This window comes from Phoxinus phoxinus (assembly GCF_949152265.1).
Source record: "Phoxinus phoxinus genome assembly, chromosome: 1".
NCBI classification, from domain to species: domain Eukaryota; kingdom Metazoa; phylum Chordata; class Actinopteri; order Cypriniformes; family Leuciscidae; genus Phoxinus; species Phoxinus phoxinus.
In genome coordinates, this window is record NC_136876.1 from 37,312,966 (window position 1) to 37,439,862 (window position 126,897).

General features: G+C 38.5%; 6 protein-coding genes across 13 annotated transcripts; 2 read left to right on the forward strand and 4 right to left on the reverse strand.

The window, feature by feature from the left end:
• Positions 1 to 31,942: 31,942 nt before the first annotated feature.
• On the forward strand, positions 31,943 to 77,547 carry mrtfbb (myocardin related transcription factor Bb). 5 transcript variants are annotated; one of them, XM_079635756.1, is made up of 17 exons: positions 31,943 to 32,096; positions 43,173 to 43,241; positions 47,034 to 47,271; positions 60,002 to 60,067; positions 61,957 to 62,012; positions 62,435 to 62,510; positions 62,667 to 62,807; positions 65,098 to 65,258; positions 65,544 to 65,669; positions 67,287 to 67,534; positions 68,203 to 68,371; positions 68,449 to 69,186; positions 69,272 to 69,391; positions 72,770 to 72,916; positions 74,434 to 74,568; positions 75,052 to 75,112; positions 75,210 to 77,547. In XM_079635756.1, exons 3-17 carry the CDS (start codon positions 47,118 to 47,120, stop codon positions 75,665 to 75,667), a joined length of 2,856 nt encoding a protein of 951 aa, XP_079491882.1. In that variant the 5' UTR covers positions 31,943 to 32,096; positions 43,173 to 43,241; positions 47,034 to 47,117; the 3' UTR covers positions 75,668 to 77,547. The 5 variants fall into 5 exon arrangements, with proteins under 5 accessions (XP_079491882.1, XP_079491885.1, XP_079491883.1 ...); XM_079635759.1 differs by lacking the exons at positions 31,943 to 32,096; positions 43,173 to 43,241; positions 47,034 to 47,271 and adding exons at positions 52,201 to 52,439; positions 54,258 to 54,394; XM_079635757.1 differs by lacking the exons at positions 31,943 to 32,096; positions 43,173 to 43,241; positions 47,034 to 47,271 and adding exons at positions 52,201 to 52,439; positions 54,258 to 54,354.
• Positions 77,548 to 78,187: 640 nt separating this feature from the next.
• LOC307010802 (uncharacterized protein) lies at positions 78,188 to 80,527 on the reverse strand. Of its 2 annotated transcripts, XM_079635797.1 has the most exons (7): positions 80,394 to 80,512; positions 80,243 to 80,273; positions 79,878 to 80,088; positions 79,590 to 79,700; positions 79,413 to 79,466; positions 78,949 to 79,096; positions 78,188 to 78,833 (listed from the first exon to the last, which is right to left on the reverse strand). In XM_079635797.1, exons 3-7 carry the CDS (start codon positions 80,020 to 80,022, stop codon positions 78,725 to 78,727), a joined length of 567 nt encoding a protein of 188 aa, XP_079491923.1. In that variant the 5' UTR covers positions 80,023 to 80,088; positions 80,243 to 80,273; positions 80,394 to 80,512; the 3' UTR covers positions 78,188 to 78,724. The 2 variants fall into 2 exon arrangements, with proteins under 2 accessions (XP_079491923.1, XP_079491922.1); XM_079635796.1 differs by having other exon boundaries at positions 80,243 to 80,527.
• Positions 80,528 to 80,532: 5 nt separating this feature from the next.
• snrnp25 (small nuclear ribonucleoprotein 25) lies at positions 80,533 to 82,549 on the reverse strand. Its single transcript, XM_079635815.1, has 5 exons — positions 81,946 to 82,549; positions 81,727 to 81,817; positions 81,550 to 81,655; positions 81,391 to 81,465; positions 80,533 to 81,302 (listed from the first exon to the last, which is right to left on the reverse strand). Exons 1-5 carry the CDS (start codon positions 82,162 to 82,164, stop codon positions 81,245 to 81,247), a joined length of 549 nt encoding a protein of 182 aa, XP_079491941.1. The 5' UTR covers positions 82,165 to 82,549; the 3' UTR covers positions 80,533 to 81,244.
• Positions 82,550 to 82,752: 203 nt separating this feature from the next.
• polr3k (polymerase (RNA) III (DNA directed) polypeptide K) lies at positions 82,753 to 84,211 on the forward strand. Its single transcript, XM_079610132.1, has 3 exons — positions 82,753 to 82,981; positions 83,780 to 83,867; positions 83,998 to 84,211. Exons 1-3 carry the CDS (start codon positions 82,871 to 82,873, stop codon positions 84,123 to 84,125), a joined length of 327 nt encoding a protein of 108 aa, XP_079466258.1. The 5' UTR covers positions 82,753 to 82,870; the 3' UTR covers positions 84,126 to 84,211.
• A 543-nt stretch (positions 84,212 to 84,754) lies between these two features.
• On the reverse strand, positions 84,755 to 96,695 carry cdip1 (cell death-inducing p53 target 1). 3 transcript variants are annotated; one of them, XM_079610104.1, is made up of 5 exons: positions 96,344 to 96,695; positions 91,629 to 91,749; positions 90,658 to 90,828; positions 88,939 to 89,206; positions 84,755 to 87,695 (listed from the first exon to the last, which is right to left on the reverse strand). In XM_079610104.1, exons 2-5 carry the CDS (start codon positions 91,711 to 91,713, stop codon positions 87,584 to 87,586), a joined length of 636 nt encoding a protein of 211 aa, XP_079466230.1. In that variant the 5' UTR covers positions 91,714 to 91,749; positions 96,344 to 96,695; the 3' UTR covers positions 84,755 to 87,583. The 3 variants fall into 3 exon arrangements, with proteins under 3 accessions (XP_079466230.1, XP_079466228.1, XP_079466229.1); XM_079610102.1 differs by having other exon boundaries at positions 90,658 to 90,831; positions 96,344 to 96,625; XM_079610103.1 differs by having other exon boundaries at positions 90,658 to 90,831; positions 91,629 to 91,746; positions 96,344 to 96,504.
• A 3,528-nt stretch (positions 96,696 to 100,223) lies between these two features.
• LOC307010150 (uncharacterized protein) lies at positions 100,224 to 108,170 on the reverse strand (the record flags this gene model as incomplete). Its single annotated transcript, XM_079634581.1, has 8 exons — positions 100,224 to 100,363; positions 101,130 to 101,289; positions 102,602 to 102,795; positions 103,089 to 103,330; positions 103,823 to 103,931; positions 104,053 to 104,242; positions 106,547 to 106,731; positions 107,801 to 108,170. The coding sequence occupies 8 exons, from the start codon at positions 108,168 to 108,170 to the stop codon at positions 100,224 to 100,226; spliced, it is 1,590 nt and encodes a 529-aa protein (XP_079490707.1).
• Positions 108,171 to 126,897: the final 18,727 nt, after the last annotated feature.

Here is a 126,897-nt window from a genome sequence, read left to right on the forward strand (position 1 = left end):
GATCAGGCATGACGCGAAGATCAGGCATGACGCGAAGATCAGGCATGACGCGAAGATTCTCAGGCTGGTCAGGCATGACGCGAAGATTCTCAGGCTTGGAAGACATGACAGGCAGCTTAGGCTCGGTGTCAAAGTCAAGTAAGTCATCTTTTTCATTAAGATGGATTCACTCTGGACGAGGACAGGAAGCGTTGCAAAGAAGATGGCTGTGTTGGTGGTTGAGTGGCCTCACCTACGGTGAAGGCTGAACCACAGCACATGATCCAGGTACTGGGCAAGCGTACCTGTGATCGCTGCTGCTGGAGCTTGCTGGTAAAAGATATCACCCAACCCACACCAAAAGACGGTCTTTTGGACGTCCTCTGCCCAGCTTACCCTCAGCGACATATTCTTCGATGTGACAACCGTCCTGGAAACAGGTCAGAAGGCGATTGGTGGAGTTGGAAGGGGTGATGAGAATGCCCATCTTGTCCCGTTGTTTGAGGTCCGTTCTTCTGTCGCGGTGTGGTGTAGATAGAAGAAAGGCGAACAGGCAAAGAGCTCCAATACAAACATTTACTTAAATTAAACTGACACAGGTACAGGGATCACGGGTTGAAGGTACAGGGATCACGGGTTGAAGGTACAGGGATCACGGGTTGAAGGTACACTCACACTAGGTTCATTGTAACAGACGAGAACAGACAAAGACAGAGGGAGAACACAGGGTATAAATGCATGGGCAAACAAATGGAGATGACGAGTGAATAACAAGGATCAGGTGAATGAAATGACTAATCAACAGACTGGAGAAAACTAGGTCACAGGAACCAAAATGAAACACAGAGCATACATGTTACAGTGACATGGCGCAAAAACTTAATACTACTTATCTCAAGCTCCATTTGCAAAATTGGCATGCCAAGTTGGCACCTTTTCCTTAGCCATGACCGCGTCCATACTCTCCTCTTTTTTTTTCAGCGCACATAAAAACCACAATTGCCAAAGTATGATTCATCTCGCTCCATTTGTTTACCACTAGCGCATACTGATGATGTTTTAATCTTCTATACTAACTTGTGTTGTAGCGTACGATTCAATGGGTGTCATCATTGCACAGTCTAAATGTCGTACCCAAGTTTATTAGATCCATGTCGTACAGTGTGATGTATAATGATTTTATTGGATTGCTGAAATAGCACAGTCTGAGAAGCACTGGAGCTCTGTCAAGTGATTATTTTAATCTCCTTTTGATTAAGATGCCGCCATGGTGGTTTTAATTATTTTTTTTCAATCACACAAGTGTGTGTTCAGCTATTTGTTCTTCGGTACTTCTGCAGACAACCAATGTGATTTAGTAAATTAAAATGAGGGCTTACATCGTTTTTTATCATCTTTTTCAGAAAATAATTTAGTCTTTTTTTGTTTTTTTTTGTTTTTAACTTTTTTTTCCAATGCAGTAAACTCACTGATGCCTAAGCTTTCATTTTAATATGGTCTGACTTCCACATTGTAAATCCCTTGCTGTTGACATGCAGCCAATAATCTGTAATACCCACAATTCCTATGTTTCTACACCTTAACTTTGCATATTGAGTTTTTGGTGGCTGCATTGAGCAGGATCAGTGAGCCCACAGGGAATTGGATGGCGCTTGCAATGAAGTCAGTCAACACCTTTAGTTTCTGAGTTTTCAGCTCCAGAACTACATGCATTCCCACTGAAAGGCTTGAATGCTAATCCTGCCTTATCCCTAGAAAAACACATCCCAGTCCCAGGACGGATAGGCACATCAATCAAGGATTTGGCCTCTCGCCCTTTTTCCATCTCCTGTGCATACTCATGCTGCTTTCACATATCGGATGGTGGATATGTGAAACATTATTGGTGGACAATCACATTTCCAATATTATGTCGCATCCCTCTTCCACCACTACTGCAGTTGCCTCCTACTGCCTGGATTTAATTGAATTTACTGATCTTGTTTGCTGTGCATTCTGGCATTGTCATCACAACGCAAGACAGACACATTGCTCCAGTCTTCAGTGTCACATGATCCTTTAGAAATCTTTCTAATATGCTGATTTGATGCTCAGTTATCATCCTTATTGTTTCTCAGTTATTAATAATATTTATCAATGTTGAAAACAGCATTGGCTGCTTAATATTTTTTTAGAAAATTAATTAATAAATTGCCATCACATTGGAAAAGATTTTCAAATTTATAATTTAAAATTGTAATAATAGTCCACAATATTAAAGGGGTGGTTGAGTATGATTTCACTTTTCTAACTTTAGTTAGTGTGTAAGCATAAACAACATCTGCAAAGTTACAACGCTCAAAGTTCAAAGCAAAGGAAGATATTTGCTTTTAAAGAAAAGGACTACAACAAACGGTTGGTAGGGCCTACGCGACATTCCTCCGGGTTAGTGACATCACCAACCCTAAAATGTACATAAACCGGGAACACACAGTCCATGTTGAGAAGAGGAAAAGTTGTTATATAAGAGTACATTTGTGAGTCAGCTCAAACTTTAGCATCCATATTTTCACATGCAATAGAAAGTCACTCTGTATGCATCTCACAACAGTTCCTATACGAGCGATTTATAGATTACCATGACAGAATATCCTAGTTAACTCCACATCAACAACATAAATTCATCAACTAACCATTCAGAGACGTCCTGTTGCATTCTACATGTTGTCACTTCTTCTTGAGTCTCTCCATCATTGTCTGACTCCATTTAAACATTAAAGGCAGAACATTTTTAGTCATTTTAGTGTGTCTGCGTTAGGTAATAGCAGCTGCTAACACACACGAGCTCTTGAAACCCCGCCCTCTGCAGCAGCTCATTTGCATTTAAAGGGCCAGGCACAAAACTGTGCGTTTTTGCAAACCCTCAAAAACTGACAACTTTAAAGAGACAATATGTAACAATTTTGTAATAAAAGATCCAAAAATCACTTGGACAGTGTGATATATTTCCTGCAGTTATGTACTTACAATATCCCAAAAGTCTCCAAAGATTTTTTATTTCAGAGAAATTCTAATTTTAAATAATTGTCCGTCCCGGAAAAAAATGTCGCCTGTCAGTGACGCAATATCCGCACTATCCTTGGTTTCCGCAATATCACGTGGACAAATGCGTTAGTAAAAAAAAGTTCCTCTAGCTGGGACACGAACTCGGGTCTCCCACGTTATATGATAGCACACTTGCCCACAACACTATCGTGATGCAATAGCCTACATCAACATTATAAATTATACAAAATTGTCGGCCGTGTCCCCGCACCCACGCATGTAATAGCCTATTATGATTTCCGTCATTATTTTATATTCTGTACAAGGTGGGCCGGCCCACATTGGCCGGCCAGTCAATTAAATTTTACTGTAAGATTATGGCATTGCAATTAAATACAATCGGATATCTGTTGTTAAAAAATATTAAGCCATTACTTGCAAATGTCCGTTCAAATTAAATTTTACTACGATTGGTTTGAACACGTAAAACAACACTTCATTAACTATAAACATCCTAAAACTACGCAGCATTAACCTAACAAATCATTTGACAAATAGCTGTAACAGGATAATATAGCATAACATTTCGCGTTCCTTGTAGTTAATTCATTATCATGACATAACATTTCGCGTTCAGACGTACAGGTAATACAAAACTAATAAATGACCTCATCCGTGATCATGATTCATTAATTCCATACGTCTCTGGATGTTGAAAACGACATCTCCCATCGTTCCACTCTCCTTCATAGCGTCATCAAGATTCGCCTTTGTTATTGTTGGAAACAGCGCCCTCTTGTGGCTCAAAATCTTACATACTGTAGCTTTAACATGCTATATAAAAATATCTGTGGGGTATTTTGTGCTAAAACTTCACTCACACACACACACACACTCTGGGGACATCAGATATTTTATTTTACATCTTGTGAAAAGGGCATTTTACCACCCCTTTAATGTTTTTGCTGTAAAAAAGGCTTGCTGATAAGATACTTTTTTCTTTTTTTTCAAAAACAATAAAAACTCTTAATTATTCCAGTCTTTTGACCAGTTAAAGTACTGTAATTTAATATAGATTTAAAAAGGAAAATTGGACTTTAAAAAAAGAAAAGAAAAACAAACTCAGCTACTTTTTTTGGATGTTCATGTGCACTTTTAAGCCGTGTTTCAACCCGCAAGACCTAAGGAACTTTGGGGTATTCTGTGTGTTTCGAGCGCAGGAACCAGGGTCTAAAAAGTTCCAGTTAAAAATGTCCCCCTCAGCAAGTCCCTGTTTGTGAGGTAGGCTTAGTACTTTTTCAAAGTTCAGGAACTTTCGGGGGTGGGACTTGGGTGCTAAGCATGCTGATTGGACCATTTAACCATTTAAAAAATTCTGTTGCAGTGCATGCAGCCCATATCACCGGACTAATTTACATCCTGTTTTCGGTCGAAGTCCAAAGTAGTCGATTGTCGAGTTCACGCGCATAGGTTTAGTTACCTATGATCACACGCGTGAACTCGACAATCGACTACTTTGGACTTCGACCGAAAACAGAATGTAAATACTAGTGATGGGCAATCCGGCTCTTTTTCGTGAGCCGGCTCATTTGACTCAGCTCACTGAAATGAGCCGGCTCTTTTGACTCACAAACGGCTCTTTAAAAAATAAACGTTTTAACTCCCTGAAAGTCCACCGCACAACAGTGCAACGTGAATATTCAAATTTTTTATTGTCCATAACAACCCGAAAAATTGCCTGCTTGCCTTGCACATCCAATTAATGTGCAAAGTTTTCCGACAATTTTTCTTAGGCCTAGGCCTACCTTCTTTTTTTATGTGGATGTTTTTGAGCTTGTAGAAGTTAGTTACGTTCTTCTGAACATCTTGCTCTGCCATTGCCCGATGTCATTTCTGAGTCATATCCATAATCTGCCTCTCTTTTAAATGTTCCACAAGTGGTAGGCTATATGGTTGTTTTAAAATATAACTAATATCGAAACAAAATAACCCAGTCAGTCTCATCTACGAGACGTTTAGGCCTCCTCCTGACAGCTCGGCTCATAGCTTGCAAGTTTGCTTAGTGGCAAACTTTTTTTAATTTGATTGGTTTAACCGCCACCCGCCCAAATTGAATTAAAATATTATTTTTTGTCACGCCATCCGCCCGATCAGCGGTTTATCCGCATCTCTAGTGTGTGTGTGTGTGCGTGCGTGCGTGCTCGGCCCTCCCTCATGCAGTATAATTGGTTGACATCGCGTGTTTGATTGACAGGAACAGAGTGTGAGGCTGATCAGACAGTCGAAACGAATGTGTGTGCGCCTTTAGGACGATAGCCTAATTATTTTGTTGTGTTTCTTTGAATTAGTCAATTATTTTAAATAAAATTAAAATAATTCATTATTTCTTTATTACATAATGATTTAATTTCTATAGGCTATATATTTTTAAATAGAGTCGGCTCTTCAGATCTGCGAGCCAGCTCCCGTCGTTCACCTAAAAGAGCCGGCTCTTAGATCCGGCTCATTCGCGAACGACCCATCACTAGTAAATATGTGCGCTGGCTGAAATAACATCATTTTTATTAATATCTTTCACATCTACTGCAGTCAGATTCACTCGTGTTCACTCTGAAGTTATCATCTAACATGGCTGGGCACTTGTAATGAAACATTAAGGATGTTAAGAAGATAAAAGCAGGTTTAAAACAACTTGCCCCATTGAAGTCAACAGGGTGCAAATTTTAAAAAGAGGATAATACGGTGTAGGCAACACCGATTTTTGTTGTTGTTCTCTGTATTGACAGCACTCCAAATTTACAAAAAATTGAGCTCAATGTTAAAATTGACCGGAGTTCTCCTTTAACTTTTTTTACTGAATTAAATTAGTTTGTTTTAGTCTCCGTTGGCAGCTCACCAGGTTTTGGAACAAAGCTTTTGTATCATTTTGGCCCTGTTTACACCTATTAAGACGTGTTAGTGTCAATAGGATCACAAGTGGACGACACTAAATACAGGTGTAAAGGGGGTCTAAAACATTTTGAGCTTGTCTACCTTCGACCACGTCCAGAGGTAGTCAAAAACACATTCGACCGGATTGCTTTTTTAGTGTAAACGCTCATGTGGTCATATGTGTTTGAACAGCCACAAAAGATGGCTATTCTCCACCTAATGACCTAACACATAAACATTATGGGAAGCGCGCTAGACAAACGGGAGACCCATTAAAGCAGGGCTATGCAGGTTCGGTAATTTCCTCGCTGTATTCTCGCTTTTTGCTCGCAGGTTTCTCTATAGAGCTCCCCCTAGAGCTTCGGAATAGATATTTGACAACACTGTCAAAAAACTCGTTGGCGACTCTCAGATACCAGAGGCTAGTAGATCAATGACGTCAAAGCAGATGGGACTAAAGCCCGTCGGCCCAAATTTGCAAGGTTTTCCGATCACAGGCGATAGGTGTGTGCGAGAAAAAGTAATATAACCATACCAATGACTCCGAAGCTGTTCAGTTAAGGTAAAAAACCTGCATAGTTCACCTTTAAGTTTGATTTAAAGGGGGAAAACGTACCAAGCACAATCTTCCCTCAATATTCCTGATTTCTAACACACACTCACAGTATTCAGCGGCTGTCAGAGCAGAAACAAAAGCTGCTGCTCTCCGTCTTTTTTTCCGTCATCTCCGGTTGTGTTCATATGTAAATTCCATTTCATAGAAAGATCTGAAATACATTCTCACCATACATTTACCCGCCCATAGACCCTTCTTTCGAAGAAATCAGAACAAAGGTGGTCGAAAGTGGACAAAGGAGACGGATTAAAACGCAAGGGTAAACAGGAATGCGTCTTCCTCGTCTACTTGTGATCCGATCGACCAAAACGCATCTTAATAGCAGGTGTAAACCGGGCCTTTAGCAGAGCCACATACTGTCACCTTTCCTTTCTCTCAGGTTTGCCCTTAACTTGTCATCTTAATTTGTCTCTTCATATGGCAAATGGTTGCTACACTTGGAGAAATTACTTCATCTGCCATCGCGCTCATCCTCTACTACTCCCTCTTTCACATTAGCTGACCTTTCAGGCTTCTCAGACTTTGACAATGGACCCGTCTTGTTTGCCAATGTGCAAGACTCAAAGAAAAGGGACTGGCTGCTGACACCTCCTATTCAGCACAGTGCTCCCCATACCCATCACAGGGTTTTACTTTGTGACAGATTTTATTAACGGCAGGAGGCGAGACATTGATGGATTTGCTTTCTAAGGAATGGTCTCTGGCTTTGCACACTCGAACCACACACATAGGTTAGAAAACATGTTCCTTTCGGACATTTTCTCAAAATATTGCTGCTCTAGCATTACAGATTGCTGATGTCGAGTGGGGATATTGGGATGTGAAATTTGAATTGGCCTCACTAAGCGAATTTTCTCACTGTAATGAAAGCCTCGTTCTAATTTTTGCCCTGTGAGATCCGGTCCTCTGACTGAAGCGATATTTTTATTAGCCTGATAGAAGAGGTGCATCCTCTCCCTTCTTTGTTCCCTGAAGTCGGCCATTTTGGTCATTTGCTGGTGTCTTTTATCACATTGGGTATTGGAATTGCTCTCACTCAGTCACCTTTTCACATTCCAATTCTTTTTTTCTTTTATTATTATTTCATCGGCTTCACTGAATGCTCTTATGTTTGGCTCAGTTTCAAATGAGACACATTTGGCTCACATTTCAGTTTTTTTATGATATTTGCGCTTGTTTTTGAAGCGAGGCTCTGCCTTTTCATCACTTAAATGGCCCGATTTTGACACAGCATTCAAAGCCGTCTCCCTCACCCTATCATTTTATTCAAACTTTGCCTGAAAATCTTCAGGTGAGTTTTGTATTTATCGCTAAATCCAAGCAAAACTCGACAAAAACTATTTGTATTCACCCAGCACTTTACTTAATAAGCACAAAACATAAAAAAAAAACACTCAAAATAAATTAGACGGCTGTTTTATTCAGGATATTTATTGAAGGTTTGTTTCTTGATGCTGTAAATGAGATCATGTTTATGCATTTATATCCATCCTAATGTAGGAATAATAATATTACCAGCTAATATGGAGACAGAAAAAATGAAAAATCATTTATCATTTTCACAACCTTAATGGTTTGTTATGCCTCATTTGAATCCTAATATTTACTATATTTGTATTTGTTTTAATATTTATCTGTATCATATTTGATACGCAAAGTCCTCTAAATGATCAGCATGATTAAAACTTTACTGAAAAATCTGTTGTACACAATCTACTACATCATCTGATTAATAGTTTATACTTTCTTAGCAGGTAAAAGGCCGTCCACAGATATAAGTTTTGTTTAGTATAATTGTAAAAATGCCCACCTTCAGAACTTTTTCAGAACAGGTTTTTGAGGAACATTTATTTGTTTATCTCTCAATCATTGTATTTTGCCCTCCTCAATGAAAACCAAAGAGCTCTGATCATAAAACTAACTGTTTAAAACCCCCCACAAATGTTAGATTTTTTAAAAGGGAATTTTAGACAATGTTTTGTTTAAAGGTTCAACAAATTGTTCCATTAAAAAAAAAATGTTTTTGACAATGATTTCATATGACAGGCTTTACATTTTCAAAATGACCTTCATCACCATACTTATTATATTTGGAGGGACACAAAAGGACCTTTGTGTGACAGGAATTATTCACAAATAAATATTTTCTGGGATAAGGGCTTCAAAATATCTGTGTAAGAGTATAATTCTAAGGGTCAAATAAAACGATTTTTTTCTCTCTAAAGAGCTTTTTTGTTGTCGTTTTTCTTTTTTTTTCTTTTTTTTTGTCTTTGGGACCTTTTTTCATATAATTTCAGGGTTAGTGGGCAGAAACGTTTTTGTTCTCTGAGACCTAGTGGTTAGATTGATAGCCAAAGGGCTCTTGGCAAAAATGACAGCCAATGACATTTATGCACACAGAGTGGTTATTTTGAGCTCAAAATGCTGTTTAAAAAGACAAAAACGTCTGGAAGCAGACAAAAACATCAAGCAAATCCAATTAGTTCAGGGCTTAATGATATATTACAAGATTATTATATGTATTTTGGTTATTCAGATGGGCATGTTCAGATCAGTGATACGGCTTGATATAATTCCAGCATCTATGACAATGATAGTCTGATTGTGTGTCATTTACTGTACATTATTAGCATTAATATAGGCTAATAATGGTCATCTACATGGTCATCTGCTACTACATCACAGATGTACAGCTTTCATTGACACTTTTTTTACTGTGGAAAAATGTGGAATTTGCCATGGTTTTCTTTTCTTAGATTGATATGCAGGACTTTTCTTCAAGTTCTGCAAAAGCCCATATAATTACAGACTATTAAGCAATCTGGATCACATAGCAAATTAGCAGGTTTCAAAAACCCCTTCCGTAAATGCCGTTCTTTGAGCCTAGTGCACCCACTGTGAAATATACAGAATGTGTGTTGAATTTATAAAATGTATTCATTCTCCCCATAAGCCCTGTGATTCATGTGTGAATCTCCAGCATTGTGGAGTAGCTCCCTCCATATTATGACTACATAAGATCAGTTAAATGCACTGGAGGAAAGAATAGCTTTCCTTTAGAATTCATGCTAATTCAACCTTTCTAGAGCCTTTTGGGTGACTGGAGATGTCAAGTCTCCATTGTTCTCTTAACATGCACTCATTTTAAAGCAGCCTTCAGCATCTTTGACATAATGCCAGATGTAAAAGCTTCGTTAGATTTGCCACTGTCTCAATATAGAAGCCTGGACTGCTGCCCTTTCAATTCGTGAAATAATTTTTTAATCCATCGGTCTAGACCAGGGGTCTCCAAACTCGGTCCTTGAGGGCCACTGTCCTGCAGAGTTTAGCTGCAGAGTTTGGCTCCAACCCCAATTAAACACTCCTGAACCAGCTAATCAGTGTCGCACTTTGTAACAAATCTTTCCCTCACGGGTCAAAATGACCTGAAGCCTTAAAATGTTGTTGTTTTTTTGTCCAGAAATATTAATTTTGATAATATTAATGCATTTTTTGGGGGAGATTTTTTTGTTCGTTATTTTTTTGTTTTATTTACCTTTGAATTAATAGATTTGATCAATAAATAATTAATAATTAATAATTTAAGCACATTCCTCACATTCTTTCAACTAAATTTCTAAATAACTAATGCATATGCATATAGGTCTTTGCTGACCTCTTGTGGAAAAAAAAATATATAACCTGATATTGCATGACTCTTGCCACTAGATGGCCTAATAGCTTTATATGGAGCAAATGAGCTGTTCCGATGGGTCCTGAAGTCATTTATCTTCAGTATGCATTTAGATACAGACATTATGAAACATTTTTTTGGTAAAGTTTTAGCATTTTTAGTTTGAATTGAGCATTTTTAGGTTTGAAAGGATTTCTTCTCAATCCATTCATTCTTGAGGGGTCAATTGACCTGCGAGGGAAGGATTTGTTACTTTGTAAAAATTTCAACCACAAAACTCCTCGAATCCGTTACATTTTTTGTGTGTTTATTTGTTGTTCAAGTGCGTCAATCAACCCTCGGGTCAAGGACCCCTCTGATGAATACTCAATGTTTAGTTTCGGGTCCCAAGGGAAGGATGAGGTTAAAGGGGTAATTCACTGAATAGACTTTCAGTAAACCTTGGCTGTCTATCCAGTAGAAAAGGATGACACTTTTGTGGACAAGTGGACTTTTGCTGACAAACGGAAATGTAAGAGTAATGAGTGAAGTTAAGATGGAGAAAGAGTGGACATTGTTCATTTATACAACTGACATTGTAACAATACAAAACTGGTTGACGATCGACAAAGTTACCCTGCCATTGCTGTTCATTTTTATACTGTGATTGCTTGTACATGTACAAAGTGGTATATTTGAACGTATGACAGTGTTGTGTGGATAACTGGCAAATGTGTTGCTCTGATGGCTGTTGTTTTTGCTGATGGGGGATGCGAGTTCAGCACGCATGACACATTTTGGACAAGAGTGGGTGTTCAGCCCACATGGCAAAATGAGTGGAGAGCCTCTGCAACAGGCTTTTGTTATTCTGAGTACCAGGCTCTTTGAGAACAAAATCATGTTCACATTGTTTTCAAAGGCTTAGATTGTTGTTTGTTAATGTCATATATCTATAGTTGCAGGCTACAATACTTAAAACCATTGCTTAGTGTTGGCCCTTGTATTCATTAAAGCTAGGTGCTATCCTAGCTTTATTTTGTTTGTTTTTCAGACTTTTCTTATTTTATGTGTAATATTTGATCAATTATAGTTTACCCTAATAAAGCACTGCTGCTGTCGAATTGTGCCCCAAAAATCTGTTGAATTCTTAGACCTCCAAATAGAAGGGCCGAAAGCTGTTTCTGGCTTCCAATGCTTTTTCCATAAAATTGCCAAATTGGAGTAGTTTGCGATGAGTGGAATTGGATGTGGTGTGTCTGCAGATGGGCTGACAAGCCACTTTTTTTCTTTTGTATCCCTATTTGCCACATTCAGAATGGCTGTCATGACAACAGCTGAAAAACAGATGACGATTATTTTTAAGAGGTTATTTGGTAGTCTGTTGGCTACCAGGTTACTTTGACCTGACATCATGACACATTGTATCATCCTGATGATATTCTTAAAAAGCCATTTTTATGAGACAACTTATCACTTATCAAGTTCCGAATATTAAGGCCAGTACAATAACATGTTTGATATTGCTTTTATACAACAGTTCAATAAATAAGTTAATATTGAGTAACTTATTCTTTATGCACAGTATTGCTGGTGATTTGTAATGTTGCTCTGCCAATGGAAATAGTTCCAGGCGAAATCAAAGCAGAACCATTGTGAGTGTTCGAGTAAACAAACAGTAGTGATGTTTTGTTCATGACTGAATCAGTGTTTGAACAAATCACTCATAAATGTGTTTGTTTTGTTTCTGAATCAATCAGTGATTTTTGAGTAAATCACTTGAATCCATGGTCAATAAATGTGTTTATTGTCACGGCACCGCGTAGGGCAAATACAAAGGAGTTCACAAAGTCAAAGAGATCCAAACAATAGCAGTTTGTTCCAGACGAAGAGGGTTCACACGCACAGGTAACACAAACAATACCAGACACTAGACAGAATACAGGCAGGAACTTAAATAGATGATTAACAAACGCCTAGCAGCTGTGATGAAAGTGATTAGTGTCCATGGTGATAGATCAGTGGCGGGAAACACAGACAGGGAAATACATGTGAGGAATGTAACTGACATTTCTGTTTTGTTTTTCTTCTAAATTAATTAGTGTGTTTCTGAACAAATCAGTTGAATAAATGTTTTAACGTCTCACTCGTTAAAACATACTGATTCAGGCCACATTTACACATAGCCGGGTTTTAGAGAAACGAATATTTCCCCCCCTCCGTTTTCAATAATAACATCGTGCACACAACCCGCATAAATACGCCGTCGAGCGCCTTTATAACTATGCCAAACCTATGGGCGGCAGTGTAGGGAGAAGGATAAAGCCATGCAAGCCAATCAGAATCCTCAGAATCGACAAGAGAGAACCTAAAACCCCGTTTCTCCCAGTTGACACGACAACACATAACCGGCGTTTTCAGAAATCTCCACTTTGGCCGGAGTTTTTAGAAATAATCGTTTTCTGGGATAAAAACTGCGTTTTCGTGTAAATGGCAGGCCAAAACGCAGAGAAATATCTGCGTTTTCCCATCGTGTAAACGGGGCCTCATTCAACAAGTGTTCATGAGTGAGTCATGAACACTTGTTGAATGAATCAGTATGTTTTTAAAAAATCAGTGGAGTGAATGATTAAATGACTTATAAATGTTTTGTTTCTGAATCAATCAGTGATTTTTGAGTAAGTCAGTTGAATGAATGATCAATGACTCACTCATAAAGACTATCACTTGTTTCATTCCTAAATTAATATGTGCTTTTTAACAAATTGAGTAGAATAAACAAATCAATAACTCATATAATAAGACATTCCGTTACCTGATATAACAATCTTCAGAAAGTCATACAAACATTGTGATACAAAGTCCCAGTGCTGTTGGAAAATATATTACAGTTCTAATACCACTCTGCCAATCAAATTAGGGCTGAAACTAAATATGGTATAAATTAGCATGTTCATTTTGGTCATTATTATAAATTTACATACAAATCGGTGCACAAATTGCTTTCACAAACTCCTAAAGTGTTTGTTTAGAAAGTCCTGAAAGTGTGTGATCAACAGTATGTAGCCAGTTTGTCAAACTAAACAGAGGCAGAGATTTGTTCAGTCAAAAGTACCCACATTTCCCTTGAGTTGTTCTGCACAAAGACACTATTAGAAGACTAAACAATGTATTGCCTCGTAGCAGCAGAGCCAAAAGGCTTCTGATGTTTAGTTGTTGTGGAGCTAATCTAACACTGTTGATTCTGACAGTTTCAGCCTAATTGTGCTTTAGGGAATGGAGACAGAAATGTGATTTATTCCATCTCATTACAATAAACATGTAAACCATCCTGCTTTTTCATGCATTCTTACAGCACTTAGAATGAGGACTGAATTTGAATTGATTTCCAATCTGCAAGGTCGGTTGGGAATTTGGCTCCCGGTGGGGCTTTCTGACAGTCTCGGAGATGTTCTCTGGTTTAAAAGCTCACGGTGAAGTGTAACTCTGACTGATAACACTCTCGTGAATTGAAAAACAAGGCCACAAGTGTGACTCTGAGGGAAAATCCTTATTTGAGGAAGCTAAACTTGACGTCTCATTCAAATAGTTTTCAAATTGGCATTCCTTGTGTAATTATGGTGTATTTTTCTTATTTATTTACCTATTATTATTATCATTATTATTACATAGAATGCAATAATGAAAATTCTATTTAGAAAAGTCTGTTTTAAGAACAAGAAATGAGAAGTGAGATTCAAACATAAACTGTGCTTGGAAAAGCTGTTCCCATGGTGCTTTTACCACGACATCATCACTTCAGGGCTTCAGCGTATATTTGGACTCTTCATTTTCACACAGCAGAAGGTGAAATGAGAACAATCAAGACATTAGGGCAACCAGAATAACACCAGAATGTACGATTTAATCCATCCATTTAAAAATAAATCAAATTCAGAGTAGAGCATGAACACCAACGTTACTCAAAACATATTCTTAGAATGGTATTACACTTTAGTATACTTTTAAAAAGAAATAGCAAACGTTTATTACAGAAACAATATACTATAAAACTGTGCTTAAGTGTGAACTGAATGTTTTCGGACACATTGTTAATTGCAATTGAATGAAAATTGATATAGTTTAAATGTATGTTAAATGCAACTGACCTTTAGATCCACTTAAGTAGGACTTCAGTATTATTATATTTACCTCCGGTTTCACAAGCTTAATCTAGTCTCAGACTAAAATGCATATTGAGTTTTAACTGTAAGTAACTTGCACTGGCATATCTTAAAATAAGTCAGTACCATTGTTTTGCAAGATGCGCATCAGTAATGTTATTTTTTTTTCAAAGATATGCTTATAAAAGCAACTTAATTAAATGTTCTAAATGAACAAGGCCTAATCCTGGCTTAATCTAAACCCTGTCTGTGAAACCGGGCCTTAAATTCATAATTAATTTAATTGTCTTGATGATTGATGATTAAAGCGTGCTTTAGAATGTACTGACAAGTACAGTAGATAGTATGTAAAGCATATACTTTACAGGGCACCTATTATGACATTTAAAATGTTTCTAATGTTGTTTAGGGAGTCCCCAACAACAGTTTTACATGCATGCAATGACAAAAAACACTTTTGTTGTCGTATAATATGCATTTATTTTTACTTGATTTGCTCACCGACTCCCAAATGATTCGATCAACGACTCATTTTTCCAAACCCCTCCTATGCGCACGCTAATCTGCGTTGATTGGTCAGATTACCCAGCAGTGTTTACAGAGATAATACTTATTGTTTAACACGGAGTACAATGATGCTTTTATCAATTAAATTGTGTTATAATAATGATTATAGTCCACTGCTTTGTAGTTTGTAGTAAAAAACTGAAAATAAGATAAAGAATTTAATGTTATGTTAGCGAGCATAGCCCAGAGTTCATATTGTAAAAGCACAATCAGTCTTTGTTTGCGTTAGCCCGATGCATAAACATAACGTTTAAAAAAAAAAAAAAAAAAAAAAAAATGCAGTTACGTTACTATGAGGTATTACTCTATTCTTTAAGACAACTCCGAAAACAACGACAAACACTTCACATATTTCAATACAATTGTCATTGAAGACCTAGAAGCTAAACGGTGCTTACACAACAAACAAAATAATTATTAAGCATGCTACATAAAACATAAAAGCAACAATTATTAATAACACTTACATGTTGTGATACGGAGGAGGAAGCTGATGCAAATACACTTAGAAATTAACCTTCCTTCAATATCAGCCGGCTCGCGAATCCAAGTTTGATTGCATTTAAGTTGGTAAAGCAATCGTCTTCAAAATGGCACGAACAAAGCACAAGGCTCGGACTATACTTCTGTGGTATAGCTGTATATGTGAATTGTAGCCACTTAGTCTTCAAATGCTCCTCCTTGGGCAGATGAAACAAGTTGGCTTTTGAGTCGCACTTCAGAACACAGCGTCTCGTCGCCATGATATTTTCCCTGGCCTTGGAGCGCAATAAGTGGGCGTATCGTATTCAAATAACTTGACAAGTTGACGTCATCTAGTCAGAGAAAAAGCTTCGGTCTTCTAACGATTCATAAAAATGACTCCGAGTCGACACTTACTTTTGAAAGACAATAACTTTATATACGGTGCACTTTCATATTTCAAACTTTGCAGGATGTTTTTGTTCACTTAGATCTATGTTACACACTACATGAAAGGTAAATTTCAAAATTCCATAATAGGTACCCTTTAATGTAATTTCTATTGAAACTTTCATGTCATGTATTTAAATATAGGCTATTTGTAGACACATTTGTATTGATCAATTTGGATCTTAATTTAGTACTATAAAATATATCAACTTTAAACGTAATGTTGAATAATACACTACAGTTCAAATTATAATAAAGGGTAACACTATTTTGATAGTCCACTTTAGACATTCTATAAGTAACTTTTGCAACTACATGTCAGCTAAATCTCATTACAGTATTAGTAGACTTAGGTTAGGTTTTGGGTTCGAGTTAGTAGAATAAGTTGACATAGCCTACTTGAAAAGTTACTTATACTGTAGTTAGTAAATTGTCTATTGGCGGAACATCAAATTAAAGTACTAGCAGATATTAAGCAGACAGTCTACTAATACTCTAATGAGAGTTAGTTGACATGTAGATGCAAAGTTACTTGTAGTTAGTAGAATGTCTAAATCCTATCAAAATAAAGTGTTACCTATCAAGTGCTGTGTGTGATGTAATAGTCAACAAATAAAAAATAAGTGTAAATCTTTAAACCACAACAAAAGATTATTAATGACTTAAGTCTTTAATTTTATTCATTTTAGTGCATTAAAATGTACTTGATTATTACGTTAAGAAACAGTCATGAAAGTGTACTCTTTAAGTACAGTGGCCTTTTACTTCATTAATATTAGTATATTATCTGCATGGACTGTTTTTTGAAATATACTTTTAATATTTGAACTGAACACTAAAAGTGAAAATCACTACTGTGAAAGAAATAGTTGCATTTAGTGTAAATGTATTTAATTTGTGATTTTTAATAGATTCAATGTAGTTAGTAATATTTTGTTAGTAGTTTGTAGTGTATATTAATACTTTTTTTAAAGGGTGACTACTGTAGTTTAACTACTTTAAACGAGTAGCTTGGGAGTTTAAAAAAAAACACGGCCAAGCAGAGAGTTCTCCACTCTGTCTCACCCCAGGGACAGAGATGCAGTCGATTGATTGACACACACTGTCCTATTAGCAGCGCCAGGCTGGAATATAGACAGGATCTGCTGTTTAAGGATCTGCTCAAATGTAATAACTCAGAAACATGGTGCTTTCTGATGATTTCCCTCATTTCATCAGTAGCTTCATCTGTTTTTCTAAACTCGTTAAATTATCTAAATCGACAATATGTATGTCAGACCCGATACCGACTAAGCTACTGAAAGAGATGCTTCCAGATGTCATAGATCCTCTTCTTAATATCATTAATTCATCTTTGTCATTAGGATACAAAACATTCTAAGCGGGCTATGATTAAACCGCTTGTTAAAAAAAACGCAACTTGATCCTACAGAATTAGTCAATTACAGGCCGATCTTCAATCTACCTTTTCTGTCAAAGATACCAGAAAAGGCGGTATCTTCACAACTATGTTCCTTTTTAGCAAGAAATGATATCTGCGCGTATTTTCATTCCGGATTTAGACCATACCATAGTACTGAGACGGCTCTCACTAGAGTCACAAATTATTTGCTCTTATCATCCGATCATGGTTGTATCTCTCTATTAGTGTTACTCGATCTTAGTGCTGCATTTGACACTATCGACCACAACATTATTTTAAATACACTCTTGCACTAGCATGGTTTAAATCATACTTATCTGACCGTTATCAGTTTGTAGCAGTAAATGAAGAGATGTCTTATCGATCAAAAGTTCAGTATGGTGTACCACAAGGCTCAGTACTAGGACCGCTGCTGTTCTCTCTGTACATGCTACCCTTAGGGGATATCATTAGGAAGCATGGCATTAGTCTTCACTGTTATGCTGATGATACTCAGCTCTATATTTCTTCAAGGCCTGACGAAACTTACCAATTCACAAAATTAACGGAATGCATAGCTGATTTAAAAAAAATGGATGACTAGCAATTTCCTACTACTTAATTCCGAAAAAACAGAGATTCTAATTACTGGACAAAAACTTCCTCACGTAATAACCTAGAGTACTGTCTAACACTAGATGGCTGCTCTGTCAAGTCTTCGTCGTTGGATAGGAACCTGGGTGTGCTCTTTGATCTTCTGATAATCTTTCTTTTGAAAGTCATGTGTCTAGTATCTGTAAAACCGCATTTTTTCATCTTAAAAATATATCTAAATTACGTCATATGCTCTCAATGAAAAATGCAGAACAATTAGTTAATGCGTACATGACATCAAGGCTAGATTAGTGTAATGCTATTATGGGTGGCTGCAGCAGCTCGAGTTCTTACCAGAACTAGGAAGTATGACCATATTAGCCACGGTTCTGTCAACTCTGCATTGGCTCCCTATTAAAAATTGTATACATTTTAAAAATATTGCTGATTACTTACAAAGGGCTAAATGGTTTAGCTTCCCAGTACTTCAGCGAGCTCTTAACGCATTATAGTCCTTCACGTCTATTGCGATCTCAAAATTACGGCCAGTTGATAATACCTAGAATATCAAAATCGGGAGATCCTTTTCCTATTTAGCACCAAAACTTTGGAACAATCTTCCTAACATTGTCCGGGAAGCAGACACACTCTGTCAGTTCAAATCTAGACTAAAAACACATCTCTTTGACCTAGCATTCACATAATGCATTATAGACTTCTATAACTCAATGTTAGGCTGCATAGATTAGATCAGATGGAACCGGGAACACTTCCCATAAATCCTGATGTACTTGGTACATCATAAGTAGGATGGCGTCTACGCTAATATTAGTCTCTCTGTTTATCCCGTGGTTAACCGCAGTCCGCCGGATCCAGGCCGTATTCAGAAACTGATGAAGGACCTGCGCCTGGACACGACGACAACGCAGTCATGAAATGTCAACTACCGTAAAACTTCAAATAATAGCCGAGTCCCAAATAGGTCTCTGTCTCTTTTACACGCCTGGTGTGGCTACAGGTTTGGATAAATAAAGGCCGGTCTCAAATAGAGACCTTTTTTTATCGGTTATCGGACGCGCACTTTGTCAGTTTATGGCCAGCAATATTGTTATGTTTAAGGACATTATGGAATTAAGATCATGTCTATGTTATGATTGTACTGTACAATTAAATGCAATCGTTGCTTAGTCTGCAATGCAGTCTGAATTCACTTTATCTCTGAGCGTCCGTTAACTGAATTGAGAATATCATCTGAAAATCCGATAGCAGCAGCAATTTTCATTCAACCAGCTGATTTCTGTAAATGAATGTAAAGCTAAATGTATAGGCTATTGCAGCGCAGGGTGAAGTCTCAACACTAAATTAAAGGCCTGTCTCATATAGACGCCTGTCTCCAATACAAGCCGGTGCAGTTCGGCGATTTGGGAAAATAAAAGCCCGGGCTATTATTTGAAGTTTTACGGTAGTTTCCCCCCTGTGAAGGCCTCCCTCCCTTCCATTTACCTCTGTACTGATAAAATGTTGTCGGAATAATTTCGGTTCATGTGGCTATGCAAAAGCGATAAAAAAAATCTGTTTTATAAATTTTTCAAGGCTTGTACCTTGGAACTTATTTCATGGTTTGCGTTCTCGAGACACTGTTTTGTGCAAATGAGCGGCCGGATCGCATTAAGGGTTTTCTGTTAGAACGGTGTCGTGTTAGCAGCCCCTAAGTTTATAACTAATGATCGTTGCGACGGAAGTGAATCAATCAAATCTAACTTTAGCTGGACAATAACTTTACTCTAGAGCTGCTGTAAAGCCAAAACAATCTCAGTTACTTTAATTTCCTATTATCACTGTAAAGCTGCTTTGATACAATCTATATTGCTAAAAGTGCTATATAAATGAAGATGACTTGACTTGACTGTTTCAACAAGATACTTTCAGATGTCTTTGTGTGGTCGTTTTTTTTTCTCTTCTTTATTTTGAACCATTTTTTATGTTTTGCAGTGAATTTGTGTTATTTCTGTGGCACTATGTTCTGAGGCTGTAATATTAAAATGGTGTTTGCAATTTCTTGGAAAGAGTCATAATTTTGTGTGTATTCAGTAGATATGACATTTGAACTTGTAGTTGTAGCTTATTGTTATTTTTTTGTTGTCATTCACTTTATTTAGGGTCTTTTACACAACACCGTTTTCAAATAAAAATGGAAAACTTTTTATGCGTTTTGGCAGTTCATTTACACTACAACGGCGGTTTGGAGGCCTAAAAACGAAAGGTTTTGAAATCGGGTTTCAAAGTGCATATTACGTGTTTAGTCTATAGTTGCTTTTGCGGATTCTTTTGAATGGGGAACATTTTGACAACGTTGTCATCTGTACACGATTAACAGCAAAGGAAAACGTTTCTGCTTTTAGTACATCGTTGTCATGTAAACACCCTTATATTACTGGACTATTCATGAGTGACTCACTCTACTAACGACATCACTGTTTAGTCTACCAATGACATCACTGATGAGCTCATTAGTTTGTTCAGTGACACATTTTTTGACAATTTCCCCTACGAGATCACTGATTAGCTTAATGTTAATTTAATAGATGAGGTCATGGAGTTTATCAAGTACCTCATTGGCGACATCAAGGAAACTGCTAATAAGAAAACAGATAAGGTCACCTATGAGCCATCGATTAAGCCTCAAATAACGTTTGCAATAAGGTAATCTTTGTGTTGTAATAAGATTAATTATTCAGATTGAATTTATGCCTAACCAGCCAAGTAGCTTACTTAACCAGCCAACTTATCCCTGTGTGAATGTCTTTTTAAATCCTTGGTGATTTGTAAACAGTCCTTACTTCAATAAATATTCATCTGCTTTGTACAGTCTCTGAAAATGTCATTGGTTTTTATCAATTGTTGAATGAGTTATTTATTTTAAGGCAGTACATTACTTTCTAATTTGTCAAGTCTTTAATGAGGTAGTTCATATCTTCAAAACAATGTGCTCAAAAACAACTTCAGCATGTTTTGTCTCAAGCAAACAAAGAAACAGACATTTCTGAGGCTTTGTTCCATCACAGAGTAAATGTCCAACACCGCTTTAACCCAAGTCTAAAAAAACTCTCTGATAGCAGCATATTCTCAAAATATTTTGACAGAACTGAGCAGAGGTGAGAAGAGTGTCCTCAGGTGTAGTTTGACAGGGGAGCTGAAGAGGGACGAGAGAGGGGATCGGGTATAGTGGTGACATGTAGGACAGGATGATGGCACTTATCCAGGCAGGCATGACTCACAAGAGCAGAGCAGCGGAATCAGTAACAGTAACGTCACTCTCTTATTAAGGGAATACTTAGGAAGGTAACTTGAATCTAGAAAAGATGAAGATAATGATAATAATTATATTTCTTAAGTAGTAGTAGTAGTAGGAGTATAATATTTATACATTATATATACATGTATATTTAAATATAAATATATATATATATATATATATATATATGGCAAGCAGGGCGGGGGTCATGTGAACGGGGCGAGGCCGGTTGTGATTGATTGTGTGATCACCTGCGTGCCACTTTATACATATATATAGAGAGATGTCTAGTGGCACGCAGGTGATTATCAATCACACAACCGTCACATATATCAAGGCAGGCATACCTTCTGAGAGTTTCTCTGAAATCCTCCACCTCCCTCAGCTCCACCTGCCTAGATCTGCTACAGAATTTATGTATGTCAATTCATGCAGCAGCAGCATATCTTACATACACCATCGTTTCTGTGTATAATAATAATAATGATAATTTGTTACATTTATATAGCGCTTTTTCTGGGACCTCAAAGCGCTTCACAAATGGAAGGGGGGAATCTCCTCAACCACCACCAATGTGCAGCATCCACCTGGATGATGCGACGGCACCCATATTGCGCCACAACGCCCACCACACACCAGCTTACTGGTGGAGAGGAGACAGGGATGAAGTCAATTATTCCTCTCTCTCTCCAGTCTGGCTCGAACATGCCGGTTTCGATGATGCCCCTCCTTCCGAAATAGGAAATGTGCTGTGATTGGTTAGCTGACCCAGTGTGTTGTGATTGGCAGCGCTTAGCGTATGTTCGGGAAATGTCCTGCCCCTCCACAACTGCAAGTTCTTCTCTAGTATAAATATAAGTAAGGATGGCATCAATTTCAAACCAATTAAAGCCCAATTCAGACCCTGACAATGTTAACGAACAAGAGGATTGTCCAGAACGGATTTCAAGCAAGAACTTTGCAAACACAGATTTCACAGGATGTTTCAGAGGGGTAGGCTATGTTTTTTTTTGTAATTTTCTTATACATTATAGATACGATGTTATCCACCATTTAATCATGATATTTGTCGGAAACTAAGGTAATACAAACAGTAATCGATCACAAATTCCATGGTTAATTTTCCTAAGGAGCGGTAAACCGACTTACAAAAGCAACAGAAAACAAACTGTTTTCCATAAAATGTGCTGCACACATGTTAATAAATGTTGGGGTTATAATGTTCAGGAGCAGTGTTTAAAATAAATTAACCACTCTAAATTCATCAGCCTTGGGATGGTCAAACAAATGAGTTTTGGAAACGTTAGAAAAAACTGTCTCTTTGACATAGCGACAACACTGTCTTTTCTAATGCAACAGGCATCGCCCCCTTTCTTGTGTATTCCGTCGGCTGAGATTTTTTAACCTTGTGACTTCATAAGATCCAGAAAAATCGTGTTGTAGTCAAAACGAGTCGTTCGTTGTAGTTCTTGGAAAGTGAATTCTGTTAAATAAAATATCTCCCTTTAGAGTGGACTTCGAGCTTTGTAACCTTGCAAATATTTGTTGTGCTCAAACATCAACATTCCACACTCTCCAAAGTTGAAAAAGAATTAGAGGACCCCTTTAAAAAATTGTCATTTTCAATAACATGCTAAAACTATTACGAGAGTTGTCATGATTAAAATATATAAACTACAACTAATAATAAATAGTTACAATGATTAAGAATGTTGTATTTGTCAAATACTAATGTTGCATATAATATTAATTAATAATATAATTAAGGTCATTTCAGAATATTTTTTCTTATTATCATCATTATTATTATTAGCTATTATAGAAATTCTCAAAACCATTCCTCATAACCCTGCAGTGTTTTAGTGTAAGAAAGCAAAGCTAGATCAGGTCAGCTCCTCAGAGAGATTGTATTTTACTGGCTCATTATTCTTTCAAATGACACTCATTGCCAAGTTTTACAAATGTTTCCCATGAACACTATGGATTATATCACAAAGGACATGAGCATCTTGTAAATACACAATTAATAATAGTCAAGGACATGAGACTCAATAGATACGACCCTGAGCGCATAATGGCCTTGAGAGTCTTACATGTAGAACAAATCCCAACGGCCTCTATCAAATAGCAGCTATTTAACTTGATCTGCGCATAGTGCTCAAGGCCTGGATGTGTGTTTTTATTCCCAGTGATCATCAGGCATAAGTTTACTTTTCTTTTGAAATTTGCATCCATAAAACAAGCATATATTATATCACGCTGGATGTTTGGGGTTATTTTAATGAGACAGTGACACCAGCACTACATTTCAAAGCACGGATACTGTCACCGTTTGTCAGCACCCTCGAACATGCCCCATCTGTCTCATTGCTGCCAGGCCTTACCATTTATTTTTCCAGCACTTTTTTCTCTCTCACTCTCTACTCCACTGAATGCACTATTTCATCTGAGCTTGGATGTCTATTTGTTTTGCTCCCATTTTCTTCTCAGAGTAAATTTACTTTCTCAAGTCGTATATCTCCCTGATCCTGCCTGAAAACAATATTTCTCACGTTTTATTGCCCCAGTCTCTGCGGCAAAATCAAACCTGACAAGCTTGTTACACTTGCACCAACAACAGCATAGAGATAAACTATGATCTCTAAAATAAGTTTTTCGGTCTGTTTTTTTCTTTCTTTGTTTGTTTATCTGAAGACTAATTATTAAAACATGCATTTCAGAATAAAAAAAAACACTAATCTAGGGACATCAGGCGTAAGTAAGTGCTGGAATAATTACTCACGCCTGTTCCTCTGTCACACTGCCTAAATTGTTAATCTTCCAGGGCTCTAAAACAAAGGTTGTTTTTTCAGGCCCTGTTTACACCTGGTATTAAGATGCGTCTCGGTCGATCGGATCATAAGTGGACGAGGAAGACGAATACCCGTCTACACCTAATCAAAGAAATCTGGAATGGTGAGAGAACATTATGCTTGGTTTCATCTTCACACCAAAGGAGTGGTCTTCAGCATACAACGTTTAAATCCCATCTGGCTAGCGCACTTCCCATAATGTTTACGCGTTAGGTCAGCAGGCGGAGAGTTGACGGTCTTTTGAGGCTTTTCGAACACATTCGACCACATGAGCGTTTACTCTTTGAAAGCCATCCGGTCGAATGCGTTTTTGACTACCTCTGGAAGTGGTCGAAAGTGGACAAGCTCAAAACGTTTTAGACCCCGCTTACACCTGTATTTAGCGGCGTCCACTTGTGATCCGATCGACCAAAACGCATCTTGATAGCAGGTGTAAACTGGGCCTCAGTTCCAGGGGGAGACCGAGAAACTGTCTTAAAATCACAGCTCTGTTTTATCACCGCTGGGCTTTTGAGCAAGGTGCTTAACCCCATTTAACACCTGGGTAATTGTCCCTGCAATTAGTGTACCCGAAAACAACACTAAATGAAGAAAAGCTACTGATGGTAAGAAAATAAGATCAATTCAAAGTTAACAGGCTTTGCCTCAAACTAATGGAATTCAATTAGATTTGTTTCACTTCAATAAGCAGCACAAGCCCTTTTCGCTCAGGGTGTTTCAAAGCTGCTGTTGCACATGAGGGTTGCTGGCCCTCGTGTGGATTCATGCAGATCCATCACTGAAATTCAGAGGGTTGCGATTCAAAAGTAAGCCCAGTGTGTAGTCTGAACCACGGACCGCCTTAATGGACCCTCTCATCACAAATGTTCCTGATCATTGCCCATTTACAATAGTTCTAAATTCATACAAAAGTTTATAAAAGTTTCCTTTCTCACTCCTCTTCATCCTTAGGCTGCTGCACCTCGCCCAATGTCAGACCCATCTCCTTAAATTCTGCCATCACTGTGCATCACCATGTTGTTTTGCAGTAGGTCGCTCTGGTTTTCTTCTGCCAGGTGATGTCCATCTCAAATTTGAGATACGGCCCTAGTCCATTCTGAGAAGATGTCCAGTTCTTCACCTGTGATTTTCATAGGCCAGAATATACGACATATCCTCCTGTGGCATCCATTGTGGAAGACACTGATCTTGTTCATGTCGCCCTTTTTTCAAAAGGTTGCGGTCAGTAAAACTGAAGATTTTACAAAAGATTTCTATGTAAGGGTTAATGCCCGACGAGGTGTCCATTGTCAGGTTTTAATGGACGACGGCCAGGTGTGAACCGACCGACGCGCAGCGGAGGACGGTTGCCTCTGCCGAAGTCCATTAAAACCTGACAATGGACACCTCGAAGGGCATTAACCCGCTTATACCATGGTCACTTGCCAAATGACACATTTTTAAAACATTAGTTTATATTTTAATTAGTTTTACAATCGAAATCTAAAGTTACAAGTTACAAACAATAACTTGGTTTCCTTGGTTACGCCTGACAGTTTATTTAGGTGTCCTCTATCACTTTTTAACGGACACCCTGCAGCCAATCAGAATCGAGTATTCACCCAGACCATGGTATAAATCAAATTAATGGTGCTCTTTTGAGCTTTCAATTCATCAAAAAATCCTGATAATAATAGCCATAGCTAATAATGTATAGAAATGTTTCTTGAGCGTCAAATCAGTATATTAGAATGATTTCTGAAGGATCATGTGACACTGAAGACTGAAGTAATGATGCTGAAAATTCAGCTTTACCATCACAGAAATAAAACTTCAAAATCTGTGACACGCACGCACGCACGCACACACACACACACACACACACACACACACACTAAAGTATCCTACAACTAGACTGAAATAGACTGTCAGAAATAGACTGATAATCCCCCATCCTTTCCTTTTAATCTCAACATAAATGGGATAGAAGTGAAATTTAACTGCATGTGGTTTTCGAACAACATGACAATGAGTAGCCTAAATAATAAAAAAATCTTTTTTGAGTGAACTCTTACACTTTTTGGGTGATGACACCATATCTCACGTATTGCTGCATGTCCTGCTTGTGAAGTCACTTCATTTTTTTCCCCAAAATGTTCTGTGCTTTAATAAATCACCACCAACCTAACTCTTTTTTCAAATTTTCAAGGTCAGAGCCTCTGGTCTGGTATGAGGGACACACATACGCACACACACATACACACACACACACACACACACACCCTTCTGCATGTCAATTAACATCTCGACATTTTGCTCCAGCATGGGATGTTATTATGGACGCTTGCAAGGATGTGGTGTGAATTCTGAAGCCTGGCAGGGCTTTAACTGTTACACTGTAAGAATGCACTGATGGCATAATCGCTTCAGCTATAAACGGCGACGTACTCGCGTCATCATAGGAGGAGGGACACTAAATTAGATGCAGATGTTCAGCTTTCAGCATCCATCCATTGAGAAGGGTTTCATTACACACCAAATAAAGCTCCCCAAACCTCCCCCATACTCACTTTCTGATGCTGTTAGACAGCAAACGTGTAGAGTGTTTGCACATGTGTGTGTACATACTGGACAGATATATCCTTATCATTAGAAATGGGGGGCACTGTCAGTATTATAAGGACATCATCTAGGAACTCACTTCATGGATCCTGTAACCAGATTATCGTTTAGGCTATAGAAGAATACATGTGTGAATGGCGGCATGGTGACGTATTATAATGAGATGTGTTATTTTCTTTATGCAGTCAAAGACATAACGCAAGCTTTAATTTGACTGACTAATTTCAGTAATTTAGCGCTGATAATTTGTTTTTAACAAGACAACAAGTGAAATTTGCAGTTTCTAATTCTCCAAGTACTGGGCTACACACTGAGAATTGGGCCTCCACACTTTCCTTTTGATTTCCCGCAGTTTCTCAAATAGCGAGAAATGCATTTTTCCTTGAAAAATCATTTCGCTCTGGTTTAATGGATCAAAACAGAGCGTCTAATTTTGTAGTATTCCAAAAAAAAAAAAAAGTAGCCCATGAGACTAAAGAGAGATACTATACTGCCCTCTGCTGCCACTAGCTTAGTAAATGCAGGAGGTCCATAGTGCAGTCATTCTTGGTGTAAAGAGTGGCATTTTGCACGTTGATGCACCAAGTAAACTTATTTGTTAAACATCTCTGTGTTGTGTCAAAGGTAGGAATAATTAATAACTATAATATCAATGCTAAATAATAATTAGGCCTATATTTGTATTATCCTGGCATGTTCAGCAATTCAACATGACTCGATGCATTCAACAATTACAATCTACACGGTAAAAAGAAAAAGGTTATTGAGGCATATTTACTTCGTCGCACTGCCACGTTAGTGGAAACCACTGGAGAACTTCCTTTTTGAAAGGTTCATAGGTTCAACCATTCTGACGGTCTGAATAATCATGAATAATCATGGCGCCGCAAGTGTTTTTCCAAGTGTTTTTCCATTTTTGCAGAGGTGCCATGGTACAGTGCATCCAAATGGTAAACATACTGCAGTCTCCTTATACTTTACTGTTTCTGCAAGGACACAAACTCTCACCCAGAAAAGAAGGCCTTGGAGCAGGTGTTGATTTGGTCAATCTTCCCACCATCATACTTCAGCTTCAAATATGTGCATAAGAAAGCCAGTGTCATTTTGAAGAACAGCACTCACTCATCATCTGGCAGAAAGCCCAGTGTCATTCAGCGTCTCACTAGACTAGACTCAAAAGAGTTTCTGCTCTGCCTGATTGATTGCCTCCCTCCAACCCCCATCAGCTGCAGTCTGTCGTATTATTATTAGGTGTAGTATTCTGTGCCATACTGTGCACTATTCGATTTTATTGTGTGTACAATCATTGTTTTTTGACAATAAGCTGTAAAAACCTCAGCAAATTGAGACTAAACTTTCTATGATAGTCTGGTCTATTACATTAAAAGTGACACATTTTAAAAACCTGCGCAATAATTCAGAATAATAAACCAAACTCATAATCTCATATCTGTTCAATTAAACTTAAACTCTTACATTTTAGGAACACCATGACATTAATAGCACTGGAAACTTCTGATGATGTCATCTCTTTCATTATTAATACATACTTTTTCCAAATAACGCATTACTTTTAAGTTTTCAATATGAGTTACTCAATAAGCAACTCAAGTTACTTTGCTTTCCCATTTCTCCTCTTTTGTCCTCATGTTGGGAAAAATGGTTAGTAATTGCAGAGGCGTTGTGTGCTCTGTGTTTATTGTAGTTCTAGACCAAGGGTGTCCAAAGTCAGACCTATAGGATCTCATTCCTGCAGAGTTCAGCCGAAGACTTTGGTTCAGCTCCAACTTGCCTCAACACACCTGCCTGGAAGTTTAGTATGCCTAGTAAGACCTTGATTTTCTGGTTCACGACACGTGTGTTTACCCTGCATGACAGTGGCCCTCCAGGAACACGATTGGATTAAATGTGAGCGTGTATTTATCATCTCATCTCATCACACTTGCACAACAGATTCAGTATTTCTCAAAATGAACAAAAACTGAAATGCGAACTCAGAATATTACAAAAACCTGCAATAATTAAATACGGTAAATAACACAAATATACTTTGTGTATTTGATCTCACTTTATTAACAAGTCTTTGCTGCTGACCTTCAAGGATCCGATTCAACCAATTAGCAAAAATTTCTTCAAACAACATTTGTGTTTATTTTTTATTTTTTTTATTGCTGAACTAAAAGTGTTGAACATTCTTCTCCAGCATATTACTCTTCTGCAATCCAGAATGCCAGCAAACCTGAAAGGTTGTTATTCCTTATTCATTTCACTTTTGTTGTGAAACGGCCTTTACATTTCCAAGAAATATAAAAAAAAAATGTTGTATAATAATAATAATATGTTTAATTTATATAGTGCCTTTCCCAAACTCAAGGACAATTCACAATAACAGTAGAACAAACAATCAGTTCATACATAAATGGACAATTTGCCCAGTCCAAGAAATTAGCGATTGCAGTTGGAATACAAACAGAAACAATAACAGAAAGAAAAGAAAAAAACTATTTACAGACAGCAGAAGGTGGGCAGTTGAAGCAAAGGTCAGGTGCTAAAGACTAATAGGATGTAAGGAAACATTATGACTGTAATACAGAGTTATGGAAAATGTTTAAAGAAAAACATGTCATGACTGATAATACTGTTTAAATGGGTTTAGTTTAGACTTAAATTCATGCAGCGTGGTTGTTGTCCTATAAGAGCCAGGGGAAGAGACTTCCAAAGCTTAGGGGCAATAACAGAGAAACACCTTCCACCCAATCTCGGCTCACAGAGTTCACAGCAGAAGATCGGATGGGGAATATAAGGAGAAAGTAATTTGCAGAGATAGGACGGAGTAAGACCAGCCTCGGCGAAAAGAGTAATGCAAAACTAACACATTACTTTTAGTAAAATGTAATGCAAGTAGTTACTTTAATGGAGTAATGCAACACTGTAACATTACTTTTTATAAGTAACTCTCCCCAACATATTCCTCTAAATCTTCACAAAAGAACAGTTACAACACTGCTAAATATTTAAAAGCATTAATTGTGCAATAAGACATTAGACACACTTATTTTATATTATTCTCATATTGTTTTTTAGTTACATGTCATTGCATTAAAGGTATTTTTTTTCTCAGTGCATTCCTTGGGAATATAACCCATGTGTCAGGAAACACACACTGAGCAAGAGGGTAAGTTAAACTTTATTGGTCACACATTGGAGACAAACAGGTGAGTAAATATTGGTTATCAGTTGATGAATGACAGAATGATAATAATGAAAGGCTTTCTCTTACAGATGCTGGTTGGAGTATCGAGGACTCACACTTGAAGGAACACGAGGGAGAATCACAGGCAAGTCTGCTTGAGAATATTCACAGGTGATCAGGAGATTTCAGAAATGAGTCTGTTTCTATAGTTCAAGTCTAGATGAGTGACTGAACTGAGGTGTGTGCTTTTATGTTTTGGAACATTGCCGTGTTTAAAAGATTTATCCATGCACAACTACCACAACTTCTGTCTCACATCGACTTTAGCATATACAGCATCTTGTTTACACTGTTTTAAAACCATACAAATTGGTAAAATAGTATCATTTACAGCCTTTCTGTCATTTAATGCCATAGTACGAAAACAATCGGGATCAGGGAACTGACTAGAATCTAGAATCTCAGATTGCTCACATGAACACATCCACATGTGACCACCACGTGCGCAGCTGCAACACAAACTCTTGTGTTTTGTAATCGAAATGAATAATCAGTGGTTGGTTGGTGCCCCAAAGTCTCTCAGGCAGCTGGGGCTCCATCCTGCCCATCATCTCACTGTGTGTGAAGCAGAATGTAAAGACACACAGCACTTTGATGAGTCACATCTCACGCCAGCACTCTCAGAGATACGGCTGGCATCCAGCCTGCCTCCCCCAGCACACCCCCCTTCCCCAAACCACACACTATTCTGGGCCGTGATTAAGCCTCACACCTCCATCAGCGGGAGAGTGTGGGCAATGTGGGACATGATCATCCAATCCCAACCATGTGGGAGAAGACATGAGAAACGAAAGCAGGAGAAAACAACGAGAGAGGGGAAAAGAGCAACCTTTCTAATGACTCAGACCACGTTGCTTTAGTTTGTTGTTATGTTGGCTCTGGTTTGGTTTGCAAATTATCTGTGATCTACTACTTTCTATATGGCTGTTGAAACATAAGGACACTCACAATGGTGTGGTGTGTGGTTCAGTGTGGTCTGAACTGTTTGGGTGAATCAAGAGTTATAGTTCTTCATCTCCAGTATGAAACTACACATTTTTAAGAAATTACAACTTGCTTTATGTTACTTTGACACCACAGTTCAACGCCATAAACAGGTTTACAATCAGCAATCAGATGTCACATGCATTTAATCATGCTTGTGAATGTTTGTATTATTGCACTGGCATGAAATACTTTTGAGAAGTTGATAGTTGGTGAAATGCTAAACTCCATCTAAAACCATAAACAGCATTTTGCTAATTACTTTATAATAATTATTATGCATGTGGCTTTTTTTACCTAATATTAAACAAAATTCATGTCACACACAATGGCAAAACTGAAATCAAGTGACCATTTACAATGCTTTTAAAACACTATCACTGTTAATATCGTTTGAACCCAAAATCTTGAATAAATTCCATGGATATACATCAACTAGGCCTACCCTCATAATCATACCCACATTTTGCACAAATAAGGCCTATTTTGCACTACTTTCATGTATGCAACTTATAAAGTGCAGATTCATGGTTGTTTAGCCTATTATTAGGCTACATATTTCTTTGGAACTGCAACAACTTTGTGGAAGCACACAAAATAATGTTTTTTTTTTAAAAGTGACAATAAGGATCTTGAATCTCCAGTTGAAAAAGTTAACTGTATGCTTTATTTCGCTGTAGTTTGGATGTATTAAGTTGATCACATGTCGAAATGACCTTGAGATTTCACCAGATGGCAGTGTCATACAACTACATTGGTAGCCTACCTTCAAAAAGTTTTTGTTTAGTCAACTGATAAAATCTATATACATCACATGCCAACTAAAGAAGGCTCTTTTTTAATTTATTAGTATTATTATTTCAACTTAAGTCATGTACGCTTTTGATTATATTTTTTTAATCGATTTGGACGCATTTTCACAACATTAGAATATCGCTGGACTTGGTACATCTCTATGCATTGCTGCTCCACGACTGATCTTTAAGAGTAAGATGTTATGAGAATTACTCATACTCATCTAAAAATCGCTTTTATTCCGTTCACTTTCTAACCTAGCAGGTTAGAATGTCGATGTGGTGTCAGTTCTCCAAATGTTACGAAGGGTTAACTCAACTTCATTACATCACCGGCTAAACACAATGAGAGCGGCCATCTTCACCAACATCAACAACCGATACTTCAGTGAAGAAAGAGAAAACATTTTCTGCCGGAATTCTATTGTATTCTAGATGTGTCATTCAAGGGAACACGTATAATTTAGAAGCCAAGACACGGTAAGTTTTATTCGTTTTTTTTTTTCTTGCGTAGCCTATCTATAAGATGCTGCCGCTCGCCTGAGTGAATGACACTCCACAGTTTTTAATGCGTTACGAGTGACACTTTGTATAGGCTAACGTTACCTGTGTAATAATTCGGAATAATGAGTCATAAGCTGAACTCTTACCTAACGGGACGACTGATAAATGGACATTTTCGCTGCGCAAGTGTCATGACACTTTAGGAACTCGTTTGAGTAAGTTTAGGGAATATTTTGGAACATCATGACATTAATAATTGACGTCAATTCACTTAATAATTATTCTATAATTATCTAATCCAGGTAAATAAGCGTAAAAAAGTGTTTTATTCTTGTACATTAATCGTAAATTTAATTTGAAATAGGCTAATCACTTAATTTTCCTTTTCAGTAGTTGGGCTTAATTTATTTAAATAATTAGTTTATTATTGCCTGGTTATTATTGTCATTATTGCTTATTTTCTAGACTGTCCCACATTGAGTGGAAAGTTTTCATTAATATTATTGATTTTACCAACTTTTGCCTGAAAATCGGATATTGTCCAGTATGTGTTGTTGTTTGTTTGTTTGTTTGTGATCAACCTCCACAATTGAACTTAACCCTTGAATTTTTTTTGATTGATTGCAAGTGTACCATACACTGGTTTTCATAAACTGGTTTTATTATTTTATTAAGTTTAAACTTATTAAAAGTCAAAATCAACCTAACTAGGATACACCAACAAGTAACTTTAGAGGCTGTAAGTTGAAATACATTCTTAAAGCAACAGCGGCACATTTTCACTTTGTACATGTGTTGAACAAAAAGTGTGCAAGTCACATGCATCTGCTAAATGAATAATTTGTGTGCTTCACGCGAGCAGGTGTGAGGGCATTGAGTGCAGTTTGTGTTGCGTATTTGTTACCATAAACAACTGAAACGGCCTTTATAGCTCATTAAAATGTTGTTAAGTACACACACTCATGTGTTTGTCTGCAAGACAGCATTGTTCAGCGGTCCCATGCAGCGACCTTTAGCCTCAGTGTGATTTGTGTGGAGGAAGGCACAGTGCATGAAACACTCCCAGGGCCCTATCTTGCACCCAGCACAATTGACTTTGTACACCGACGCATGATTCCTATTTTGTACCCGCGCACAGCGGACTTTTCCCTCCACAGACGCACGTCTGTAAATTAGGGAATGAACTTGCGCTCGCGGGGGGCGTTTCAGCGAAAAGAGGATGCGGTTCAGCGAAAAGAGGATGCGTGTTCCGGCGCAAATGTTACCTGGTGCTATTTTTGCAGTTTTCGAAAACAATTCCGCCACTGACCAGGAAAAACCTAGTCTAAAGACAGTGGCGCGTTGCGCGTTAGTCATATGCTATTTTAAGGGAGCGTGCTTGGCCATATGTAGCGTGTGAACAACGCGCATACACTTTGATTCTCTAAACTAAACAGACGCAGCAGTTTTCATTTTTGCAAAATGCAAATCATACATTATTACGAGGAAAAATATTAACACACGAGGGAAATCATTGTTGTGTCCGTGAAGATGTGAAAAAAATAGGCATAAATCTAGATTAGCCTACACATTTACCCAAATTATTATATGCCTGTTTAACCGAAGATAATCTGGGTGGGTTTCCCCATCCCCATACAGTGTCACTTCTCTGTCTTTTACGGCCCTGACGAGAACGTCGGTCTCCTCGGCTGTGAACCGCTCCTGGCGTGCGCCTGGCAAATCCGCTGTTATAATATCAATCCGCCACCTATGAATAATGAAGCTTCAGACCAACCCATTTTAGATTTGCGTCTGGCACAAGAGTCATTTATCCCGCCGGTATAATAGCAACAGCGCCCGGGATCCGCCCACAAAGTTACTTGCGTTTCGCGTTTGATACTTGCGTTTCAGATCATTAAAATAGGGCCCCCAGTGTTTACTGCCACAGGCCTGAATAATTACTATCTACTGCAGGTAGAGAATCCTTAATTAGGGCGAGCTTTATGCCTAAAGATAGTCTCGATCATAGGCCACCTTTTCTTGCAAAACATATTCACTAAAAATCAGTAAATTCAGTTCAGTAGGTCGTCCTTTTGACTCATAATGTCACTGTGGACACTTACAGTGTGTACTGTTATTCTGTTTCTGTCTATTTGCAGTCATTGTAGTCAAGGAGAACATAACAACCACCAAAAACTTCAGGAACCTGATTGTTATTATTGATATTTATTTAAGCTTTTCATATTAATGGGCTCTGCTACAATGTAACAAACCCACAGAGTTGTCAAAAATAGTGAATGTGTGTTATGATTTAAGAATAATATTTGCAAGCAGCTCTTAAATGGTAGAGCCATGTGTTTTAATTGTTTATCTGTGCCAGTTTGCCTGCATAGCATCAAATGCCACCTTATTTTTACAGCTTCTCGGCTTATAGATCTTATATAGCCATGCCGCTTTTCAGCTCTGCGCTCGTTGTGTTCTGTCTTCCGGTTTGTGTTTCCACAGCATGAAGGTAAGATCGTATGGATTTATGAATGAACCGCTCGTTTTAAAATCTTCTACAGACATTTGTTTTGACATCCGCTTCAAACATTACAATGCTCATGATATTTTTGTTAACTCTACAATATAAGTAAAACAGGAAGTCAAAACATTGTGCGCTTGTTTCTATCATAGATGTATACATACTATATAATATATACTATCTAAGTAGTATTATATAATATCATTAGCGGTTGTTTCTATGGGCCGCTATACGTAAGCCGTCCGCCATATTGGAACCGTCAAAGCCGGACCCTGGTGCGCAACAAACCAGCGGACCGAGACCCCTGAAAAGGTGGGTCCCGGTCCGCTTCCAAACAGTGGTTCTTCTGAAATATGAATGCAACATGGACCAAAGGCATCTAAACAAACCAAAAACAGGATGAGATGTCACAAGATGCTCAAGCATACCTATTTTATTTCTCATCATATGAGATACGTTGCCTATTACAGTTCGGTACAGGTGTCAGAAATAATCTTTATTTGTGTGCAATTCTGCTGCTGTTTTTGGCTTTTTGTGAGTTCTCAGCTGGTAAAAATACCATCATATGTACGCACACAAAACAGTTTTGGATGTTCGGTAAGTTCTGTCGCAAAATATAGTTCATCATAAAAGCTGTGTTTTGTTTTGTATATTTAGGTTTGTTGAAGCAGCTGACTAAATATATCAAGAGCACCCACTAAACTACAAGTAGTCCAATGATCTCAATCGTATTTTTCTCAAAATAGCCTATGTTTTTATACTTTTAGTATTCTCTAACCAAAATAGTTTTTTCTCACCTAAATATAGCTTCTGGACGTTGACTTGACAAATAAAGCATTCTTCATTGATGACAGGCTGAATCTTACCCACCGCAGGTGTCAGTTCACCACAGCATATTTCACATACATCTGTCATTCCTCAAGCAGCATGTGCTGAAAAGATGAATGGTGAGGACTGTTCCCTGTCTTTGAATCAATTTAAAGGAATTCTGACTTTGTCTTAAACAACGGCCCGTGTTTTGATACTCTCTTCCATCCTCTGGTCCATGTCCACACTCCTACAGTTAAGACAGGACCTTTAGACTACAGCTGTGCTCAAGCAGAACTTGAAAGCTGGAGGTTCTGGTATTTATAGTGACTGTAAGCATGGTGTGTCCCTGGTGGTCTGGACATTGTTTTCTTAGTCTGCTGCGTCGCCTGTTTGACTTAAAGCTTGCGGCTTCAACGTTGTTATCGTTACCTGTTATCATCGGGTAAATGTTATTTTGTGCATTTGAACTGTAGCTTGGAAAGTTACAGTTCACAAACAAGAATGAGATCATTGCTTTTGTAGATATCCGTGTTCCGTTAAGCTTAACATCTTCCTGGCTTTTTTAAAGTTCGTATTTCAAACGAATGCTCGGAAAAAAGAGAATCGGGATAATTTTTCTGCTCGCATGACACAATAACATTCCACTGAGATGTCATGTGATGTGACCTCACAGGCTTTGATGCTAATGAACCAGATTCATATCCATGCTCAAGTGTCCTCAGATCAAAAGACTTCAACATAATTATTAAGTCAGCGCTGCCAACCAAAAGTTAAGCCTCTCAAATGGTCGACGAACTCGCGTAGGATGCGCTGTGATAATATTGCGCAAAATGACTCGTTGGGTCACGCCTGTTTTCCTCATATATCTTTTCTCTCTAAGTATCTCCAATAGTATATTACAGAATGGGACAGAATAGCAGTTAGCATGTTTCGTTAAAAATAAATATTGGAAAAAAAATCACATGGTGCGACTTACAAGATAAGTCTTAAGAAAAAGATAAAATAGGAAATGATATCATTAAAACACCCTCATTACTGTGTTAAGGTCAAGAAGTCTCTATAAATATCAGATGCTTTTGACCTTATTAATGCAAGACAAGGTGTGACTCGACAAAAACTGATAAGTAATATTTTGGATATTTGTACAAGTAATTTTTACCTTTAACAATATATTTTAAAACATTTATGAAAATAGCATTTAAGACATACATTCAAATGTATTCAGTACATGAGGAAAATATTACTTTTTATACAACGCATGACATTTTAGAGGTAATTGAATTTAAACTTTTGTTAAAATTGTATTTATGTTGGACGCTCTTTATTTGTCATTGCCTTAGCTTGTTCCAGTTTGTTTTTGATTAGGAACTAGCACTGATGTCTGGTGTTGATGTGTTTGTTTACCCGAAAAGAACACTATGAAAAGTGCTTAAATCATCACTCTGACCATTGTTCGAAATGATCAAGTTCATGTCATTGTTTGCCACATTGTTGCTTGATGAAACTAGGACACTATTATGAGTCAGACTGACAAACATCTGTTGTTCTGAAAAATATGCGTAATGTTTGTAGTAAAGCAAATTTCATGAAAACCTATTAAAACTCAAAATAACTGCACTTCTCACTTATTGGGTTGAATCATACTGTCAAAAAATGGGAAGTAGATTCTGAGAAGTAATTGTATGATCATGAGGAACCAGAGAGTCAGTTTCTGAAATTGATTAAAACATTAGCATTGATTTAAAATTAAATCTGTAAAACATCAGTATATGCCGACTGGCTGACAGCAGGCTATTTTGATTACTGGTTTAGCGATCCCTCACTACTGACTCCCTGGGGAGTCCTGTGCTGGGCCAATGACATGAGGGGAAGTGGGAGGGGCAAAGGCCATGTGCAACGCGCTCAGGGACAGCCTCTTGGGAATTAGCTGGCTTTCTGGGAAAGTTAAAATGTGGGATAATTTTTGGGAACGGTAAAGGAATTTCCCCCCTCTCTTTTCTTTTCCTCACTCGAACGGGTCTCACAGTGTTTTCTTTGTGCTGACTCCTGATGCCTGCGTTCTTCGCGCACACATGGAAAAGCGTTGGAGGGGTTTCTTTTTTATTTCTGATGCTTATTTTGGCCGGTCTCACAGCTATATTTAGCAGCACAGCTGACCCCCTCCAGTTTACTGTGGATGAGTCATTCAGTGTTTGTGTGAGGAGAAGTTCTCATTGTGTAGTAATGTGGTAATACGGCCATAATGTGTTCTGCCAAATGCCACTTGGATTTGGTGTTTGGACTGTACGGAACAACTGTTAACTATTTTAAATAAACAGAAACTCACTAGGATTTTTTTCCATTCAACATAACAAACTCAAATTGCAAAATGTATGTTTTATTAAATCCATTACAATGCGTGATTGTATTAATTAACTTGCTAACACTTTACGATAATGTCTAATTTGTTAACATTAGTTAATGTGAACTAACTACGAGCACTATATTTTACAGAATGTATTAACCTTTGTTAATGTTAACTAATTTGAACTAACTATGAGCACTATATTTTACAGAATGTTTTAACCTTTGTTAATGTTAACTAATAAAAATAAAAATTGTTTATTGATTGCTCTTGTTAGTTTACAGTACATTAATGTTAACGGATACCCGGAGCTGTTCACGTCCTCAGACTCGGATTTATGCGTGACTGTCAACACTATCAATGCCTAAATGAATCTTCAGCAGTCAAGTGGTACAAGTTAGCCTGGCTCCGCCCTCCTGCGTACTTCCGCTCAATTTTCATTTTCCTTCAGTACTACGTCTGGGCTTGCGGGATATTCTTGGGTTTTCTCCGATCAATTTTTTACCGGTCCAATCAGTGAACGGAGAGAGTGGTTGACAACGATGATATTGAGGTCGTGCGTTAGTTTGAGTTGACATACGTCGCGACAAAACGTTAGCGATTGGTTATGGCAGATCCAGAGTGGCTCTGGGCAGATCCAAAAGTTTTAAACTTCAACAGAGTACCCGCCTACAAGGAAGTTAACGCTTTTCAATGGAGAGTGGCCAGACTCTCTGTACAAATGAAATGTACGAGAGTCTGGTAGGACCAGGCCAGGTAAGTAAGAGCTCAAGTTGTTTAAAGCTCCAGTCCGTAACTTTTTTTGAGTTAAAAATTTATCCAAAATACATTTTTGAGCAAGTATTGTACATAACAAGCCAGTGTTCCAAACTATCTGCTTGCCTTAGCTCGATTCAAAACGGTAAGCTTGTAATAATGTTTTTAATTCCAGTGGTACTGGTGGATTTCCGCGGGAAATGCTTGGTCACTCGAGCGTCTTTGCGTCATTACGTCACATCTGTACACATAAAGAAGGTGTCTCGGCTAGTGTAGGCTATATTGCGTGTGAGGATGTGGAGGTGGAGATTTGTAGCCTTTTCTCACAGCACTTGATATAACTAAACTTTTCAATTTGATGGCGGTTCCAGAAAGGTACAAACGACAATCACCAGTGATGAGATAATTCACCCGTTGTAAAATGCAAAAGACTTCGGAGTGGCTACAGAGACTGCAACCGGCTCATGCGAAAACAAGGATAAATATCGGAAGGGCTTTTGAAAGGTGACGTGAACTCCGTGTTTTAAAGGGGTCCAAAACGGGCGCAGAAACAACTCTTTTTTTTCTTTCTGCTGGACAAGTAAGAAATTTCAACGGTTCAATAATGTAACAGTAGCGCTCTTGTTCGCTTAATTCATTCAGTTATGGAGTAGGCTACTGAAATACATGTAGTCACGTAATAATGATGTTGTTAACATCAACAATTTGACTACAAAGTATAATTTGCACGGTTTGACCGTTAAATCGTTAGATTTAATCGGCGCAATTTACTGCAATGATTTTTTCCCTTAGTTGGTCAGACTCAGAACAAAAGTGGATGTTATTTGTTCAGATGACATTTTCCAGTGAAAATTCTTATGTTGGTCATACTTCCAAAAAGTAGAATCTGTGATTCTGAATGACAGTATCCACACCGGCGCGGTGACATAATATAGCCTACAGCCGTACATTCTCCTCAAAACATTGGATTCATGCCGAGGCACAACTCACAACAAAGAGGAAAGGCTACGGACTGCAGGTTTAAGTTCATTATTATTGTAATGTCTTTGTGCTCTGAGACGTGATTTAATGCCGTGTCTTGTCTCGTGATGCTTTGCAGACTCTGCTGTGTGCGTTTATGTGTTTTCAAAGGGGGGCGTGGCTTTTCTCTGAAGGGAGGGTGGGATCTCATGCTTTCAAAGCTAGCTTGCTATTGCTAGCTTTTCTGAAATTGCCTTCCATAGCTTTAAAGGAGAACTCCGGGCAATTTTTTTATGAATGAGTACATTTATTTTATTAGGATAAACCCCTTGAGATGCATCATCTCGTTTTCAAGGGGGTCCTAAAGTACATCACAACCATCACAAAAGAACAAAGTACAATTATACATACTAGACAAACAAATACATACAGAACCACAAACACACACAAAAAAGAAAAAAGAAAAAAAAAGACAATAATATTAACCGAAATATACCGAACTTTACAACCACTCGATCAAATGAGCAGAAATACATTTGAAATTGAATGTATAAAGTATATATATATGTATTTGGATCACAAAATAATAATACAATTAATTTAAATAAAAATTCACATTGAGTCAGCATCATACATTACAAGATTTTTTTAAGTTAATCTTGATCGTTATACCTTTGTGAGTACTGTCTATAGAAAAAAAAAACGAACCGGATTGCTGCTTGCAACACGGAGCTGCTACCGCTAATGCCCAGAGCTCACACTCAGCTAAAACGGCAGTTATGGGGGCATATTCATAAAGAGTGTTTTTGTGCCTCTTAACAGACACAAAATGCTATTAAAATGTCTGTCCAACATGAACAGGGTCCTTAGATGACAACAAGATGCGTTTAGCAACTTAGCCATTGTTTAAATTCACCTAAATAGTGTTTTAGACGGCTAGCTGTTGTCTTGCGCTGAAGTCCCGTGGGAACTCCCGTTTTTTTGTTTGTTTTTTGAACAAAAAGCACAGGGGATACATGTATCAAGCACAAAAAGTAAAAATAAGAATAAGTCATAAAACTCCAAGTAAAGCAAGGCAGTAGATAAGGGATAGTTTATACATTAAAAAAAAAGAAATGTATATATATTTAAAATAATAATTCACAAACCAATCATAGAAACTACACATCCAAAAAATTAATACAAGTACATGGGAAATACAAAAAATAAATAGTAATCTTCAGAAAATCAAGAGATAATTTATAATGAAACCACAATTTATTTGAGCAACAAAGAAATACAATTATTTCATGACTCTCTTTGTTTATCAGCTAATAAGAAAGCTGCCAAAGCTTTCTTATTAGCTGATAAACAAAGAGAGTCATGAAATAATTTTAAATCAACACTCTTAAGTCTAAAATTGGGCTTAGAATTAGTTACTTTACACTTATGAAGATGAAACTCACCACATAAAGTAAGCAGTTTTAATCTGTCATCCATCTCCTTTGAGTCCCAAATCAAAAACAACTCATTCACAACTTCAAAAGTAAAGAGTTTGTAAGAAGCAGAACAAAATAAGCCAAGCCTTACTCCCGTTGTATTGTAGCCGAGAAAAGGTAAATAGCAGTGTGCTGGTGGGAGGAGCGTCGTGTGTGTGAAGAGTGATGATCGGAGTTGCTCACAAATGAAGAAGAAATGGTTCGTAACGTAACTATGGAGAATAGAAGATTTTGAACACATGGAAGAGGCTTTTGAGTTTGATGGTCATCCTTATTTATTCAAACCCGAGTATACAGACGAAGAACTAGCCTCACACTCTTCAGTCAACAATACCTTTTCCCCGCTACAACGGAAGTTCCCACGGGACTTCAGCGCGAGACTACTTCTCCTTTAACAGCGGTTTTCTCACCTTTATTTAAATGAAAGCACAGAGCACGTATTTACATATTCATCTAAATGTCGCTCTCAGCAGTGTGGACGGTGTCGGGATGTCCGCTAATAGTAAACCATTGGTCACGTATTTCTAACTTATTTTTACACCTATAAGTGAAAAAAAAAGTAAAAAAGAACATCGCTGTGAGTATGTAGTATAGCCTTCCGGTTTATATTTCCACATTATGAAGGTAAAATCTTACAGATGAACCACTATTTTTAAAATCTTCTCTGTCATCTGTCTCTCATTTGTTATGACATCAGTTTCAACATTACAATGCTCATGATAACTTTTGTTAACTACAATAAGTAAATCCACTTCACCACTACTCTTCGACATTAATGCCATATAAATATAAAGAGCTAGGCCTACTGCAAAAAAGGAAGTTCAACCACAAAATATTAAAGATGGCTGCATCTGGCGCATAAGGTCTATCGGGGACTTCATCGTAAAGAGTTATCGTTAACATTTCCATTTATGCGTTATGTATCCAAAGCATTGCATTCAAGCTTTACATTTTTTTCAATGCAGTCACTGCCTGGGAATCGAACCCATGACCTTGGGATTGCTAATGCCATGCTCTACTATTTGAGCTACAGGAGCTACAGGATCAATCTATCTCCATAGAGAGAGTCAAGTTGTTTACACTGAGTTCTCAGTCATGCACATCTTGACTTCCTTTTCTAGGTGGAGTGAACAAAAAAAAAAAAACACAGCAGTGAACTGGCCGTTGAATTTAGTGGCCGACAGTGGTACAGTGATGTCCCCATTTGGCCAGAATTTCCTCTTCAAAACTGAAAACCTAATTCTGTTTGAGATTTCAAAATTGTGCTGGACTAAGATGGATTCTCAATGTGTCACTGAGAGGGGCTTACCGCTGATCCTTAGCGAGAAAACAGCCGAAAGTCTTTAAACTCAGCTGAATAAGATTGAAAGCAGGGAATGTGAGCAGGCAGGAAAGCCAGCCAAGGCTTAGTCAAGTCATCAAGGCTTGTAAGTCTGGAAGAGTTAAGACATTCATCAGCCTGTTGTTTTTAATTTGCACAAGATAACAAGTTCACAGTGCTCACCGAGTCACTGAAACAGTCACTTAATCAGGGGGTCATGAACCTATTATTCTGAGGGGGCACCAGTGACCAGTCAGTCTTGGATAATATCGGTGTATTCCTATCATTTTTAATAAACCAAGTGAAATTGAAGACTTTTGCCACATCATTTAAAACAACAACAACAACAGTTTAAATTTCACATTGCACATACAAAGACACAATGTTTTGTTTGTATGCTACATTTAAAATTCAGACATGTCACTTCTGATAGTGTGAAATAAGATCAAATGTAAACAGAGCTTAATATGGGCTGTAGAGAGCAACACGGCCGAATGTTTGTCTTGTTGTGCTTTAATGAACATTAATGCTCTGTTTGCGGAGGTTGTGTTTGAGGCTGGAGTACAGGCTCTCGTAAGCTTGTTTTCCATATCTCTTCATGGCCTCTTCTGTGGAGTGGCACACATCCATAAATATCTGTCATTCTATTGTTTAGCCATTAATCAGTGCACAAGCAGATTAGCGTTTCCACAGCAACTGCATTGATTAGATGCTAGCCACCCTTCCCTTTCCTTGCCCTCTTCTTCACATGCTAGTTTGCAGTCGGACGAGGTAGAACGGCTCTACTTTCACCTCCGGGAAACTTCGAATGGAAAGGGTTAGGAAGTTTGAACCTGTTGTAGTTCTGTTTAATTTAATGACAGGTTTAAATGTGTTTCAGAGGCATCATGATGACCTAGTGATCTTCATCAGGAGCACTGCAGCACAAAGCATCCTTCTCCTTTGACAGGTAAATCTTCTCTTCTCTGAGAGATTAGAATTAAAGTTACTGTGGTAGAGTTGCCATTTTATATGAGCAAGTAATTGTATATGAGCAAGTAATTGTAAAACAGTTTATTACATTGTGTACTGCTTTTCCGTTGTCCATTTTGACGACAGTCTTATTTTAAGGGAAGTAAAATATTAATATTTATCATTGTGATTTTAAATCAAGTTTTTAATAATTTGAACTGGCAGATGGGATTAAAAATAAATAGTTCAGGCATGAAACTCTAATGAACGCCGATTGGTTCTGTCAATGCCGTGACACCACAACAGCCAATCAGAAGTTCTTACAAATCCACATAGCCATTTACATCTTACCCTAGCCTCCCTCCTCCTCCCCAGCTCCACCTGTAGAGATCTGCTATGGGGGTTCCACCATTTCTTGCAGGAGCCTTTCCTTTGTTTATTATTTTTACTAAACTGAAAAAAAAATTGTATATGCTCAGCAGCAGCCAAAATCAAGCCTATATTTTATGCCCCATCCTAATAAATTCTGGTTGAAATTTATTCTCTCTGAGAGTTGTCATGACTGAAATACAATTGTGACTTAATTTGGGATTTTTATTATTTTATCATTGCATGATTGTTGCATAAGGCTTTGTACTCCATCCATCCATCCATTTATCCATCCATCCCTCCATCTGTCCATCCAGCCATCCCTCAATTCAAGGCATCCATCCCTCTGTCTGTCCCTGAGTCCATCCATTCATTCATCCATTCATCTTTCTTTCCGTTCATCCCTCCATCCCAATTTCTCCATCCTTTCATTCATTCATCCTCCATACATCAATCCCTCCATCCATCCATCCCTCCATCATCCATTCATCCCTTACTCTGTCCCTCTATCCATCCCTCCTTCCATATATCCCTCCATTCAAGGCATCCATCCCTCCGTCTGTCCCTGAGTTCATCCCTCCACCCATTCATCCATCCATCCCTCTGTCCGACCCTCCTGTCAGTCCCTCCATCCATTCCTCTGTCTGTCCATTCATCTAGAAATGTAACTGTTTTAAAAGCACAGCTGTCTCTTCATTGTAACATATGAGGACTACAGTGCCATCTGCTGATGGATAAAAACTATAAAACAAGGTTGTTTGGTAGGGTAAGCCTACTAAACAAAAGTATTAACAATGGCAAGATTTTAATTGACTGAGGTTATCATTCTTGCGTCATACAATTTTTTTTTTAATGAAGAATATTATACAAAAGACTGTTCCAGATAACTGTACAGTGGGCGGAGAATGTTTTGAACACTTGTGCCAAGTCGATGTCAGCCTATACTCACTATTTATGACAGTTGTGACACGCATGGCTTCAGAACAAAAGCATGTACCTGTAGGGATGCGCCTGTGCTTGTTCTCACCATCAGCCCTGCTGAACTGAAACCTCCAGAGAAAAGAGAAGGTGGTGGGTGTTTTTTGGGACATCAGTTAAGCAAGATTCCTCTCTCACAACAAAGCAACCATGAGCCCTCTCTCATGTGGTTGATTTAAAAGTTTAATTTTTTATATTTTTTATTTGTCCAGTCCATCAATTGCTCACAGGCAATCCTCTATCCTTCCACAGAAAAAAAAATAAAAAAAAATATGTGAAGTTCTCCAGACACAGACTCGGGGTAAAATAAGCAGATGCTGCGGTTTTGCCAAACTCCACTTTGTCTTCAGCTTGGCATGGAGCAATGGATCATCCAAGAGCAGGATTTGTCTTTGACAGGAGCATTTTTATAGTTTGATATAGCTCTTCATCCCATTGGTCAGTCTGTTAACTCTAATGCTGCCACTGTAGTTTTTTTTTACCCTTCTACTTCTAGAGAACCAGCTTCTGTTTCATATATATATATATATTCTGAATGTAGACGAAGTGTAGATCTTTTGGTAAACTTTTTCATTAATTTTCCTTTAGGTTTACATGGTTAATATAAATATAAATGGGTAATTTCAGACAGAGGATCAGAGTGGGTTGAAAAACAATTATTTTTAACCCTCATTCTGCCCCTTTAAGGCTTGTCAGTAAACGCCCACTGTTATGATTGGCTAACATTGTGTTTTGAAAACATTATCCACATAAAACCATAATTTACAGAAAAAGCATTATGAAAGCATTTACTTACCGTTTGTGATGCATGGCTGCTGTCAGATCCAATAAATATACTGTATTCAGAGTGAATTCTATTTGATTTGATGCAACATGACGCTCACATCCAGATAAATATCATCCATTAAGTGTCTGAACGCCAGTGGGCGGGGCCTATGGTGCGATGATAACTATTTGTCAATGTCTTGTTCTGGAGACGGTCAATGCATATGCAAATGTTTTTTCCCCATGTGATGTCACAAATCCCACAATATACAAACGAGCTTGATAAAATAAATGCTTTGTTTACAATGAGGAGGATGTTTTTAAACTATGAAACTTGCAGGATGTTAACTGATAAAAAATGGTCTCTTATATGTCAAGAGACCATTCTTGACATATAAAGATCAAAAGATCAAGGCAGATTTGAACTCTCATGCCATTACCCCTTCAAATAATTTTACATTATGCTCAAACATTCAAAAATATTTACCTAAAATGTATGATTTTTCATTGTACCTAAAATGTCAAGCCAAGTGGCATGTGGACCCAAATGATGATAGAGCTTTACTCAGAATTAACTTTTATTTTATTATCACTTTTCTGAACCATTCATAATTATTTTTCACCAAATGGTGTCAGTGTGTTAGCTGGACAGCTGTAACTATTTGTATTGTTGACTGGGGATTTGTTGAAATAATGTGCTTTAAGAAATATCAGTTCAGTGTCCCAGTAAAAATAACTAGAGCCAATGAAATTTCTGCAAAGCAATGTTTTTGTACAGTAGTTAACAAAAAAAGATAGACTGTGAAATTGCAAAGAGGTAAGCCACAGTGCAAGTCAATATACATTTTTAGTTATCAGCATTTAACTAGGGTAAGTGACTAGTATGACTCAATAGTCTCTCTCACTCTTTGTATACAGTAACTACATATATACAGGTATTCCTGATATGTTGATCATAAATTTGCAATCTGACATGTTTTGAAATCTTGCGTGTCTTGCACTTTATGGAGCCCTATAGTCTTTTAAAACGTTTTCTTTAGAAATCTCCATGTCTGAAGTGTGAAATATGGTAACATATATTTTCCAGTGCGGTGCATTGCAAAATTACTCCAAGTAGATATTACATACATCTTTGTCTAAAGTGGCCTTTCTATGTTCCAAGATGTAACACATCTGTAAGAATAACACATTAAACAGCTGGGCCAGATGTGCTGCCTGCATATACTCCCGTATAACTTGTCTTGGATTGGAGCCACATCAAGACTTATGCAACTTGCACTTTTAAACATCAGCCATACGGATTTAAGAGCTTGTTTTAAAGGTTAACTGGGAGGACAATCAAACTTATTTGATTAAATACATGGTAGTGGACACTGGGCAGTCCAAGATTAGGCCGATTTTGCTCAAGCTATTTAAAAAAAAGCTCTGTGAAATAAGAGCGTTTATTAAGTTTACCGTCACCAGTTTACAGCAAAATCTATTCTGGATCTAAACAATGTGACCTAAATGGATACACTAACCTTAGAGCTGCATTTCTGGCTCAGTTAAAGTGTATTAACAATCAATCACATACAAGTCAATTAGTTTTGCCACCACACCCCAACAACAACAACTTTAAGCTCCATTAGGGCTTTCTAATGTTTACAAGGGCTGCAAAACACTTTTGTTTTTCTGGCAGGCTGCAGTCCAAGATTCCCGCCAGTCGTCTATACCGCTGTGGTAGTGTCCAGGGAGAGACCCTTGCCTCTTCCCCCAAAGAGAAATGGAGCCCCATGAGAGTCTGGGAGTGGAGGGCGACTCAGGCATGATGGGGGTGCTGGTGCCGAGCCCACGGAGCGAAGCGGTGACCCATGACCTGGAGGAACTGTCTCTCCAGTACACTCAGAGCCTTCCACCCATCAAAGAGCGCAAGAACGGTGAGTAAGCCCATTTGGTCAGGCCCTTAGGCCATAACTCTGCTCCCAAGCTCCTATTTCCTCCTCATCCATTAAACTACCGCCCCGATTTGACACTGAGAAAATAAGGCCTGCCAGAAGGTTGAGAAATTTGTTTGCGGTAAGACATGGGGAATTACAAAGGAATTGTATGTGAATGCCAACATGTAATCATGTCTTAAGTGCTCCCTTTAACTCTTTTCCAAAGTGTTCTTGGCTCATGTTAGGGTGGACGACTGGTAAACTAATGTGATAGATTTTGGTGTCAAATATGATTGCCGAAAGTCTCCGATATAGAATGTTCTTAGTCCTGCAGTCATGTTGTGGTTTTTGTTTGGCTGTAATTCAAAGGGAACAGTTGATCATTCAAAAATGGATATTATGTTCCAAAGCTGTATGACTTTCTTTTGTGGAAAAACGAAAGGTTAAGTATAATTCCGGACTATGATGACAAGCAAATAATCACTTTCATGTTTTGGCTGTTAGATGTTGTGATGCATCTGTGAAATATATGGAAAACGCCAGCTGAAAAATATGGAAAATATTTACTGTAATAGTTTTGTAAGGCTGAAAAGGTGACGTTTAAGTAGCCCTTCCGATGACCGTTTCACTGTGTCGTCGTCTATTTCGTGCACACAATACGGACAAGCTACAGCAGGCAAACATGTCAGCAGTGTGGACGCACAAAAACTAGCTAGACTAGCAGTATGTACAATTTGTTCGGGTGACATATCAAGAGGTGGCTTGTTGTTGAAGAACTTTACTATGACTGGTTTAATTTATCAACTGAGAATACAACACCCTGAACAGCGTAGAGTTTTAAGTACTCAAATTTTGTTGAGTCAAATCTTTTCAGTGACTCCGTTCACAAGTAAATCAGACTGATCCAATCCTGTCTTAATTATTATTGCATGGAAAACAGCAACCAGGATATTTTCAAAATATCTCTTTTTGTGCTTCAAGTAAGAAAGAAAGTTAAATGGTGAGTAAATGATGACAGCTTTTTCTTTTTTGAAAGTCCCTTTAACTTGGCAGTTATAAAAAAAAAAAATCTGGTCACTCTGATGTTATCGCATTTTCCTTCTGTCTGGCTCTCACAATCCTGGCCAAAGTTTCATTCTAGAAATGTTTTACTGGTATATGAACCCTAATAAGAAGGCTGAACTTGACTCTGTCCGACCACAGAAAGAGTTCATGTCCCACTCCCTACGGACATCCTTGCCCTTGAGAATGCCAGTGTGTCCTCGGGCTGCTTGTTAATTTACTGTGCAAGGGAAGAAAAACAGAGACCCCTCCAGGCATGTGTGTATTTCTGATCCCACTACATGATGACTTTCTTCTTTACGTTCTGTGTAAATCCACAGTTTTCTCTGACCTTTTGCACTGAAATAGACTTAAAACTGTGATTCACCATGACACTTTAACATGATCTTGGAATCTTGCAATTCTTGCACTTGCAAAATATTTCGCAATATTTTGCCGAAATGTAAACACCGTTGCAAATTCAGTTAGTGTTTCCATTTCCTTGTTTTGCCTGGAAGTCCTCATGCCAAGAATCTCTTGGATTTTTTTATATTATTATTATTTAAAATAATTAGTTCTCAAACTTTTAATTATGCTATTTTCCTAAAATTATAATATTTTCCAAAATATCATATAAAGTCAGCCATATATTTTCATATATGGAGACATTTCTTGGAAAAGATTTAGTTTTTTCACTGCTTGTCATCTAATCAGTTATAGTTCTATAAAACTGAGAAGAAATCTGAACTATGGCTGTCAATAGAGTAAAATAACTGTTTAATCTAGTGATTTGTGGCTATCTTTAGACTGCAGAATGAAACTTCTTTATTGTATTTGGTTATATATATATTTAATTGTAAATATTGTAGGGCTGGACCCGAATATTCGAATATTCGTTCGGTGGGTTGGTATTCGATTTGAAAATTTGACATTCGAATATTCAGGTTTTTTTTTTTTTTTTTTTGCACACCTTAAAGTTTGCCCCCTCAAAATGGTTCTCATTCGCGCTTGAATATGTTTTACACTATAAAATCTGGTGAAATATAATACTTAAAATATAGCTTCGTTATAGCTACTTAATAAATATATTTGCTTGCTATTACATGCGCTTCATGAGGCACACGCGCGCGGTCTCTTGCTCTCTCTACCTCTCTGCCGTGCACGCGCTACACGGTTTGGAGCACAGTCTCTGTCTCGCGGGCGCTCTTGCTCGCTCTAGATTCCGAGAGATTTTAACTAATTCGCGGGCATCAGTGAGCCGCTATCAATATGCGGGAGACTCCCGGAACTTCCGGGAGACTTGGGATGTCTGTATTTCTATACTGAAATAATGTCGGCATTATAATTATTGATTTTTCATTAGGCAATTTTTTTGGTGCCCCCTCAGCTCTTGGTGCCCTAGAGCGCGTGGTTTGAGCGGCGGCGCTGACCGTGTTCTTTATTTGGCTATTACAGTTCATTCATTTATTTTTCGTTTTTCTTTATTTAAATTTTGTTTTTCTTTTATTTAAATTTCTTTTTTCTATATTTAAATTTCGTTTTTCTATATTTAAATTTCGTTTTCATTTATTTAAATTAAATTTTTATTTATTTAAATTTCGTTTTTATTTAGTTAAATTTTGTTTTATTTAGTTAAATTTCGGTTTTATTTAGTTAAATCTATACCCTACTTTGTCAGTGAGAAAAATATTATAAGACTACCTTATTAAAAATATTGCTTAAGTTAACAGACCTGTATGTGTGTGTGTTTTATATCACTAGTGCAGTGTCCGTTCTCAGAGCATATAAGCTCTGCTCACGCCGCTTCCCGTTCGCGCTTTTCTGTAGTTTATTAAAAGTTTATTAATTCTGAACGTGTTGCGTCTCGTCTGTCTATCTATATTGCACCAAATACGACACTGCACTCCCTTGTGAAGTCGTTTGGATGAACGGTTCTCGAAATAATCAAAATGCAAACGGACAGACAGACAGATTCAGGCTGCCTTTATTAGAGATAAGAATATGTTCAGTCCCCTCTCTCCGAAGCTTCGATGTTCATTACTACCAAAGCTTCGAAGCTCAAAAAATGGTATTCGGACCAGCCCTAATATATTGTCTTGTGTGTCCTGAATTTTTGGTTTTGGTTACGACTAGATGTTTTACTTCAGTGCATCACTAGATAGAAACTAGATGCACAAGGCAAGATGTAGCATATCTTCAAGAGAGGATGCATGAAAAAATCAACCACAGTTCTGAATATTGGGGCGATCCACCGTCAATGCATGTGGTTAATTAATATACTTAATGAGAACATAATGTGCAACAGACCACCTCATAACATTCAGCACAAAATGATAAACTTTAAAGAGACTTACAATAAATCCTAATACAAGGCATAATTTCTGCATTTTATCTTGGAGATATTAAATTATGAGTTTGAGTGAATTTCCTTTATCAGAAGAACTGCAGCAATAAATACTTTTTAAAGGAACACTCTTGTTTTTTCTCATAATTGATTCCTGCTCCCTGCCGCCTTAAGATATTATGAGCTCATAGAGAGTTTGTTACACTGGACTAAATCAACATGATCTGTTCCTTCTCAGGCTGCAGACCGTACCCATCCTTCCTCTTTTCAACCCACCCTTCTAAAAACTAAGCGTCACCACTGTTCACAAATTCCCCTACTGACACTTATGTCAATGTTCCCACAAGCTATCGCATGACCTACACATTATAATCATATTGACATATGAGTCTTGGCATTGACATTAAAAATGGACTGTTCACACTAATCTTCGGTTGGATCCAATTGTCCAATGACACAAACACTAAAATATACAACATTTATAGGTAGACCTTAGAGTTAGTGTCACAATGACATTCAACAACAAACTTTCAGATTCAGACTAGTCAAAAAATCATAGTCTGTGCCCATCAAACACTATGCAATTTTCAGTAAAAATCTAAACTCTGACTGTAGACTAACATCGGTTCTTGTTTTTCAGATGGCAGTTTAAAAAAATAATCAAACTTTTAAAAATACATCTCAAGAAAAGTGGTGTGTCTCTTCAATTAGCTGGGTTTTTTTGTGTGTTTTTTAAGTAAGAATGTATACTATGTAAACACCTCTAAGGAAAGTCCGATCTGGGTTAGGTAACCTCAAAACCAGCTTAATTATTTAAGGCTTTTTAAAGACCAATTAAACATTAACGGAACTAGTTTTGCACATCCCTAGTGGGTTCCCTCTCCACCGGACCCCATGAGTAGACAAAACCATACAGCACCTTAGTGGGCCCGGGACAACGCTCCCTATTGGCTTCCCCCGGGACGTTCCTGTTTTCCATTGTGTTTAATCACTTTGGCTGATTTAGATAGGCTTTGTTTAAATATTTTCTTTCCCTCTCTGCAATATTAATCTCCCGCAGCTATGAAAGAAACATCACTCGATGTAGATAAGAAATGTAATGGCATTTTTTCTGGGAAACCCCTTGAGACACAATAGTGCTTCATTGGCGGATTGCTGAAATACAAATGAGAAACAGTCAAATGTGGAATCTCAACCGTTAACATGTCGACACTAAGTGACAAAAAGAAACAGAGACATCCCTGGGGTGCTGCTTGATTGTTTTTGCCATTTTTGTTCCACGATAACATGTTTTCAATGGGGAAAAAAGGTACACATTTTATTTTCTCACTGCTAAAACTGAAGTAGCATATAAAAGAAGTATGGGAAGTTGCGGTTTTGCATGATTATTTTTGCTTTAAGTTCCTCTTTATTGTTTAAGATGAAGTTTGCATTTGAACTAGTGTTTACCCAGTGATCAGTGCTGTTGAGGGTTAACAGCCACAGCTCTTTTAGTCCCGCCTCTCCTCTCAGTCACTGACGGAGCCTGGAGCTGGAGCTGGACCGCACTCGCTGAGAACTACACACCCACAAACACTCACCCAGGCAGTCTAGAGACAGAGCCGGGGAAGGAACTTGTCGGAACGGTCTGGAATCAAACTCCACGCTGGGGAATTTCCTGCCAGATCTCACCTCGCTCCTCATTTCCCACAGCAATCCATGGGACTCCAGACACGGAAACTGTCCGATCCGTCTCTCAGCTCCATGGCCTGCCTTGAAGTGGAGACCTTGAATGTCTGCAGGGGTAAATGCAAATATTTAGCATTTAAAAAAAAATTCCAACGTGGATTAATGAGAGCATGAATTAAAATGGGGAAAGTTGATGCTAAACATGAGTGAAGGACGCTGGGAAACCAGAGTTTAGCACACGGCAGCTGGTAATTATTACCGAAACACATGTTCTGAATTGGATACAAATGTTATTGTACAAATAATTGACCAAAGTTTGTATTGTTAGGTTGAACATGAGAGTAATGATGAGGCTTGTTGTTGCTGGGTTTTTTAGGCTGTCTGATTTTGGTTGTATTTATTATATTTTAACAGGTTTTCATTCAAACTCACACCCAAACATTACCTCATTGTTCAGTTAATCATTTAGCTGGCTTATCGTTCCACTTCGGGAAAATGGATCTGCTTTTAGTGCCTTATGGGAGTAACACCTCTTTGCAGGTTTTTTTAACAATAAGACTTTCGTGTGCATGAGGATATCTTTGCGGCCTTCACTGTTATTAATATATGGCTTCAGTTGTGAGAGTTTCAAGTGAGTTATCGGTTGTTGGGAATGGTGCCCATCGATGAACCGTAAACCAAATGGTATATTCATTTATCAGATCTCAAACCTGAGCCAACATGCAGTCTCTGCTGTCCTCCAGAGCTGCAAGCACACACGAAGATAGTCATCTGTTGAGCTGCTGAAATATTCTTTCTAACAGTAATGTCAACACAGCCCAGGTCAATGTCAGAGTGTTTCTTAAACAACTTCAGTTTAGTCAACATTAACGGGCTTGTTAGCCATAACACAGCCTGTTCGTTTGATTTACGATGGTAGCGTCTGGTATGGTGCGGTCACGTTAGCGAAATTTTGCTGGCAAAAAAGGTCCATTGACTATTGTCAGTGTTGTGGAAATTGTTGTGGAAGGCACAACTCGCACAGATGTCAGTTTTAGGGCCCTGATAATATACTCGGTAAGGTTCTTTTGTTTTGTTCTTCGCTTAGGGGTAAAAAGAAGTTTGCATTTAGATAAATATGCAAATATTCTTTCCTCTCAATAACAATATAAGCACGCAACAAAAATGACAGTGGTGAGAAAACTGCAGTTTAGAAAGCATCTGTTCTTAGTGATCTAGATTTGTTTGCACCAGTTCTGCAATTTCGCTCTCAAGGTCAAAGCCACATGTATTTATATAGCATGTTATACAACAGATTGCAATTTTACAGTATTAAACATGGAAAAATAGTGTCAGTGTCGCTTTAAGTTAGAATTACAACTTTGGTTTGTACTTATAAAGCTGCTCACCAGTGTGTTCATGTCCTTAATCAAGTCTGACCTCGATGGACTGAACAGAAGAAATTAACCTGAGAACATTTCTACTTCAGAGAAGGCGGAGCCTCAGTGCCACACCTACCAATTATATAATCGCCAAGGACCAATGGTAGTTGGAATGTGTTTACAAGCCGAAGCAAACTTTTCTGGAAAGTTTACTTTGGCAAGCTGTTAAACTCTGAAAACAAAATCGAAACATACTTGGTTTGAGCCTGATTTTGTTTGAAATGTCGTCACACCAGTTTTCACCTGAAGTATATCAGGGCGTTTAAACATAGCAGCTTTCTGTTGGTCTGTTGTGGAAGTTTGCGTGAACGAAATTTCACCATCAGGCAAAATTCATGATCGTGTGGATTCTTATTGATATTAACCTGATTTAGTCTGCTAAAATTCGTCAAACAACGGTAAATGTGACCGCAATTTTAGGCTTGAATCTGGATTTAGATTGAATCTTGAGGACTGGGTTTTCGGGGAGTGAGATTTACAGGGATCTAAGATGCCTTTTGTTTATTGTACAGATTGAGAGTGAAGCCTGGAGCCACATAAAGGTCAGTCAGGGTTCAGCAGAGAACATGAGGAATGACATCAGCTCAACAAACACTGGAATGACTGCAGGCATGTCATGTACCGTCATACTGATGTGAAGATGATTACGGTATTACTCTTCCATCAAGCTTCATCCGCCACATTGTTTTGAAAAGGCCACTTGGTGGTGGCATGGATCTTGATTTGTAATGCATAACCACTTTAATATTGAAACCCACAGGAGTTCCTGGCACACATAAATAATGGAAAACATGGTTCGGGACATAATGTTCCAAGCTTTTAGGGGGGTTTTAGGAGGGGCACTTGGTCCCCTCCTTTAGTCTGTCCACTCTTTGTTCTCGGCATACATGGTTCCATTAAGAACCTTTCAAATGCACAAATGGTTCTTTAGATTATTTAAAAGTTATTCTAACTAAGAAAAAAAGGTTCTATTCAGAACTGCTCAGTGAAAGGCTTTTCAATGGGACACAAATGGTTCTTCTACAGCATTAATGCAAAAACCCTGTTTTTGGAACCTTTATTTTTAAGTGTTTGATGCAGAATGTATGTGTTTTATGTACTCCCCCCGTGCCATTTCCAAAATCTTCAGTTTCCCAGGCCTTGTTCTCACAACGGCTGGGTTTATTTTAGCAGGGGTGAGTCAGACAGAGTGGTCGCTCTCCTGGGACTTAAGCATAACTGGGTGTGCTAGGCCTCATTCTGCAGCCAATCAGATTGGCCCTGTGCTCCCAGTGCTGGCGATGGGTGGAAGCAGGGGTCTGCTGGGCATTTTCCACCTTCCGCCATCCCATTCGTCACTATCAACTGCCACCCTCCTCTTCTCCAATTTTTTTTCGCAGAGGAGTGGTGTTATTCTCTTGAACCAACATGCCCACGCGTGTGTGTTTTCGAAATGTATAAACTGCGCAGTCTAGTGGGATGGTGAAATAGCATTCAGCCCTAGCCAGGGTGTAAGTATGTGCATAACGCCCTGCATTTCACCCTTTCACTCAGGCATTCACTGTCTTTTTGATGTTCTTGGTTGTTAATGCATCAGTGCTTCCTCATCCAAAGCATAACACCTTGCATCTCGCTTTTTATGGGCAGCAAATCCAAAGCCAAGTCTTAAGCTGACATCACCTTGAGAAGTTGATAGGAACATTGCACTGTTTATTATTTTGTGCTTTGGGCGCTGTTCTGTTGTTGATCTCTCTTATAAACAGCATTCGGTTGTTTGCTTTTGAGGTCAGTACTGTTGAGATTTTCTACCACTTGAAACTTTTATTACATTTAATTAAGTACGACTCTTTGGTTGAACTTCAACCCCAAAACATTTTGGATGAAAGAGAAAATGTCACCGATTATTTGTTTGTAATAAATCATAATATAGTAACAAAATTATTATTAGGGGCCAAGCACTGAAGGTGCGGGCACCTATTGTATCTGTTCCCGTACCAAAAATAATTCTTCTTCTTCTTCCGCTCTGGGAGTCTATGGCAGCCCATAGAACCGATCGCGGGAAAGTTGTAATGGTTTGACATTCGGATAGAGGACAGTCCCAACATTAAATACACCAATTTTGGTGTGTCTAAGTCATTCCCTCTAGCGCCACCAACTGTCCAAAGTTTCACTCATGTTTATTCTAATAACTTTTGAACCACAAGGGCTAGAAACAAAATTCTTTTTTCCTCTGATTCCTGACCTCGTGACGATACGATTGCACCCAATGACGTCATTTTGCGCCATGAAAAGTTTTCCGCCATTTTGAATTTTCCGAAAAAGCTACTTTTTCGAACTCCTCCTAGGCCGTTGCTCCAATTTCCATGAAAATTGAATCAGATCATCTACAGACCATGCCGACAAAAAGTTATGGAATTCAAGTTGATTCGCTTAGCAATTTTCGAAAAAACACACAAACAAATTTTACGTAGCGCTTGCGAAAACAGACGTAAGGCTGTATCTCCGCAACGCTTTGTTGGATTCAGACCAAATTTGCCACATGTCATCACAAGCATGACTTGAGGCTACATGCTGCGTTTCGGCGCAGCGCCACCTACTGGTCCGGAGATATGAAAAATGGCTATTTTTGCTTATAACTTCTGAACAGTTTGCCCAAAAATCATCAAGTTGGTCTCGTTAGATTCAGGCCAACATGCTGAGTCGACTGATATCCAATTTTACCATGTCGGCCATTTTGGCTGTCGGCCATTTTGAATTTTGTGCTAAAATGCTGTATTTTAAGAACGCATGAATGGATTGTTACGAAACATGGTATGGGTCATCAGCACGATGCCCTGAAGGAGCGTGAGAAGTTTCGAAACAGCGCCACCTTGTGGTCAAAAGTTATAACAACATTTCCAAAAAGGCTAATAACCTTTGAATACATCTGCCTATTGAAATGCCACTGGTCTCAATAGATTCGCTGGGTCACGCTGAGAACATAGATACCAAGTTTGCCATATTTGGCCGAACTTCCTGTCCGCCATCTTGATTTTCAGTCAAAACCTACTTTGTCGAACTCCTCCTAGACCGTTTGTCCGATTTTCACCAAAATCGAATCGTATCATCTCCACACTGTACCAACAAAAAGTTATGGAATTCGTGTTGATTCGTCAAACCGTTCTCAAATACCGCGCAAACAAATTTTACGTTGTGCTACAGCTACAGATTTAGTGCAAAAGTACTACATCGCCCATAACTCCTAGAGTCCGTTTGTCCTAGACTCAAGTGTCTCACACCACTGTGATCCCTGGCTCAAGGCGGACAAAATGGCTATCTCCAATTTCGATTTAGGCCAGAAAAATTTTCTGCTATGTCGAATTTTGTACGAAACCTACTTTTGCGAACTAGCCCTAGGTTTTTCACCAGATCGGAACCAAACCAGTCTAGGACATTTCTCTGGACTCCCTAGATCAATAATTATCAAAAAAAAAAGTTGAACTTTTGCATTTGGGTGGCTGTAACAGGGTCATTTAGAAAAGGGGCGTGGCAAAATACACTAAAAAGCCTATAAATCCCAAATGAAAACTCAGAACTTCACCAAAATTGATGAGCATATGTGTCAGAACATGGTGAGGAAGCATGCAGAGTTTCATGGAGATCGGACCATAGGTGGCGCTGTAACTGGCAAAAAGACTTCATTCTTATTAGGGGTTCAAGCATGAAATGCTGAAACCCTATTGTAATTAAGGATTCGTAAAACGCATCGTGCAGGCCAAACCGTAAGGCCTAGAGACGTGGCCAGATGGTAGGCCTCAATTTGGGGACAACCTATCAGAGTATAACCCCGAATGGCCCATAGGTGGCGCTACAGCAACCAAAAGTTCAAAATTGCTCATAGCTCTTAGACCGTTTGTCCCAGGATCAAGTGCCCCATATCGTTGGAATCCTTGGCTCAAGACGGACAAAATGGCTATCTCTGATTTGCCCTTAAGGCGCCAATTTCGAGTAAATTGCATTTTTTTTTAAAACCTATTTTTGCGAACTTATCCTTGGTCTTTCGCCCGATCGGAACCAAACCACTGCAATAATATTTTCTGGAGTCTGACAATAAATAATCATCCAAAAAAATAAAATTTTTAATTAACGATCGATAAGGGGAACCAAAATCTTTGATGGCACCAGGGTCACTTTTACTAAAATGGTTATAAATTGTGAACCGGAAGAGATTTTTTTGCTAAACTTGGGACACATCTTCGTGAGCTCAATTTGAGATCACTTGAAAAAAATCGCAACAATTGGCCTCTAGGTGGCACTGTAAAACGGTTATAACTTGTGAACGGAAATAGATATTTTCGCAAAACTTGGGACACATGTTCATGAGCTCATTCTGAGATCGCGTAAAAAAAATCATGACAATTGGCCACTTGGTGGCGCTATAAAATGGTTATAACTTGTGAACGGAATGAGATATTTTCGCTAAACTTGTGACACATGTTCATAAGCTCAATCTGAGTTGACATGAAAAAAATCGTGACAATTGGCCACTTGGTGGCACTATAACAGTAAAAAAAAATCATGAAAATAGCAATAAGCGCACCCAACCGTTAGTCTACTGAAAATTGGCACACAGTGTCTTTGTCCAGGGTGCCATGATTGTCTATGAGAACATTGGTGTATCTAAAAAAACTCAGTATACGTCATTGGCACAAAGCCTTGAAGGACCCTTAGAAGTTTCAAGGAAGCCCGTGTTTTTTTCACAGGAGTGACCTCCTAAGAATCCTTGCCGAGTCCAACAATACCAAACATGCAAACAAAGGAAATTTGAAAACATTGGTAAATAGCTAACAATAACGCCAAAATGTTAAAATTATGATAGGAACTGACAAAAAAATTAATTAAATCCAATCAATTTCACCCATGGATCATTTTGATGCTCTCACATATTTGAAACGAACAATGATTGATTGTGATGAAATTTGTTTTGAATTGGGACTGACGAATCCCCGTCCATACTGTCAATGACCGGTCGCAAAGACCCGACCACTTTAGTTACTGTTGCTATGTCTGACAAGCGACGCCACTCTCACACCACACCAAGTTCTCACGTAGTGAAAAATACATTGCGGATCAGAAAAAAGACAGACATGTACTTTTGATATGAATTTACAAAGTCTCACCTTTCAAATGTAGTCATTTTTAGAGACATTTAAACAATAAATACCGTTTTGTGACTCCTTAATGTGTCTGACAGATCACAAGGTACTCAAAATATTTTGAAACAGCGTCATAACAAAGTTATAACAAAATAACTAAAACAAAATATAAAAAGTTATAACACAATTTTGGAAATTTTGTTATAACTTTTTATATTTTGTTTTAGTTATTTTGTTATAAAGGCTAATAACTTTTGTATAAATCTGGCTATTGAAATGTCACTGGTCTTAATAGATTCCTTGGGTCAAGCTGGGAACATAGATACCAAGTTTACCTTATTTGGCCTAACTTTATAGTCATATTGAATAGTTAATGTATGTGATTTTTCAACCATTTTGCTAAAATTCATCTTTAAATGTCTTCAATTGCTCCTTGCTGCAGTGGGTCTCACACTCCCAGCCACTTTGGCATGTCTTGTCGTCTTGCTTGCGCTTGGCCCCGGTGATTGCTGCTTGCAGCTATATTTATTATTGTTGTTGTTGCTGTTATCGACAAATACTTTTAAGTGCAGCACAATCAAGTTCATATTAGTGTTATTTTATTTAAATACTATTATAATGTTTACTCATATTTTGATAATATTTCGTTTTTATTTATAGTTTTCTATTTTTGGTTTGATTTTAATTAACGTTTTAGTCATTTTGTTGTGATTTTTTTTTTTTTTTTTTTTTAATATATATTTTTTATAATTTTTTCAGTTTTAGTTATTTTAGTATATGAAGTTAAGCTGAATGAAAATTGGAAATGTTCTCAAAAAACTTATTTTATTTCAGAAACTATCTGAAGTTTGTTTTTTAATTTTAATTTTAAATTGAAATGTTATTTAAAATTCCTAAATGTTTTTTTTTATGATTTTAGTTTCATTTATCTATAACAACAATGTTTCATATTAAATAATGAAAATAATAATAATAATTTAGGCACACTGTATGAATAATCTGACAATGAGTGCTTTTGTGTCATGCTTGCTTAGGTCAAGACCTGTTTTGGACTGTATCTAGTGCATTTCAGAGAGTATTATAAGTACAAGCTCACTAAAGTCAAATTGTTTCACTGAGTTCTGTTTCTGCTTCCTCCACAGTGCTACAGTTAAGACTACAGCAGAGGCGCACACGCGAGCAGCTCGCAGACCAGGGCATCATGCCACGTGAGTCTGCATGCTTCATGGAAAAATAACACTTAAATGTCAGCCATTAATGTTTTACAAATTAAGCCTAGACTTTCATGAAGTACTCTGTTGAGACTAAATCTATATGTTAGACAAATGTCTTGCTATTTTAACTCTTAATCCAGCGTCTTTGACAAAGTGCCACACACATTATTACCTAAGCTTTGCACACATACTGTACTTATTCTTCATAAAGTGGAACACATTCACTTCCAGCCACAGCGTGTTTGTGGATTACTCCTTTGGCGGCAGGAGGATGGAGTAAGTTATGCGTGTCGGTAAGGAGAGCAGTTCTAATAAAAGAAAGCGTCTGTTGAGGATACAAACTGATAAGGAAGGAGAGATAGAACAATGGTGTGACTGATGTCTGTCTGGAACAGCGGGAGCTGTCCTGTTCTCTCAGTGCTTGCCGTCTGTATAGGGCCCCTAACGTCATGGTGCAAGCTCCAAGAGTAACAAGAGTGAGTCAGCGGCTGGGCCTGCACTTTTGCTCAGCAAGATCTGTGTTTACCTCCCGGGCTTTATAGTCAATGGTTAGTGGCTCGGATTCTCCCACAAAGACCAATTCTTGCATTCTTTAATCATATCCATGTCAGGATTATACCTTTACTGAAAAGGGTTGTTGTTAGTGCAGCAGACTATTTTAGTTTGGTTAGTCATATACGACTAATCAGGGTGAGCAAAAGATAGTTTTGCTAATCCAGACACAACCACTGTGTCAGAGCGTCCATTTCCTGTTGACTGTGGATTCAACACCTGCAGAAACCCGCCTCCACTCACTCGCACCAGCTCAGAGATCCACTCGTTGACGATCACACGTTCACCTGATTGGTTACAAGGTAGTTTGTGACGTCAGAAACACCAGCGATTTTGAGACTGTCTTTGGAAAATGCTCTGCAATGGTCCTGACTTATGAATGTACATGGTTTGTCTTATAGCGTATTAAAAACACCACAGACATATTCATAACATTAAAAACTTGATTTGCACAACAAAGGGACTTTGGGTAAATCATGTTTTAAGAATGTTTTTTAAAATTTTATGCAATTGCATTGTTTTCAGAGTATATCTTGAATAGATTTTTTTTTAACCCATTGGAATATTTACTTTTGCTTTATGCATAGATTTAACTAAATAGTTTGGTTTATAAATTGTAAAGCACACATTCTCTAAAGTGGGTCAAAATGCTGACTTTCTAGTTTAACTTAAGAAGTTAAGACAATCTAAGATTGTCCTTTAGGGCACAACTCGCCTTTAAGTAAAGAGGTTATTTAGAGCGCAGCTGTTTAACTCAGAAAAATGTTTAAAAGAGTTTTGCACCACGTAACCAAGAGGTTTATGGAGGCTTGTTTCTGCCAGGGAATAAAAAATTAAAAACGTGACTGCGACTTTTCATCTCAAAATTCTGACTTTTTTGAGTTTATATCACACAATTCAAACTTTTTTTCTTGCAATTGTGAGTTTATATCTAACTTTTTTTTTCTTTCAATTGTGATCCCAATAGTCAAAAGTCAAAAATCTGAGAAATTGTATTGCAAGGAAAGTCAGAATTACGAGATATAAATTTGCAATTCTGAGAATTTAACTTTTTCTCGCAATTGCATGTTTATATCTTGTGATTCTGGCTATTGCTCGCAATTCTGAATTGCCACCCTTTTCTTTTTCAGTTATTGACCTTTTTCTTGCAGTTGCTAGTTAATATTCTGCAATTCTATATAAAATATAACATTTTGAGACGTAAATGCACAAATCTGAGAAAAAAAAAGTCCGTTGCAGAAACAAGCTTCCATATGTACTACTATATAATAAGATATTAAATGATGTCATGTCACTTGTCTGTTTTTAAATGAAGATTATTTTCCTTGCAGCGCTGAAGACACCTGCAGTTTTTCATGAGCAGGTCAGAAGTTTGGAGAGGGCAAGGGTAAGACTTCACTGCTCGGAAATATTCTTACACTTATCACTCATTAGTGAAGTGGCCTTTACACAGGTTTAATAATATAATGATATTATGTTAATGATCAATTGGACAGTTAAGCCACACTTAAAAAATTATGAACATTACATTTACAGTTTGGAGATGCCACTTGGTTTTATATTTTGTTATATAATGCAATGACATTCAGACATTTTGAACAATTAAATTCAACAATTTTGTGTACATAATATATTATACAAAATGTATTGCATATAATTTTACTTTGGCCATCAGCCACCCTTTTTTCTATATGTAAACATCCGTCAGCTACTAGTTTATGAGAACAGTAACATGCTGAGATGTATGTTCTCCAGTTTTTTATGAATAATTTACTAAATTCATATTCGTTGCATTTTCTTCAAATACAGACTGAGAATTTCCTGAAACATAAAATCCGTAGCAGACCTGAACGTGCTGAACTTGTCCGCATGCACATTTTACAAGGTAAGCACCTGACCAAAAAAAAGTGACTTCGCTCTCAAGAGCATTTTCAGTGTCAAAAGTTACACTTTTTGAAGCACTTTTTTTTTTGTTTTACTTCCTGGATACTTCATTTGTGATGTAGCTTTAGTATATTCTGAAGCTGTTTATGTATTTCAGAAACCCATGCAGAACCTTCTTTGCAAGCCACTCAGATGAGGCTGAAGAGGGCACGTCTAGCGGATGACCTCAATGAGAAGATTGCACAGCGGCCGGGGCCAATGGAACTGGTGGTGAAGAACATCCTGCCTGTTGACATTGGTAAAAACAATCAAATAATGTATTTACATGCTGAATAATGTTTTTGTGTAATTGCTCTTCTCCGAACATTGCTGTCCCGGCGAAGCTTTGATTCCCGCTCTAACTGCATTATAATGGTGCGTTCATGTCCTCCTGGGAAGTTCGTATTTACAAGGTGGGAAGTCGTGTTTACGACGTCAGGTGCGTTCAAGTCACTTTTGGCGGAGCAAGTGTACCTTCTCTTTATTAACTACACAAAAATACAGCAAGGTTTTTAAACTCTACTTCCAGAAAATGAAGAACAAAAATGTGCATCAGGTGTGTTTTGTTTTTTACGTATTTAATTAATTTATGAAGCCACTGTAAACTTTATAGTTACATATTATATTGTTATTATATTTTGTGCAGGGAATTAGCTTATTTGGTAACACTTTTTACAGCATCATTGTTACATATGTTACATGCAGTTACTTTAGTAATAACTATAATTCATGCTTATTTACATGCAACTAACTCTGAACCAAACCCTAATCCTAACTCTATAGTAAGGACATAGTAAGTTCCTTAATATTACTTAAATGTATCATTACAGTGTAACAAAAACACCTTAAAATAAAGTGTAACCACTTATTTTGTTTTAAATAAAAAAGCCTGACAATGTCACTGCTAAATAAATACCTTTAAAATATTGTGGTATTCCACCACGTTTCTCACCCTGATGCCTTCTGTACACCTAAAGACTTTGAAAAGATTCAGAAAAGACTTTATAAGATTATCAGCTCACATCTAAAGACTTGGTTTCACAGACTCACAGTCTCAGACCACAGATTTTACAAACACTGAATCTTGTAGTGACACTATTTACAAGACTACAACAAATTTTTTCCTCCATTAAAATAGGCATATTTGTTGTTTGATGAGTAAAAATATGTTAATTTATATTGTTTGATTACAATAAATCACTTTCTTTTCCAGGAAAAAAAATCAAATTAGACATTATGTGAACATCTCTTAATAAAGAGTTGACTATTTAATGGGATGACCTAACTTTTTCACATGACTGTATATGGGGGGTTATGAATCTATATCATTATATGATGAGAACAATAGTTTGAACTAAATGTCTTGAAAGGGTATAATTTTAAATGCAGGCATGTCGATGGCTTCGGCAATATCAGTCCACTTCTTTTCTTTTTCCACTCTGTCGTGGTATAAATGGCAGTTTACATCAAAAAGACACGGCTGCTCTGCCCCAACCCGATCACACCAAATGCGTCTATACAGCAAGCAGTGTGTTTATCGTGCAATATATACGCGAAAATGAGTTTTTACGTGCATAGTATACGCATGGATAGCACATGGGTAGGTTTAGGGTGGGGTGCGTGTGTATTATACGCTTGGGTAGGATTAGTGCTGTGGGGTGCGTGTGTATATCACGCAATAAAGTGCGTATCATATGCACGCGCAAAACTGCGTATCATATCCACGTAAAATCTCATTTTCGCGTATTGCACGATAAACACACTGCGTGCTATAGAGACGCATTTGCGTGCTCAACAAGGCGCTCCTCTTTATCCACGGTCCATTTTCGCCTACTTGGCGCTCGTTGTGTTTCCACGTCCGTCGACATGTTTCTTTGTGACTGATGGCTTCCTGTTTCCGTCACTATGACTACGCTAGGACTTGCGATAATATCAAACATGTTTGATATGAAAGACTAGAGAAAGACTGGCATAAATCGGGTCGCCGACTGCAGATTATCCCCTCACATTTAACGATCGAGACGACGGGAGCGCGCCGAGACTCCAGTAAGATTCCTAAAGACTGCCGGTCTTTAGTCTGGGACTGTGAAAATCCTTTGGTGTACGCCCAGCATGACTCGTAAACATCAGGGCTTAAAGAAAATCCAGAGCTTTTCGACGTGACTTGAACCGCTTGGACATAAGTTGTACATAAATATATTTTAAATGTAATTAAATATCTATAATTTATCAGAGCGGGAATCAAGTAAGTGTTTGCATGTGTCACGACAGCTACAGATAAAGCTAAAATAAGCCCTAAAAAAATCTATCTTGATGGATGGTTGCAGAGAAACGTAAAAGGTGAACTCTGACCAATAAGAGGAGGTTTTCCTCACATGTGACTTGCACATTTTGCTACATTTTGAAATGTTGCCTCGTGAAAGCGAACCGAACCAAGAAGAAAATGCAACATTGTAGCAAAATAAACGCCTGTTTCGAAGCAAAGCAAACTATCTACATCTCTGAAAACACCCTAACTTTTGTCTTTTGTTTTTTGTTGGGCACTGCAGTTGCTGAACTGGATGTTTATAACTTCAATGAGGACAGCAGTGAAGCTCTGTCTCCAGAGCAGCCAGCTAGTCATGAGTCCCTGGGCTCTGTATCTTCTCCTATAGAAGCCAGACTACCTGAACCATCCGTTGTATCGCCTCCGATCGGCTCCAAACTCCAGGTCAGCCTCTTAGCAGTCCTTGGTTTCACATCCACACCATATTGACTGATAACCGGTTCAGGAATATTCAGTGCTAATATTACAGTTAGCTTTTGATAATAAAGGTCTGATAAAGAATTAAAGCATATAAAGTAAAAATCCGCTCTCCAGAAGAGCTAAGTTGTCTCTACTTCTACATTTTCACTGCAACTTATCCAGACATCAGCCCTGTGATGCTGGTTAGATTTATGTGTCTCTGTCTCTTCTCATGGCCATATGGCTTTTAATCTCTTTTTATCTCAATAGTGTCCACCTACAACCCAGTACTCAGACTTCCTGAGCAAAACATCAGTAGAAGATGGTCGAGTAATGACTGCCCCTCAGCTAGTCACCGCTGCTGCTCCCACAAAGCCAGGACCCACCCTCGTGAAGGTAAACCATATGTCCTAACCACAGTGATGTCATTTCCTGTCAGTGTTTATTTTCAGAGATAATAGTCAGTGACTCACAGTATTACTGACTAATTTCACAATAGCAACTCCAGCAAAATAATGAAATATACCACACAGACTGTGAACTCAGAAATTAACGGAAAAAATTATGTTAAGGTGTTTTTGCCTACAGATACAAGAACATTATATACACTACCATTCAAACATTTGGGGTCGGCCCAGTTTTTTTTAAATGTTTCCAAGGTTGTGGTAATTTTTATTTCAAATATAATAATGCAGTACAAACGGTAATGTTGTGAAATAGTATTACAATTTAAAATAACTAATAATGTGTTATATTACTGATATATAATAAAATAATAATAATAAAAACATGATAGCAACATGTTCCTTCATGCTAGCAACATGCTAATTCACGCTAGCAATATGTTAAAATATGCTAACAACATGTTATATTAACAACATGCTAAAACATACTTTCAAATAGCTAAAATGTTAGGATGTGTTAAAATATGCTAGCAACATATTAGTGTTTTTAGTAAGACATGCTCCAAACATGTTAGAATTTTTTTCAAATAATGCGACACGTTAACAACATGATCAATCATGTTAGGAAGCTTTTAAAACTTTCAGACAAGCCTTTGTAGTTTTAAAATATAAATGTTTTGTTACATTATAAATGCTTTACTGTCATTTTTATCAATTTAATGTGTTCTTGCTGAATAAAAGCATTAAATTATTTTAAAACAATCTTACTGAACTTTTGAACGGTAGAGTAAATCTTTAGCAAGAAATATTCTGTACCACAGTGTAGACAGGAGAAAAGTAGAGCTGTTGTTTGTCACTCTAAACAGCTTGTTTAGAACAACTTGTCAAAGATATCTTAGGCCAAATCAGTTTGAGAAGAGCACCAGATGCAGAGATAGAAGTGCTAACAGCCGCCTTCTGTCTTCAAGTGGAGGTCAAATGAAACATTCACACTCATAAAGCGGAGAAGAACAAACTTAAGCTGGGGACATAAGAAACAGGAATCAGGCAATAACTTGCTTTTATCATAATCCAAGCCTTCAAAGCATACTCCGCATATTTACTACATGACAACGGGTCACTGCTGACCCTCTCGCACAGTCGCGCTTTGGGAAACCTGTGCACACATACGCCAGCTTGAAATTGTGTTATTACATCCTGATGACTTTCAACTCCCTTCCTCAGAAGCCAAACCATTTTCATGTGTATCCTGTGACGACTCAATATTTTGGAACAATGAGGGTCATATCCCCTCCACGCATCCTGTTTCCTCTTCCTGTGATTTTACGTAGATGTTCATACATATCCCACCTATTCACAGCAGTTGCAAACTTGTGGTTTTACCCACAAATCTCTCAGCTCCTCGTATTCTCATAGTGCTGACACTTCTTGTTAGCAAGAGGACTGAGCTAGTTGAAACATTACGGGAATCACCTGAAATCACAAGTCAAACATGATATATGGTGATATAATTCCAAAGCGGCAGGGTGTTGAATGCAGTCAGTATGTTTGCTGTGTGATTTCTGGTGACACGTTTTTGTTCAATTCTTCCACCCTTGTTTCCATGTAGCAAAGCCAGCCCAAACAGTCCAGTGACAAGAGTCGAAGCAAGAAGAGCAAAGAACCCAAACCACGGATTAAGAAGCTTAAGTATCACCAGTACATCCCGCCCGACCAGAAGCACGAACCCAATGAAGCCCCGATGGACTGTGCATATGCCAGGCTCCTTCAACAACAGCAGGAGTTCCTGCAGCTCCAGATTATCAGCCAACAGCAACAGCATTACAATTACCAGGCCATATTACCAGCACCACTCAAGTATGTGTCTCATTCCCAGTAAAGTTTCCAACATTTGAGGCCCTTTCTCATGACATCCACCTCTTAATCACAAGCACCATGTCTCAAAATGACAAGAGGATTTTCTCATTTAATAAATCACATAGTATGTAATATAATGTACACAATATAGTATAATATGATGATTATTATCTGATTCATGTTACACTTGACCTGCGCACACTGTAGCTTGACACTTATCTTCAATGTTCAATACATTGGGAAACTGGCATGAGAAACACACACAAAAAAATATATATACTAGTTCCTCTTATGTGATGTCAGTTAATCATTGGTTACGGACCAGTGCAATTGCATATGATTCTGATATCAAGTTCAGCTCTGACATTAAAAGGATTTATTATGAGCCTGATTGATTTGCAAAAAGAAATTTGCAGCTCAGAAAGGAATGTGAGCGTTGTGTGCTATGAGCGATATCCTTTAAATAATGGCTTTGCCTATTAATCTTGTCTAACAGACCTGTCATCACCACAGCTGTAGTATGGCAGTTCCTCATATTATTTTCCAATTTGGCTTTTGTTGCCACAAGATATACCTCTGCTTCTATTGTGTAGAAGGGCTGCTTATTGTGAATGATGAGAGAACTGGAAGTTCCTATTGCATTTAAAATACCCCATACTCCTCTGCAGGCCAGTAGCTGAGAGTCAGAACAGCTGCCCCAACATCACCCTGAGCACCAGCCCAAGTCTTCCCTCTCCCATCATGGTGTCACTGCCAAATATGGCTTCTTCACGTCCCAACAACACCTTGACCAGTCGTAAAACCGGGTCTCTGCCTGCCAACCTAGATGAGATGAAGGTGGGTAATATGCCCAATAATTTTTCCACGTCGAATAGATAAGTGTGCAGAAGTACAGTTGTTCTTATGTCTTCTAGGTGGCTGAGCTTAAGATGGAGTTGAAATTGCGTGGACTTCCTGTGTCCGGCACTAAGACAGACCTCTTAGAAAGGCTTAAGTCCCACCAGGAGAGTTCTCAGTCTACTACAACCATAGATTCAAACATCTCCAAAACTGCTTTGCATCCTGAAAGCATGAGCACAACTCCGCCTGTGTCTCCTGAGAGGTCTGAGGCCTCCAACACCAGTATGGAGGACAGCAGAGACAGTTTCACCAAACCTCTGTGCACTTTGTCTCCAGCCCACCCGCCGACAGGCACCTCCCCCCTCAAACCCACACCTGAAGACATGACCATGAAAATCAAGTTCTCCGAAAAAGACCAGCGCCTCCACGAGAAGGAGCGTCAGATTGAGGAGCTGATGCGTAAGCTGGAGCAAGAGCAGCGGCTGGTGGAGAAGCTGAAGATCCAGCTGGAGGTGGAGAAAAGGAGTCAGCAGGGTGGAGGGCAGCAGCCTGAACCCAATCCATCAGTCCAGGTCAAAGAGGAGAACAGCGCCGCCCCTAGCTGTAACTCCAAGCGGAGTCCCATGCCACAAACTACAGGTGTGAAACAGGAAGAGCCTCATGCCCAGATGCACCACACCCCAGTCCAGCAGTTCTACATCAACACCCAGCAAGTCCCTCAAGTGCTGAATCAGCAGACACTGATCAACACTCAGCCTGCCACTCAAATCCTGTTGCCCATCAGCCTGCCCAGCAACTCCATCAGCACACAGGTCTCTTAAAATTCATGATATGCCGGTTCAATTTACAGTTAAGAAAACGGCATATTTATTTGGAGTTTTTCTCTTTACTTTGCAGGCACAGACCGTTCTCCAAACAACAATGCCCAGTTTGCCTCAAACCATCGTACAAACGCCACTTCTGCAAACACAGACGTCCAATAATGCGCATTCAAATCAGACACCATCTCCACCTCAGGTGAGCAAATCGCTTCTGTGTGATTTTCATCTAGTGAATGGCAATGCGTTATCACGCACTAAAAACATCTTCGCAGTCATATAGCAATGTCCTGGCAATCACCCTCTGCACTCTTGAAAGTGCATGGTAAATGCCTAAAGGCTGTGACATACCAGCTGACGGTTGTCCACCAACCAATATTGGGCCATTGTTGAGGGTTCGGACCCCCGTCAGCAACTTTTTGACAATTGACCCTTCGAAAAAGACTGACCCCGTCCGACAAGCTATGGCACTCTCATGCCACACATGAATTCTCACGCAGTGAAAAATACATTGTGGAGCAAAAGACACTTTGTCAATTTTTTTAGAAATTCAAACAATAAATGCTATTTTGTCTTTAATGTGTCGCAACAGAATGAGTGCCTCAGATCAAGCTGCACGTGAACCGATCATACAGCACAAAATAAACCTGAATGAACATCAGAAGTTAGAGAGAGAGATTTATTTATCCTTTCGGAAAATTGGTATGTGCCATACATACAGCACATCTGATACATTTATACAAAGACAATAAAACAATTTGACAAGACGGAATACAATACAAAATATATAACAAAATTTCCCTCACCCCAACCACCCCCGCACATACACTAAATAGTAAAGTGTAGTTACCGGTATGCATACTGCGACAGTCCAGCTGGAGAGAAAGTGCATGGTGCTATTTAAAGTGCTGTCCTGCAGGTAAATTCTTATTCATCAGTGTAATGCTAGTTGGGATGAATGACTTACTGCCTCGATTTGTTTGGAAAGAAGGTAGCCTAAACCTCCTCCCTGATGGCAACACCTCATATGCCTGGTGTAGGGGATGTGACATATCCTTATAGATTGCTTGACCTTTCTTGAGCACCCTTCTTTCACAGGTAATAGCCATACTGTCTAGTTTTTCCCCCGCAACCTTGCTGGCCAAGTTGACTATCTTGCTCAGTCTATTTTTGTTGGTCACTGACAGAGAGAAATACCAGGCAACACAACAAAAAAGTAGCATGCTCTCCACAAATGAGTGATAAAAAAGCATCATCAAATCTCTATCCACTCTAAATTGTCTCAGTCTCCGCATAAAATGCAGCCTCTGCAGCCCCTTTTTATAGATGGTGTCAGTATTACTGTTCCACTGCAACTTATTGTCTATTATTGTGCCTAAGTACTTGTACTCGGCTACAATCGCAACATCCTCTCCATGTATAACCAAACACTGGTGAAACTGGCTCCCAGTTCTGTAATCCAGTATTATTTCCTTTGTTTTCTTTATATTTAAAAGAAGACAGCTGGACCTACACCAGTCTGCGAATTGATCCACCCAGGCCCTGTAGTTGGTCTCATCACTATTCTGTATTAACCCCACTATTGCTGTGTCATCTGCAAATTTTATTGTGAGATGCTCAGATGTATTACTTCTACACTCGTTAGTGTAAAGAGTGAACAATACTGGTGAGATGACACTGCCTTGTGGGGATCCTGTATTGGTCATAATCGGGGAGGACACAGCTTCATTTACCCTAACACACTGTGTTCTCTCCGTCAGAAAGGACTCAACCCACCTAATTATATTAGGATTTACCCCTAACTGCCCTAGCCTCTCCATCATAATGTGGGGCCTGATGGTGTTAAAGGCGGAAGAAAAATCTATAAAGAGAACCCGGGCATATCGTTTGGGCTTATCCAGATGGCAATAGATATTATGGAGCATATACAGAAGAGCATCATCTGTGCTCCGCTTGTTTCTATAGGCAAACTGTAAAGGGTCGATATTACATTGCACATCATTAAAAAATATGTCTCAGAACGATTCTTTCTAAGCTCTTCATCACGATTGATGTTAGGGCAACTGGACGATAATCATTTAAATCGGCTGGTCTTGCTACTTTAGGTACTGGTACTATGAGCGAAGACTTCCAGGCTTTAGGAATGTAGTGTGTATCTAATGACTTTTGAAAAAGCTGGCAGAAAATTCGGCTAAGTTGTTCACTACACTTCTGCAAGACCCTTCCACTTATTTGATCAGGGCCTGGTGCTTTTTTAAAATCAATTTTATTAAAAACTCTACGCACCTCATCTGCTGTAATAGTTGGAGGAGTACCATACTGTAGCTGCTGTCTAATGGCATCACGCTCCAGGAGAAAGTCTGATGTTTCGAACCGTGCGTAAAAACCATTCAGTTCATTTGCAAATGCTTGATCATCTCCATTTGTATCTATATGCCTTTTCTTCTCTTCCTTCCCTATCATTGTATACATCCCTAGCCATGCATGTTTCAAGTTATTCCCCCTCATTTCCGCCTCAATCTGCCGTTTATAACGGCAGATTGGTTGTTAAGTTGTTTCAACTGCAGAAAGACGCCAATACACACCATTTTCAAGTTTGAGTCCACCGATATTAATGTACTAACACTTATGCCTGGTTGGTTCGTCGGAAAAAATGGCGGATTCTGCATTATGATTGGTCAAAACGTCTATTAGTCAAACTCCCGGCAAAGGGTGAATTGAGCATGTTGAATCTGTGGCACAGCCCATTGGTAAGAGAGATCACCCTGATTGGCTGTTCAGCTTAGTGAACCAGTGCTTGACAAAAAAACAGAAGTTAAGAAAACAAGCAAACTACAAAGTGAAGAGGCTTGGAACTCCCTGGAAACAAAACGCATTAAGCAATGCCCTGGCCATAGAAAAATTAGTATCAGTCAACCACTAATTCTTATATGCGCTGTTTTAGACATACACCGAGTACGTTCCCTTTCGAGAACGGTCACTTCGTTTACTTCAATGTAAAGTACAAGGTAATTAGGATATGAATAATTCTAATTTATAAAGACACCACAAATCACAAACAATAAAGTTTTACATTGAAGTAAAATAATAAAACTAATACAACAATTAGAAATTCATTGTATTCTCTTAGTTGTGTTGTTGTGCATGTATACTTTAGGGTGCTTGTACAGTAGATCTTAACCTTTTCTTTTGCTCTGAGTGTTCCGACACTTCATAAATCCAGTTCAGTTGACTACTGTGATGACAAGGCCCAGACGCATTTCTCTCTGATTTGGCACGTAGCTTGAAATGGAAAGCCTTTCTGAGGCCTGCTATGTGTTTTGCACTTATCTCTGATGTTGCCCTGGCAATAGCAGTTCAGTTCAGGTGATGCATTACCCTCTCAACAACATCAAATGCAGACCTGGCTATTTAAGTGACAGAAGTAGAAAGTACAGAGAAAATCAGAAAGAACACTTATCAAGAAGACAGGGAGTTGGTTCAAGAACAAGAGGCCTCTGGTTACACACTAATATAAAATGTTTTACTCGCACAGTGCAGTGGGCCTAATTCTGCCTCCTGATGTATGTGTTTGCAGGCTTTACCCCTGTGTGGAAGCTCGCCTTCTGGGTTTGAGTACAGGCAGAACCAGAACCAGCCCATGGCAGATCTGCCCCAGTGCTTCCTCAACAACTCACCTAGAGTCTCGCCCAGACACACAACCCCAAACGGACCCATTAACAAAGTAAGACAAACTGATCTCTCTACTCACAGAAGTCTGTTCTCTATGGCCATGTGTCCACAAAAGCATTTTTTGTCAGCTGAAAATTCCATGTGCTTGAGAACGCTTTAAAGGTGCAGCATTTAACTCCTTATCTGGTACACCCTTGGAGGAACTGTAAAAAAAAAATCATAATTAATATTGTGGTAGCCTGTGGATGTACAATAATCTGGTACAGGCATGAATACTCAGAGACCAGCAATATTAACTTATCCTCTACTGACGGTTGGTCAGTGTAGTATTTGTTCCACCCAAGACCAGAAGAAGACAATCCATCGCTCTGGGCAAAATTGGCATATGCTGCCCGCTACGTTCAAATTTTTGAGAGAAAAAAAGCCACTTTATCACATATTGACCCCTACTGTTGACTTAAGACAGGTTTAATGAATTAATACAGTTGACTCACCATTTAAAAGAGGACATTTCTTGCTTTGGCTGCTGCAAACTCTTCAATTACCTTGGAGTAATCCAATTTGTGACGGATTTGGTGCTCAATTGAAATTTTGGCCAATCCATTTAAACATTCTTCCACCCCTCCTTCACTGTGATTGAATGGCTGGGGAAAAGGTGACTGGGATGAACACTGTGTTTACCAACATTTTACAACATTTTACCAACAAGTGCCCAGTAATCTGCGTGAAATAGATGTTCTGTGAGTCGTCACGCTGCTGGCTTTTAAAAAAATTTGGCACTCCTATTGCAAACAATTGAAAAAAATACTCAGGCCTCAGGGGAAAAAAGTTTTGGTGGACACAAAGCTTAAGCCTGTAATATTTAGCATGCACAAGTACATGAACATCAATTATCCTAGTTATCACAAGCTGCGTTTCATGAGTTGATGCGCTCCAAAAATAGCTTAGGTCTTGTAATGCAACACATGGCTTTCTCAGTGTTGCCACAAGGGGTGCTATATTGACTTTAACTGTCTATTTCAGGGCTCGGCAACTTATGGCACACAATTTAAAGTCCCTCAAACTTGCATACGGACGTACATTTTGATGTAATCATTCCTCATAGTCACACAGCCTGTTTTATTAAGTTAGGAGCTATAAATGCTATTTAAGTGTGAGATTTTAACCTGCGGTAGAGCGCAGATCCGACAAGCCATTTGTGCGACCCAAGGGCCATGCTTTTGGGATTATCTCTCCGTGTGTCATAGGTTACCGACCCCTGGTCTACAAAGTGGGAGAGTAAACCGTCGTCTTGTTAGTTAAATATCATTTTGGCATAATATCTGGTTTAATGAAACCAGAGCGGATGTCAAGTATGCACAACAAATACACATGCTAGCAACATGTCAACAACCTCTCAATACAACTTTATGATTGTATAGCAACCACCCAGAACACACTACAAACTGCATAGAAACATGCTAACATGTGTGCACTCTTTGTTGTCTAGTGCTTCATTATATGCTATATATTACACTGTTTGTCAATAACCCATATTACACAGTTTGAAAGTTATATTGTTTTGTTCAGCCTCCATCACCTTGTCAGCTCAACTATATCCTTCAGCCATCGACATTCCCAAATCACCGCAGCCCAAAGAGCAAAGACCCACCCCGTTACGAGGAGGCCGTCAAACAGACCAGAGGCCTACAAGCCAAAATGCAGGTAATTTTAAAGTTAAGCCCAAAATATACTTCAGCTTTGATGCAAATGCTTAGACTTTCAAAGCATTCTCCATTTGATAGCATGCACAAACTGAAGAACATGCACACATGCATGAACTCGACACATTCCAGGCGGCAACATAGTGTCGGGCCACATCTGGAACATGTGAATTCCATGCGTACCAGATGTGGGCTGGATCTGGGCCGACACTATGTTGCGGTCTGGGATGCACACTAGGAAGTTTCAGTGTCTGCACTATTTTCTCTCCGGAAGTTATGACAGAAAAAAATGTCTCAGGACTCATTTAAACTAGAGTTGTGTCTATCGTTGTTGCCGTCTCCAGTAGTTTGTTGTTTTTGTTTTGTCTCTTCCATTTCTTTTTCAACCGTGAAACAACAGGCCAGGCCAGTGGCCAGTTGCATACATTGAAATGTATTTTGAACACTTTACTATTGTCTTAATACCTCATACTCTTCCATAAAGGTTCCCACTGCTACCAGTCAGCACATGGACGATTTGTTTGACGTTTTGATTGAGAGTGGAGGTGAGAACTGTGTAAAGAAAGAACCACAGAACAGGTCTTTGATTTTAGCTCCAATAGATTTGTATAACTAAACCATTTTCTGTGCTTTCCCTTCCAGAAATATCCCCTCTGGCCAGGCAGGATCCTTCTCTGGATAAACTTATGCCAGTGACGGTAAACATCACCACCCTGCCCATCAACACTGTGCTGTCACGTCCTCCCCCGCGAATACACGTTGCCCGCACGCCCAATCAGACCCAAGCACATCCACCCAGCCTGCTGACCCTGGCCTCCGATAACCAGCTGGAGGTCCTGCTGGAGGACGCTGGGCCGCAGTCCCAGAGGCTGATGGAGGAGCTCAAAAACCAGCTGCTGGAGCGGTCCCACTCCCCAATGGACACTTCAGATCTGACCTTCACCGACACACCCTCATCCACCCTCCATCTACAAGACACCGGCCTTGATAACATGGAGTGGTTGGACCTTACGATCCCAGGTCCTGCTGGAATCTCCTCTCCGACTGTCTTTTCCTCTGATTTCTTAGACTCAACTGATCTACAGTTGCACTGGGACTGAGCTCACAAAGGGATCAAGATGGGAGACTTTCAAAATAAAAAAGATCTATTGACCCTTAGGGACCATTAACAGGCGTGCAGTGCACAGTCAGACTCTTGTAAAGCTCGGCATCCGTGGATGTGGAGTGATGCTCTGTGCGCAAACAGATGTGACCATCATTAATTATCAGCTTTTCTCATTTGTGCCTATAAGTGCAGGTTTGTTTGCTGTTATCATCACCAACACCTTTCAAGGCAGAAAAAGAATGTAGAGACACTGTTTTTCACCTATATACTTTGGCAGTGAACTTCTGCTTTTCATATTTTGAAGCAGTCTGTGAAACTGCTGGCCTATATTATATAGAATGTTGTTTTTTAGATTGTGATTTAGTATAATGCCTTTTAATTGACAGAATATATATTAGATTCACATCACACATTTTGCAGCAAGTAAGAATTATACATACAATATGCCTTTGCTAGTTACGTTATCCAGAAACTTTCTAGTTTTGGAATTGAAAGGTATAGTTCATCCAAAGGTATTATTCTCACCCTCATGTCATTCTAAACTTGTATCTTTTTCTCTGTGGAACACAAAAGATGTTTTGAAGCCGTTTCAGCTGTTCTGTCTATAAAAAATCAGTAAGTTTAAACATTTTGGACGTAAAGGTAGCATGCAATTAATCCATACGACTTGACTATTATATTCCAATGCGACAGGATCATTTTGTATGATGTTTAATTTACAAAGATTGTGAAGAACACTTCCAAATGATGCCTATATATATAGCCGACTTCCCTATGTTCCTCAACAGTTTATAGGTCTTATTGTGATCAAATCATCTGTGTATGTTTAATTTTAGTTTTTTACCTCGTAATTTTTTTATCAAAAACCCCTACATTTCAATCTGTACATCATAAAGGTAATGTGAAATGGATACATATCGATCACTTTTTATGTTCTTTTTGGAGCTTGAAAGTTTCAAACGAAATCCCAATGACTTAAAAATATTTTAAAAAGCAGCTGAAACATTCTTCAAAATATCTCATTTTGTGTTCTGCTGAAGAAAGAAGCCATGTGAGGTGAGTGAATGATGACAGAATTGTAATTTTGGGTTGAACTATCACTTTTTAACACAGATTTTGCAAATATATCACGGTCAATGAGCTGTTAGCCGTTGCATTAGGGTACTCAAAATTGTGGCAGCTAAATAATAACATTTAATGTATGAAAATTTCAAATTTATTTAGTGCGTGGACTGGGGAAGGTTAGAGCAAGTTTGTTTACCAAACCCGTCATGGGGCCAAAGAGAGGGAGGGAGATTAGGGGCCATTATCATCTCTAACAAAAGAGTAGAGACACGATTTAGCTCTTACAGACCAGCTGAATTGGCACTGCTGCGTGACTTGACCAGGGAAACACTAAACTGGACCAGTGAAATTTCCATATTCATATGAGGCGATCAGAATGACATCGGAGAGCAGCAGCATTTTGATTGGTCAGACTCTTTGCTGCAGTAGAGTAGACTTTTGCTTTGGATTTAGATGAACTGCTGAGGCCTTAATTCACTATATTTCACAGAATTCAAGCTTCTTTCTACATAACCACTGAAGTACAGATAGCTGGCGGGTGATATGCTTTTGTGAATGTACCTAAACCTCATCTTCTCAAGTTATTTGTCAGATTGAATTAGATTTCAGTCCAAATGTTTTTTAGTTTAGATAGATTTTCTATCAAATGTGACAATGTAGCGACATCTGCTGGAATGTTTTGAAAAAAGTTTTCTTTCTTTTTTATCCACACTTCCTTTCGATGTATCACTCTAAGAAATGTTTCTTTGCAGTGTTTGACAGATATAATAACAGATTTCCCCCTGGACACTTTGTGAAAATATGCCAAATAATGCATTTACTTGACCTTGAACTGATCATGAGCTCAGACAATCATTTCTAAATCCAAACACGTCAACATGAAAGAATGTATTTCTATATTTAGAAATGTAATTACCACATTTCTGTCTCTGACAGAGACCCAAAGCTTTTAATTTTGTAAACATGCAATTTTACTGCATTTATGCAGTTCTCACACATATATATTATTTTTTTTTTTACACATATTTTATGCCTCTATAAATATTTTTATGTTGAAAAAAAAGACGTGGTGAGGCAAAACCCTATTACAAAACCTCAGATGAACCTTGTATTCTTTTTTTAGAGTAATTGCTATTTGTTATTAAGAGGTAAAGAAGAGAAATATTTGAAAACATACTGACCCTTTGAAGTGCGATGTAGATCATATGCCTCATATTTTGCACAGTGTATATATTTTTACAATATACATTTTTATACAAATGTATTTGTGCAACTGTAAATATTTTTGGAGGTTTTCTTTGTACATATCTTTATTGTATATACAGCTTTTTATCATTAAAATGTTTCTGTATTTGAAACCACTGAAATGACTTGTTTGGCCCTCCAAAACACAGAACCATGTTCCAGCAGTGCATAACCTCAGTTATGATTCAAGGAAAGCTACACAATAAATAAACTTAACATTTGACATTGTACCAGAGATAATATGTTTCTCAAAGGAAAGATCATAACTTATGGTCTACAAAACAAGATTGTGTTTTTATCAGCTGAAGAACTCCTACTCCATTACATCCAAAAGCAATCAGGAATTTTGTCATAGTATTGCTTCTTGATTCCATTGTTTTATATTCCTAATAGTGTAATAACCCAAAATAAAAACTTAGCATTGAAGTTCAAACCAGAAGACTGGAAAGTCACCCTGAAGATTCAGACATATATTCCGTTTTCCTTTCGCATAGTTCTGGAACGTTTTAAGGTTAGCCGAAAGCTTGGCTTGGTCCCTGCAGAGAGGAAACAATATCGGATATCACAATTGCATCCTTTAAGGCACGCAGGTAATTCCATGGGGATTGTCCCTGTAAAAAGTTCAGTATGACATCTCCGAAACAATTCCAGCCGCCTTAGTTGTGTGCAATATTCAAAAATAAGACTCTTCAGTACAGATGCTGGTGATTAAGTTCAATTGACATTATTACAGTTCCATTCCTCAGAACTTTTTGCACGTGTTTATATTACTGCGACATTTTGGACATTTGTGAATGACGTCTTTGCAGTTATCCACGAAGAACGGGATTAGACAGCAGCCAGCTACACAACTACACAAGAAACAGTCATAAACACAAATATGTCATGACAGAAAGACAAGGGTAATCGCATACAGGACCATGAATGAGAATAAATAAAGCAAATTAGGTAAATAGTTCAACTCACCAAAAAACCATGGAAATCAAACACACAAGATAAGTCAAACTGCCAGCTTTGGTCATGACCTCTGTGGTTACATATTGGCGACAGAACGGACACTGGGTCTTAGAGGAGTGTCGAGGAAGTTGCTTAACATCCAGAATAACCTGCGGGGCTAAGAAAACACACAAGACGCTTTCAGGAAGCTCTGGTCCTGTTGTATTTTGTATTGACGTAGAAGAAATTGTAAATGTAACTGTAATTAAAACATTAATAGACTATATACAAATAGTGAGTTCTTCATTATCACTGCAATTAAATTATTATTGTTTAATTATCTCATATGTAGCCTACTTTTTTACACTACACTTATTATAAAGTGTTACCTATTTTTTCTTGTTAGTTCATGTTAACTATTGTAGTTAACTAATGCTAACAAATGGAACCTTATTGTAAAAGTGTTACCGTTAAAAAAACAAAAACGTACTAACCTGGAAACGGAGGTGGATTGTCTATAAATATGACGCCAGATGACTTAGTTGTGTCTGCGAAATAAAAACATACAAACATATGACAACTATACTTTTAAATAGGCCTACGACTACAGAGGTCAGCTTCCAAATGTTTGAATAGCTATATTTGGCAAACCTCATGAGGAGTCATTTTACCTATTACATGAGAGCCCTCTTCTTGCACTTTCTCAAGTTGAATCTTCCTGTCAGAGAGAATTTTAAGATCCTCGTCAATTTGTTGAAGTTCTCCAGTTTCTTTGGAATACTCTGTTGGTCACAAAGATCAAGTGTGAGTAACAAAACATCAGTGTATTCCCGTTAAAATCTCTGTATTCACATACATTTCTTCATTTAAAAAATAATCTCCAAATGTCTTTCAGTTTCTTTGCTTCATTTGTAAGTCGGTTAATAATTCATCAAATAGTTCCATCGACTCGTACTAACGTTGCTCATTTTGCCCGTTGTTTCGCTTGAATTGGATTAGCATGGCCAGGACATTGCGTCTATCCGTGAGATGCTGTCTGCGAAAGGACAGCTTGTTCAGCTCCTCATCGACACTCGAAAAATGCTCATCAGAGTATTGAGGCATGTTGAGGGTTGAGACGGCAGCTCACTTAAACATCCGAGAGCCTCATAACTTCATACAGTGTCCTCTCTGAAAGAGATGCAACAAGTGTCTAGTCAAGAATACTGTTTCATAGTTTTTTTCCTGATATGAAAAATACTACTTAACCCAAGCACAATTACAATGTGAATAAACAGTAAATATCTGTTTTAAGTAAAAGTGGTTCAAAATGACAAATAGTTACCCATGTGTGCTGTTGCTTCTCATCAGTCGCTCTTCACATTCATTGCAGTTTAAAGGAAATAAATGGAAAGGAAATAAGAGGCTGGTCATCATATTACTGTAGTGTAACAGTACGAGGAACATGTTCACAATATTTAAAGTGTGTGGTTTACCTGTATTTTACTAAATTCATGGCATGTCACGACAGGGGTCTGTAACTGTCTATATAGTTTATATATAGTTTATATATAGTGTTACAGCAGGTTCTGGTGGGACTATATTAAAATAACAACAAGGGGAATAAAACTGCACTCTTAAAAACAACTTGTATTTTAATCATGTTCAGATTTTTGTATTTTTTATCAATATAAAAGCAACATAAAATCCCACAAATATGACTTTAAAGACCTTCATAAGACATGTAGTTACAGTGAGTTTTGTGGATGTACAATATGTACATTAATAAAAAAGTGTCTTCATCAAGTAGGCCTAGCAAACATTTGCATCCTTGCCTAACATCCATGCATTTGCATGACATATTGGGTTTCTGTTTTTGTTTTGTAGTTGCTGTCTGTTTGTTTGTTTAATTAAATAAAAAAGGTGAATTTGAACCAGAGTTCATGGTGACCACAGCTGCCAAGTTCCAAAAAGGACAAAAAAGCACCATAAAACTAGGCCATATGGCTTGTATGTTATTCCAAATCCCCTTAAATTATACGAAATATAGGTTGTTATTCAACTGAAAATCTTTCCTTTCGTTGATTTTTTTTTTTTTTTTTTTTTTTTTGATAGCAGTGTGGTCACTTAAATGTTGTTGTGTGAAAAAGAGAGTTTAAAAAGCATTTTGGGGCAAAAAAAGAAATAAAAAAAATCAACATTTTCCCTTTTTTGTTCCACAGAAGAAGAAAAAAAGTGTTTGGAACGCCATGAGGATGAGTTTTCCTTTTTGTGATGAACTATTCCTTTAAATGTCTCGACTATTGACAAATTAGAGATATAAGTAAGAACTGGAGATTGTCCGTGTTCATTTTTTCTTTAGTTTCTTCAAAAACGTCACTTCATCTCTGTTCCTGATCCCGTAGCTGAGAATAAAGGAAAGCACAGTCATATTTAAACCACATGAAAAATAATTTATGTAATTCAAGCAAATTAACTATTGTTTGGACTCACTCCTTCAGCTTTCTCTCGTCATCTTCTAATTTCTCCCCGTTGAAGACCAAATGAAATGTCCTCCACACGTATTTCCTTGAAAGGATAAATGGGGGGGCTTTAGCGTAATGAAACCTACAGTATCATATAGCCTACCTGTCACATTATTTTATATCTTACCAGCTGATGTGCTTGACACCTCCCTCTCGCTGTTGTTTCAGCTCCATATATCTGCAAATGGCTTTCTTGAGATCCAGAACCGTAGCAGACTGCACCACCACGATAGCTGTGAAGAGATTTGCTCCGGTTAGAATCAATAAATGTGTAACAATTCAGAGCGACTCCAAGAAAACTCACGCATGACTTCTCCATCAGGCTTAGAAACACGAACTGTCATGGCCTGACCGTATTCCAGAGCCACCTGAGAGTTCACCTCCTCCAATGTGACCTGAGCAGATAGAACAAACGATTTCAGAGAGCAGAAAAGATAATAATGAAATGTTCTGCAGAAAGTCATTAATAACAGCTGATTTTAACATTTTTCGAATAAAAACTTGATTGTATTTGATGGTACACCTGAATTGGCAGGTCACACAGTAAAGGGTCTTGCACTATCAGAGCCAAGCCTTCCTCGAAGATGTCAAGAAATTCAGAATGTGGCAATGCCTCCTCATCCTCTTCTTCTTCTTCTTCCTCTTCTTCTTCTTGCTCCCCTTTAATTTCATCTACAACGGTTTTCTCGGCAAAGTCAGCAACGTCGACATTCTTGATGTTTTCTTCCTTTAATTCGTCCATTTTTAACGTATAATAAGCGAAAACTTCCTGATTTAAGAGTATACAGAAACACAAGTCATATAAAAGTTAACAATGAATATAAATGGAATTTAGAAATAATACATTAGGCATTCTGCGGAATTTCTGATGAAACTGTATCATCAAAATGCTTCGTTTCAGCTTTCTTCATATGTTAACAAACACGCTGTCGGAAGATTTATATGATGCACCAAACTTTAGTTCCGCGTACGTTTTTAAATTATATTTCCTGGATTAGCTATATAATTCTTAAAAAAATTCTATTTTAATTTAAGAATTTTATATATTGCCAGGTATATATCAAATTATTATTCGTTTCAGCTTTCTTCATATGTTAACAAACACGCTGTCGGAAGATTTATATGATGCACCAAACTTTAGTTCCGCGTACGTTTTTAAATTATATTTCCTGGATTAGCTATATAATTCTTAAAAAAATTCTATTTTAATTTAAGAATTGTATATATTGCCAGGTATATATCAAATTATTATTCTTTATTTACTCTATAATCAATGTTCCATTGTGTTTATATTACGTTTCATGTCGAGCCTAGAATAGTGAGGCACGTTTGTCATCATGTGCTTCCTGTAGCAACTGCAGCTGAGAATGTGTGTAAACACCAACTTTAATTGGATCAGAAAAACAATACCAGTATTTAGTAAACAAAATCATATATAGCCGTTGAAAATGCTTATGTTTTGTCCAACTTGTGGGAATGTTTTAATCGTGGAGGAAGGACAAAGATGCTTCAGATTCGCTTGTAATACATGTCCATATGTGCACAATGTCACGAGGAAGGTAATGTGAAGTTAACGTTACCACCATAACACATAAACGAACTGGAACACATATGTAATTTGAACGTTCGATTCGAATGAAGTGAAAAGATAAAGTGATGTGACAGTTTGATTCAAACATATCTGATGATGATGCAAAGCGTCGATTAAATTACTCATTGAATAGAGTGGTTGTTTATTTGTAAATGTGATTTGAACACTTTATAAGATCAACGCGTATAACATTATAACACTAAATTTGCATTAAACAAGGTGAACCTTCCATTCAGTTTTGGTAGAAGCCACTCACTCTGTCCACCAAGGGTTTTTGGTCTGAGAAAGGTTGATAAAAGACCTTCTAAAATCAACCATGGCATGTAACACCTCTCAACTCACTTGGCTATCCATTTTGGTGGGTTATTTGTATTTATATTGATTAATAAATTATATGCTCCAACATTAGCAAAACAAAGCGTAAAGAGGGTTGCACCTTGCACACTTAAAATTGTGTGTTTAAAATGGTAAATCATTATTCTATTTTTTATAGTATCCGCAAACAATGAGATAATCTGTCATAAAACTAAAAGCTTTCAATTCAATAATTCAGATTAAGATTTATTTAATAAATATGTGTTGTTTTTTACTTAATGTAATAGCCAAATTGGCTGCTCTGTGTGAGTGAAAAAGTTCATTTCAAACCTTGATTAGAACATCCCTCAAAAATGTTGTCAATGTAGTTTTTGAGATGCTGCCAGCATAAAACTTTCTGATATGATATATATCTATTGTGTGTTGAAATAATGGTTGGTTGTTGTGACAGGTAAACAACAGAATGTACCCCAAACTGAAGGAGGTTGATGATGTTCTCGGGGGCGCTGCTGCTTGGGAAAATGTGGATTCCACTCCAGGTAAAACAGTGTATCCTAATGTAATAACAAAAAAAGTACTTATGTGTTTTTAATCACACATTCAGGTGGCTTTAAATAAGTGTACTTGATTTATTTTGAGTATAACATTTTCTTTTCTTTTTCTTTGAAGAACCTTGTCCAAAATGTGAGCACCCAAGGGCCTACTTTATGCAGATTCAAACTAGGTCTGCTGATGAACCAATGACAACTTTCTACAAGTGTTGCAATATACAATGTGGGCATCGTTGGAGAGACTAAATCAGTCTTGGACTTTGTTTGAGACTCAAAATATGTGTTCATAATAAAATATTCTGGTTTCTTTTTTTTTTTTTTTTTTGAGCCAAAACTGTGTCATCATTTATATGGATTAAAAAACGTTATTTTCACAAACTGTAACAGAATGTGCATGTGTCATTCGGTTATGTGCAATAACCACATCATATACATCTGGCCTGATGTGTGTGTGTGCGTGTGTGTGCCCAAGTAATACAATTACATCTCATATATGTTATAGTCTTTTTTATTTGTTCAAATAATCATTAAGTCCACAAGTTTTGTTTTACATACACATTTGAGACTTCAGTTGAGCGTGGCACCTGGTGTAGTGCCACGGACTATTCTCAGGGCATCTATCTACAACTGCATTCCTGTAACACAAGCTTGACATCTACTGTCTGCAACAGCATCAAGTCACTTCACAAAGCAAGTAGACCTACGTAGTCAAGAGCATATTAGATTAAAGGGAGCCAGCCTGGATTGTGCAAGTAAACCTCATTAACATGCATATTTATTTACTGGAGATTATCTTTCAGTAATCAAACAGACATATATTTTTTGTGTACCGTATGTTTGATGGAGAGGTATCTTGATGATTTTATGGGTCTTGGTTAATTTTCGATTAAATAAAGCAGGGTGGGATGAGTCCTTTTTTTCAGTCAGAAAATAGATCATTGGAATTTCAACTTAGAAAATAGAACTTAATGTGGCAAAATTTATTTTTGTAATGCCTCCATACACGTATGAGGCAAATACTATGGAAAAATCCAGTGTTCGTTGGACAGATCTGATTAAAAAGAATAATTTACAATGAGACATCAAGTTTAAATACATTTACACACCAGAAATTGCTACATTTTTTTCCTTCATGTTAAATACTACAATGGAAAGACGGAGATTCTGATTTATAAACTGCTATAATATTGGCAGATTGTCTACAGGAGAAAGATGATTAATAGCCTCCGATCTGAATCTGCATTTAAAGCTACACTGTGTAACTTGTGTTTGATAACATGTTATTAATTAGAAAATGTTTTCCAAATGTCTACTTTTGCCCAATACACTTTGATGAATCTATAATAACGAGCTGTCGGGACGGATTTTGTGGACAAAAATATATACATTCGCCTGTGCGTGTCACGATGTGTCCGTATATATACGTACACAGAGAAAAGTAGCTCCGCGTTTATGTTGTTGCAGTAGCGTGAAGATAAAAGTTTGCCGTCACAACAAACGAGAAAAATTCACCGTGAATCATTCAAAACGGCAAACCTCCATAGAAACCCCTGAACACCGGTAAACCGGTGCTAGAGCCGTAGCACGACCAAGACACATTTTGTTTTATTTTTTACGCTTCAGGGCCAAAAGTTACATGGTGTAGCTTTAGGCAAAAGTGAACAGCGGAAAAACCTTCCTGATCTGCATCTTGAGACAAAATAATGGTGCTGACATATTTTAAGAAATGTCAGTGCACTTTGCTTTCACTTAAGACAGCTCAAACATGCAGTTTAGTCTGGGACTAGGCTTAAGTCTGGTCTGTGAAACTGGGCGATAGTCTAATCACTGCTGATGTTGTAGTGTTTGAATTTCGTACCATTAAATCACATTTTTTGGACAGAGATATTCAGAAATGATTAAATAAAGGAAACAATCTCTTCAGATGGTTCCTGAGAAATAACAAGTCTGACCACAAAAAAAGAAAGAAAATTGGACAATCAACCATACGGTAAATAATAATTAATAATGCAGTAATTAATAATACAGTGCTTATATATATATATATATATATATATATATATATATATATATATATATATATATATATATATATATATATATATATATATTGTCTTGAGCACTGTGGATGTTGAAGCTTTTGTATTCTGTACCATTTCAGCAATAAATCACATTGTTGGACTGAGCAAAATGTTTTTTCAAAGTTTGCAATTTCACAACCAGAACAAACATCTATTCCGAAATGACCAAATAACGGAAACAATCTCTTTGGATGATTCCACAGAAATCACAATCTGACCACAAAAAGGAAAAATCAGGACAATCATCATTTAAGTCCTTGTGGCCTGTTACACACAGTATTAATAAGTGAACGGTTAATCTGCTTTGAGTTATGAAGCCCAGTGCAGCAACAAGCCCAGCTTGACACACTGAGGGGACATATGGCCCAATAGAGCGCTATGCAAGATTACAGTGATGCCATGCAGCGCATTTCATCATGCTGGTGAACTCCAACAGCAAAGCAGCTTTGAACAGCCTTTACAAGAGATTTCTTCCCTTTTTGAAGAAGACGACAACTTCACTACGTTAAGTAGAAAGGAAAAAAATAACAACGCAACAGCCACTTCTAAACATGTTGTTCAGCAGTTCTGGCCAGAATAAATGTTCAAATAAATGTGTGATTAGAGATGATTCTACACTGATCTTAATATCAACAAACAGCCCCACTTCATTAATGACGGGTAAATTGACCTGGATAACCGATGACAGTTTAGAGAAGGCTCAAACAGCTTATTGACAACACAGAACAGCTAGTATAGTGGTTTGAAAAGCACCATGGCTATAGTTCTGATTCACAGTTCAAAAACATATATTGGTTGAATTCCACAAATATGACCCTAACATGAAGTGCACGGCATATTAAAACACCATGTGCTTTAATGAAAGCTATCTAGTATCTCAAAATTACTAAAAGGAGATTTAGATGGACATACATATCCCTTATCAATAGAAACCTTTCAACTAAAATGACACATCTACACACAAAATGCATGTTTCATATATAAGCATATCAAATCAAACGAGTCTTGTCGACAAACATAATAAATTGGAAACATATCAAAAGTGAAAGAAATTTCTTTCCATAACATTTGCATAAAATGCCAAATATAGACGCAATTTTCACATGTAAAAGCAACAATGTTAACTCCAGGACAACGTTAAACGGTCCCAGACCCAGCCATTAAAGACTTTCATTTGAATATGTTAAAATAAAACAATAATGCATAAAATAATAATCCTACATTCCAACAATACTGACCCTGTAGTGAAATTCAGTCATATTCGCTACTCAGTAATATTCACAAATGAGCTTAAGGTTACTGTTTTCACATATTTTCTACACGTACCACTTTGCTTTACTGCTAAAAAAAATTAACAAAATTAAACAGTGCATTGATGAAACAATGACCATTGTGCATATTAAAACGTACCGATCCTTCATGCCCTCTGCTTCATTTTAGAGGTGTCAGTAACTACATCAAGTGCCTGTCAATAAAATGTGAGAATCAATAGTTACATAAAGCTAGAAATGTCTAGAAATACGAGCGGTCAGCTGGGGCGATCACAGAGCAGACGGAAATGAAAGTGAGTCTTCAACACCCACCAGAATGAGGTCACAGCACGATCGTTAATGGGATAGACTGTTAGCATATGCGCTTGTATGTGTAAATATAGCCCTTGCAGTTGGGGCAAGTGTGTGTCACATCCTTGAGGTCGTCAATAATACAGGGGATCAAGCAGCAACCTAGATCACAACTGTAAAACAAAGACAAAAGTCATGAGAGATCTCAAGAGCGTACTGTATGGTTCATCATTCAGGGCTCATTATGTATTCATTTATTCAAAACTACATACAAGAGGTGCATTCAGGCCATGCATGCATGAATTGCATTTTTTTATGGTGCACGTTTTTTTATTTCTGTATTCAAATTTATTTACACTACTATTCAAAAGTTTGAGGTCAGTAAGATTTTTCGAAAGAAATTAATACTTTTATTCGACAAAGACGCATTGAAGTTATCAAAAGAGAGATTCATAATGTCACAAAAGATTTATTTTTCAAATAAATGCTGTTCTTTTGTTTCCACAAAAATATTAAGCAGCACGTATTCAATATTGATAATAACGATAAGAAATGTTTCTTGAGAATCAAATCAGGTCATATTAGAATGATTTCTGAAGGATCACGTGACACTGAAGACTGGAGTAATGATGCTTAAAATTCAGTTTTGAAGTAAATTACATTTTAATATATATATATATATAACAATAGAAAACAGTTCTTTTGAATTGTAATAATCTCACTAATTAATGTTTTTACTAAACTTTTGATCAAACAAATGCAGCCTTGGTGAACAAGAGACTTCTTTCAAAAACATTAAAAATCCCGAACTTTTGAACAGTGGTGTAGATATTTTGTATGAACATAAAGTCAAAAAAGTGAGCGTGAAACAACTGTCCTGCAATTATAATGAAGAAAAAAAGCCTCTATATCTTAAGAAAAAACTTATTTAGCATTCGCTTTTATTATTATTTTGTATTACATGGCTTGGTTAAATTCTAATGTAGAATGCAGTCTGTTATTTCTTGATAACAGACACTGCTAAGTATACCGTCACACCGTTGCCATGAAAAACAGAGCGTTGCCATGGACACGGTGTTCTTTAACGGAAGCAATACAAGCATTTTTAAATCAATAAACTCATTTTTAAATCAATATTTTGTCAAATTATTGATTTATTTGGTAGGTAGCCATGTAATAAGCGGGATAATGTAGAGCGAGGCGGTTGTTATAGCGAATACAACCCCGACAGGCTGATCAGGATCCTGACGCGAAGCGCCTCAACCACCTCGCTCTACATTATCCCTTACTTATAAAATTGTATGTCGGCCAACTCAAAGACATGTAGTCCATGCAGAAAAAGAAAATGTAACCAAAAAATAATTTCACAGATAGAGAGATCATATCATATATTGTGCCGTTCAGTTCATCACTTACCCGACAAAGAAGCAGAACATGCAGATTAGAGTATTCATGAGGCCGATGTCGTGGCTGATGCGGGTGGTGATGGGTTGTTGGCAGTGTGGACAAACCGTCTGCACTGGAGCCGCCTGAAACATCTCCCCCTGTAGAACAGTCACGGTGGTGGTGGTGCCAGGAGGGGAGAGAACTGTGGCTGTGTGACCTGGACCAAAGTGACTGGGCCCCGGACCATAGTGCTCCGCTATCGGATGAGGAAAGTGCCCCGGGGGGGCGTAGTAACCACCTGCACCACATCCATTTTGAGGATAAAGTTAGTTCGCACAAACATGTCATCATTTACTCACCATCATCCCATCCCCGATTGTATATGACTGTTTCTTTCTTCAGATAAACACAAATAAACATTTGAAGGAAAATAATCCATCTTTGTGAGCCCATATAATGCCATTGAATGGCTGTTGCTCGTTTGACACTTAAAATATCGATCACGAGTTATCTTTTCTTTTTTTATCGTATTTTTATTACACAGATTCATACATTGGGGTTGTATGGATTATTTTCCTACAAATCTTCAGTTGTGTTTGCATGAGGTTGAGTAAATTATGAGAGCATTTAAATGTTTGGGTGAACTTTCCCTTGAAGATAGTTCTACACATCTTGGCACGATTGCTTTATATGATAAACAGATTTAATTAAGGATTTAATTAACAAAAACATGAATCTACTCACACATCAGTTGTGGTAAACGGAAGATCAATACATGCAATAGCCAATGAGGTTCATTCTCGTGTGTAACGCAGCACGTTTGAGCTTCTCTTTATGTTCGCTGATCAATGTTTATATGAGAATTAAAGTCTGAATTTAATCTGGTTTTATTTACATTTTATTGTACAGTGTCCTTGTTACACGTTACATACAGTATAGTTACTAGAATCATAAGTGTAAGTTACACATTATTACATGCAACTAACCCTGAACCACAACCTAATCCTAACCCTTTAGTATAGGTAGTTAGTTAATATTACTCAGTACTTAAATTTATTATTACACTGTAACAATGTTTTGTGTAAGCGTGCTCAAAGCCCTGACACATCACTTTCAGTTGCATTGCGAACAGAAAAATCACTTGTTGCTCGTCACTTGTCGCATCACAACATTTTAGGGCAATATATCGAATTTATCGAAATATCGCAAATGTATATATCGCAATATGCATATCGCAACAGCTTGCAATAAATGGGGTCATGAACAAAAGACAAAGTTTTTTAGCTTTAATAAGTATCAGGATATATTTAATTCATACAGTGAAAACTAAGCAATGTTTTATTTTTATATTTTATGATTCAGTATCTTTTATTAAATAAACCTAATGTAGGATAACCTGAAACCCTGTGGTTTACACTGACGCTATAATAACACTTCTTATGCTACAGTAAAACACTGATGTTCACTTCAGAAGTTAGAAGGATGTTTTCTTGTCATAAAAAGAATGTGAAACACATGTAGGTTATATCATTTTGAATATATTTTAAAGATAATTTAAGTTTATTTTACACACTTTAAGCATTATCGTATTGCATTATTTAAGGAGTTATCGCATATCGCATTTTTCTTCAATATCGCACAGCCCTAATTTTGATTTAACATTATTGCAAGCTCTTCACTCTGAAATGTGAATGATCTGTGAATGGCTGCTGATGCATTAGTGTGCGAGTTTGGTTTTGGCACACCCACCGTGAGGATGAGGCATGGGCATATGCATATGCATAGGCATAGACATAGGCTTGGGACCTTCGCCTGGGACGTGCGGAGGAACAAACCCAGGTGTGGCTTCATAAGGTGGAGGCCCGTATTCTGGAGGCAGCGGCTGTCCTTGTGGAGGTCCTGTCATTACTGGAGCAGTGGCTGCTGAGGGAAACAGATTTATAATCATAATTAATAATTCATTTATAAATAAACTCTAATTAATTAATAATAAACATGCAGTGGTGTCCAAACATATGAGACCACTTGTGAAATGACTTAACTTGCATTAATTAATAATAGTATTTTTTTTTTATTCAATACAAAATTCTTCCTTTCAAATTACTATATCAGCCAATTTGAGTGAAAAGTGGAACCAACAACAAAGCCCATTTTAATTTTTCAACAACAGCAGCACTCGAGCTGCATGATCTCCACAAGTTTGTATCAAACCTGATGAGTTGAAAGTTTAAATGCGTTTAAATGGTCACAAAATGTATTAGTGATCTTTTGCAGAATCCTTTTGTGTCAGACTTTATGATTCCACTGTAAATCAAAGTAAATTTTTATACACAGACAGTAGTGTGGTTTCAACCAGACATCTTACAGAGTTAATATATTCATATGTATAGTCTTTCCTGCTAACACCAAAGTGATGGTAATAATAATACATGTAGGTATTGTTGTTGTTATTTCATCATTAAACATGCTGTATGTTGCTATAATTAAGTGAAACAAAAGAAATCTAGTTCCATGCAATTCTAGTGGCCCATTGAAAGGTTGTGAGGAAAGTGTTTACATTCAAGTTTCCATGGTTTCCTAGAAAACATTTTGAAATTCTGCAGCTAATGATGGTGCGAGCGTTTCTTCAAGCCATTGCATTTACCTATTAAAAGCAGGTTTAAAAAGTAGAAGTTCATTTCAAATGTCTAAAGAGAAGAGAAAAATGTCTAGGTATTTACCAGAAGCTGGAGGTTGTCCATTTTTTTCCTCAAGAAGTGGGGCATTGGGGCCCCCTGGGTAAGGAGGAGGGGGGTCACTGGACATGTTGGTTCCCTGGAAGGAGGCCAGATAAGGGAGCTTCTAAGGTGAACACAGACAGGCCAAATGGTTAAATAAGCACACAGTGTAATGTGATCCCGGCATCCCGGACTACTGTTGCTGAGACATTTCACATCCAATTATTAATTTGCAGATGCTCACTGCCTCAAAATTCCTACGAGCCCACAAATAAATCAACATACATAAGCATGAAATATCTAGCCTTACGGACAAATATTTTCTTTGCACTTTAGACTAATGAAGGGGTTTCCAATCCTTCTTCCGGAGGGCTACTGTCCTGAAGAGTTTAGCTCCAATCCCAAATAAACACACCTGATCCAGCTAATCCAGGTCTTACTAGGCAATGGCATACTAGAAACTTCCAGGCAGGTGTGTTGAAACTAAACTCTGCAGGATAGAGGCGCTCCAGGAGCGAGTTTGGAGTGGACACCCCTTTTCTAAAGTCTCCTTCCACTCATCATCTGTGAAGTAGTTCAACGTCTCACCAGACCTGGCTTCAGACTCCTTGACGCCTTGTTTTGGGATTTTTCACTGCTTAATAAGCGGCACGGACGGCACAAAGTTTCAAGTGCTCGTCGTCTCTGAATTACGACCCGAAATAGAAAAAAAGGTTTCCACAAAAATATTAATTGATAATAATAATAAGAAATGTTGCTTGAGCAGCAAATCGTCATATTAGAATGATTTCTGAAGGATCATGTGACACTGAAGACTGGAGTAATGATGCTGAAATCTTTGCCAAGCTTTGCCATCACAGGAATAAATTACATTTTCAAATATATTCATATAGGAAACAGTTATTTTAAATTATAATAATATTATTTCACTAGCCTATCTCTGTTTTATTGCATTTTTAATCAAATAAATGCAGCCTTGGTAAAGAGACTTCTTTGAAAAAACATTTAAAAAAATCTTACCTACCCCAAACGTTTGAATAGTACTACCGCATAATCCTCATAATATATATATATCCATAATTCTACCCATCGGTTACAGGTTAGTTTGTTTAACTAATCAAGCCTCTTCTTGTTACAAACACCACAACAGCTAGAAATCTAGGCATAAATCAAAAACAGAAAAATTAAATAAGCCACTACAATGCAGCGAATTGAATCCACACTTATGGAATATGTGCAATCTCTTGGCTTAAGTAGACAGTTTTGGCCTTTAAGAAGTTAAAGTAACAATATTTACAGTAGAAACAGTGGCACAGTATTTTTAGAACCTCAGGTCAAGACTAACCAGATGTCAAACATTGTGTCCTTTGTGTGAAATATATGTCCTTTCATAAAAAAAAAAAATGAAAATTGTCACAGTTTAAGGGAAATAAATGCAAATGAAAAACAAGATCATGTGAGAAACCGCACCTCATTTGAAAACCAAATTGAAGTATTGACACTATAACTAAGACTAAAACTGTCATCAGTTTTGACCTTTCAAGTCAATCATTATTCCTTAGTTAGGCTATATAATAGCGGCATGACTGCACATGTGGCATTATTGTGGTTCTCATAAAATTATTTTATAATCAGATATAGTTAACATGACATAATTAACCATTAAAATGGCTAGGTGTGTCCTCTTCATGACTCAGCTGGTAAACACACAGGTGATATGACTACATTATCTCATGTGCACTTTCTTGGAATGATTAACACCAGCCAATAGGGAGGAAGCAGGAAATGCACAAATATGACCACTTGTCATGAGCATGTGACTACTACTATATGTGGAGCGTATAAATATTGCGTGAGCCTAATGTCCATTAGCTTAGTCAGAGTAACTCGTTGCCCAGTTCACATCCTGTATTACTTAGGATAATGGAAATGAATTACACAGAAAGCTTCTCCGTATAACCACAAATTATGGCAACATTAGAACGTTCAAAAAAGATCTGATACAAAACTATAGCCTAGATATACAGCAAAACATCCTGTTGATTAAAAACATTATAACGTTAAATGTTTAATCCACACTGACACTGAACATCAGTTTACACACTTTGATTTCATATAGAGCATTTCATAATGCCACCTTTCCACCTTTTTCCTAACAAGCCTAAATTATGAGAGGGACTTCCGGTTTGGGGAAGTTCCACTCAATGAAGCGAAAAAACAAATCATTTCAAATCATAAGGTTGAGCAACAATAATCCTGATCCATCAGTTTGACTGAATGAGCTGTAATTTCCTCCATGTTAACAACGTAATGCTTGGTATTTTAATGTGACATTGAATATCTGACTAGAGCTCTTTTCAGTCTTTCCTTCTGATTATTTTCTTTGTTTCCCCCCTTTTTATTCAGCTGTAGTTTAAAAAAGACAACATATAGCCTAGCCTTTTTTGTGGTCTGTTCTTCAGATTAAATTTGCGATATCCAATGAATAATTCAGTGCAGAACTGCACTAAGAATATCTTGTTTTTCTCCACAAATCCTCACGTCCCTTTCCAGGTTTGTTTTCACACGGATAGCCTATTTTAAAATGAAATTGTCTCCCCTTTTCACTTCTAATACGCGTTTACTGGAATGTTTCAAAAACGGGTAAATACAATATTATCTGTCAAAATGACGGAAATCACTTGGAAATATTATCCCTCAATGTTCCAGTTAAATAACGTTTTTTTTTTTATAAAGCAACACTGCAGAAATTTTTGGGGAATTCATAGTCTGTTGAAGTCATTTGTTAATGAATTTACACTTTTAAATTTCCTTATAAAGGAAATTCCCTCTTAGTGATCAACGGTGGAAGGAATAGGCTAATGTCTTGTTGGCCTACGTTGTTTTTGAAAATGTTTATTATTGCGTTCATTGAGTGAACCTTTTGCTGATTGTTTACTTTTTAACATAGGCTAAGTTATACTCCCATAATTCATATCCAGGAAAAAGGTGGATAGGTTGGTCCTGATATAGCAGATAAACAGTAACTCAACAAAAATATGTTCTAAGAACATTTTGCTAGTTCCCATTGAGTTATGAAAACGTTATATTGAACATTTTCTGAAAGTTTAAAATGTTTTTAAAAGTTTTTCTTGGTTAGGCTATATCAACATTAAGTGAACATCATCATTTAGTAATTTTACAAACATGCAATGTTACTTTTGAATGTTCTCTGAATAGGCTATTCTGAAAAAAAGTAGTAAGGTTTAAAAAAAACGTTGAACAACCTAAAACGTTTCAGAAAAAACGAACGTAGCCTATAGATCGTGAACAATGGCTATAGGCTAAATAACTTTTTTGTGAACATTATTAAAGACTAGCCTAGATAACTTTTAACGAACCTTTTGGTAACGTTAGAAGGGAGAAAGTTGCCAGAATTTTAGCCAAAGCTTTGAGAACGTTCCCTGTTAGGATATTTTGTGTAAAAACAGGTAATTCAATAACTTTTACAAGTTAGTCTTAAGTCTTACAACTTTTATGTGTTTGAAACACGCACTTGGTATAGTTTCACATATTAAGGCGATACACTAGAGACTTTTTTCATGCATTCGTCAATTTTGAGATTTTGGGCTTTTTGGCTATTTCAGACTATAGTGGAAAGAAAATAGTGTCTACAGTATCTTGCCTTAAAGGGATAGTTCACTTTAAAATGAAAATTCTGTCATCCTATACTCACCCTCAAGTTGTTTCAAACCTGTATGAATTTCTTTCTTCTGCTGAACACAAAGGAAGATATTTTGAAAAATGTCAGTAACCAAACAGTTACCAGGTCCCATTGACTTCCATAGTATTTTTTTCCCCCTACTATGAAAGTCAATGGGACCTGGTTTGGTTACTGACATTTTTCAAAATATCTTCCTTTGTGTTCAGCAGAAGAAAGAAATTCATACAGGTTTGAAACAACTTGAGGGCGAGTATATGATGACAGAATTTTCATTTTAAAAGTGAACTAGGCCTATCCCTTTAACTTTATTGTGTTATATGCATTTTACCAATTATAATATTAAGCAGTTTAGCGAGAGCTTTTTAACTTTTAAACGTGCTGAAATGAGCGATCAGCACATGAGTTGGTGTGTTAGTTCTGGTGTTTTCTGGAATAGAGATCAGCGATTATCCAACCTGCGTCCATCGCCGCTGGCACTGATTAAGTTACATAAGACTGCCCTAACCTTCATGTCTTCACTGTTACTCAACTTTCACTGTGATTTGCCCAAACATAGAACGATAGTGTAGCAAATAGCTATTTGTGTCATTAGTTACAGGCCTCGTCATCAATGTAAGAAAAGCGATAGTTAGTTTTTCTGGTCTAAAAATAAGTCCCGGTCTCTACACTGACAAATAAATATAGCACACAAGTGTAGAGTGACTCGCACTATTGCATACATGCAATACTCATTCATCGCAGTATACAATCAGCAGCAAGCCTGGCTAGCTAACGTTACCTCTCAGCCATTTATTCATATTAACATAAAAGCACGACACATGTAAATCCATCTGTTAGAAATTCAAGCGAAACGTAACAACTTTCAGAGAGCGATAAACATCTTTAGGGATTAAAATCCATCGGCGATTGATATGCTATTCGTGAATGATGCGAGCACAGGCCTGCGGTTGCAGATCATAACGCTGCCAGCGCACAAAAACACAAAGCAATATTCATACAAGCGACGTGCTGTTACCTTCTGTATCCACGGCGTCAATCAAAATATCAGCTTTGAGAACTTTCCGATTTCTATCTTAAATGTTGATGCTTTGTGGCTCCAGTTTTCCAATAACATCCGCTGCTGGGAAGGATTTGACGTAAACATGGGAGATGGGAGGTGTAAAAAGTCTGTGTGAATCCCACTGGTGATTAATCTTACTATGGCGAAGGATTATATTATGAATATTAAGTAGGCCACATGAGTGGACGCTCTCGCAAGGTTACTAAGCAACGTCTGCATTACGTAATTATTATTCATGATTTAAGCCTTCGCTTTAGTAGGATTTTTAAGTAGGTGAGTGTTGAGCCCGTTTACTGTATTTTATTGAACTGCTTGTGCGGCACTTGAATTCATTTATGGCATAAGAAAGTAAATAATTCATACTGAAAATTTGTGAGGTTTTATTGAAATAATTTTGCAAAGGAGTACTTGATTCTGATTGGTCAGTCGTCAGGTGATCGTCTGATTGGTCAGGTGATCAAATATTTCTGAACTTTGATTATGCTGCATATAGAGCATCACAGTCCCGCCCACAGCCCGAGAGAGCTCTGGTGCCGGAAGTAAATTTCCCATTCATTTCTCCCATTGACTTTTGGAAAAATCTGTATCTAAAGAGTTTTAGAGCATGTCTGAGCATAACCAGCTACGGCTGAACTCACAAGCATACAAAATATCATTTCGAGTGAAAAAACGAAGAGAAAATCCAAAAAAAGGCAAAGGTACAAGACTGTGTACATATTTTCATTTCCGAGCGAAGGAACTACTCGTCCCATAACCCACCGCGCCTCACTGAAGTCGACTGAAGCAAACCGCGAAAGAGCCTTTTGAGTGAATTTTATATAGTGAATGTGTAGTTAATAGCAGTTATTTCAATAGTAATCGTGTAAATACAAATAATAGTGTTTTATATAGGTATTGTGTATTGAATTTTATATTTATCATCGTGTATTTTATATTGTGTGCGTGTGTGAAAGCGGTTAACGATAACGTTAGCAACATGGTGCAGTGCTTTGTACCTGACTGCAAATCACCGCTCAGTCTCAGTCGTCAACACATGTGTGTTCAGTCAGTGTGTAGTTTGTGTGTTTATTTCAAACCCCTTTATGACACAGGACACTCTGCTGACAGGATAGGTTGTGAGGTCCATGCTCATTTTCATGAAGTTATAGTTCATTCTTAATTGTAATAACATTTAATGTATTTTCTTAATATCCACAACGAGTGTAAATTAAAAAGTGATGGTCAGCAAACCAGAAAGTGCACAACGCCACCGGTCTGATGCATGGTCTGCTCTTGGACCATCATATTCAGTTTATTAACTTGCCATGAATTATTATACAAATGTTCAGTAAATGCATGAAGAGGTAACGTTATGCCTAGGTTAAATATTGTTTTGACAACGGCATCATAAAATGCTTGATATGACTCATACCATATGAAGGCTACAGTAGCCTATCTAAAGTGAACGATAAGTAAGGGATAATGTAAAGCGAGGCGGTTATAGCGAATACAACTCCCGAAAGGCTAACGTTAACGTTAATTAACGTTATGAGCCCGACGCGAAGCGGAGGGGTCTTGAATCAGCCTGTATTCGCTATAACAACCAACTCGCTATACATTATCCCGCTTATTACATGGCTACCTACCAAATAAATCAATAATTTGACACAAAATATTAATTAAAAAAGGAATGTATTGATTTAAAAACTATTTATATGGCTTCCGCTAAAGAAAACAGTCCGTTCCGTCTCTTCTGTTAGAATCCTGCTTCCATGGCAACGCTCTGTTTTTTCCACGGACCTTCGCGGGGTTTACACGATTTCCACCAATCAGATGCATCACTGTGGGATTGTGGGATTGTTTAGGATTGTGGGTAATGAAGTACTTATCCAAGACATCGCGAATAAAAGGCATTTATCTCAAAACAAGGTTAGTGCCCCATGAACTTTTGGCGTTTATATGAGCATATACAATCGCTTAGTACAGCCGTTGCTGGTTTTAAGTCTACCATGTATGGTTACGTTTTTATGGCTTATACCCCAAATGTCTATGGAGAAATTGTATTGAATTTTTACTTCCGGCACCGGCTGTGGGCGGGACTGTGATGCTCTATACTGCAGTTGTCCCCCACGACATCTGGAATCCAATAGCTGATGAACACGGTAGGCTTCCTCACCCTCCACAATGATGGCTTGGGAGGACTGTTCAGATGAATCCCCCCTTCTCTCCTCAGAGGGAGGCGTGGCGGATTTGAGCAGTGAGACATGGAACGTGGGAGATATTCTCAGATGACTGAGCAGAGCTAGACGAAAGGACACGGGGGTTATCTGACGTAAGATCTTGTAAGGTCCCATGAATCTTGGACTAAACTTCTTGCAGGGAAGGTTAAGACGAAGATTACGAGTGGATAACCATACCTATTGACCTGGCTGATACACTGGGTTGGGACGGCGGTGACGGTCAGCCTGCCTCTTGCCACGATTGACAGCCCGTTGGAGGTGTGTGTGAGCCAGGTTCCAGGTCTCCTCGCTCCGATTGAGCCAGTCATTAACTGCGGGAACGTTAGTGGGCTCACCTGACCAGGGAAACAGGGGTGGCTGAAAACCGAGGACACACTGGAACGGAGTCAAGCCCGTGGAGTGCTTCTGGATGGAATTTTGAGCGTATTCCGCCCATATCAGGTACCTACTCCAGTCCTTCTGACGGAGTTGATAGTAGGACGGGAGGAATCGGGAGATCTCCTGGTTGAGTCGTTGGCCTGACCGAGACCTGACCGTTGGCCTGAGAATGGTAGCCGGAAGTAGGGATGCACGGTATACCGGTACTGCAAAAATACCGGTATATATTATATTTCAAACGGTACAATATCATAATTTTGTTCAATTCGGTATCTGATGCGCTGCTCCCAGGTAGCCAAACAGATGTGGGCCAACAATGGCCCAGATCCGGCAAGCCGGAAGAAATAACTCGGCCCGGATGCGGTTGCCGGACTCTGGTTAAACACGGCAATGAATGACGCGCCAGAATCGGCCCGAGTACACTGGCCCGAGTCCGGGTGCCGCAACTGAGCCGACACTGCCGGCATAGGGCCACAATCACGCCAGCATAAATTGTACAATTAGCCGGTACTGGCCCGAGTCTGGGTTCCAAAGGCAAATATATGAAATGCAGAATTACATTTAATTAATAAGAACTACAAAAAGACATTTAGCAAAAAGTAATATTAGCTTTCTAAAATAACATGTATTATGTTTTAAAGGTAAGTTATTGTAACCAAAAACTACTAAAATGTATTATTAAAGACTTACATTTTCTTATAAAGAAATATAGTATTATAAACTTAATACTAAGTATAGCGGCTTTAAGTGTCACACTTTTGTACTGTAGGTGTTGTGCTCTAAACTATTTGACAGTCACAAAATCCTCTTTGCTGGTAGGCTACTGGTCATGATATGATGTCACAGCCTGACGTGTTTTATTTTATATAAACATGAATTCAACATACAACAAATATTAACACATCTCAAAATTCATAAAATATACAATCTACTTGACTTCACTGCAAAAAAAATCATTTTTTTAATCCTGCCAAGAGGTCATGTCCCAAATGAAAATGACACCATGTAAATTTCAGAAAGATGAGAATTTATTTAAACATTTTGACAAGATAAACATAAAATAATAATAAAAAATACAAGAACAAATGCATAAAAACAGAGAAATGGCATGAACTCTCAGGCTCACCTCAAGCATTTCCTAAAAGAATGACAAAGAAAGAGATTAAGAAGGGACACTCAATGACACATGGTTAGTCAAAGATCTCAAAAGTAAATGGTAACAACCATCAACACATACCTTAGGAAGAATTAGTTTGTTTTCGAGCCCGCTCTCTTCTTCCCCCATCCCTATCAGATGCCAGCTGCAGCCATCTTTTTATAAATTTTTCAATTTCTCCATCCAGAGCACTGGCAGTATTGCGATTCTGTCGGATAGATTCTTTAAAAAGAAAAAGGAAGCAAAAAAAAAAAAAACTATTAGAATTCATCAGTCAGATATAGCCTATGTGTGTGGATATGTGATAGTTTGCCCGTTTAAACTTAAAAGGTGCATTAAGCAACTTTTCATGTTTAAAAATACCGGTTTTCTAACCCATACATGCTTAAACAATTGCCTGATCACTGAGATTGTCTCCATAATCCTGTAAAGTAAAATAAATAAGAGGGATTCGGGCCGGAGTTTTAGACTGGGCGTGACGTCATGCGCGTTCACGGCACGCTCACGTAGCTATGTCTGGCAGGTTTGTGTATTCGCCGGCATTCACCGTAGCAGATGGATTGTAAGAGACCTGCTTGTAGTTCATTTCAAACACCAACGCAAACTCCACGTAAGATAAAAAAAGAAAACTTTTGTCTAGTGCGTACACATCTCTGGCTGCAGTTTCGCTTGCCGCCAGAGGTGGCATAGTTCTGCAAAAACTCACAATATTGCGCTATGCACCTTTTAAAGCTGGTTTTCCTAACTTAAGACCAGATGGGAAGCACTTTATGGTGTTATACAGTCATTTCAAATGTAATATGGAAAATGTCAGTAAAAATTATAAGAATTCTGACATGAAAACTCAGAATGAAGTATAGCCTACTACAAATTTGATCACAGCCTCACTATCAATCTTCTCTCATCCAACTATAGGCAAGAAAGTGTCAATGTTTTTACTGTAATACTGAAAATTAAGTAACACTATGAAAACACAAATAAAACTTACTGAGGACAACATCTTTGATGGCAAGTTGTTCAAAGCCATATTTCCCATTTAATCCACGCCAATTAATCTGCTTTGCCAGCTGGTTTGTCATAAGTCTTGCCATGATTCTCCACACGCTCTCTTTCACAGTCAGCCCCCCTGCCAGTCCAAAATAGGTGACCTGAAAGACAATATTGACAAATGGTCTGGTCACAAATATGTTGGGTGCCCTAAAGCGAAAACATAAGAAATTAGTGATGGTGAATAAATTAAATATTGTTGATTATAACAGACAGGAAAAGAGTGATACTAATGGTGGACGGTGTCCTACCAAGCTTTTTTTTTTTTTGCCCTCCCAGCCAAGTAAAGAATGAGGTTTGTCTAGATAAAATAAAATTGCAGCTCTACAATGATAAAGTTATTGCGTTTGTGTTTAGAGGCTTGTTGGTGTTTAGCCGCTTTGATATGTTTGCTATTTCTTAATTTTTACTGCCTTCTGCAATGTAATGTCTTCTAGGAAGGACAATTGTAATGGAGGGTGATTTTTACTCTTTAATAAAAAGTATTTGAAAGATCATTAGCTATGTTTACATGGACACCTTTTGGTTCAATCGGGATGAAATACACGCGATACACTGCACGAATATACTGCCGCTGTTCGCTCATTACTATTCTCCTCTATTGGTTCTTTATTTGTTTTAAACTGCAGACTTAATACTTCTCCGTCTCTGATCATGATTGGAGACAATGAGCAGATGAACCGTTTTGCTTATATTTATCACGCAGTAAAACCCAAAAGCAGTATCTGTGGATGAGAGTCTGAAACAAGGTCTGGTGGGACGTTGTCCTGCTCCACTTCACAGACGCTGAGTGAAATGAGAATTTTAGAATAACGGGACACTCATTTATATGACACTTTATTCAACAGGAAGAACAGCTCGTTCTGTGCAACAGTTTATTCAACAGGAAGATCAGCTCGTTCCGTGTCACTACGCTATTTCAACGTCATTGCACATGCGCAGTCCTTTCAGTTTCGTTTTTCGATCCGATCAAGTGTTTACATGTTCTCTCGATCGGATTACAAAAGGAATAAACCACCCCTTTCAATCAAGCTCAATCAGATCGATTAAGGTGTTTACATGAAGGGTTTTTAGTCTGATTGAGCCGTCAATCGGATTATAAGGGTCCATGTAAATGCAGCTACTGTGTGACGCTATGCTGTTTGCATTAATGCTATAGACATGAAGAGGGGACATATATTTGAATATTACAATATAAATAAATAAAAATTAATCAAATTTGAACAATATTTGATATTCTTTATGCAAAGTTATCTAAATTAGTTTGATATATAAAATAAAAAAAGCTTGTTTGAATAAATGTTGACTCCCTAACACAAATAAATAATCACTGTTGTAGGCAACTGGTTTTAGAAGTCATAATTAAACAAAAGCAAATATCAGTCCAAAACTTTTTGACATAAGAAAACATACCAGTTTCCGTCTGTATTCTCCCTCTGCAGCAATCCTCTCCTCAAGCTTCACCAGTTCATCCATCGATGTGAGTGGGAATCCAGAAACTTCTGCCACCTCCAATGGATGTGGATAATTAGTTTGGAGTTGGAGCAATATCATTTTCTGTTGCTGCTTAATAGTTTCCATCACAGTCAAAATCTCACGGAGAATTTCTGTAAAATATAAACACACTCAAGTTATATTTTATTTAATAGTTTGTTCACAACTGACAGTTTTCCTCATGTCATTGCAGGACCCATTATTCATCTTCAAAACACATTAAGATATTTTTATTGTAACCTGAGAGATTTCTATCCCTCTATTGTTAGTCAAAGAACTTAGAAAATCATATCAAACTAAATAGGTTTCAAGTTGCTAGCTGTACCAGAAATAAAAGCCAATGTTGCTAAAAATATTTCCAAGTAATTTAATGAATTCTGCTGTAGTTATTGCTGAAAACACTTACGATCACACATTGGCTGATTATTCATCCTGGGCTGGTTAGGGGGTGCCATGGTAGAGGTCAGTCTGTGGACACCAGGAGAAACTGCTGGTCTGGTAGCACTAGCAGCTGGAGGAGAGATGACAGCTGGAGGAGCAATAGCTGGTGCAGGGGCTAAAGTCAATGGAGCCCTGGCGGTTTTCCCTCTGGGTTGCTCATTAGGGATGTCGTCTTCACTCTCCGAGTCAAACAATCTGTATGTGACTCTTTTAAACAAAAGAAGTTAAGTCAATATAGCAATTATGATTAGAGCACGATATAACATTTTAGCATTGATATCACGATCCACAAAAAAAAGTCACATCACAGGATGTTGTCTAGCATAGGACGATGAAGAATTAACCCTGCCAGCAGAAATTTCCCAAACCACACTAAGTTCTAAGTCTCCCATTAATGTTTAAACTGAGGTAAAATTCTGTATTACACTTGCGTACCGAATCAAGAGACCAGTACCAAAAAATTCTGCGTACTATGTGTACCGTTACACCCATAGAACAAACAAATGACCTTAAAGAGAAACAGCAACAAGACTGACTGAATTGCCAGATAAGTAATTTGCATTAGTGTAGTATAGCTATATAGATAACAACATTTGTTGTGTACTTTGGCAAACAAAAGAAACTCACATTTATGTTAAAGCAAAATGCAAAAACAAAAGAAAAGAAAAATTACATTTTACCACACAATAAGTGATATACCTTCTCTTCCTTTTTTTATATGCCGGAAGGTGGTTCTCGTCATCCTCTGTTTGCAGATCTGATGTCTGCAGTGCTCTGGGAAGCAACAGCCAAGCCTCACTAAATGTATCTGAAAAAACAAATTCATTTTAGATTAGTTTTAATGTTTCCATGCATCAAATTCTAATAATATATTTATTCTTGAAGTTAATGCAGGTGTGATTAATACTTAAATCATAATTTAATCATACTTTTTGTTGCCCTTATCCTGATGTTGTAACTTGGCCAGGATTCATCAGGAGGGTCACCTCTCATCACCACCCTGTTGCATTTCTCCCTTATTTTATATGGAGGCCAGAGGCTTCGACCATCCTTGACCCACGAGGATGGAACAACCTCTGTGTCTCCCGTGTCCAAGAAGTCGACAATGTGATACATTTTCTTTGAACAGAAAAGGATTTTAAAATAATTTGAAACACCAAAAAACTAAAAAACTAAACCTTTACAACGATTAACAATAATACATAATACAGTGGTTGCATGATTATTCTGTGACAGCGTCATTTCTGAGATGCAAAAAAAATCACTTATGTGTTGAGTCAGCTTTTCTTTTCTTCTTTTCTTTTCTTCTTTTCTTACACAAGCAATATATATATATATAGGCTATGCAAAGCTGAATATTCAGCATCATTACTCCAGTCTTCAGTGTCACATGATCCTTCAGTAATAATATGCTGCTCAAAAGAAGCATTTATTATCTTATTATTATTATTAATATTATTATTATTAGTATTAAACATATATTTTTATATAATAGTAATTTTATATTTTAATTTAAAAAAAAAAAATCAGGATTCTTTTGATGAATAGTCGCTTTTCATAAATGTGTGCTATTCATTGATTATGAATTGCTTTAAAACCTTCAGAAATAGAATGAGCAATAGCTTTTCATTTTTTCGCACATGTATGGGGCAGGCAAGCCATGCAATTGCATTTTAAGGGCTGATCATTCAATTAAAATAGTCTGCTATGTGAGATCACAATATAAGGCACAAACTGATATGTAATTTTGTAATGTACAAATAAATGTGAGCACTGTGCATTTGTACTAAGATAAGCGGTCATTTTGCATTAATTTGCAAAGGACAAACTAAAATGGGTCATTTTTAAATCCATAAAAAAATATTTTATCTAATTTTACATTCTGCCAATGATGTGCTGTTGACTTCGGCCTTGTTCACATTCTTGCACATTTAATATTATTTATAGGATTTAAAAGATAACTTTTTTCTTTTTAATTTTGGTATGATAGAACTGTTGCAATTATTTATTTTGACAACTATAGAAAGTTAAACATGCAGTGTTCACTTTTTCAGTTGCAACCTTTTTTTTGACAAACTCCAGAATTGGTTGAAGAGTTCATTGATTATTTTAAATTAATTTAAGGTTGAATAATCTTTGAACTATATAGTTATCTGTATGTTATCTCATCCATGAAGATGCAACAATGGTAGAACAAGCTATTGGAGATTTTGAGAACCAGAACTGACTGAGCAAGTTGGTTGCACTTTAGCTATAGTGTGTGCCCTTTTAATAATATTTAATTCATTTTAATATGAGGTAGTGGGTAAAAATAAAAAAAGATTAAATTCACTCAGTATTCCATGATCTACACTGAGAAAAAGTGGAACTATAGTCTATAGTGTCCTTTATTTAAAGTGCATTTTTATTGGACTAAGTGAAAATCATGGTTTCTGGTCTGTTTTGTTCAGTTTGCCTTAAAACAAACCTTAAAGAAAAATGTTAAAGAAAAATTTGCCTTAAAGAAATTTTTTAAAGTTTCAACCAAATCAAAAATATAGCTTGAGAAAAACGAATAAATTTAGCTGTTGTTCAAAGTCTTTCATAAGAAAGTATTTAACCCATAATCTCAAAAACAAACATCTTTGTAAAAATACATTTTACATTAACAAAAAAATAAACATTCTGAGTTGCCTACAAATCATTTAGGGCTGCAAATATTTGTATTTGTTTATTGTACGATACATAGATTTTATTACAAATTAACATGCTGATTTGTTTTTCGATTCAAGTAACCATTTGGTGTATAAAATGTCAAGTAATTAATGAAAAATGCAAATAACAATTTCAGAATCCAATGTGACATTTTCAGATGACTGTTTTTTTAAAACTAATATCTAATCTATACTAGATGGATTTTGTTTGTTATATTTACATTTGATACTTTATTGCCATAGGTTTGGACCACAATAGGCTCACTTCCTTCAACATACTCCCGCATTCATGTTATTGCAAATGGAGAAATGGCATACCTACAAATGTATTCCTGTATGGAAGGAGTACATACTTTTTCACAGTCTCATCCATCTTAACACATTTTAATTCCTGGGACAAGTCTTTGAGAAGGAACACACCCAACTGGCATGAATTTATAGGGTAGTCAAAGAAGCTTGAATAATGATTAAACTCATTATACACAAAATGCAGAACGCCATCAACCTCAATGATATTCCGGACTATGCCTACTACATCATTATGGTATATGCAGTTATCTCCCGTGGATATCTTGACACAAAAGTGTGGGAAACTAGCTTGTTTGTACTGCATGACTGGACATGTAATGTACGATGGTAGAGGACCCTCATTGTGTGGCTTTTTGAGTTTGGCTTTATTTTTTTTATCTGCACTGCACTCTGCATTTTCAAGCTCTGACATTCGCCTCACAACTTGTGCAACTGGGAACTGAGGGCTGCGGATCATTTTCTTTATTTGCCCAAGATAGTTCTCAAAGGGAAAACCAGAAATGTTGTCCAGACACTGCCCATGTTCTTTTACATCATCACTGAGATGTATAAGGCCATGCACATTGTACACAAGATTTTCCTTGCCATAAAGCTGTCCAAAGTGTTCTACAAAAGACACAAGCAAGGTTTTTGCAAAGTCACAGAAGATCACACAGAGCTTTGGACATGCCAGTATAGATATGGCCACATAGAGCAACATGAAGTTGTTGTAAACTGGAGAGGCAAGAACATCAAATAGTGCAACTGGCCCAGTATACAACAAAAATTGTCTATATTCAGTTGCCTTCCATCTATGCCTCTCTGCAACAGATCTGGGCTTTCTGGCAAATTCACTGGGAATGTGACATTTGTAAGACAAAAGTGTTTCTGTCAACTGTGTTACATTCATGGATGGCAAGCGACACCTAAGTCGACCACTGCTGCCTGCCCACATCTCTAGGAGCTTCCTTGTGACTCCAAGGCAAACAAGATGCATATAATCATGCGGAAACATGGAAACCATTCCAATATCTGTCTCAGTAAGTGGGGAGATGTCTCTGTGATGTTCCTCATCTATCTGAAGTCTAAAACTCATCTGTTCTAGCAGGGCATTTGCTGTCTGGAAAAGTCATTCGATTGTCTAAATGAAACCCATGTGATGTGCACTTGTCACAACCTGCATATCCTGTGTGATACTTAATGGCTTTTATGTATGCTCGTGCAGGGGCATCACACATTACTGATGTTATTTTTATGAACCATGTTTTACCTTTAAATGCAAATCCAGCTGCTAAGTGTTTTATCTCCGTCACTAGATCTCTTAAGTAGTCTCCCAGAGGATGTGGTTTTGACCTTCCACCAAACAGGGCAATCAAGCAAGGTTTTTGTTTCATGGAAAATCCTTGGACTAAACCCAAAACTGGCCATAACTGGACACCTGAACTCTTGTAAAGAGGAAGCCCATCAAAATTTAGTTGTAATTTGATTGTGTGCCTGTCTGGAATTTTACACCAAGCATTGTTCAAGAAATGTGACAAAGAATTTATAATTCCAAAGTAAAAGTATGCACCACCTGCAATTTGCTTGATAATGTAATTTCTGTTTGTATGGAGGAGTGTCTTGGCATCTTTTGGCAGGGATGGGTGGTGATACCTTAATATTGACAACAAGGCAGTCAGTGCAACCAAAGTGATACCATATTCTATGGCCCAGTTCATCAAGCTAGTAGTAATAGTTGGCTGTTCAATTTCTTCATCGCTCTCATCCCCATTTCCACCATCACCCACTGTCCAAGGATAAGCCTCTTCTGTGCATTCAGTTTCCATGATTGTCTCCAAATCCTGGTCACTAAGATCACCGAATTCAGCTTGATCACCACAATCAGCAATTTGACCACTACACTCAGCAATTTGTTCAACGAACTCAGGAAGTTGTCTTTCAGCAGGATCAGTAGCTTCATCTATCGAGGCATTTGTGTAGAGTGACTCTAGATGTGCCTTGGCTGTAGCTGTAGCCTTCCTACGCTGATTTGAGTTCTTAATGTACTCAGAGTAACGTTCAGTCATTATGGCCAAAGGATGGGAAAAACTGTAAAAAAATTAAAAAATGCTGACTAACACTACCAACTTTTAAACAAAAAATATTTATAACACATCTTATAGAGAAATTGCAGATGTGATGTGTTAAATTGTGCATATTTATGTTGAATGTTTTATTTATTTTAAATGTTTATTTATTTAAAGATTCCAATGCCTGAAAATTAATAATTAAAAGTTGATAGCACTTTAAAAAGGTTTACTTGCATTATTTTTCTGTTATATTATAATTATGTCAGGAACATAAAATATTCTTAGGTAAAAGCATGATACTAATATACTTTATATTATTTACTTATATATTTAAAGATAGTAAAAAAAAAAGTTGGTATATTTGCAATGATTTTCATTGATAAAGGGAATATATTTCAAATACAATAAAGTATATATATTTTTCACTTGGGTTATAAGCTTGGAACTTCCAGCAACTGGTCAAATTATGTGCACTGAATGTCCACACCGAAATTCAGATCCTGAAATAAATGTAGTTAATAATGAATAATTGTTATTTGTACTCCTAAAACAGGCAGGGCTGCTACATCGGTTTTCAATGTTTTACTAATTCTAATAAAAGAAAAACCACCGGCCCTACTTGACCAATCAAACAGTGCAACAAAATGTATCTAAAGAACAGCTGTTTCGAAGTTCACCGCTAGGCGGCAGTGCGCTGACTAAACTAACGCGGGTCACGCGAAACCGGCAAACAGTGAAAACAGAGGGATGCGATGGATCAAACGAAGCTCATTCGAATTTCTACACGCCCGAAATTAATAGAGAGCAGTATGAGTGAAATAAGGCATTACTGCCTACAAAAGTAATGAGAAAAGTAAAGAAGCACCTGCAAACGCTGCTTTAAATAATGTGTTGCCATGGGAAGCAACACATCAAATCTGCCTCAGCACTTGTCAGTTGCTCATCCTGACTTGTTCAAAGAGTTCAGAGATCGACCGGTGAGTCTATCTTATTGAACACTGAACAGCGCACATACATAAGAGCTTATCAATTAAATATGATTGCCTACGGTAAACACGAAAGTTTAAATCTGCTTGCATGACACGCTAGACCCAATTAAGTTTAGGTCTCATCATTTTTGCCCTTTCAAACAAACATATTAATTTAATTTGAATGAATAAAAAAAAAAAGTTGAATAATATTAATTAATATTAGAGAGAGAGCGAGAATTATGAATATTACTAATATTACAATTAAGCTACATTTGTCAACATTCATTAGGTAACCTGACCGTATTATAGCATTAATCTAGATCAATCAGTAATTAATTACCTGAAAAAAATGACATATCGTTAGACTCATAGCATGATTGACAAGTAATTTTTTGGGCAATATGACTTGGGCAATTATGCTATGAGGCTAACGATACACTAATACATGTTTAGCATGTTAACATTACTTTATACAATGCATTAAACTTATATGATCCCAAACACAAACCAAACAGTAACCGAACCAAGATGAATAAATGCTTTAAAATGCATTACAGCTAATAGTTTACATATTTCATTATTCTATTATTATTATATGTTAATATATTATTATAGATATTAACCTATTTTAATTGTATAATTTCGGGGGAAGGGGGGGGGGGGGCGGTATGAGTCGGCAGGCCTTGGAGAAGTGGTCGATTACAGTAAGGATAGTGGTGTGACCGTCAGATGGTGGCAAATCCGTAATAATATCGATGGCTATGTGAGACCAGGGTTGTAGTGGTAAGGGTAGTGGCTGAAGCAAACCGGCGGGCATGAGTCGGGAGGATTTCTGAATATTGCAGGTTTGGCACTGCTGAACGAACCGGTTGGCATCCTGGGACATTGTGGACCACCAGAAGCGATTCTGAAGAAGATGAATAGTAGCGGTAATACCTGGATGCCCGGAGCTGGGCAGGGCATGAACAAGCTTTAGCACCTTTTCTCGGAGGGCCTCTGGTACATGGAGCTTTTCAGGGGGACATTCCGGAGGGATCTCTGTGTCTATGTAGGCCAGCTCGAGTTCGGTCTTGATATCCCACTGTACAGGCCCGACGACTAAATCTGGACTGAGAATTGTTTCTGGATTCTTGAAGGTATAGCCTCTGAATCAAACTGACGAGACAGGAAATCTGCCTTGGTATTCTTGGAGCCTGGGCGAAAGGTAACTGTGAACTGGAAGCGTGAGAAGAACAAGGACCACCTGGCCTCATGGGGATTCAGCCTCTTTGCCGTGCAAAGGTACTCCAAGTTCTTGTGATCAGTAAGGACGATGAAAGGATGTGTGGAGCCTTCTAGCCAATGCCTCCATTCCCCGAAAGCTGCCTTCATGGCCAGTAATTCACGATCACCCACATCATAATTCCTCTCCGCAGAGCTGAGCTTCCTGGAATAATATTAATAATAAATATAGCTGCAAGCAGCAATCACCGGGGCCAAGCGCAAGCAAGACGACAAGACATGCCAAAGTGGCTGGGAGTGTGAGACCCACTGCAGCAAGGAGCAATTAAAGACATTTGAAGATGAATTTTGGCAAAATGGTTGAAAAATCACATACAATAACTAAAAATATGATTATCACTTTCGACCAATAGGTGGCGCAGTTACGAAACTGATGTGATGTGGTCAGAGTGAAGTGACAATGACACATACAAAGTTTGGTGTCAATATGTCAAGGCATTGCAGATATAAAGCCTGAATAGTCATTTTGGCATCATGCCTCAACTTTGCCACTGCGGTATACGAAAACGGTTTTGTCTATCGACACGAAATCCATAACTTTTACTCGGCACAGTCTGGAGATGACACGATCCGATTTTGGTGAAAATCGGACGTTCGGTCTAGGAGGAGTTCGAAAAAGTAGGTTTTAAAAGAAAATAAAGATGGCGGACAGGAAGTTTGGCTGACTATGGCAAAATTGGTATCTATGTTTTCAGCATGACCCAAGGAATCTATTGAGATCAGTGTCATTACTATAGGCAAATTTATTCAAAAGTTATTAGCATTTTTGGAAATTTCATTATAACTTTTGACCAAAAGGTGGCGCTGTCTCATAATCTTTTGAGTACCTTTAGGGCTTTGTACTGATGACCCATACTGAGTTTCGTAACGATACGTTCATGCGTTCATAAAATACAGCATTTTAGCACATAATTCAAAATGGCCGACAGCCAAAATGGCCGATATGGAAAAATTGGATATCAGTCAACTCAACATGACGCCCTGAATCTATCGAGACCACTTTTGTGATTTTTGGACAAACCGTTCAGAAGTTATAAGCAAAAATAGCCTTTTTTCATATCTCCAGACCAGTAGGTGGCGCTGCGCCGAAACGCAGCATGTAGCCTCAAGTCATGCTTGTGATGACATGTAGGAAGTTTGGTTTGAATACGATTAAGCGATGCGGAGATACAGCCTTATGTCTGTTTTCGCAAGCGCTACGTAAAATTTGTTTGCGCGTTTATCGAAAACGGTTTGACGAATCAACTTGAATTCCATAACTTTTTGTCCCCACAGCCTGAAGATGATCTGGTGCAATTTTGGTGCAAATCGGACAAACCGTCCAGGACGAGTTCGCAAAAGAAGGTTTTTTGGACAATTCAAAATGGCGGCCATATTTTTATGACGGAAAATGACGTCATAGGGTCCAGTCGAATCGTCGTGAGCTCAGGAATCAGAGGAAAAAAGAATTTTGTTGATAGGCCTTACGGTTTAAAAGTTATTAGCATAATATAAGTGAAACTTTGGACAGGTGGTGGCGCTAGAGGGAATGAGTTAGAGACACCAAAATTGGTGCAATTACTGTTGGGAATGTCCTCTATCAGAATGTCAAACCGGAACAACTTTCCCGCATACGCTTCTATGGGCTGCCATAGACGCCCAGTCGGAAGAAGCAGAATAATAATAATAATAATAATAATAATAAGAACCGGAACGAAAACAATAGGTGCCTCCGCACTTTCAGTGCTTGGCCCCTAATAATACTTCACACACAGGCAATTAAAAAGAGATTTGTTTTAGTATAAAACGTACATACAGCACCTTTAACTCCAGCTCACCATCAGTGTCGACAAACTGCTCAATCTCCAAAACGTTCGTACGCATGGGTCAGAGTTTGCGTGCAGGTGCACAAATTTTCCCGTCAAGTTTGTTTTTATAAATCACGACTTATGCGTCGGAAGTGGCGTATGCCTCTTTCAGGGCCTGTTTTGTGCGTACGCAACGGTTATAAATGAGGCCCCAGCTCCTGATTTGTCAATAATATCTTTCAATTGCAGTAATTTCTTTGACACAAGCAAGTCTTTTAGCCCTGGAAAGTCCTCTCCTGACACATCAAGGCGACTCCCAAACACCACAGGTTCCTCAAGCAACCAAAAAAGAGATGTAGCTGACTCTGTCCACTTATGTTTAAAAAGTCTCCACACTTTAAAAAGACTTTTATAAAAAGAAGGTAGTCAAGTCAAGTCCAGAAGAGTATGATCCATTAAGAAAAGTGCAGCAGGAAGTCCCTTTCCATTCACCCCACATAAATTGGTTTGTGCTAATGGTCTCTACACTATTGAGGTCCCATCAGTAGTCACTGAATGAACTGTAGCCGATAAGTCGTTCATCTGCTGACAAGATTTACCAAACCTTGACCTCCTTCATCTCTTGGCAGGAAAAGAACACTTTGTGGTGTCTAGCGTTTTCTCCTAGAAGCTTTGGCAAAGGTCCTACAGGCGGATCAACACAAGCGCATTTTTGCCATAATGAGCACCCCACCAGATTGTTGATTATAAGTGCACGACCTCGATAAGTTTGGGAAGTAGCCATTTACATTTCTGTAAACGTCCTTTGATTTTTATTTCTAGCATACAATCTCAATTATTTTGAACAAAATCAACATTACCTAAAAAAAATCCAAGCTATTTGAATCCACCTTTCTTCCTGATTAAGTTCCTCTATTCCAATCACCCATTAAAAGGGCCTCACTTTTTCCCCAGTTGACTTTTGCAGAAGATTTTTATTTTTTTTACTGTAAAAAATAATCTCCAATTTATCAATATCATCAGCACCAGATATAAAAACAACTACATAGTCAGCATAAGCAGAAAGGTGCAATGTGACATTACAGTGTGGTATAGTATACCCACTCAACTCAGTTCCTAATTTATGAAGCAAAGGTGCAATGGCCAGGGAGTAAAACATTCCTGACATGGCTCATCCCTGTCTAACTCCCCTCTGAATTGCTAAAGGAGCACTCAAACCACCATTGATTTATACACTCGCAATGTCACGATACATGGCCTCAATCATATTTATAAAACTCTGACTAAAATCAAAAGCTTCTAAAACATCTCTCAATTATGCATGTTCTACACGGCCAAAGGCTTTTTCCTGTCTAACAAAATTAGACCACCATTAAAGCTAGGGTAGGTAATCCTGTTCAGAAACATTTTTTTTTATACTGGGTGAAATGGTCCTTCCATTCTGATAGTAGTCAAATCATTATGTGTTCAGAAAAAGGAATGAAAAAAAAACTGACCTCTGTAGCAGCTGTAGGACAGTAAAAACTCTGACCAATCACTGCCATTCGGTGCGAATGTAAAGAACCAATCAGATGCCTTCATGTCTCGTGCCCGAGCACCACTGCGTGCACAGCAGTGATGCGCGGGTCAATGTATAAACAACCCGCACCCGACCGACGTTTTCAACTAACCCGCCCGCAACTCGGACCGCAAAAAAAAAAGAAAGAAAATATTGTACCCAACCCCCTTCCTGACCCGCATTTTTTAAAAGTAGCTATAGTAAATGCTCATCGCGTCATGAGCCATAGACGGAGGAACTAGAGGTGCGCATTTTTCAGAATGCTGTATGATATAGCCTAGTGTTTTGTAATAAAGGCTTGATTTATTCATTTATTTCGTTTCATTTTCTTAACAATTAAGATGTTGCATGTGTAACCGGCAGAGTAACTGCTGTATCAAGTTTGTCCTTGTTTTCCCACCGTAGCCCTCTTCCTCTCAGCCACGTCCTCTAGTTAGCTTGTAAGTGGCTAGTCATGCATTAGCGTCAATGGCATTTTGTATAAAACCGGCACATTGGGTGGAAAACTAAGTAATCCCTCGGCTCGTACAGTACATCTTCTTTACACTGTGTTCGCTGTGCTGTCGCCTATGAAAGGTATGTGTCAACACTCCATTTTTATTGCAAACATGTTATTCTAGCTAGCTGTGTGTGAAGTGGAACTGTTTGACAACAATAACAATGTTTGACGGTGTACCAGACGCTTCCGGGTAGCATATTGTTGGTCTACCGAAGGTCTTGGGTGGAAGACGCTGTGTGCGCGTGGTCTGTCCTGTCTATTGGAAGACGTGTGGAGGTAACATTGGCCGTATGGCTCACAGCAATAGAGCAATGCTCGCCATGTAACGTGTTTATATATGTATGTTTACAGTAAGTTGAGCTACGATAAATATGACTTTCACTATAAATCCTTGGGAATGTGACCAATCAACAGCCTTAATGTATGATGAGCTATTTTGTATGTGAACTATGCTTGTGTGTGTTTTCATGTAGGTTCGCATACGGGGGAGGTAACCAGGGAGCCCCATTTCCGTTTGTGTTCAGTGTTGTATTCCTAGAGGTAAAAAAGAAATCTTGGTTATTGTAATTGTATAATTTATCATTGACTGACACGGGTTTAGGTTGTATTTACTGTACACAATGGATTCTAATTGTGTTTGTTCTCCCTTCAGAAAGATTGTCACTGCTGCTTTGCCTCCTGTAAATTTCATGTGGTTGTAGCTTTTGCTTTATTTTGTTTTATTTTATTTTATTTGATTTGTTTTTGTGCGTGTCTGTAATAGGTGTGGTATTGGCTGCCCCAGTAGCTTGCTGTGGTATGGTGGTAAGGCTAACATTTAGCTTTGCTTATTCCGGATCTAGCCAGTTAGTCTGATAGTAACACCAATCTTTCCTTCTCTTCTCCGGAGAACCAGTGTTGGAGCTGTTCGTGGGGCAGGTCGCTGGATTTGAGTCCTCCTCTCCTCGCATTGCACACAGTATTTGTAGTGGTAACGTGCACCTCACTATTTGCAGTGATCACTCTTTGTAGTTCCTGTGCCTATGAGTGTGTGTGTGTGTGTGTGTGTGTGCGTGTCTGTGTGAATAGGCAACAGAATCAGCGGCACGGGTGGTGTGTCGGTTTCACTTCCCTTCCAGGACAGGTAACCTCTCCTGAACAGCTGCTCCATTTTAAACCATTATTTGTTTGTATTTTGATATTCCTGGTGGCAGCCACTACCCTCCTCTGGCTGGCCTATGGGGCCTAAGCTGTATCGCCTCGCACTATTTTGAGAAATAAACCCCAGACTGGTTTTTACTGAATTATTTAATAATAAATATTTTCATACTTTTATACTGAAATACCACGTCTCTGTCATTACTTTAGTATCTGTGTGTGAGAGCCCTCTTGTCTAAATCAAGGTGCTGGAGGTCTAGTTAAAAGACATCTTGGCGTGAAAGGCCCCAGGTGGCGTAGTCGAGCACCCTAGAGTCAATACCTTTGTCATTTGATCTCCGTTGGTCACAATCTGGCGTAGTCGGCAGGGTTAGTTTACAGAGACGTGGGTTTCACTTGGTTGTTTTGTTTTTCCATATTTTTATTTGTTGTTGTGATAGAGGCAAAGCAGCAGCTGGCACATCGGGGGATTTGACAACTCTACCTGGAGGCACCGCATCCTCTTGTGTCCACCCCCGGAGTAACCTAGCCCTTCTGTTTCAGCTATGGCTGAAGAGTTACAGGAACTGAGGGAGCAGGTGCGGCAGCTTCAAGTGGACAAGGAGCGATTGTTGTATCTCCCTAGGGAAAGGAAATGTCCTGTGTTCAGGGGCAGATCAGGTGTTGCTATTGACGAATGGGTGGAAGAAGTGAATGCTTGTGTGCGTGCTAGACATTTGAGTTCACGTGACCAGGCCTATTTTATGTTTGATCATTTGGATGGTGAAGCAAAGGATGAGATACGCTATAGGCCTAGGGAAGAGAGGGAAAACCCAGAGCGAATTTTATCCGCCCTTAAAGACCTTTATGGATGTTCAACATCTTATGCTGCCTTACAAGAGCAGTTTTTCTCCCGGAAACAACTGGATGGGGAGTCCCTACAGGAGTATTCTCACGCTCTTCTCTCTTTAATGGATAAGGTTAAACAAACTTCCCCTGAATCAGTGCCCCAATCTGACTTGCTGCTGCGTGATCAGTTTGTAGAGCATGTCATTGACTCTGATCTCCGTAGAGAATTGAAGCGGTTGGTACGTCAGACCCCAGGGCTGTCTATGTTGGATATGCGGGCTGCAGCCATTCGGTGGGAGCGGGAAGGTAGGCCCAGTGATGTCACCCGAGGTAGAAGTTATTCAGTCCCTTCTCTCTGTGCTATGCAGACCTCTAGGGGCCAGTATATTCCCTCTTCCCCTGTGAACCCAGCTAGTTCCGAATTGGCAGAATTGAGAGCGATGTTACTGAAACAACAGGAACAGATTAATCTATTAACTAGAAGTTTGACTGTTTTGCAGGGGCCTGTAGGCCAGGTTAGGTCCAGCCGCCCTTCCCCTGTCATCTGTAGGCGATGTCAAAAACCTGGTCACTATGCAAGAGAGTGTGACAATGAGCGAGTAACTTCAGCCCAGCCCTTAGCTCCTCGTCATCGTCAGGCTGACTCCATTCCTCCTTCTCAGATGTCGGAAAACTAGCTCCCTCCAATGTGCAGAGCCACACGTTGGGTGGGGGCAGTATGGGCTCCCAGCGTCAAACCCCGGCACGCCATACTGTGTCATCTCTTGTTGGACAGTGCCCCAAGGTAGCTGTTAGGGTAGGGGGAGTAAATGTTAACTGTTTATTGGATACAGGGTCCATGGTGTCCACTATGGTGGAAAGTTTCTTTTTAGATAATTTTCAAGACCAACTCCAGCATTGTCATTGGTTGCAGCTTCGCGCTGCAAATTGTTTAGAAATACCCTACACAGGTTATGCAGAGTTAACCGTCGAGTTGCTGGGAAGGGTAATTCCCTATCGTGGCTGGTTGGTAGTCAAGGATCCCCCAGGTCAGTCTCTTCCATCTGCAGTGCCCGGTGTGTTGGGAATGAATATAATTCGAGAACGCTATGATGAGCTATTTGGTCAGCATGGACCCGCTCTGTTTGATCTCCCACCAGTGGTTCACGCTTCACCTCCATGGCAGAGAGCCCTGCAGCATTGCCACTTAGCCCAGTTCAATTTCCCTGGAACTAAGACAGGGGTTGTTAAAGTTCGGGGTCGGAGGCCCATCCATATACCTGGGGGTACTGTTAAGTTGGTGCCTGCCACCTGCTCTCCCCAGTTTTGTAACGCCCCTGCGGTTCTTCTTGAACCATCTACCAATTCGTTACCAGAGGGTCTTCTTGTTTCACCTGCCCTAGTTCATGTAGAGCGAGGTACAGCTTTTATTCCCATTACTAATGTTGGATTTACCAGTGCTACCCTTAACCCCCGTAGTTTCATAGGAGTGGTGGCCCATGTCACAGTCGAAAGCCTCCCCACAGGCATTACTGAGGTTGTTCAGGGAACTAATACTGTTACGGCCACCCTTAACGCTCACACTGGGCAGGTTGATAGTGTGAAGGAGCAGATTCAGGCTATGGATCTATCCGTGCTCTCAGAGTCTGAACAAGAACACGTAAGGACCTTCCTGTTGAAGCATGAGTCAGTTTTTTCAGCTTTTGAGGGTGATCTTGGCTGTACCAACCTGCTGTCACATGACATTCCCTTGTGAGATGAGCAGCCTGTTAGGCAGAGGTATAGACGTCTCCCCCCTTCGGACTATGATGCTGTGAAGGCCCACTTACAGCAGCTTTTAGACAGTCAGGTCATCCGGGAAAGTAGTAGCCCCTATGCCTCTCCCATTGTTCTGGTAAGGAAGAGGGACGGCAGCCTTCGTATGTGTGTGGATTACCGACAACTCAATCGCAAGACACGAAGGGATGCCTTTCCACTTCCCCGCATAGAGGAGTCCTTAGATGCATTGTCTGGGGCACAGTGGTTTTCCACGCTGGATTTAACTAGTGGCTATAACCAGGTACCAGTGACTGAGAAAGACCGCCCAAAGACCGCTTTTTGCACGCCCTTTGGGCTATTTGAGTTCAACCGAATGCCTTTTGGGCTGTGCAATGCTCCAGGCACTTTCCAGCGGTTAATGGAGAGGATGTTTGGAGCCCAAAACTGTCAGTCCCTCTTGTTGTACCTGGATGACATCATTGTGTTCTCGTCTAGCGTGGATGACCACATGACCCGTCTAGACCTGGTGTTGAGTCGACTCCAGAAAGAAGGATTGAAGGCGAAACTGGAGAAATGTTGTTTCTTTAGGAAGGAGGTCCAGTATCTGGGCCATTTAATCTCCCGTGAAGGTGTGTCTACGGATCCAGCCAAGGTGTCTGCCGTTGCCAACTGGCCCCATCCTACCAATGTCTCAGAGTTGAGGTCCTTTCTCGGATTTGCAAGTTACTATAGGCGGTTTGTTGAGGGATTTTCAAAACTAGCAGCTCCATTACATCGTCTGGTAGCTGAACTGGCAGGGACTAAGATGAGAAAGGGCCATGGACCACAGCTGGATGGAGCCTGGTCAGACTCTTCCGAGCAGAGTTTCCAGGAGTTAAAGAGGAGGTTAGTGAATTCACCTACTTTGGCTTTTGCTAATTTCACTCTCCCCTTCATCCTTGAGGTGGACGCCAGCCATATTGGTCTTGGAGCAGTGCTCTCGCAAGAACAGGATGGTAAAGTTCGCCCAATTGCCTACGCCAGCCGGAGTCTTAGCCCTGCCGAGAAGAACTATAGTTCCATGAAGCTGGAATTCCTGGGCATGAAATGGGCCATGACAGAGAAGTTCCGGGAGTACTTGTGGGGCCAACAGTGTACAGTCTGGACAGATAACAACCCTTTGAGCCATCTGGATACAGCTAAGTTGGGCGCGACCGAACAGCGATGGGTAGCTGAGTTGTGTGCGTACAATTACACCATTCGCTACCGTTCTGGTCGCTCAAATAAGAATGCAGACTCTCTGTCCAGACAGCCCCCTGCAGAATGCCCCAACCCTGTTTCAGGGCCATCGGCTACAGGAACTGCTCTACCGGTGCTCGTGCAACAAGCTGCCCGACGAGAGGGGTGTCTTCAGGTGACCCAAGAGACCATGTCTGTCTTTCCTTCTCATAACGCTGAGGACCTAAAGGCTCTGCAAGAGGCGGATCCTACTATCAGTGCTTTCCTCCCATTCTGGCGGGTACAGCAACCACCTAACTCTACAGCCCGGGAACGTCTGCCTGGACCAACTAAGGTACCATTTCGCCACTGGGATCGCATGGTGGAAACCGCTGGTTTGCTGTACCGCCGAATTCACCGGCCTGACGGGGGTGAGGAAGTTTATCAACTCCTGCTACCAGGATGCCTAAAGGGCGAAGTGCTGAAGCAGCTCCACGATGAACGCGGTCATCAGGGCATTGAGCGTACCTCTGAGTTAGTGCGGCAGAGGTGCTATTGGCCAGGGATGAGGGACGACATTAAACAGTGGTGCCTAGACTGTGTGAGATGTACCCTCGCAAAGTCCGCTCACCCCAAGCCCTATGCGCCCATGGGACACCTGCTGGCATCTCGTCCCAACCAGATCCTAGCAGTGGACTTCACCTTTCTGGAACCTTCCAGAGATAATAAAGAACAGGTTTTAATTATAACTGATGTGTTTTCTAAATTCACACAGGCGGTGCCTACCCGGGATCAGAAGGTGGTGACTGTGGCCAACGTGCTGGTCCGGGAGTGGTTCTTCCGGTACGGGGTCCCTGCTCGTCTCCACTCTGACCAAGGCCGTAGTTTTGAGAGTGCTGTTATTTATCAGCTGTGCAGCCTATACGGGGTCCAAAAGACCCGGACAACACCCTACCATCCGCAGGGAAATGGCCAGTGTGAGCGGTTTAATCGCACAATGCACAATCTGTTGCGTACGCTCTCGGCTGAGCAGAAGAGCCGCTGGCCTGAGTATCTACCTCAGTTGGTGTTCAGCTATAACACCACCATCCACCAGTCAACGGGTGAGTCCCCACATTTTATAATGTTTGGTCAGGAGCCTCAACTACCTGTTGATTTCCTTTTGGGCAGAGTACCAGAACCGGAAGGTGGCAGAGTGAGTGAGTGGGTGCAGGAACATCAGAGACGTCTAACTGTGGCCTTTCATGGTGCCAGGGAACAGTTGCAGGCGGCTGACGCACGGAGGAAGGAACGGCATGACCGAGGAGCCCATAATGTGCCATTGGAGGTAGGGCAGTTCGTTTATCTCCGGGACCATGGAGTGAGAGGGCGCACCAAGTTTCAGGATGCCTGGAGCCCAACCCTACATCAAGTGGTCCGAGCCCCACCCCCTGGTGGTGTGGTATACTCCGTAGCCCCCATACATGACCGCAACGTGAGTCGGCAAGTACATCGAATGATGCTGAAGCTTGCCCGTCAAAATCACTGTCCGGAGCCTTCCGGCGTACTCTTGGAGCCTACGACATCAGCTGATCATGAGACCGAAGATGATCACGCTGGTCAGTGGGTCGTGGTGAGAGCACCTGGAATCCAGACACAGCCTGTCCATCTCGACCTTGTTGCCTCTCCTCCTGAATTGTCTGGTCCAGCCAGTCCCTTGGTGCAAGTCGAACTGCCTGCCCTGGTTCCAGTGACTCCTATAGTAGCTAGCCCCGATCACTGTGTCCTAGCTCCCCGTAGAACCACCCGGACCACCGCCGGAAGACATGGAAATATCCATAACCTCCCAGTGTCAGTGGTGAGTAGGGCAGACGGGGCTACGAACTCCCAGGTACCTGGCTCTAGCAGTAGGGTGACGGCAGTTTTCAGACCCTGGTGTTAGTAGAACGTTATTTGTTTTATTTATGGTTATACACTTTGTGTGCTTTCTCTTTATTTATCTGCGGGACGCCGATAAAGAATGGGGGGGTAGAATGTAACCGGCAGAGTAACTGCTGTATCAAGTTTGTCCTTGTTTTCCCACCGTAGCCCTCTTCCTCTCAGCCACGCCCTCTAGTTAGCTTGTAAGTGGCTAGTCATGCATTAGCGTCAATGGCATTTTGTATAAAACCGGCACATTGGGTGGAAAACTAAGTAATCCCTCGGCTCGTACATCTTCTTTACACTGTGTTCGCTGTGCTGTCGCCTATGAAAGGTATGTGTCAACACTCCATTTTTATTGCAAACGTGTTATTCTAGCTAGCTGTGTGTGAAGTGGAACTGTTTGACAACAATAACAATGTTTGACGGTGTACCAGACGCTTCCGGGTAGCATATTGTTGGTCTACCGAAGGTCTTGGGTGGAAGACGCTGTGCGCGCGTGGTCTGTCCTGTCTATTGGAAGACGTGTGGAGGTAACATTGGCCGTATGGCTCACAGCAATAGAGCAATGCTCGCCATGTAACGTGTTTATATATGTATGTTTACAGTAAGTTGAGCTACGATAAATATGACTTTCACTATAAATCCTTGGGAATGTGACCAATCAACAGCCTTAATGTATGATGAGCTATTTTGTATGTGAACTATGCTTGTGTGTGTTTTCATGTAGGTTCGCATACGGGGGAGGTAACCAGGGAGCCCCATTTCCGTTTGTGTTCAGTGTTGTATTCCTAGAGGTAAAAAAGAAATCTTGGTTATTGTAATTTATCATTGACTGACACGGGTTTAGGTTGTATTTACTGTACACAATGGATTCTAATTGTGTTTGTTCTCCCTTCAGAAAGATTGTCACTGCTGCTTTGCCTCCTGTAAATTTCATGTGATTGTAGCTTTTGCTTTATTTTGTTTTATTTGATTTGATTTGTTTTTGTGCGTGTCTGTAATAGGTGTGGTATTGGCTGCCCCAGTAGCTTGCTGTGGTATGATGGTAAGGCTAACATTTAGCTTTGCTTATTCCGGATCTAGCCAGTTAGTCTGATAGTAACACCAATCTTTCCTTCTCTTCTCCGGAGAACCAGTGTTGGAGCTGTTCGTGGGGCAGGTCGCTGGATTTGAGTCCTCCTCTCCTCGCATTGCACACAGTATTTGTAGTGGTAACGTGCACCTCACTATTTGCAGTGATCACTCTTTGTAGTTCCTGTGCCTATGAGTGTGTGTGTGTGTGTGTGTGTGTGTGTGTGTGTGTGTGTGTGTGTGTGTGTGTGTGTGTGTGTGTGTGTGTGTGTGTGTGTGTGTGTGTGTGTGTGTGTGTGTGTGTGTGTGTGTGTGTGTGTGTGTGTGTGTGTGTGTGTGTGTGTGTGTGTGTGTGTGTGTGTGTGTGTGTGAACAGAATCAGCGGCACGGGTGGTGTGTCGGTTTCACTTCCCTTCCAGGACAGGTAACCTCTCCTGAACAGCTGCTCCATTTTAAACCATTATTTGTTTGTATTTTGATATTCCTGGTGGCAGCCACTACCCTCCTCTGGCTGGCCTATGGGGCCTAAGCTGTATTGCCTCGCACTATTCTGAGAAATAAACCCCAGACTGGTTTTTACTGAATTATTTAATAATAAATATTTTCATACTTTTATACTGAAATACCACGTCTCTGTCATTACTTTAGTATCTGTGTGTGAGAGCCCTCTTGTCTAAATCAAGGTGCTGGAGGTCTAGTTAAAAGACATCTTGGCGTGAAAGGCCCCAGTCACACATGTGTTTATCCAGTCTAATCGACATGTGCGTCTCTCCCCCGACTTTCCCAACAAAAACCCCGCCCCCTCTCAGCAAATACATAAAACTGACATTACTGAGCTATATGCGTTTAAAAGTAGCCTATGGCACAATGGCATTGCTCAGTTCAAAGTGTTGGGAAATCGGGCATTTGTCCCGCGTCAGCTTTTATTCAAAAGTTAATAACGCGCTCAACATTCAGGTAGGCTAAATAAGGATTTCCCGCTGTCATCTCTGCAGACTGAGCTTGTGCGTCATCCTCGCGCAGTTATTCAGCCAATAAAGTGTAGACCTATGTATTTCATAGAACATTGTTTCTAGTACTATATAAATTACAAAGGTTTAATTGGCATCTTTATTTCAAACGACCCGACCGACCGCGACCCGAATATCATAAAAAATATTTTTGGATGACTCGTAACCGCGGGTGACCGCAGGCACCCGCTCATTTTGGATCAACCCGCACATCACTGGTAGGTACATGCAGCTGACTCCAAATGTGGATGCGCGTTCATGTTTGTGGGGGGGCGTAGCTTTGGACGGAGCACTGACAGGAGGGGGCGGAGCTTAGAAGAGGTGCCACTTTCAAATCTGGCTAGCTCTCCAAGATTACCTACCCTAGCTTTAACACCTAATAACTTTGCAACATCTAGAACATCTCTGACCAATGAGATGTTGTCGAAGATTGACCTATTGGGTAATAATTCTGATCGGAATGAATATTACTTGACTCAGAACTTGACTTATAGACCTTTGATAAAATTATATAATCTGCACATAAAAGTGATATCGGTCTTCAGTTACTTGGAGATCCCCCTTCTTTAGGCAACAGGGTAACAGCTCTTCTACAGCTTAACGGTAACAATCCTTTGTTCAAACTGTCATTGAGAACCAAAAAGAAATCTTCACCAATCACTGGCCATCAAATTTTATAAAAATCAACAGGAATCCCGTCAATGCCAGGAGTCTTTGTATTTACTCATCATCATAGCTGTGTATAATTCATTGTGTGACAAAGATTGTTCAAGCATAGTATTAGACTCCTCATCAATCTTTGGAAGATCGTTAAGAAAAGTTGTCTTCATTTTCTCTTTGAAACAAGTCACATTTGTATTTGAGTAGAAAACAACAGCATGTTTGTGTATTTCACTATGGGCTGCAGTAAGCTCTTTTCCTGTCAGAGCGTAATGAATGAATGATACCACTTTGGCCATTGTTGCTTTCTAAATTGGAAAAAAAATTAGATGGTGCATCCATTTGTGAGATGCTTTGAAACAGCTAACGAATTAACGTCCCTTGAGCTTTACTAAGTCAACTAAGCAATTCTTTTTTGGATTTACTGCTTTCAAAACAATCACCATCACCTGTAGAAGTTGTTGTACTCAAAAAGTTTAACTTTTTCATTAACTGGGCCATTTCTTTAGTGACATTAAGACTATACTTGTTGACACAATTGTTTAATGTGGACCTTGCCACAATCCCACCATTGTTGTAAGGAAGTATAAATCTGTTTTTGTTTCTTAAAATCTTCCCAAAACAAATGAAAATGTTCAATAAACTTTGTATCAGTTAAAAGGGATAAGCACTCCAATAAGCACTTTTTTAATACACAGAATTAATAAAAATATTACAACAGAACAGTGATCGGAAAACCCGACTGGAATCATTTAACATTCTCTAGCAAGATTTGCTTGATAATTAAACACAAAGCCTATCCAGTCTTGCCATATAGAAATGAGATTATCTCTACTATTTGCCCAAGTATATTGTCTGTTCTTGTGATGCATATTCCTCCAAACATCACATAAATCAAATGCTCTTATCAATTGAGAGCTTTTGCAATACATGGCTCCAAGTGATAGTTCAGTAGTTAAAATCTCCACCAAGGAACGGTAATTATTCTGAGCTTCAGATATCTTTCATAACAACACTAATTGTATTTTTTTTTTAAACTATTCTTTCAGCCCCTTTTAAAGTCATTATAGTGTTTTCAAACTTGGCTTTAACTATTTATTCTATTTCACAAGAAATTGGTAGTGAATTCTTTGAAAACAGAACAGCTACTCCTCCACTTTTAGATTTAGAAGACACATGACTAAAAAAAAGTTTGTCCATCCCATTCTTTTTTCCAGTCTCTTTTTCTAAGTCACTGTGTGTTTCTTGAACAAAGGTAACATCAATGTTTTTGTTTTATAAATTCAAACAAACACATTCTCGTCTGACTGTCACCATTTACATTGAGAGTTCCAATTTTAAAATCTCTCATAATTTTTGTTGAAAAATTTTTAACAAAAGAAACAGTCAGCAAGGCAAAGACTTACCAGAAAAAAATAAGTCACACCATATCTTTTTTTTTCGCTTTAAGGGTTTGCTTTCTAAGTTTACTCACGATTTTCCTGAGAAGGTAGACTTCTTTATCTGCAAAAGCTCCTTCATTAGAATTTTTGCATCATTAATAAAAGTTGAGCGATCAGGGAATTAATCTTCAACCTGAACTCCAGGGAGGCCTTTAATTTCTTTCAAAAATGTGCTAATTTCCTCAACTTCTTATACTGTTGTCTGATTTTCATTTTGCAATGAAAGACAAGAACAATCAGAATAATTGGAATCCGTAGAGTCACTGTCATTATGTGAGAATAAACTTTTTAGCCTCATGCATTTTTTAGACCTACTTTTAGTAGAGACTTTGAAGATTGACTGTTTCCATCTCCAATTCAACAACACCCTCACTGACCTGTTTATAGGTGTCATTTTATCTGTAGTTACAATGATATCACTGCTTAATTTAACCGTCTCATAAACCATGAGATCAGGTAGCCTACAGAGAACAGACCTGCAGTAACCTCAGCCATAGTGTGTTTATTCCCAACCGACCCACCAGAACCTGACTCAACAGCAGCAGGGACCACAACATTGGACAGACAGCTTCAGAATGACTCTGAGAGTTTGTCTGCAGTACAGCAGTATTTTCGTCCGTTTTTTCAGGACAAGCCCGTATCAGATTGTCCATTTTGCCACAGCCAAAGGATTTCACTATGCTTTCAGACATTGCATAAACTGTATAGTTAAAGTACTCGATTCAGCTCGTCAGCATTTTTTTTTTTTTTTTTTTTAAATTATGTAGGCCTAACCGTTTCCGAAAAGACACCATGTGTTCAGCAAGGATGATTTGCTATCTCACGACCAATTCGTACGAATTTGTCCGAGTGATTAAAAGGTGGCTAATTCGTACGAATTTGTACGACCTCACTCGTACAAATTTGTACGATTTGTCTAAACCCACGTGACGGTTGGGTTTAGGGGCGGGGTCAGGGGTAGGTCATTCGTATGAATTCATACGATTTTGGCAAATCGTAAAATATGTACGATTTAGCAAAAAACGTACAAATTCGTACGAGTGAGGTCGTATGAATTGGTACGAATTAACCACCTCATAAAATTCGTACGAATTGCCGTGAGATCGGGTTGCAACTGCAGCTAAGATCAATTTTCCTAATGGGAGAGACTTACCAAAGGAAGACAATTCTTATCAATACTTGCATCAGAAACAAAAGAAGGGACATTTGACAAAATAATCTTTCTGGAAGGGCGGGCGTAGCTTAAGTTACATATGGAATTATTCTTGCGCTATTCCATAGTTACATAGCATTACGACTCCCGTTTGAACAACCTCATTAGCTTTTTCGATCGCATTTAAAAATAAGATTTAATAAGATTACAAGTCTATGGTCAACTCAAAAGCGATTAAGGGAACTAAATAGTAGTTTCTAGTTTTTAATATCTCTATAGCAGACATCCCAAGTCTCCCGCATATTGATAGCTGCTCTATCCCTGATGCCCGCAAATTAGCTAAAATCTCCCGGAATCTAGCGCGAGCGAGCAATCTGCGCGCAGCTCCAAACCGTGTAGTGCAGGGAGCGAGAGACCTTACGTGTGCGTTCACATGTTTTTGCTTTCATTTTATTTATAGAGTAAAATATATTTTGTAATATATTTTAAAT

Coding starts and splice junctions, on each gene's coding strand:
- mrtfbb (XM_079635756.1), top strand. CDS start 47,118: ATGGAGCCCCATGAGAGTCTGGGAGTGGAGGGCGACTCAGGCATGATG. Junction 60,068..61,956: donor AGACCAGGGCATCATGCCAC/GTGAGTCTGCAT, acceptor TTTTCCTTGCAG/CGCTGAAGACACCTGCAGTT. Junction 62,013..62,434: donor GAAGTTTGGAGAGGGCAAGG/GTAAGACTTCAC, acceptor CTTCAAATACAG/ACTGAGAATTTCCTGAAACA.
- LOC307010802 (XM_079635796.1), bottom strand. CDS start 80,022: ATGCCTCAATACTCTGATGAGCATTTTTCGAGTGTCGATGAGGAGCTG. Junction 79,701..79,877: donor CAACGGGCAAAATGAGCAAC/GTTAGTACGAGT, acceptor TGTGACCAACAG/AGTATTCCAAAGAAACTGGA. Junction 79,467..79,589: donor AGAGGGCTCTCATGTAATAG/GTAAAATGACTC, acceptor TTTATTTCGCAG/ACACAACTAAGTCATCTGGC.
- snrnp25 (XM_079635815.1), bottom strand. CDS start 82,164: ATGGACGAATTAAAGGAAGAAAACATCAAGAATGTCGACGTTGCTGAC. Junction 81,656..81,726: donor GCCTGATGGAGAAGTCATGC/GTGAGTTTTCTT, acceptor ATCTCTTCACAG/CTATCGTGGTGGTGCAGTCT. Junction 81,466..81,549: donor GGTGTCAAGCACATCAGCTG/GTAAGATATAAA, acceptor TATCCTTTCAAG/GAAATACGTGTGGAGGACAT.
- polr3k (XM_079610132.1), top strand. CDS start 82,871: ATGCTTATGTTTTGTCCAACTTGTGGGAATGTTTTAATCGTGGAGGAA. Junction 82,982..83,779: donor TGCACAATGTCACGAGGAAG/GTAATGTGAAGT, acceptor TTGTTGTGACAG/GTAAACAACAGAATGTACCC. Junction 83,868..83,997: donor AAATGTGGATTCCACTCCAG/GTAAAACAGTGT, acceptor TTTTCTTTGAAG/AACCTTGTCCAAAATGTGAG.
- cdip1 (XM_079610102.1), bottom strand. CDS start 91,713: ATGTCCAGTGACCCCCCTCCTCCTTACCCAGGGGGCCCCAATGCCCCA. Junction 89,207..90,657: donor GCCCATGCCTCATCCTCACG/GTGGGTGTGCCA, acceptor GATGTGGTGCAG/GTGGTTACTACGCCCCCCCG. Junction 87,696..88,938: donor ATGTTCTGCTTCTTTGTCGG/GTAAGTGATGAA, acceptor TTTGTTTTACAG/TTGTGATCTAGGTTGCTGCT.